The following is a 144,179-nucleotide window of genomic DNA, read 5'->3' as shown; positions in this document are numbered from 1 at the left end:
TACATTTATTCCAAAACAATGCATAGTTTATTTTTTGCGTGATATCTTGTCCCTGCAGGCTGTAGTCCACTGCCGGCTTTTCTTTCCAGCTAACCTATTGCATTTATTTTAAATGTCTCATTCTAAGGAAAGTTCTTGTCCGGGCATATTCTGATATGTCTTTTTACTGAATGTCCTGGAATTTCCCTTTAATATTTTTACGCTACTTTTAACATTCTCCAGTTGATCGCCACGATGAGGATAAATTTGTTTTTGTTATTTATCGTCTTCTTCCACTTTTGGCTAATCGCGACGAACAGGATGAGTGATGATTAGTTTAAATTGATGAAGGGACACTCGTAGCAGGCACGTATCCAAGGGGGAGCTTAGGGGGCTCGAACCCCCCAAAAAGTTTTCTGTTTACAATAGATAAAATGAGGTATTTGGTTTCTTGTGGTCGGAAATAAAATAATGTGACGATAATTTAAGGAGAGGAATAATTATCGAGTCAAGCACGTATCCAAGGTGGGAATGAGGGGTCTCCAGCACCCCCTTCAGGAAATTACGCTACATAAAATTAGGTTCATGGCTTCTTAAATAATGTGATGATAATTTGAGAGAAATAATTATCGAGGCAAGACACAGAATGTTCTATAACCCTGTTATTGTTAATAGCGCGCACCCAAGGTGAGATCAGGGGGCTGGAGTCCACCTTAATTTTTTTCAGTTTACACTACATAAAATTAGGTTTTTGTTTTCTTGAATAGTGTGCCGATGATATAAGGAGAGAAATACTTACCAAGGCAATACGGAGACTGTTCTATAACCCTGTTGTTGATAATATTGCATTAAAACTTTTCTTGAGCTTTCGGTGTTGTCGCTGCACTATGTAAAGACTTGTCAGCATTTGGAAGCTGCAAACGTAGCGCCACACGTAGGGCGATTCATGGTAATTTTTTAATCTCTGGAAAGCGCGAGAGGGAAAGTTCATGAATAAGAGAAGGAGTCGAAATACTGGTAACATTAACGAATCGTTTTATCTGCGGAACATTCTAGAATATAATGAGGTTAAAATACGTGGCTTCAATTTCCAAGTTGATCTGTACAACAGAATCTGTTAATGAGAATTCAAAGGTAAGTGTGAACGTTCATTCATACTGTCGATTGGTGATCCGTCAGTGTCCATTGGTGGCTTTATAAGATCTAGTGATTCTAAGATGAAATAGACTAAATACCGTAAAGTAACGAAGTCTACTATTAGTTCCAGTTGGGGTCCAAAGCTGAAGACATTGACGACAGCGGATCTTCCGGAGCCTCAGTGTAGTGCTAGTTCGGGTCGAGGGCCGAAGGGATCAACAACAATCCAACAATCAACAACCAACAATCTGTGTATTACTCTGTGCTGTTTGTGATCCACATGGATTTGTGATCATCCCTTCATCCATTTCATCTACTCACCATTCATTTTCATCTTTGCGATTAGCCAAGAGGTAAATTATACTTGAAATAAAACAAAAGTAATACAAATACAAAAAAAAATAATGGAACGATTATGCTGTTACGTTTTCCTGTATTTTAGGCACGTTGCATTTACCAGCCAACAGTCAGAGATTGCTTTTCGGTCGAATGATACTTCTAATAATCGGAGGTAAATGCAAGCTGAGAATTATAATTTGGTCTCTTATCCACCTGAGTTGAGGATCTAAATTTTTAAATTTTATTTGTAACAATATTTACTACTGCGAGGAATTTAAAAGAAACTTCGGCACTGGCTTCCTATTCTGTAATAGTTACATTTGTTGTAAGAACATAATACATTAATTTACTTTGTATAAATATTACATTATCCATCGCTTTTCCTAATTAAATCTCATACCATATCCAACACACACATAAAATGTGTTTTACTAATAATACAGTGCGCAATTAGAAAATAAGTCTTGTGAAGCAACACAAATATGGCCTCCCCGATGGCCTAGTGGTAGCGCCGTCGCCTTGTAGTCAAGGGGGTCCCGGGTTCGATACCCGGTGTAGGCACATAGTGGTTCGGATCCAACTTTAAACTGTAGGTCCAGTCCCAATTAGCCTTTCTGTGCAAAAAGCGGACTTAAAACGCGAATTCAATCAATCAACACAAATATGAAATATTAAATCTATTTTTTTTATTTGGTTTATTTTACTTCACTTTTCTGCAACTTTTGGCTAATTGCGAAGATGGGGACGAGTCGTGATGATGAAATTTATGAATGGACATTCACAAACATCCATACCCAGGCCGGGATTCGAACCTGATTTCCTTGCCAGGGCATTTGCTTTTATACAAATTTAGCGATCTTAATTACACGTAGGCTAGATAATGAATACATGCTTTTATATCTCTATTCTTACACCGATTTTTACCTACAATATTAATTTAATATTTATTAATTAATATTATTTTAATTTAATATAATAATAATATAATTATTTTAATTTAAGCGTTTATATTATTATTTCTGAGACACTTGGTTCGCCCTCCCCGAAATAAATGTTTAAATACGTTCCTGACCAAAACTGTTAATTTAATTTGATAACAAGAGATGAAATACGCGATAGGAGAATACATTTATTCCAAAACAATGCATAGTTTTTATTTCATCATACATTATTTTGCGTGATTTCTTGTCGATGTAGTCCACTGCCGGCTTTTCTTTGCTGCTGACCTATTTATTGCATCTGTTTGGAGAGACTTATTTAAATGTCTAATTCTAATGAAAGTTCTTGTCCGGACATATTCTGATATAACTTTCTCGTGAATATCCTGGAATTTTTCCTTTAATATCTTGCACAACGAAGTCATAACGCTGGGAGCATTTGCATATCATTCTCCGTGGAAAAGTGCAAATGCAATCTCAAACTGTTTTATGGTGTCCATCCATTGATCTGATGGAACTGTAAGCCCTCCACGAGATATAATGGCTATCCAATCACTGTCACTGGAACTTTCGTCAGGAATTGGAAATGTTGTGCCTGGCTTTCCCAAATGTTTGTTGATATGGCGACACTTGTGTGCGATATATCCACCAAGATAACGCAATGCATCCAAATTAACGTCTTGATCACATTGTAAAGTTGTCGAGTCTGCATGTAAGGTCTCATGTGAAAGTAAGTCTAGATCTACTGTAACCTGTGACGTGTTCTGAAAAGATGTTACATTTTTCTCATCAACAATTCCTATAAAAAGTTCATTAGTTATAAAATCTTTTAAGTTTTCTTCTTGATCTTCGGTAGTTTCTGCACATTCCTGGCGTTTTTCAGAAGCAGAAACTGGAGCACTTGTAGAGAGGGGAATGTCGTAAGCATTTCCTGTCATAATGAGCAACCGAATTCTATTGCGCACCTCGAAAGGTGACGGGCAATTATGAAAAATGCCAAGACCTCGGATTCGTGAAAACAAATTTTCTAAACAGTCCTGGTTCAGATGGGAGGTAAGAATATATGGTACGTTGAATGCTTTGACTTCTTCGAATAAACCAATCACAGATTTTATTGATATTAGGAAACCTTTTTGAAATGGAAGTATGCTACTTCTCTTTCCGACACGCAATTGTGAGCAAATTTCTGCAAACCTCTTTATGGTATTTTCTTGACTTTGGATATTAAGACCGTAACCACTACGCAATGGCGTTTTGTTGTCGTAAGGACGTCTAGAATTTAATACGTCGAAGGCATCATTTACTAGTTGGAAGAACTTTGCTTCACGGTCTTTGTGTAACACATGTTGTATGGCGCATGCTGTGTGGCGAGATAATAATCTTGCAGCCATTTTTACATTTTGACGGGCACGACCTTTCACATTTATGTGAGCATCTGTTATGTGATGAGTTACTGTCAGTTCTGATGCCTGGCGTTCCAGAAGTTCTTCTATGAGACTTCTCTTTATTACTGTACCACTGGGTAAAATAAATTCCTCGTCTAAAAAATGGTTTCGCAAAAGCTTTAGAAGATGGGGGACGTCGTAGAAAAACCACACCTTCCTGTTAGAGTCAACAGGGTTCGAAAAAAAAGTTTTCGATGTATCAATACACAATTCCTTCGCCACCTTGGCATTCTTTCCCCCCATATCACACGTGACTGCTACAATTTTCAATCCTGATTTCTCACATTCTTCGATAATATTTTGAAGCAATTTACTTGTCATGGTTATATCAAAATCATAATACACAGGTTGCTTCCACTGAACGCACAAACCTCTAAGCATGACTACTTGGACATTATTATGTGGTCCTAATATTTTATCATCACACGAATCGTAGCAGATGCGACAGTCAATATTCATTTCGTCAAACGAAAGTACAGTAAGGCGTTCCATGTCGCTAAAATCACTTGTTTTAGCTTTCAATAAACATAATACTTCATTTAAAACTCCAGGTCTGCATTTAAATGATTTAGTCCACTTTTGAAGAGTTGAACGTCCAGGAAGTGGAACGTTACGTTTTCTCAAAAATGAATATGATTTTGTTGAGAGAGCCCTCAAAGCTAATGCATTTGCAATGTCTTCTGAATTCCACCTCACTCGTTTCCCTTCACTTAACAAGCACTTAACCTGCCCTTTTGTAAAACACCTGGACAATATTTTGTATACTTCCTTATTCACTACCTTGTTTTTATAAGTCTTTGTCAATAGCACTTTCCGTGCATTCTTCACAGAACCTAAATATTTTGCTTTCTTTAAAGCTGCATCGTATTTCTTTAACGCCGTGTCTTTCGCTGAATTAATCTTCTTTAAACGTTCGATTTCAGATCTTAATTTGTTAATTTCCTCACGAGCTTCAGTAACTTCCTGTAACTTTATGATAGGTTGAGTATTAGTCATTTGACTGCATTTTAGTTTAATTGGTGAGAGTCCCTTTAGCTTCGACATTGCCCTGATTCTTATCTCTCTTGATTGAAGGCGCTGTCTTCTTGCTTCAACCTAAAAAAAGACAATATTGTAAGTATCACAATAATTGCTAAGTTCATGGTGGGTGAGAAATAACTCTCTATTAAAACTTAAATGAAGTCATAGTCATGCAAGGTGGTGCCCTTTCGTATTTTGCACGCACTGTTCGTGACTGACTCGACATCAAATTACCGGGACGTTGGCTGGGTTGTCGCGGTCCACATGAATGGCCAGCAAGAAGCCCTGACCTCACCCTACGTGACTTTTAAGTGTTCAAGTGGGCGAAGGAAGAAGTTTATAAAACAAAGCCAAAGACTTTGGATCAGTTGGAGAATTGCATTCGGCATGTTCTGGCACATGAGAAATTTTAACAATTGTGCCTATGTGAACTTCTAGCACTTGTAAAGTTGTGCCATTCTACTGTGCGACGTATAACTGGTTCCATTAAAATCGATCAATTAATATTATGGTTATTAAATATTTCTAATTATGAGTTATTTTTCACCCACTCTGTAGTTTATTAACACTTTCATACAGATGGTATGTATTTGTATGTTAGCTATTTTACGTTACTCTTCAGATTCTCCAAGTTGATTGCGATTAGGATGATTTTGTAATTGTGTTTTTGTTATTTAGCATCTCTTTCCTTCCATTTTGGCTAACGATGAGGATAAGTGGTGATTATATTAAATTGATGAAGAGACACTCACAAAGAACACTCATGCCCACGCTGGAACTTGAACTCTGGAACTTCGGTATAAAGATGGAAAAACCGGGTCTTCAGCGTGGCAGTCAGACGCCTAACCGACTGGACCACTGTGGCTCATTTGAGCTTATATAAAATAAATTCAATTCAATCCAGAAACACAAAGTATTAGATTTTGTATGGTGTCTTTAAATTATATATTTATTTATGCTATGATAAATATATATTGTAATGTGACTGACTCTTTACGTTTTTGGTGCTTGTTCGCCTTCCCATGACAATATATTGTGTTATAATATTATAATTAAAATATCATTGATAGAACTTTATTCGTTTTGATACGTATGCATTACAATGATTCGCTTCTTTAGCTATTATCTACAACCTCAATGTTTGACGAGAATGTTCAAAGGATGTGCAAGGGCAAAACGTCTGTTTTATAAGTCGTATATTAAATTTTCTCAACTAATTGTATAATACAAATTTGTCTACAAACGAGCACAATGTGAATACAAGTGTAAATTAAAATTAGTGTTGGCTATCCACGGGATAATCAAAGTATTTATTTCTCGGTGATGTTTGAGCTTCAAAGCTGAAAGGGTCTATATTACTCTCAATATTTAGTAAATAAATAACCAGAAACTGAGTTTTGATCGTGTAGTGGTTTTTAGAAGTTACACATGTGATGATGTGGAGGGCGTTTGGAGAAACAAATTGAACCTCTTTAATTTGAATAATTTATGAAAAGTTAATTGTGCAACTCGTAAGTTGCTGCTGTCTAAGGCATTTTAAAAGCGTGGATAATAATAAGGCTGTTAAACATAACATTTCCAACCCAGTATTAAGACCAACACTAAGTATGTAACAATAAAATTGTAATGACCATTCTTGACCTATCTCACACGGGTAAGGGCAAAGAACCATTACACAATCTAAACTTAACTTTACATTGATTTGATTTATAGAAATGCATTACTTACAGATTCTTGTGATGTGCTTGGCATTCCGTGCCAATTAGGAACGTGCTGATTTGGAACTGCTTCGGCTCGAAGTTCTTTTTTCAAAGGCAACCCTAATAATTCATTTTTCAGGTCTCTTTTGTAATCTTCAGGTAAAAAGTGAACTGAACATACACGTGAATTGTTAACGTTAAACTTCTCTCTTCGTTTGCAACGATTCACCCATTCCTGCTGCAGCAACTTATTTTTTGGGAAGCAATGGTATTTTATTCCAGACGATTTCCTTCCATTATTTTTGCACGTGGCAACAGAACAGACAAGATGATTTGTACTCATTATACGGGCACTTCAAGAAAAGGTGCGTACACATAAAAATCAATACATTTATGGCAAGCTTCCGTAAACGCTAACGAAGTAAATTCCATTCTGTCCGCTTAATGACGTCATAGCGCGCACAGCATCATGGGAATAAATCTCGGAACCTCGGGAATGGCATACCTTATAAAGGTACCTTGCTGCGTGCACGCATTTTCTAAGTCAGGCCAATCAGAGGACGTCTTCAAGTCAATGACGTAGAAGTTAATTTCAGCAATGTTTAAAGGCGTATTTCTCGTGAGCCAAAACAACGCCGAGATATTTTGCGCATCTCATTTTTGTGTCATTATCCGTAAACTGAATGGATTTAAAACGTTTTTCATGTCATAGTGGACATATCTATTGGGAGTAATACGGTAATACTTTCCCGCTGTAGAAGGAATATCGTAAACTGGGCAACGAAATGGACTGTCGCATTTGGAAGTGTGCGATAAGGGAGACCATTCCATGCAAGGGTCTCCGTTATCGCACAGCGCATGAGCAAGCTTGCGTTTCGACGTCACCCACCGCGGAATACTTTCATTGTTGCTAATGGCTGTTATGTTTAGTTCTATTAGCATAAATAATACATTTGCTATGCATTTTTACTAATGGAACCAAACCTAACAGACCTAACCAAGCAACGTAGACATTCCACTTCTGACGTCAGAACACGAAGTTGGCCTCGCGTTGTGCAATAAAGGAGACCTGCATCGAACATGTTGCGTGCGTAATTTTTTGATATTTCAACGCACGTGTACAGTACATACCACATATACCTTAAGTATTTACCAAAAGAAAGCATTATGTCGTTTTTCATACGCGGAAAGAGAAAGGGCGATCTGAACAAGGGGAAGGTAAAATAGTGTAGCTACTTCTATTTCCATTAGAATATATCTGAAAAAATCATAATCCATGTTTTGGTCATGCATTAGTCAGGCTCTGAATAAATGTTTAACAGCCCCAGCCGTATTATATAAATCACACCATGTACACACATACACACACATGCTCGTATATATGTATGTATACGAATTTTGATCCTAGTGTTTTTAAGGAGAATAACAAAATGGAAAATGCAAAACTAAATAGAAACTTATTTGGGCCAAGTTCCTTTTGTTTTATTGCGATTTCATCATGCTACGAATGCAATTTTAACATGGTTCAATTTTGATTTACTTCTGTTAATACATACTGCGGAGTTTTAGCGATTACTTAAGATTTTGTCCAATATATGCTTTCGTAGGTAAATTTCTCGTATCGGACAAACGGATTTCTTCAAATTTACAGGAGAAATTACTTACCGAATGCAGTTTCTTTAGACTTGTGGAAGTTTGGGGAAGTGATTTCTCGCATCGTTCATTGAATTTTGCCGGTAAATCATTTATTTTTCGATATAAATGTGTGACCGATGCACGAAAGCTCTTGCATCCATTTACTTCCAGGTAGATGTAGCCTGTGTCTGATGACGTAATCCCGGTCAGTGTTTCCAAACACGTGTTTTTGTAACTGAAGAAGGTACGTTTCCGCAAATGGTTTGTGGGGCTATGTGTCAATGGTTCATGGGGCTATGTGTCAATGGTTCGTGGGGCTATGCGTCAATGGTTAGTGGGGCTATGCGAGAATGGTGTGTGGGGCTATGCATATTTTTTTCGAAACCAATTTTTAACTATTGTAACCTATAGTGACCCTACCTAACCTAACCTTACCGGAAATGGTTCGTGGGGCTATGTATGAATGGTTCGTGGGGCTATGCGTCAATGGTTTGTGGGGCTACGTAGGTATTTTTGGGTGCAGTGGGGTGGAAACACTGCATGCCGAGTACGGTAGTGAAACTGTGACCGCCATTTTGCGTGTTACCGAAGGCAAAAATAAACGAAGAAAACTTACTCGATATGTCGCAAATAGAGCTTATTTCCGTGAAATAAGCGAAATGCCACTTTCAGCAATGTTTCTCAATGCAGAATACGTAAGTACGAATATTCAAATTAAATGAACTAGCAAATTTCAGCCGTTTGTCCGATACGAGAAATTTACCGCTTTCGTAGTTAGGTTAGGTAGGTGCATTAAAATAAGGCAGCGACTATTTTGACCAGGTGCTGAGAATAGATTAAGGGCTATTGATAAAAATTTACTATCCTTCGGACACCTCTAATTTTTTCGTTTCGTCAATTTTTGACATTCGTACTTACGTATCTGCTTTGCGGAACATTCCTGAAGGTGTAGAACATCTAGAAATTGCAAAATAAGCGAAAATAAGGCGTTAGTTTTCAGAATGGAAACTGTCGATTTTCGCGATTTTTTTTTTGTTTCACAACCAAATATATATATATTCTTGATACTACCATGACACCAAATTTTAACTATGTTTGCCTAACCTAACCACGTGCCAATGGTTCGTGGGGCTAGCGTCAATGGTTCGCAATAATTTCCAATTTCTAGATCCTGATACTAACACGACACCAAATTTTAACTATGTTTCCTAACCTATCCACGCGCCAATGGTTCGTGGGGCTAGTTATTCTCCGTCGGAGAATTAATTTTCAACAAACAACATGAATTTCAGCTATGAAACATTCCCACATCACACAAAACACCTTCCCGATGTTTGACAATGCTACAGGAACTTATTACGGTAAGTAGTTTCTTCTGTAAAAATAAATAAATGTGTCCGAAGGATAGTAAACTAGTACCGGGCTATTTTCACCAGATGGTAAGAATAGCATGTAAGGCTATTTTCACCAGGTGCTGAGAACTGTCAAAAGGGTAACAGTAGTATAAGCCAGAGACACATTAAACTCATTTGTTTTCAAATAAAAATCATTGCTACTTACCTCATATGCATACCGGAACATTTTTCAAGCTGGGATCACTTTTTTTTCCATGAAAAAAGTGTTATTTTTAACATTATAATCATTTATTGGTCGTTGCTAATTCGGCGGGCAAATCTTGAGTCACGTTGTGTCGTCAGCTGATATGCAGTATCGTCAACTGATGTGCAGTGTTTCCAAACTTATGAACCGATAAATGCCGCACAAACTATGATTGCTTCTTTGCGTTCGCGGTGCGGCACCCGGCATCTCTTTTCGGTAAGTACCTTTTTCTTTTTACACTTTCTGTTCACGATAGCCCCACTATCCATTCACAGGGTCGAGGTATGCCTACAAGGTTAGGTTAGGCCTGTTAGGTTAGGTTCCATTAGCACTCATTTCACCCCTAAATATGTGCTTCATCATCTAAAAAATTCCTCAGGACGTTCAATTACGCATATCCGGACAACATCGGTTTTTCTCGATTTACTCCTTCAGGAAATTTTTGCTTGCTTTGGGATTTACGTTGTTGAATTCCTTATAAAATAAGCTTTCCAACGATATATGACACGTATTCCTTAGGAAAAGGACGTAAATTAGAGTCTTACCTTACATTGGAAAAAAAAAACCGCTCACACGTCATCTTGTCAAACTTCCGCGTGGTTGCTACACTGTGAGGGGTTACATAACCGAACGCATTTGATTCACGTAGTCGACGGAAAAAAACAATTTCCCCGGCTTCAGAAAGTTCTCAAGAATGCAATTCTGTAAGTACTTTCTCGTCTTTTCTCCTGTAAATTTTAAGAAATCCGTCTCCAGCTTATACTACCGTTACCATCAAAAGTAATTACCTAACCATAGCATTGTATTTTATCACCTTTATTGGGGGCCTTCCTCATGGCGTGGTGGTAACATCTTCAGTAACAATTCCGTAGCCTATATCGGAAACACATGAAAATCGGATATTTTGTGTTTCGCATGGTTCGTACTTACCAATTGTGTATTGCGGAACATAGTTCAAGGTGCCATTATGCTTTTTACACTAAAACAAACGCAATTTTTCACATTGTGAGTCCTTTTTTTTTTTATTCCTTTCTTTGCTTCTGGAACACACAATATGGCGGGCACATCTTGACTCATGTTGTGGGTATGCAGTGTTTAAACCTTCTTCACCGAAAAATACCTACTATCATGTTCATCACCGGTGGAAATAATACATTATGCACGAGTAGCTGATGATAGCCCAGGTAGCTAACGGATAGCTCCACGAACCATTATGCCCGGATAGCCCCATAAACCATTTCCATAAAGTTTGGTTGGGTTAGGCAAGCATAGTAAAAAAAAAAAAAAGGAATTTGACGCACTGAACACTAACAGCGTGTTTATGTCATCGAACGTGCGGAGCATGCAGTTCACGTAGCAAAAGCAATAAATTGTGCATTGGTGAGTTATTTCTGTTGAAAAATACATGATTTCCCGGTCAAATAGATTTCACAATGAAAGAAAATACCTCGACGAACGTTGGAAAGCTTACAAAAACTCATTTCCGGAAGTAGTTTCTTCTGTAAAAATGAAGAAATGTGTTTCCGATATACTGAACTGTTACCACATCTTCACCTTGTAATCAAGGGATCCTGGGTTTGATCCCGGTGGAGGCACATTCTGGTTCGGATCGGATCCCATTTTAAAATTTAGGTCCAGTCCCGATTAGCCTAACTGTGCATAGAGTGCACTTAAAATCTCATTGACAGTATTACACTGCTCAAAATAATTAGGGGATCAGGCAAAAATAAGTAGGGGATCAGACTAGATATCAAAACTCATGTAGGCATACTAATACCAGATCCTTTATTTCATTCTGAGATTAGTTACAGCAAGAGATGCTGTCATGATACCTGATGTTAATTACATTAATGACATGTGACGCGATATGACAATTAGAGCATCAGTAGGACAGCACAAAAAAGCACAAAAACAGACACAAACATTACAGCAACTCTTCTCTAGTACGGTGTATGGCCTCCCCTAATGGCCAATACTGCTGCACACCTGCGTAGCATGGAACCAGTGAGCTGGTCAATGAGCTGTTGGGGGATACGTCGCCACTCTGCCAGAAGGGCAATTTCCAGCTCTGCACGAGTTGTGGGAGGTGCTGATCGAGCTGCAACTTGTCGGCCTAGTGCATCCCAGATGTGCTCAATTGGATTTAAGTCTGGAGAGCAAGTTGGCCAGGGCAGACGCTCGATACCTTCCTGGTCCAGCATGTCGTCCACCAACCCAGCTCAGTGTGGACGAGCATTATCATCCATGAAACGGAAAGAATTGCCAATGGCACCAGCATAAGGCACGACATAAGGTCGGAGGATCTTGTCTCTATACCCTCGAGCTGTCAAGGTGCAATCACAGATGATGTGCAGGTCCGAATGTCCACCAATACTGATTCCTGTCCACACCATCAGTCCACCGCCACCATATCGGGAGCGTTCATGCACAACAGCGGGGTTCTTTAGTGTTTCGCGTTCCCTTCAGACGAGAACACGTCGACTGTCAGGTTCCACACTGAATCGCGACTCTTCAGAGAACAGAACGGACCTCCATTCGGCATGTCCCCAACCACGATGTTCCTCCGCCCAGTTTCTACGGGCTATACGGTGTTGTAACGTTAATGTAACACACACCATGGGCCTACGTGCATAGAGGCCACCTTCATGAAGACTATTACGGACAGTTTGGGATGACACTCTGCGTCCCGTTGCTGTTTGCCAGGCATGTTGCAGTAGCGTTGCATTCTGCCCCCTGTTCCGACGGGCTGCGATTAACAGATAACGGTCCTCCCTCGATGTTGTTGCTCGTGGACGACCTTGGCCTTGTCTTCTGCGAACACTTCCTGTTGTTTCAAAACGATTCCATAGTCTGGAAATCACACTTTGCGACACTCCAATGGCATGTGCTATCTGGTGTTGTGACTGACCAGCTTCAATCCTTCCTATGGCTCTCCAAACCATAGCTTTCGGTAAATCACGTTGGTGCAGCATTGCCTTTCTCATCTTCCCCAACTGAACTGTATCGCAAACCAGAGATGACTAGCATACAACTCCAGCATGCACACACTCCTCTACCCCTTGTTATCACCAGTGCAAAGGTTACGTCATGTTTAAGGCACTCGAACTTTCGTTTACGGGGCTTTAGCAGCTGATTGTAGCTCACACAGGCTCTGACAACACTTCTGGTCTGATCCCCTAATTATTTTGAGCAGTGTACTTAAGTTACTGCTAAGAAGTTAATTTACATTAAAAATTAGTGCAACTACTACTCTCACCAGATAGTGATAATAGCAGGAAGTGCTAAGACCAGAAATTACATGATCTGGTGTTGGGAAGTATTTACAGAGATAATTTTAATGCTAACATACCTAACCCTGACCTGCCTAACATAACAACGAAAGCATTAAGGAATACATACTTACGTCATGTGACATATTACCAGCACCAATTCATATTGGAACATGTTGCAGTATTTTTCCAACTTCATAGTGGAAGTCCATGAAGTTAGCCTGACGGCACATGCACGGTTTAAAATCTGGTGAAAAAAGCTCAAAAGCTAGCTTCACCGCTGAAAATAGTCACTGTTAAAATAAAGTCCCTTAATGCATTCACTAAAGTTCCGATTTACTTCTACATTAATTTCCACTAGTTTACGATACTTACAGTCAGTTGTCAACGGAAAATGCATTGTCCATGTGAAGCGCGCATGCTTGCATAAGGTAATTTTTAAGTTCTTTTTTTTTTCAACATAAATAACTTTTCTTCGAAATCCAAACAGTGTTCATTACTTTAAGGAAGGTTCAGATTTCTTGTGCCAATGATTGCCAAAATTCTACGATAATTAGCCCTCCCGCCCACCATCGCCAACCGATTAGTCTTCCTGCTAGGAGAATTTTAAAAAAATCGTAAAACGATCGGAACTAATTTTTAACTTGAATGTATACAACTGGCTTTTACAAATGAAGAAACAGTGAAAGTTTCTGTCAAGGAGGAAATTTTTTGCTCATGCAGGCCATACTCTGTGGCTATATATTATTTGTAGTTTCTGCATCCTGAAACAAACTCGTATTATGTAAAACATTGAAATCTGTCAACTAAAATCCCTCCCAACTCCCCATTCCATATTATCTGGGCTAACCTGGGCTACCCTTGTCTAGTGGGGTGGATAAAGTTGGACATATATTAGAATACGTGTTGCATAGTTATTTATGCTATTACTGGTAGAGTCGTCTTTAGAAAGGCCACTCCAGTGCATGAATTAATTAATTTTAATCCAATAGTGTATTAATTAATACATTAAATGTTTTAAAGTCACATTTTAAAACATGTAGCTTTATCTTCATGAGATTCATGTTTTCCTTAGCCCTAATTAGCTCCTGAGAAAAGGGGCTGACTCCTAAATTATTTTTGTTTTGTCTATTTCCGGTCATGCCTATATTCACTTTTTAATTTTCAAAGTCTGTTTTATTTTATCGAAATTAAAGTAAAATATACAGTATTGTTTAGAGTACTCCCAAGTTTCTTACATAAAAGTAGAGTTGGAAGTGCTGGGAAAAAAATGGCTTTTTTGGGAAAAGAACTTTAGTTTTTTCCGCGGCTTCTTTGGCTGTGGCTTTTCCCCTGAAAGTGTTTCAAATCAATGAAAATACATCACCTGGCTCCATTCTCTTGTTTCACAGATTTCATTTATCTTTGTATTGTAAAATAACACCCATATCTATATTTAAAGTGCAACTTTCGATGTGGAATTCATAGCTAGACATAAGCAGTTTGCAAAAATGACTGCTTTTTTGAATGGATAGTTTCTCCCAAATGTTTTCAAATTTCAGTAGGTTTTTAAATATAAATTTTAAATATCTATTTCAAGTGAAATAGGTAAGTGGTAATTAGAAATAGCCAAAAAAGCCAAAATTTCAATATTTTTTTTTTAAAAAAAGCCGGCTTTTTATTGGGGAAAAATTGTCTATTGAAAAAAGCCCGTTTTTTTGCAACTCTACATAAAAGTCTTAAATATTGCTTTTGCAAAGCCTCCAACCTGTTCAAGTTAATTGTATGTAAAACCACCCAGTGATAATGATGGTGATATTATTATTAATAATAATTATTGCTGCGTGAGCATCTGAATGATGATGATAATAATAATAAAACTGTCTTCTTTGTAGCGTGGAAAGAAGTTGGTTAATGGAAGTGCCAAACAAGTGTATAATGAAGAAATATCGAGCGATTCGGATGTTGAAATTCATAAAGAGAAAGAAGTGGAAGAGGATGATGAAGAGGAGGAAACCCCCCAAGAGAAGAAGCTTCGCTTAGCCAAGTTGTACCTGGAAGAAATCGAGAAGAGAGGTATGTCCTGTGTTTGCTTGCATAGTATTGTGAATTCATAGCACTGTCAGATAATCTTGTACAGCTTGGAATCTGTAACAGTCATATGTGCCATTGATAAAAAAATCCCAACTTCCCATTCCAGATGAGAATCTCTCCATTATATATATGCACCTGTTCGACATGATATGAAATACTCCATGTACACAGTGTGTCTACAAAGTTTTAAGACTGGCAACATTGTAATAAGATAAATGCTGCAATGTGCCATTGGTGCATGCATTTCGTAGTGTCACATGTAGTGAGTGTGTAGTGAAATTGGTGTCTGATTTGGTGCAATATTGAGTGAGTTACAGCTTTTTACTAGTGCAGTGTTTTTTTACCCTCGTCATGCATTTGAAAACAGAACAACGACTGGTGATTAAATTTTGTGAAAAACTCAGTAAAACCCCTTCAGAAACCATTGAAGTGCTGAAAACTGCTTACGGTAATGACACCTTTTGTCAATCCGATGTTTTCATTTGGCATCGTGATGTGGCGGATGATCCCAGTGAGGGTTGTCCCTCCACCAGGCGAACTGGCGGTAATGTCGAAAAAGTTCAACAAAAACTGAATGAAAACCAGGCACAGTCATGGATGATGATTGCTGCTGCTGATTGATTATTGCAGCTATCTGTAGATCCATTTTGGAGCGCTTGCTAGAGAGATTACGGCGAGTGAAACCAGAGCTGGTTGAATCTGGTGCTTGGTTCCTGCAGCACGGCGATGCCCCAAGCCACAAGGCAATTATTGTCCAACATTTTTTGGCACGGAAACAAGTGGTTGTGTTAAACCATCCACTTTATTCACCAGAATTGGCATTGGCTGACTACTTTTTATTCCCCAAATTCAAATCCCACCTGAGGGCCAACATTTTGACACCATTTTGAAAATTGAAGAAGTTGTGACGAGGTATCTAAACACAATCCCAAAAGGAGATATGTGCAGGGGGATCAGCAATTGTACAGCCACGTCAATAAGTGTGTAGACTTAGGAGGGATGTGCATCAAAAACTAACCAAGGCTTATAGCCAGTCTCACATATTTACACTTATTATTAAGCCAGTCTTAAAACTTTGTACACACACTGTGTATATATGCTAGATACACATAATGAACACCTAACAGCATCTTTCTTGCAGAACTTTAATTTTTGTCCCATATACTCACATCAGAGGCCGTTGGGTAACAGACTAGTGCAGCATTTTGAAAATTGCATTTTCTATTTTTAATTATCAGCTTTTGAGTTGGACTCAGGCTAATCAGAATTGGACCTACAGTGTTAGGTGGCATCCAAACTACTATGTGCCTCCATTATCGAAGAATAATATTGATATGGTAAGAGTTGGCTGCAACAATATGGTAGAGAGTCTGGTGTATATATTAGAATACATTGCATAGTTATTCACACTGTTACTGTTAGAGCAATGGATATGCAGTTCTTTAGGAAGGCCACTCTGGTGCAAGAATTGATTACTTTAAATCCAATCCTGTATTAATTAATAAATTAGATATTTTTTAGATCACATTTCAAAACATGTAGCTTTATCTTTCTTGGATTCATGCCTTTCTTATTCTTAGCCTGAAAAAAAAAGCCTCTTAAATTGTCTTTAGCATTTCTACCCCTGGTATTCGTATGAGTGGGAATCAGTAAGAATATTGGTATGCCTCAGGTCTAAAAAACAAGTGAAGATTTACAAAGTGGCTCCTTACATTTTTATTCATTATGTATGTACATTTTAAGTATTTCTTACAAATTTGTGCTTTTCTTGAGATTTTGTTATTACTAATTGTATTTCCCCTTCAGAGCAAGAACGAGCTGAAGTGGCGGAAGTAGATAAGGATGTGATCGCACATCGGCTGAAGGAAGACATTTTGGATAAGGCAGGGAGGCTTCGGAAAGCAGTAGCGGACAGTTACACTGGGACTGATGTGGATAAAACACGCCTACTCTGCTGCAAGCATCATAAGTTAGCTATAACATGTGTGATCGTTTCCTCAGACAACAAGTACATATTTAGTGGATCAAAGGACTGCGGAATAGTGAAATGTATGTGCTTTAGTGTTTATTGAGTTTGAATTTTTAAATCCATTTTATGCACAAAAGGCTAATTGAGACTGGAACATCTTTTAACCGTAGAACACTATTGTGTTCCAATATTACAGTGCAACTAGCACTACGTAAATTTTACGTACATGAAGGAATCTAGTTTTAACACAACCTCTGCATCATGAAAACAAAATGACGATTCTTTGTGAACATTATTTTGTTTATTTTCCTTATATTGGAATTTTATTCTTCATTTTAAAATGTATAAAAATGGTTTTATTTAACATAGAATATTTTAAGAGGATATCTTGATTGAGAAGCCCATACGTACGTTAAGAATGAAGGCGAAAAGTTCGAACAATGAAAAACAAACAGTAATAATATTCATAATGCTGTAAATAAAGAACGAATGTAATTTTAAAGTCTTAAAAGAAAATAGTGTATGCTTCTAAACTTTTGTTTTCAAAATCTAACTATCCAAATCGAATTTACGAATGTCAAAATTACGTGAAAGATTTTTCTCGTTTTACTATAGCTACGTAAAATTGACGTACAGTGCACAACATAACAAACCAAATCAAGACAATCAGCGCTTGCACCCTCCTTACCACAGTGCTGCCTTGCCTCTGACAGAATGCCCGAGACACTGCTAGGTGGAGGATTAAGCTTGTGGGAGGTACGGGAGAGATTTGAGCGTAAGTTTTATGTATGGTAGTATTGTAGGGTTAAGTGGAATCTGAACCACTGTGTGCCTCTGCCAAGTATCATACCTGATACCCCTCGCTTACAAGGTGATGACATTACCACTGTACAATCACGGAGGTGCTTTTAGTATCTATTCATTATTAGTGTGTTTGAAAACAAAATATCTCCTGCTAAAGGCAAGCATACAACATTTTTTTTTGTTTGTTTGTTTAATGCAGTGTTGGGGTTTATCGGTAAATATGTTTTAGGTTACTCACGATGATAAACTAACTGGGCTGTTTCATTTTATATTTTTTATGCTGATATTTTCTTGAAGTTCATAGTAACTCATACTAGTTAAACATACCCCATGCACATTTCAACATGCCATGAAGGTGTAGGGTAGGGTCAGAGCTACTCCATGCAGCTGCACCTGTAATCAAACCCAGGTTTCCCACATAGCAGACAGACCACTAGAATTGTGAATAAATTTTGGAAGATAGCAAATATATTTTTTTAAAAAATTAGGTAATTGTTCCACATTATTATACCCATATATGGTAATGATTTAACAGTTTTGCAGGAGTTTGGAAAGCTAACTCTTGTCCAGTTAGTTTGTGATACCCAAAATATTTTTTAGACCATTAACAGTGCAACGTCAAAATTAATGTTAATATTCATTACAATAGAAGAGTAAATAAAATAAGCAATTAAAAATTAAAACAAACTGCTTTAGCTGTAACCTATCAGTTTGCAGTTGAAATAAACCTTTGCAAAACTTTTTTTTTATCATCTGTGTATGACTAAAACCACAATCACAGAGGGAAACTCAAAGGTGCTTCAATATAGTGACATAGTAAATACATTAATTTTTTGTAATTAAAAATTTAACAAGAAGGAAACTTAAAAATACAACTGTTGAAAGTAATCAATATTTTGGCATTGAATTTATGGAAAATTTAGTTTTGACAAATATTGCACATTTTTAGCAGCATGGCACCACCACTCCCACAAATGAACATGGAATAAATAATATTTAAAAAAAAATACATTTTGTATAATATTCAGATCATTGTAGAGAATAAAAAAATTACAAATGTGTATGTTTCGTAGTCCTAAACTATGTGTTTTTATCCACCGCTGCTGCAGAGCTAAACATGTAGCACCAATCAGCTACTGCAAGATTTGACGCCACTTCCGTCTGCCAAAGGTTAAACGTACAAAGATCAGTTGCAGTTGCAGTTGACTTGAAGTTTTATATGGTTCACTAAAACTCATATTATATCGGAACCAAGTTAAATTTCGTGGTCTTGATACGAGAAATAGGATGTCAATGCAGCAGCTGGGAGGATCCAAAAAAAAAAAAATAGCCCTAATGTGGGGATTTCCAGGAAATACAGGTGAAGTGGTCACCCTAATTGAAAGAAAGAGAGCTTTTAAGAAAACGTAAAATCCTTATTTCGAAGACTAGCACTCAGTAGTCAAGCAAGTAGTAAATATTTGTAACATTTTGGCCATTCCATTATATCATGGCATAAAGTGAACTAAAATCTGTTTTACTTTGATCGTCACTTCCTGAGTTTATGTGTCTCTGTCTTCATAACTGTGTGGTTATCTTTGTCAGGGTCTCTTGAAGAAGGGAAGAGGCTGATCTCTGTCCCTGGAGGCAGGAAAGGAACGGAGGACAAACACAAAGGCCACACGACTGCCGTTCTCTGCATGGCCATCACAACAGACAGCAAGTTCTTGGTAAGTTAGGGCGAGCAGATTTACAAAATGAAAAACTGGGACACTCATTCGAAGCTGGCATGATTCCACAATATTTCCAAGTACATTTGGTCATACAGACAGTGTGAAACGTTGTTGCTGATTGGTATAATCCCAATCGACATGTCTCTCCCGTCGCTTCGATGTGAATTCTCCCTTAGAATGGAGCCTATGCTGATGTTTGAAAATTGTAACAATTGAAAGTTGCTCAAAATATTGATTAATATTACAGGGTGGCTACACACCGGGAATTCCTTGAATTCCGGGAACTATGCGTGAATTATTGGCTCCAGGAATTATGCGTGAATTCTACTTGAATTTTTTTCCGTAGATGTGAAAAATTACAACTTTTATTAATCCACATCCTATTCACATTTTATACAAATAAAAATTATTTTCGTAAAATTTTCTTGCTCTCTTTGCTCGCAATTCCTGCGTTTCTTAGTCTTATCAAGTTTACAACCATAGCTAGGGGGTTGTAAAAGAGAGAATGCATTGGTTTCCCGTGAAATTATTTGCACCCTATTAAATCAATATTGATTTCAGCCTGCAAGAAATTAGATCCAAAAATGTTCTTGCTCTGTTCTTCGTAATGCATTGTATTGTAAATTATCAGACAGGAAAGGGAGCGTGCACTTTTGAGAGACAATTTATGTAATTTTGGCTGTTGGTTTATTGTGAGATGGATGAATTGGTTGTGTAATGTATTTAAATAATATAAGTGGTATATAATATGTATTAAAGAAACTTTGAATACGTACACAATTTAGTGTCGACTTCGCTCTATGTTGCATATATGTGAAACATATACCGTACACGAAATTTATACATGTTAATGCAAAAAAGAATTATATTTGGAATGCATTTATCAAACATTTTCTGTCTCAAAAATAGTTTGTGTGCTTGTTTTCCATTATTAATGTGAAATTGAACGTGTTGAAAAAATAATTGAAATAGTTTGTTCGAATGCAAATGCTTTAGCACCAACTTCTACCCTCTTTTTGCATAATTTATGAGGATGATAACGTCTTTGATACTACTATTACTAATACTACTACTACTAATAATAATGATGTTGGTCCTGGCGGGTTCGAATCCCAGCTTGGGGATGGATGTTTGTGACTGTCCATTCATCAATTTCATCATATCACTCACCTCCATCTTCGCAAATAAGCCAAACGTGGCACAAGAAGCAAAGTAAAATAAAACAAATCAATAATAATTATAATATTATTAACTACTATTATTAGTATTAGTATGTTTATCCTGGCACTTTCTCCCCACCTGCCCAGACAAAAATTTGTGGTTGCGCCTCTGATTGTAAATAGAAACTCAGCACCTCAAATTAAATATTTTAATTACGTATACCGTTTAATTGAATTATAATTTTTGGATGTTGGAATCACATAGACCCTTTATATTATGAAGATATTTGTATGTGGATGTTGAGAGGCAGCAATAGGTTGAAATAGAGAAGACATCTGCATGAATTTTTTAAAAGTTCACCTTGAAAACAGGGAATTATACTTGAATTTTATCATGGTCCTAGAGTATCCACCCTGTATTAGCAGTTGAGTATTCCACCTCAGTTTTAAAATATTAAAAAATTGCATCAGAATATAAAAATACCTGTTATATAATCAGTGACAAAGTAGTGTTTCCCCATAATATTGGTACATAATCAGAGGAAAATTCTAATTTTGCATACCTTCCAGGATAATTAACCTCCATGAAGGTGTCATGTGGTATTTTTGCAGATCCTACAAATGGTCAAATCATCGGGAAAGTATCGACAAGTAAAATCATCCGATACTGATATATCAATCAGCAGGGTTACGATACTCACTTGCTAACTCACATTACCTATTAACATACTCCAGGATCAGGAATTTGTGACGGGTAGATTTCCTTTACCAGTGTTGGCCTTTCTTTCAGGAAACTCTTTGGTAATTATTGATTCAACATCAACTGGTAACATATGTGCACCTGTTTGCAGAGCATTATGAACCACATGTGCAGCACGACCTTCTCAAAGATAAACACTTGTGTTCCCTATTACTAGGGGCCACATATTTATGATGAATAAAATATCATGATTTTGCTACCGAAGCTGTCCCTTCTTATTGTACATTTATGTAGTTATCAGAATGTTTTAAGTTTATTCCTGTGAAAAGAGTCAAGTTTTGTTCCTCCAATATTTACAGCAGAATTAATCAATTTTCTGTGATTTTGCATAACTCGCAGGATAATTCTGACTTCTGAGAGTGTAAATAAACTCTAAATTTTGTGTCCCAAGAACTTTTTCACATTTATTTATTTCACGTCATTTTCTGACAAAACATGGCAGGAAAACTAAGCTCACACCACATGTTATTGCATTGCACATCTCTTTGTTTCCATTAAAAACTAAATATGCATCCCTATACATATTACATAGTGTGTTGGCCCACTTTGAATCTGATTCAGTTTCAAGTAGTAAATTATAATGCACTTTTCATAAAGTACCCATACAGGTTCGATACCTTTTGGAGACACATATTGGTTCGGATCTCACTTTAAACTGTAGGTCCAGTCTCAATTAGCCTCACTGTGCATTAAGTGGACTTAAAACACCAATTCAGTCAGTGATAACTGATTTTCTACCGATCTCATATAAAATTCCAAATGGTTCATTGAACTTAATAAATGTATATTCTCAGATGAACCAAGCTTTTGTAATGCAAAAGAAGCTTCATATTTAGACATTTGTTATTTTAAAAAGTACAGAATGTATGTTTATATCCTAAAAATTATTAAAAAATAGTACATTGATTTTGATTTGGTTTTTTAAGTCCACTTTATGCACAGTAAGGCAAATCGGGACTGGACCTACAGTTTAAAGTGGGATCCAAACCACTACGTGCCTCCACCTAAAAAATGGCAGAATGTTGCACTAAATTGTGAGGTGTTTAAGAATATATTGGATCGATAATTCTGCCAGTACACCAATATCCTTATATAGGCCAATACTGAAACTAGGGATGGGCCGATATGAAATTTTGGCCGATACCGATAAAGTACCGATATAAAATTTACCGATACCGATAACCGATATTCTACCGATCCGATATAAAATTAGAAATGGTCCTTGAAGAACCTGAAATGTTAATTGATCTCCTTAATAAGCATGTGTTTCGAGGTGACTGCAGTGCAAAGGAAGTTGAATATTTAGACAATTACTTTTTTAAAAGTAGGGCATCTAGATTATCCATAAAAATTGCAACAAAATGGCAGAATTTTGCACTGAATTATAAGATATTTATCGATATATCGGATCGGTAAAATAATCGGTAATTTTACCGATAAACCGATACACCGATATGCCTATATCGGCCGATACCGCTAGAGTACCGATTAATCGGTCCCATCCCTAACTGAAACAGTACCGATTAATCTGTCCCATCCCTAATTTTTCAGCACAAGCTGTAAGACTGTTGCTACTGTTATATTCAGTCTCATACAAGTTTCTCTTCTTTTGCAGGCATCAGGAGATGCAAGTAAGCTCATTCACATATGGAATCCGGAGACCTTGGATCTGATCCATACATTCAAGGGCCACAGGGGGAGCGTGACGGGGCTGGCATTTCGCAGAATGTCCCATCAGCTGTTCAGTTCCTCGGAAGACAGAACGGTGAAAATATGGAGTTTGGATGAAATGTCCTACGTAGAGACACTGTGAGTTTCTCTCTCTCTCTCTTCTTTCCTTTCACATAGTGTTAGAATTAGTAAGAATAAAAGCACTAGACAGTGGATAATGTCCGATTAACATTGCATGCCACGACATCTTATCATCTTATCTTCATGAAGAATCATTTGATGAATATATGGAATTTTCATTATATGTTATCCATTTATGGAATCCCAATTTTGTGTTCTCGAACTTTACATTTTCCTGTACATTCAATCTTGATGGTCCCAACATTGCAAAATGTTCTAACATTTTTCCCGGTTTTACATTTTGCTGCATTTTTAGATATTTATTTTTCAATTTGCTCCCCTGAAAAACTCAAAATCGAGGTTCCACTGCGTTACAGTATTTGTAAATAATGTAATTTTTTAAAAAGAATATCATGTTCCATGTTAATGCAGTGGGTTTCATAGTTATCCATACTGAAACTACGTTTGGACCAATATACAACCGGTTTTCATTGTAGTGATACATCAGTACATTCTAATGTTGAATTTACTCTGTTTGAAATTCATAGGGCCGCGCCGGTAGCATAATCGTAATGCCATTGCCTTGTAATCAAGGGATCCCAGGTTGAGTACATGATGGATGCTCATAGTGGTTTGGATCCCACTTTAAACTGTAGGTCTAGTCCCGATTAGCTATCTGAATAAAGTGGGCCTAAAGCAATAAGAATAAAATAATAAAAAAAATTAATCAGTGTCTAGTGTTTTCTGTAATTATCATTTTTACTTTCTTTTATTTTTTTTTTTTGTAGGTTTGGACATCAGAGTGCCATAACATCAGTGGATGCTCTGATGAGGGAACGAGCGATAACCTCAGGTGGCCGGGACAACTCCGTCAGGATTTGGAAAGTGGTGGAGGAGTCACAGCTTGTGTACAACGGACACAAAGGCAGCATAGACTGTGTTCGGCTGCTAAATGAGGAGACCTTCTGCACTAGCGGTGACGATGGGTAAGAAACCATTATCTGTTTCATATTTTGAAATATTCTTTCATTTCAAGACCGAATATTTCAGCTCATTGAAAACGTACAAATATTATGAAACTTCGAGAATGAAAGGAAATAAAGTCAGCTAATGGTGAGTAAAGCTGAAATCACACAGAACTGGATTTCCAGTAGGAATGCCCTAGTTTGCGCTGGACTGGCTACACATTTGCTAGTTTTCGCCTCACACAATACTCGTTTCCATACTTGTCGAAAGACTTTTGTTCCCATAAGACATCGTGCAGAGCAGACAATCTCTGTAAATATGGATGAGCAATTTGAAGAATGTTGTAGGAGAATTACTGCTTTGTGCTTTTATTAAAAATTAAAAAATAAAGTAGAAATTGGCTAAAAAAATATGGTATTCAATGCACACCGAACAAGCTTTTTTATGATATCTGGTACGCATATTCATTATTCATACATGAGATTTGCAGGATTCATTTAAAATTAATAAATAAGGATTTTAATTTTCTGCTAATCATTTTTGTCATGTACACATCCCATCGCTTTGCATAAATACCTAAATATTAATGAACTGAACACGAATACACTGCAAGTCATCTCTTTACTTTTTTTTAAATCGAGAAATGAACAAAAACAGCCAACGCTCTGAAACCACAGACAAGAAACTCTCCTTTACAAACTCACAGATTATATTCACATGACCAAACTTTGCTCTCATTGGCTGTTTCACAGAATCCAGTCAAGCAGGCAGCCATCAGATCCAGGCAGGTAGCCAGTTCAGCGCCACTTAACTGGATATCCAGTTCCGCGTGATTCGGCCTTAACAATGTGTAGCCATAACAGTGAGTAGCAATGTAGCACCGTGATAATGACCTCCCACATTAATACCATTTATGCTCTTCCTTTCGGTTATAGTTTGCACTCGCTATAGTATTGTTGCCTTCTGTGGAGTGCACAGTTACTGTCATACAGGTTCCTTTTCAATTTTTGCTTAGTGTGAGGTTAATGCAGAGGAATGGGTTACACAGTATCTGACCATGTGTTCATTGCAAATATGCAGAGTTTAATTCAACTTTGCTTGGTCAGAGGTGGTGAGCATTTTCAGCACCTGCTGCAATATGGACATATTTATCATGAATCAAGCTATGTATTCACATATGTATTTTCTAAATAAAATGCATAGTCTTTGAGATGTTTTCATTTTCCATGGTCTTGCAGCAGGAGAATCACTCTGTACTGGGGCCGTAATTAAAATTGCCCTATTCAGAACCCTCTGGAGCCCATTCGAAGCAACGGCTTACACTGAAACTTGCTATAGGGTGTATGGAGACTATGAGGAAGTGAATGCTGACGAAAAAATATAGTTCAAATTTTCACCACCAGGTGCAAATGTGGCGCTTATGATCAAATTTCCTCTTCTCTCTAGAGCTTGGTCAAAGCAATAGATTTCAGTAAAACTTGGTATAGTGGCTACGGAGACCGTCAACATGAATGGCCCTTTGCAAATGTAAGGCAGTGAGATCAATAGTTGGACGAAATGTTTCCCGGGAGGTTGTTCACTGTACACCTGATTTCAGCACCACATACCGATTTACAGTGCAGTCTGTTGCTTTGAGCGGACCCTGGGTAGGGCAATTTTGATTGTGGCCACTCAGTACATTGTATGTTTTTATTTTAATAGTAGTTATATTTTTACACTTGGAAGGAGAGCTGAGCCACTATACTACTTTGAACTCATACCCGTACCAATGCTGATACTCTTAATCAATTCCCGCCGATACAAATACCTGTGTGAGTGTTGCGTCATCAATTTGTTTCATTTAATCATCATTCATTCTCAGTCCTTTGTGGCATTGTGATAATGCTGTCCCTCCTTTCATCGAAATATATTGCACTGTGGTTTTGATCCCACTTTAAATGTAGGTCCAGTCTCAATCAGCTAATCCTATTATCTATAATGTGTATTGAAATTCGAACCATTATTAGCATGTATATTTTTTTCTTTTCCAGTCTTCTTTGCTTGTGGGGCGTTGGAAAGAAGAAACCCTTGTACACGGTGCAGAACGCACATGGGACGAACGAACAGAACAAGGAACCAAATTGGATTTGCAGCATCGCAACATTGCTCAACACGGATCTCATAGCTTCAGGTATGTGATGATAATTTGTTTCCATGAAAAATTTATTTTTCAAGGCTCTCGCAAACCTGTTAAAATCAGGGAATGAAGTGTTATTTTTTTAGCATTTTCCAGGATTTTATAATAAAAATAAATTATATTTTTTAAGTAGATTCTTGATGGGAGATATTCTATTTAAAAGTATTTGTATAATTTATTTTTTGTCATTTATTTGATTTGATTAAAAGGTGAAGTTTAACGCTGAGAACTTTGTGGTGATTAACATGTTACTCACTAAATTATGATATGAAAATTTATTGAGAAATTGCCTGAAAAATCTGTTTTGCCAAAATTCATGAGAACTACTATTAATATTTTTTGACTATAGGTTTCCATTAGGTAATGTAAGCTAAAGAACGTGAATGATAAAGCTGTCTGCAGTTTCTATTTAGGCAAAGTATTTCATGTCCTGAAATGACAAACAAGATGCTATTTAAATATAGAGAAACTAGTAAATACTCACTTTATCTGTGAAACTGTTTTTTCTTCTTCGTTCTATTAATTTCAGTGGCTACTGCCACCATCCTCGTTGGAACTTGCTGTACTATTGCTTGGTGTGCGTCTTTTGTTTGTAGTTCTCCGGCTGTCGCTAGGTACGCCACAGGCACACCACACTTGGATTCCCCTACTACAACAGTTAATGCCAGGAAACAGCAGACAACACAGACACAGACGTACAGTTAACAATAGCACACCTAGCGGCATCCGGAGAACTACAAACAAAAGACGCACGCCAAGTAACAGTACAGCAAGTTCCAACGAGGATGGTGGCAGTGGCCACTGAAATTAATAGAACGAAAAAACAGTTTCGTGGATAAAGTGAGTACTAGTTTCTCTGTATTTATATACTACCACGTCTCTCTTTTCCAAATTATGAAAAGATGTTATTTATTGTTTATCTTTGATTTGGTCTGGTATGGAACAATCCATGAAATTTTTAATTAGCACCGAAGGGGTACCTCTTGCAGCTGACACTCTCACAGATTCCCACCAATACCATTGCATGGAAATTGTTAACAATGTGAAGTTATTTAAAATATTTATTTGTATTGACCGTTGAGTATTCCATTCTAATTATAAGCATCAATTTACCAGAGTTTTGCTTCAAAATATTCAAGAATTACAACAGGGAATATTAAACTGCATGTTATGTATTCACTAAATACCGTGTTTCACTCGAGATTGGAGCAAAATGAATGGATACTTTGATAATTACACTCAGTATGTCACATGGCATTTTTACAGACTCTATGCAAGATGAAAGTGCCAGAAAAGTATTGGTAAATAATATTCAACCGATATCAATACATCAGCTTAGCCCTATACGGCATACGCTTTTAGAAGGAACATGAGTTCAGCCAATACGCAGCCAGTGCTGTCGCGCTGTTGCCAAACCAACTGCTAGCGGAAGGGAAACACAGATAATTCGCTGTGTCCAATATTTAGCTTTTTATTGGTATATTGCATGCACATGATATTTGAGTACAATGAAATATATAGTGAAGAATTGTACACAGGATTATATCATATCACTGCAGCATATAATAGAAACTCGTACCTGAAAGAAGTTTGAAGGTACGTATTTATTGTAGGGGAACTGCAAGGCCATCATCATTGCTCTCGTTTCTGTTTTCTAGCATGTTTGCCACGAGATTTGAATAGGGGTTCGCCGATTTCTGTGTAGATACTTTACCCTGTTTTATAATACGCAACACAGTATGCACACATACACCACAAGCTTTAGCCGTAAGTTCTCGACTCTGAGAAAACACTGTTTCAGCATGCACGTCTTGCGAACGCCAATTCCTTGAAGTAAGAGTCTTGTGAACGTAATACGAGTATTGACCCTTGGTGCCTGTACTACTGGTACGTACTAGGTTTCGAGAGCGACATTATTAATTTGATTTGATTTATTTTACTTTGCTTTTCTGTCACTTTTGGCTAATTGCGAAGATTGGAATGAGTGATGATATAATGAAATTGATGAAGGGATGTTCATAAACATCCATGTGCAGGCCAGGATTCGAACCTGGGACTCCTGGCATCGTAGAGCGATATGCTAACCACTCCACAATGGCACGACATTATTAAATAACACTCACGCAACACACACACTATTGCACAACGCGCTACTACACCAGGAGTCCCGGGTTCGAATCCCGGCCCGGTCATAGGTGTTTGTAAGTGTCCCTTCATCAATTTTATTGCCGGCCCCCGTGGCGAAGTGGTTAGCACATTGCGCTACGATGCCAGGGGTCCCGGGTTCGAATCCAGACCTGGGCATGGATTATTTGTGAGTGTCCGTTCATCAATTTCATCATATCAATTTCTTCAAAGTGGGCTTCAAACCACTAGAAACAAACCCAGGACCTTTGGAACATAAGATGATAGCATTAGTAATTTTTTGTGAAATGAAAGTAGTTCTACGTTAATTGTATTTCCAAGAGGAAATAAACTAAAAGAAACATTTGACCTAGAATACTCTTGCTTTGTCTCTTCAGTTAACATCACTGCCTTGTAACCAACAGTCTCCAGATTTTATTTCTGGTGTCAATTTAAGCCCGAATCACACGGAACTGCATTTCCAGTGGGAATGCCCTAGTTGGCACTGGACTGGCTACCCATTAGCCTTGCACGATACTTGTTTCCGTAATTGTCGATAGACTTTTGTTCTCATAAAACATTGGGCAGAGCAGACAATCTGTAATGATGGACGAGCAATTTGAAGAATTACTTTGTGCTTTTATTAAAAATTACAAGAGAAAAGTATGGACTAGAAATTGGCTCAAAAAGAATATGGTAATCATTCATTGCATACCAAACAAGCTTTTTAGTGAACTCGGTTATGCATACCGAGATTCTCAGGATTAATTATTAATAATATATAATACATTTAATACACTTGATTTTCATTTTTGGCTAATCATATTTGTCACGTACACATCTCTTCGCTTTGCATAAATACCTAAAATAATAATGATAGGAACACGAATGCACTGCACATCATCTCTTTATTTTTTTTATCAAGAAACTAACAAAAACAGCCAACACTTGGAAACCACAGACAAAAAACTCCCCTTTGCAAACTCACAGATTACCTTCACATGGCCAAACTTTGCTCTGATTGACTATTCCACAGAATCCAGTCGAGGAAACCCAGTAGCAATTAGAACATGGTCTATTTCTCAAAACCAGTCAAACAGCCAGCCAGGCAGCCATAACTTCTGTTCAGGTAGCCAGTTCCGTGTGATTCGGGCTTTAGTTAAGTGTCTGGTAATCCTGATTAATGTAATTGTGCTGAACCTTGTTCATTCCTTTACTATCTGGAAAAGGATTGCTTTAACACTTTTTGTTCATTTTAATATAATGCGATCAATACTTTTTATAATACTCACATGGAACTAGATTTCCAGTAGGAATGCCCTAGTTGGTGCTGGACTGGCTACCTGGCTGGAAATTATGTCTGCCAGGCTGGCTGCTGGACTGGTTCGGATGACTAGACCGTGTTCTAATTGCAGGCAGCTTTCTTTGCTAGATTCTGTGGAACAACCAATGAGAGCGAGAGTTTCGACAATTGATGATAATCTGTGAGTTTGGCAAAGGAAAGCTTTTGTCTGTGGTTTCCGAGTCTTGGTTGTTTTTGTTAGAGATGGGACCGATTAATCAGTACTCTATCGGTATCGGCCGATATAGGCATATTGGTAAAATTACCGATTATTTTACCGATCCGATATATATCTGATAATTCAGTGCAAAATTCTGCCATTTTGTTGTAATTTTTATGGATAATCTCCATGCCCTACTTTCTAAAAAAGTAAATGTCTAAATATGCCATTTCTTTTGCACTGCAGTCACCTTGAAACACACATTTATTAAGGAGGTCAAAACCTTTCAAGTTCTTCAAGTACCATTTCTAATTTTATATATCTGTTATCGGTATCAGCCAAAATTTCATATCAGCCTATCCCTAGTTTTTGTTTGCTGCTTGATGAAATATAGACCAACAGAAAGAAAGATATTCATGTTCACTAATATTTAGGAATTTATCCAAAGCTATGAGATTTGTATACGACAAATGTGATTAGCCAATAATGAAGATCCTTATTATTACAAGGTAACCAAAAAAGTTCTTGCCGTTCTAGAGCAGTGATAAAAAAAGAGCAATACAGTGGACGGTATGTACCTTTAGGTTTCGAAGTAATCTTCATCAGCATCCAACACCTTTTGCCAACATTCCTGTAGCTGCACAATACCCTCATTTGCGAAGGATCTCCCATGGAGGTGGTTGAGGGAATGAAACAGGTGGTAATGTGGTAATCTGTTAGTGCAAGGTCTAGTGAATATGGTGGATGGCACAGTGTCTCCCAGCCAGGTTGCTGAAGCGTTTCCCGTGTCCTCTTTGCCACATGTGGCTTGGCATTGTCGTGCAAGAATAGTACACTCTTGCGATTCACCAATGCCAGCTCCTTCTGCTGCAATGCACGGGCACCCTTTGGAACTGCTGAGAGTAGAGGTCAGCAGTGATGGTCTGACCAGGTGGAAGGAGCTCGTAATGCACCACTTGCCGACAATTCCACCATACAGAGAGCATAACCTTTCGTGGGTGCAGAGGTGGTCTTGAGGTGTGAGGAATAGGGCCACGTGGCGACAACCAATGTCTGGTACACTTGGGAGTGTCATAGAGGACCCACTTTTCATCACCAGTGAGCAAGTGATCAAATATGGGTGTGTTCAGGTGCCGAGTGAGCAAGGACAAACAGGCTGTCACTTGTTGGCTGCCAACAATGTGTGGGGTACCCACTTGCTTAACTTGTATGCCTTCCCTATCCCATGCAGGTGCAGTCTGACTGTTTCAGCGGAAGCATGGAACCTTTCTGCAAGTTCATCACACGTTAGACCACTGACCTCCTTGATGGCTGCTTTCAGGGCAGCCAACACATGTGGTCGTCCACTGAGAGGTTCATCTGAAAGGCTCACATCTCCCGAATGGAATTTCTGGAACCAATGCCTGGCAGTGCGTTCGTTCACGGCATTCTCCCCAAATGCGGCAGCTGACAGGCCCACTTTAAAGTCATACAACAAACACACGTGAACAAGCTGCTTCGATACCTCCATTTCTCTTCAACACTGGACGAGCTATGACTGCTGTGTGTGCACAACGTGCCTGTATTACTGACAGTCGATGGTCAGACTAACTCCCGACCACTTGGCAGGCACGTGCGTCATTTCGTTTCCTCTCTGTGAGCGCATGATTAATGGGACGTCAAAAACGGCAAGAACTTTTTTGGTTACCTTGTACCAGGGTATTAAATATTTGATGGATTTAGTTGAACAAAATATATTTTTATGAATCCCTCGAATCTTATGAATAATGCATACACATACGGGTCAATCCATATGAAATCATACCAGCTGGTTGCTTGACCATTTTTAAAAAAGTTTATTTTTTGAGTGGTGTGAGCCTCATATATTGACAGTTCAGAACCACTCTTATTTTATTTTTACTATCACCGATTTGAAGATGGTGGGCATTTTTTTATCATGGCGCGCGTCATTTTCTCCATTCGTAAGCATCAGCGGCAACTTTTTTTTCTCAGCTCTGGTAAGTCCTACGACAATGAGACAAAATCTGTGATGTTAAGCACATTATAGGCTACAATTATATTTCTGTGTAATTTTCTAAATATTATTCCTTCATAATAAATTTTAAGGTTAAAATTGTGTATTTTAATCGCTCAAAATGACATTTTCGGACATTTTTTTGAGGGGGAAGGCAGTTTACTTGACACTTGAATTTTTTTGCGCAAGTACCTGTGTACCAATAGAGTACGTCAAAATTATTTGAAGCTTGAGACTTTAATATTTCTTTTTCTACAGGGTCATAAACATGTACTTTTTGTTAAAAAAATCCAAGTTCAGGGTTAAATATCTCTGGTGGGCAGTTGTTTAAAAATCTGAAATTTGTACACAATACAGTACTTCAGGATAAGTAACTTCAGTAAAAATTTTGAGTTTGAGATTTAATTGGTTTAAGAGATACAAAACTCGTTAAAAATTCAACATTTTGCATTAAATATGGCATGTCTAATTTCATTTCTTATTAACATTTTGTGTTGAAATTCTGCAAACTGTAATTTGGAATGTCAATGAACAACATTACAATCCTGAAATGGCTCTGCAATAAAGTATATATACGAGGGCAAGCTGAAAAGTAACGCTTCCTATGTTTTTATTTTCTTTGTTACCTTGTAAACGCATTTTGGATTTTGAGCAACCATACATTGCACTTATAAGACTTTCCAGCTTCTCCATTGCAGGTTTCAAACTTTTATCGCCAGGGGGTGCTGAACTATTGCGAGGAAAATGGCAGCATGTAACCATGCAATGTTGGTGAAGCGCCTGAAGTAGCGTGCAGTGATCGAGTTTCTAAATGCAGAAAATGTGCTACAAATTGACATTCATCTGAGACTGAGGGAATATTATGGGGATGAATGTGTTAGACATCAGTACTGCGCGATCTTGAGTTTATCATGCTCTTAAAGAAAACCTCAGCTGAACACGAATCCGATGACCTCCATCAGTTCTAGTTCCTGGCCTTTCACTCCATTCTCTCACATAGCTGAGATTTTTTCAGCTGTGGGTTTTCTTTAAGAGCATGATAAACTCAAGATCGCGCAGTACTGATGTCTAACACATTCATCCCCATAATATTCCCTCAGTCTCAGATGAATGTCAATTTGTAGCACATTTTCTGCGTTTAGAAATTCGATCACTGCACGCTACTTCAGGCACTTCACCAACATTGCATGGTTACATGCTGCCATTTTCCTCGCAATAGTTCAGCACCCCCTGGCGATAGAAGTTTGAAACCTGCAATGGAGAAGCTGGAAAGTCTTATAAGTGCAATGTATGGTTGCTTAAAATCCAAAATGCGTTTACAAGGTAACAAAGAAAATAAAAACATAGGAAGCGTTACTTTTCAGCTTGCCCTCGTATATATACTTTATTGCAGAGCCATTTCAGGATTGTAATGTTGTTCATTGACATTCCAAATTACAGTTTGCAGAATTTCAACACAAAATGTTAATAAGAAATGAAATTCGACATGCCATATTTAATGCAAAATGTTGAATTTTTAACGAGTTTTGTATCTCTTAAACCAATTAAATCTCAAACTCAAAATTTTTACTGAAGTTACTTATCCTGAAGTACTGTATTGTGTACAAATTTCAGATTTTTAAACAACTGCCCACCAGAGATATTTAACCCTGAACTTGGATTTTTTTTAACAAAAAGTACATGTTTATGACCCTGTAGAAAAAAAAATATTAAAGTCTCAAGCTTCAAATAATTTTGACGTACTCTTTTGGTACACAGGTACTTGCACAAAAAAACCCAAGTATCAAACAAACTGCCTTCCCCCCCGAAAAAAATGTCCGAAAATGTCATTTTGAGCGATTAAAATACACAATTTTAACCTTAAAATTTATTATGAAGCAATAATATTTAGAAAATTACACAGAAATATAATTGTAGCCTATAATGTGCTTAACATCACAGATTTTGTCTCATTGTCGTAGGACTTACCAGAGCTGAGAAAAAAAAGTTGCCGCTGATGCTTAAGAATGGAGAAAATGACGCGCGCCATGATAAAAAATTGCCCGCCATCTTCAAATCGGTGATAGTAAAAATAAAATAAGAGTGGTTCTGAACTATCAATATATGAGGCTCACACCACTCAAAAAATAAACTTTTTTAAAAATGGTCAAGCAACCAGCTGGTATGATTTCATATGGATTGACCCATACCAGAGTTCATTAAAAGCTTGTTGAGTACACATTGATTACCATATTATTTCGAGCCAATCTAGCCGATACTTTTCTTTTAATTATTGTAATTTTTAATAACAGCCGTAGCTCTTCTCCTATAACTTTCTTTAAATCGCTTGTCCCATCTTTTTAGCTTGTTTGCTCTGCACAATGTCTTGTGTGAACAAAAGTATACCGACAAGTACGTTAACAAGTATCATGTGAGGCGTAAACTAGCAGATGAGCCAGTACTACACAACTAGTCCAGGTCCAAGTGGAAAATCCAGCAGGAGATCTAGCTTCCTGTGAGGGCATGTGCCCCTCCCGCTAAATATGCCAATGCTGTCATGTAATTTTTTTTCTTTTTTTTAAATTAAGCAGGTTCCCAAGATGGTTGCATCAGACTGTGGAAGTGTGGGGTGAATTGTAACACACTGACTCAAGTGATGGAGATTCCCGTTGTGGGATTTGTGAATGCAATGTGTTTTACATCGGACGGAAGTCACTTGGTGGTGGGGTTGGGTCAAGAGCACAGACTCGGAAGGTGGTGGAGGTACAAGGAAGCCAAGAATGGAGTTATGGTTGTTCCGCTTGTGAAGAAGACGACGTGAGTCGAGTTACTGCCAGAGAAATTGGAGGAAAATGTAAAGATCGAGTTTAAGGCTGTTACCACCAGAACATGTGGCATATGCTTACATGTGTATGCAGTAGTACTATGTTGCTAAATGGAAAATGTCTCGTGCACGATTCTGAGGCATTCTTGCAGTTTCTACAGAGTATCTGTAAATCAGAAGATGATTTTTAGTAAAGTGATGTAGGAATACTACCTATATATGTAAGCAATTGACACAAGTTCTGTGTTGTTTCTCCAGGACAGTTTATGTGTAAAGCAAAAGATTCTTTCTATTTTGGAACAATAAAGAATTGGATTATTTATACCAACACTTATTATTGTTTTGTATTTCGCATAAGCACAAAAATGCTTGTTTTCTACACAACTTTGACTTCATAGCATGAAACATGAAGACGTACGATTTACACCCAAAAAAACATTCAAGACAAATTTAGTCTTGTCATGCATTATCATCTCAGATGATTTCATTGGTTTTCTGTGATTAACCTTTTGCCGCCCAAGGCCTTTTTCACAAATAAGCCTCTATTGCCCGAGCCGATTTTGAGTAAAATGCAGAGTTTCAATTAAATGAGTGTAGATCGGAGGCTAATTGCCCTAGGGAGATGAGTGATATACCGTTGTACGTGGAATGAACCAGAGATTCAGACTATATGAATTTTTTGAAAATTCGGCGTATATGTGGAGGGGGGAGGCTGCTAACTCTCAAAATTCCAAAATTTCGGAAAATAAATTTGGTTCCCCCACCCTCCCCCCAAGAAAAAAATACATGACAGTGTCGACATGCACATGGAAATGATCGCTGACATGTAAGGAACACAAAAATATTTGCATTATTATCATATGACCAATGTAACTTGAGTTGTACCCCCAAAAGGAATGATCGGCACGCCACTGATTGAAGCTTCAAAATGCAGCGGTACCTTGAAATGACTATAGCTCAGAAACTAAATGCCCTAGAGATATAAAAGATATACCGTTGTACGCAGAATGAATCACAGATTTAGACGATATATAATTTATGCACATTCGGCGTATATATGGAGGGGGAAAGGGGGGAAATCCCCTGAAAATACTTTATTTTATAAAATGGGGTTTCGACCCCCCCCCCTCCCCCCGCCCTCCCGAAAAAAGGATATGAAAAGTTCAAAATGCACATAGAAATTATCGCTGGCATGTAAGAAACAGAAAAATATTTGCATCATTGTCGTATGACCAATGTAACTTGAGTTGTAAAAAAGAATGGCCACTAAAGACAGCACACTTCATCTTCACATGGTATGTAATCACAAAATACTGTGTTTCACACAATATTTGGTGTGAAATGAAGGGATACTTGCGAGTTTTGCATCATTCCAAGTACTGTAAGTGGTTATTGGAATATCCCACTTTTTTGTTGCAATTTTTGTATTGTGTTTGGTAGATATTATAATTAATGCCAATTTATTACTAAATTTTGATATAATTATGATTTATTTATGCTATAATTATTATTTTTTATAAAAAAATAATTCTAATGTGGTCATTCTGGAAGTGCCACTGGTATACACTTTATTCGTCAAAAGTAGGAGCTTTTTTTAAATTCTTTTGTAACAAAATGTTGGCTAAAATTATATGGTAATTATATTGCTGCAGGGTGGATACTCACCGGGAATTCCTTGAATTCCAGGAATTCTGCTTGAAGTACTGGCTTCGGGAATTATGTGTGAATTCTGCTTGAATTTATCTCCGTAGATGTGAAAAATTGCATCTTTTATTCGTCCAAATTCAGTTGAATTTATACATACATGTACTTATAAATGCCCTGAGGCAAGTTTTTCACAGCTTAACTTTTCTCTCTCAATCCGTTTATTTTTTTAGTGTCCTTTGCAGAACAATCTATCTGACAGACGATTATAGCAAGATATGATGTTGATTACTTAAATTTGAGTTTGAAATTCTTGTACAATTAACAATTTTTCATAGATTAGTATATCCCGTAACGTTTGTGACTTATGTTTGTAGATGTATTTCGATCTGAGTATGTGAAATGGCAAACTCATGTGATGTTTGGTGTTGGACAATGCTTTGTTATCACAAATTACTATAATTCCTACTGTAAAAAAGAAAGAAATGGTTCCTACTAAGTAAACACCAATTCCTAACCCTAAAATGTTTAATGCTCTTGTTCGTTGGTATTTTGAATGTTCAATGGACCATATAAGTGTGATGTCATGCTTGAAACTGAATCTAAACAATCTGAAACACATGGTTTTGCCTTATGATTACAATGGAATTTACCATTACAAGGGGTAACTTTTAAAACTGTGACAGTAGTCATGAAACCAAATTATGATGTGTATCGTACATCAATGTAAAGATGAGATTTTGGAGAATACGTTTATATGTAACATATGCCTTACAGATGTAAATGTAAAGAATAAATGAAGTAGGAAATTGAGTAAAGCGAATGCTCCTAATGGCGTCCGATCCGGAATCACAGCCAATGGGTGTCGCTGCTACTCTCACGTGAGGCTGCTGGTTTCCCATCATCCATAGTGGCACAGTGATTGCACTTGAGATTGGCTGAGCTTCGAACCTGCTTTGTAGATTTTCTTCAAAAATGCATGTTTTTCTTACTCCATTTATTTTTTACCTTACTCTCTGTAAGGTATGTGATATATAGACATATTCTCCGAAATCTCATCTCTACGTGAGTGTACTGTACATATCACAATGTTGTTTCATAACTATTGTAACAATCATTAAAGTTGCAGTTTCCGATGGAAAATTCTTTGCTTTAGAATAGGAGAAAAAATACATGCCAGATTTGTTTAGACTCAAATCGTGGTCTGCCGTATGCTGTGACATCACCACTATAGATTGACCTTCGGCGAAAAATCCCCAAGCACCTTTTCCTTCTTCCGTTCAGCTCTGGCCATAAGGAAGCATTCTACACACTGCCCCTACCCTCCATGCGGAGGTACGGTGCACAGGAGTCTCGGGTCTGTGCAGGGTTTTTTTTTTTGGGGGGGGGGGTTGGTGCTTTGCTTGTTGTTCCTTTATAATATGGTCCAGACATAGAAAGGTTCCCTTGAAATTATACAACAATTTTCATTAACAAATATGTTGTAGTGGAAATGCTCTGATTAATTGGAATTTTTTGGTTTTTAAAATGCAACATGTCAATGAAAATCAACACTTACCAAATTAATGTAATGATTTTGCCCTGAGGAAACTCCCCTCAGGGAACACTACCTTAAAGTAGCACTGACCATGTGGGCAGATGGGTTTGTGTGCTTTGTTATAGTGATGGGTTCAAGCCGTTCATTTGTGTGAGTTGACTCATGAGCGCTCGGTCACTGAGAAGAGTCGTCAAACTTCTTTATCTTGAAACACATGCCTGAGGAGATATATAGGGGGGGGGGGTGTAGGAGGAGGTGTTGAAGCAGATAATTGTATTTAAAAAATAAACGAACACAACGGAACATGTCAGCCTCTGTCCTTCAAGATTAATAAATTCTGAAGTAATTGACATTTGATCTTGTCACCGAAGTTCCTGGGTTCCAGTCCCGGTCTGGGCAAGGATATTCTTTACAAGTGTCCCTTCATCTATATCATCATGCATTCTCCTCGTCGTCACGATTACTTAAAATTTGAAGAAAAGCGGCATAAAATAAAATTGTACGCAAAATTTTCTTTCAGGATCAACATCATCTTTGTATATACAGGGTGATTCTAAAGGTATAGTACAAACGAAAACCACAGATACCTCCCATGAAATAGAGACGAAAGTTCCCCTTCCACTTTGCCGAGAGATGCCTCCGTGAGGAGCTAGACAACGCCGAAAAAGTGTGAAAATGAACTTCACACCTCTGTACAGCCAGTACCAGTGAAGATAGAAAGGCGGAACAAACGAAGTCAAAAGGAACACCAAAGTCGCCCATCCGAAAAACACTAGGCGGCAGCTGCGCAACGCATGCGCATGGGGTTCCACAAAGGAAATAGGAGTGTCCCGCAAGACAAGTGAAGGGAAAGGGTAGCGATCGACAACGGTAGGGAGAAAAGAAGCTATAAAGCATGAAGTAACAATTGCACAGCGGGAAACAAACACATGCAGCGCGTGGGGAGTCCCCAAACACAGTGGGGAGACACCGCAGCAAGAACAAAGCACGGTTCAACAAAAGAGAAAGAGGACCGGACAGGGAATGGTACCGGTCAAGGAGACAACAAATGCGGGACGAGGGATTCCCCGAAGCAGCACCGAGGGGATGTCACACAGAGGTCGTGCGCCAGCAGGACAAACACAGCAACTACGGGCACAGGAGGTTTATTGCCACGCAAAGGTGCACTTACAGATAGGAATAGTACGTAGTGCGTAGTCGTACCCCGGACTGACGTTGTTACAAAAGTTGCTCAAATTGACGACCACCACATTCAATGCAGGCATTGCAGCGTCGCAGGAAATTCTGGCGAACCCTATCAAAAATCCCTGGCATGGTACACACCTCGGCCGATGCTGCAAGTATCCGCGCTACCAATGTTTCCTTGTCAGGCACCGGGGTCTCGTAGACGAGTGTTTTCACATGGCCCCACAAGAAGAAATCCATTGGTTTGAGGTCAGGCGAACGGGCGGGCCAGGGGAAGGGGCCCTCTCTGCCGATCCAGCGCTGTGGGTAGGTACGGTGCAAAAGGGTTCGCACTGTGCCATCAAAATGTGCAGGCGCTCCATCCAATTGAAACCACATATGATGTCGCACGTTGAGGGGTCCATCTTCTAGCAGCTCTGGAAGGACTGATGCAAGAAAGGTGCGATAGAGGCGGCCATTTAAACGTGGTGGCAGCAGGTATGGACCAATAATCTGTTCATCGATGATACCTGCCCAGATATTCACTGCAAACTGGGTCTGATGGTGCACCTCGACTGCTGCATGTGGATTTTCATAATCCCACAGATGGCTGTTTCGGCAATTGAAGATGCCCTCACGGGTGAATGTTGCCTCGTCCGTGAAAAGCACATGGCGCAAAAAACGGGGATCGTCGGTACAAAACTGCAACAGTCGTTGACAGAATTCCACACGTCGTGGGTAATCCCCAGCCTGCAACGCGTGGACTCCCTGTGGATGAGAGGGATACAGCAGATCATCATGAAGGACACGCCACACTGTCGACTGTGGTACTCCCACTGCACGTGCAATGCTACAGGTGCTAGTGGGCGGTGTGTCGTCCACGCGAGCAAGTACGTCCTCCTCGACCGCCGCGGTGCGCACATGTTTTGGGTGACCGACATGATGGCCTGCACGTAACACACCCGATTCACCAAGGGTACGGTGCACGTTCGAAAACAACCAGCTGTCGGGTTGTCGCCTCTCCGGATACCGTCCGCGATAAAGGCGTGCAGCTGCTCGGCCATTGCCATCTGCAAGGTCATAGACAAAATGCATGTCCCTCAGTTCTACAAATGTGTAGCGTTCCATGGTACGGTGAGGATAGTGCCAATTATGGAATACAGTACTGCAGTGCACAGGTGGCACACACACACACACACACGTCACAACGGCTTCGAAACAACGTACTCAATTGTCGTACGTCAAGCACACCACCACCGCACCGGCTCTTTCACTGACATGCTCCCTGACGCTGCACTTCCAATCAGCCCACACGTCCGCACGGCGCTGTGGTACAATCAGCTGACGTTCCTGAGCCACCCGTGCCTGTGCTCTTCACTACCTGACCACTGCCGTCAGGTGGGGTCATGTACTCTGGGGCCTTGTCATCGTGGAACACATGTAGCGTCGTTCATTCTTGCCCCATTCACCCACAACACGTACTTCGTCCGTCTTGCTCGAGCTGACGGGGAGCACTACGTACGATCGTGTGGTGTTTGTGTACACCAATGTGGGGTAACCCAGCAGTTGAACAGACGTGCATACCCCCACGTAGCTTCATTACACGATTGTCCCATGCAGTTTATCTGTCCAGCCTTGCTCGGCCCGGTCTCACACCCACGCGGCAGGGTGCGGCTGCGGTGGTGTGAGGCCACGCTTGGTTTTGGAGCGGAAGGCTGCGGCCGAGGAGGGACTCGAGTTGTTCGGCTGGGGTTGCGCTCGGAAGCAAGCTGCCGCGTCAGGTCTGGGAACAGTGGACCTGGTGATCGGGATGGAAACATTCCAACCTCGTCCATTAGTGTCGTCCACCGTACGGAGTGGTGGGGTCCGTACGACACTCCAGCAGCCTTTCGCCCGCTCCCACCCAGCGATGTGCCTCCGGCTTCATTTCTAAGAGGCTGATTGGGCCCCATCACGACGTTTGTTACAACGTCAGTACGGGGTACGTGGTCCTATCTGTACGTGCACCTTTCATTAGCAATAACCTCCTGTGCCCATAGTTGCTGTGTTTGTCCTGCTGGCGCATGACCTCTGTGTGACATCCCCTCGGTGCTGCTACGGGGAATCCCTCGTCCCGCATTTGTTGTCTCCTTGGCAGGTACCATTCCCCGTCCGGTCCTCTTTCTCTTTTGTTGCACCGTGCTTTGTTCTTGCTGCGGTGTCTCCCCACCGTGTTTTGGGGACTCCCCTTGCGCTGCACCGCCAGCGCCGCCATTTCTGCCCCGAACCATGCACGCGTCTGTTGCCTGTCGAGTGTCATGGACCACTTTTCTTGCATTCTCGGTGTGTTTTTACATCCTACGTCGTCCTCCCGTGGTTCTGCAACCCCGCACTACTTTTCTCGACTGCACTGCTTCAGTCATGGTGTTTGTTTCCCGCTGTGCAATTGTTACTTCATGCTTCATAGCTTCTTTTCTCCCTACCGTTGTCGATCGCTACCCTTTCCCTTCACTTGTCTTGCGGGACACTCCTATTTCCTTTGTGGAACCCCATGCGCATGCGTTGCGCAGCTGCCACCTAGTGTTTTTCGGATGGGCGACTTTGGTGTTCCTTTTGACTTCGTTTGTTCCGCCTTTCTATCTTCACTGGTACTGGCTGTACAGAGGTGTGAAGTTCATTTTCACACGTTTTCGGCGTTGTCTAGCTCCTCACGGAGGCATCTCTCGGCAAAGTGGAAGGGGAACTTTCGTCTCTATTTCATGGGAGGTATCTGTGGTTTTCGTTTGTACTATACCTTTAGAATCATCCTGTATATTCTTTTTTCAATTGTATAAAAGCTAATACCTTTGATGGTCATAATGTCAATATATAATTATAACCTTATTTTTACTACCGGTTAATAGTGTAAATTTAAACATTTTTGTATCTAGTCGCGTTTTAAATTGTCATTCATCGTTTGATGGACATCATATATATGCCATTAACTTTTCTGTAAGTGCATATATATGTATGTATATTCTTTGGTGGTATTTCTTTTGTAGTTTTATACTGTGTGTATTTCTCATGTGTTGTCAAAATACTTAGTATGCAATCTTCAATTCCTCGTCTTGTATTATTGGGTATGCATTTATAAAAATCAGTTCAATTTTGAACTTGTCCTCTTGATGTGGACAAATGATTTGTCATTATTTAAACTTGTGTATTTATGATATTTCCTAGGTCTAATCTATTTATTATATATTTTATTCATATATTTATATTTAGGGGTAAACAAGGTTTTTGAATATTTAAATTAATGATATGTGTTGGGTGCTTATTACCTTTTAGAGGCTTGATATTTGTAAAGACGCTCAAGTGGGTAAATTTTTTTTCTTTGCCAGTCCGGGGAGAATTTGTAGCGATTTATGGCTATTTAGTTTGCAAAATCGTACAACTTCCAACTCTGCGTGTTGGAAATTGCTCCACTCAAAAATAAGTGATAAAATCACTCATTATTTAATTCCCTGAACTTTCGACAGATGGCACCACTGGCCATTTGCAAGATATCTCATCGTAATCACGCCATCTAGATCACGAGGTAACCAGGAAGTGAAAGAGTGGGGGTATGTGTGTGTGCACAGGCCAGTTGCGTCTTGTGCTTGATATCGCCAACAGTCATTATTTCACACGCTCCACTGCAAATGTTTTTCGGGGACGCAGTTTGAACTTTATCGTCTGGACTTGTTCTTCACAATTCGCGATGAATTGGCTAGGTTTGTTGAATGCAAATCACGAGGCTTCGATGTAAAATACGCGTCGCAACATTTCAAATATGGTACCAGTTGCATAATTGACGCACGGAATGGAACGTGGCATTTAACAGTTTGCTGCAGGAGTGATATTGGAAATGGGCAAATGAGCTACTTCAGATTCTAACCACAACATACACGCACCCATGTGGATTTGTCTACCAAAAATGAAGGAAGTCGTCCCCTTTCAGAAGCTGGAACTTTACTGCACATAAAACGAAGGTAGGCAAATGGATATTGTTGTTTTTGGTGAATTGTAGTGCGAGTGGAAAATGCCGATTTTTACTTGACAAGGAACTACACAAATTACGTAAGATTTGCATCAAGTTGTGAAAATAACTATTTTTGTCAGCGACGAAGTTCTATCTTACGTTACAGCGCCTTGAATAACGTAGTGTGGAAAACGACCCAAGAAACTGGTTCCCCGAGACGATGACAAGTAGATGGCAGTGCGATCGGCACAAGTGCTAATTTTGTTATGAAAGTAATGTGGCTTAATTAGTTTTTGGAATATATTGTGTAGATTTGTTTCTCTAGAAAGGCGGTACGTGAATTGATGGAAACAGTTATATTTGTGGAGTGATTTGCAGTCACGAAATGGCATTAATTTGGAAAGAAAAGTAAAATAAAATTAATAAATAAATAGCATGCGTGCGTAACACAAGAAGAAACATCGCAATGTGATTCCGGACGTCAGGTCTTGGACTGTGTATTAGAGTTTATTTTTCTATGTTATTAGAATATAAATAGTATCCTGAGAGATATTTCATACCGAGGCGACAAACCACAAATGTCGCTTGAAAGCGAGCAGTCGGAAATCAATGCAGCCTTTCGAACCGTAGGGACAAAAGCTCTGACTGCACCGTTTCCTCAAGGAGATTTTACACCAAAGCGACACGCGACAAACGATACGAGGATTTCACATCAAAGCGACATGGGTCATTCGGTTCAAGGCATCTTTCATACCGAAGTGACACATGTTGCTTGGAAAGGAGCCAATCAAGAGCAACATTTCACATCGTAGCGGCATGACGAGAAGCACAGGCCAGCGTTCGGTTGGTGAAATCCTCAAGCGATAAGTGTCGTGTGCCGTGTCGCTTTCGTGCGCAATCTCACTAAAGCAAGACACTCATTGCATCGCGTATGCGCGAACAACAAACCACGGCAACATGTTGCAAGCTATTGAGGAAATGGCCCAGTTTGAGCGACGCAGAAGCGACAAAGCGACACGTGTGGCTTCTCGTGTCGCCTAGATCTCTTGTTGTAATGTGCGGTTTATCGTGTCGCCTATCTGTTGTTCGCAAGCAACGCTTGCTAATAGACTGAAGGCACCATGTCGCTTGTCACTTAGTTGGGAACTCCCCCTGTAGCACGTCGCTTCGGTCTCAGCACCCTTCCTTTAAGGAGCTTTCCGACAGAAGTAACAAGTAGCACGCGAATACGCCATATGAACTTGTCGTTTGCTGTTTGGACCCTCATGTGCAATGAATGCTATTTTACAGTCTGGAAGTGTGTGTCACTAGTGTAACAGTGTGAACATCCCGTGTTGCTTGTCCCATTGTTTGAAAGTTGCCTTACACTCATGTCGATGGCACTAAGAAAGTTTTGTGGGGTTCCCCTTGTCTTTTCATGCAATCATCATTATCATCATCGCCGCGATTAGTTTAAAGCGGAAGAAAAGAGACAGTAAATATCAAAAATAAAAATGCTTCAGTGTGTATATCTTTAAAAGAAATGATGATGATAATAATAATAATGAACCTAATTCATACACAAAAATTTAGTTGCCAAGAGCATTCCACGCGTATTTTTTCTCCCGTATTATTAACGAAAGTATGACGATAACAGGACGTGGTCGACTGTCTAGAATGTTCGTTAATATCTTCGCGACCACTGTACCAAATATCATAGCAATTATCACATTCATAGAAATGCTTCATGTAAAAGAATTAGACGTTGCAGCGAAAACTCCATTCACTTCCATTATCAGCAGTCGAACACCAAGCACCGGTGTCAACACCAGCGCCTCTAGCGGATCATTTTCGAGTGGAACCAGCCAGGAAGCGCAGAAGCATGCCGTTTTCCACACTACGTTATTCTAGGTGCTGTACTTACGTCATACATAAATATATATGTGTTTGCTAGATAAATGATAAAATTGAAATTGGTATAATATCACGAAGCTGCAATTTGAATGCAGCACGTCGTAAAATTGATGGCATGTCACATGCTTGTGATGTACCTCGTCCAGTTTGGACAAATAGACGAAAGTTAAAATGGTGATCTGAATACGTGTGTGCAAAACTGTTTGATATTTGCAGTTCTATAACGTGTTCATTTTTTTAAAATTTTTTTTGTGGAAAGACTTGTTGGGTTATGTGAAACACGTCGTAAACATGTACTTGAGCTAATCGTGACGAAGTCTTTCAACAATACAATTCCCCCCTCCCTTTCTTCCCCCATTTTTGGATTCCGTCAATTTACTGGCAAGTTGTGCGAAGTAATTCAATTACAGTTTATGAATCTATAATAATAATAACGACAGTTTTGAAAGTGTAAAAATCATTTTTGATTTAGTCTATATCACAAAAAATGGTTGAAGCGTAGAAAGGAAAGTAAGTTAACAAAAAATTGTAGATTCTTCAATTTTGCTGATTTTCAAATTTTTGAACCCCTTTTATTGAATAGTTGATTATGATTATTTAAACTACAAAATATAAGCATAGTGATAAATGTGATAAAAATTGTTCAAACAAGTTGTATCTGGTCAGCGTCAAGAAGGACGTGATTTGTTGTTCGATTTAAATTTGCCAATATTATAAATGTTATGAAGAACGTTGTTAATGGTTCTCTTGGCGTAGTCTTGTTGTGGTAATTATGAAAATATTATATTCGCCTTGTTAACCTTTAATGTTGATGAATGATGTCGTCAAATTGTTAAAAATTGGACATCTGCGTTTGACTTCATTTATGCTGAATTTTTCCTTAATCACTACGTGCTTCGATGATAGAAAATGAATAGTAAAAGAGTCATTTGTAGCTAGAAACAGTTGTAGTTTTTGGTTAAGGTAACTAATCTAGAATAACATAAGCTTTACAGCGTCGTATAACGCATTTTGGAAATTCATGGCAGTACTACGTTCTTTATTCTCAGAATCACATTGTAAACGTCAATATTCATGTGTTTACCCCCAAATTGAAGTTAAGAATACTGAAGTTCATAGGTGACTTTGAGGTGTCGCGAAAAATGTGACAATAACCTCCACCCAATTGATTTTGTAACTTCCCACAAGGTGCTTAAACCGACCACGGCCTTTGAGGTAGTAGAATAACGATCAATCCCAGTCACGACTGTAAAATAAAAGCACCTTCCGAACTTGAACGTTACAGGGTCTGTGTGTGTGTGTGGATATACATATATGTGTAAACAGTAAACACACATACGCAAACAAAATTTATTGCACATACTGGTTTTCATTATTCTGTTTCATGAGTGAGATTTTCTATATATGTATCTTGTGTCAGTTTGCATTTATGCTGCGGATAATGCAAATTATGCAGTACGATAGCATGCACAGAAATGCTATATTTATGTCAACCTTTTGTTAGTAACAATGTGCATCTACATATTCTTCAGTAAGAACGTGCATCTACATATTCTTCCTTCTTTTACATTCGATCACTGGTTTTAATATCGCAACAAATGTGAGAAAGCAAGTCAACAATATGCACTCCAGATCTGCGCTAATGCACATTCTTGCATTTCCACGAGCATCTCTTTCTACAGCACGAGGAGTCACAGCACAGTCCCATGACTCTTTCCCCATCATTCGTTCATTCGTTCAGGATTCTCCTGGCAGCTTGAAGAGTCACAGCACAGCACCACGACTCTTCTCCCGCCGTTCGTTCACGAGACTCGAGACAGCACGAAGAGTCATGCAGCACCTTAATGACTCGCTCACATTAGTGACTCTTCTCCTCCCTCATCGTTCATTCAAGAGTCGCGAGCTCTCTTGCACAAGGCACAGCGGCAGTCTCGCCAGCACTCTTCCCTCTCCTCAGATGCTTAACAGCTGTGTTTATAAAATTTATATCGCTCGTAAACATTGTCCATGTCCATCCCAGGTAGCTATTTGTAGTTTTACAGTCATTCAATATAAGTTTCTGCTAATATTGTAATGTATGATCGAATTTCTACAAAAAAGTATGTACTTTTGTTAATGTTGCTTTCGTTAGTAAAACACTGACAGTTCTGGCTTGAAACAACCTCATTAACATTTAATGTTATTACAGCCCAGACGTGTTCATGACTGTACCATGAAAGCACTTTTGTTAGTCAAAATTTGTTTTAATTCCCCTTTAAGCTCAGAAACGCTAATCGGGACTGAAGCTACATTTCAAAGTGTGATCTAATGTGCAAGATACCCCCACCAGGGATCGAACCTGAGACAGGAAGGATCGACAAAAGCAGAAAGACAACACTGTGCAAAGTCCATTGTGCATGTTCTTTGTTTATTGGTTTTAAGTATTTTTTTTTTTCTGGCCAGCTTGAAATATTCTTGGTTTGCATGACATGCTATTAATGATGTTGCTCACCTTTATTATGTCAACTTTCTCTAATGAGCATAAGATGTGTGAGATTCTGCACAGTGTATGTGTGTAGTATTGTTTCATCAACTGGGGTTTTGTGCACGCTCTACTCACAGGCGAGCATGCTCGCGAGCGTGACTCCTTCATTCATTCAAAGAGTCATGGCACACTTTAATGCACCTTCTCCTCTCTGTCATTCAAAGAGTCATGAAAGTGTGCTGTGACTCCCTTCCCTCTTATCCTACAAGGCACATTTCAGCCCCCGCCTCGCTTACAACTCGGGAAAAGAAACAGAGAGGAACCCCCCCCCCTTTGCCTTCTTCACTACCACCTCTCGTCCTTTTTCAAAAAGACTCAGGCGCATGCACCCACTGTCCACGCCGCAAAATACGTAGAAGAGAAAGAAGGAAATATTTGCTTGGAGGGAAGGAGTCAGCACACATACGACTCTTTGAACGTGCCGTTCATTTCTAGCGAATGAGTCGTTCACCGCTCACAAGAGAGAGTCGTTACTTTTGAACGACTCGAACCAATCCCTACTTTGTTGAGGCTGAGAGCTATGCCAGGGGTAGATTTTTCTACCAGCAGGGTCACCCAGGTCTTAGAAGAGAAGCCAGACTAAGGCATTCTGCAATGTCCCATCTCGCTTAGTATATTCTATCCTACCCAGTCCCAAACAGACAAATGCAAACATCTTCAACTGTGTCCCACATTGTGGAGTGGCAAGTGCCAAGACCTAAAGATGGCAGCCCCATCATGGCACTCGGGGTCAGAGGGCCAATAACGCACTAACCTTAAATATAGATTATTAAAGAAATCAAACAAGGAAATAGCCAGACAGACAAACTGTTGACGACCTTTGGACTTAAAAAGAAAACTCTAGTGGTGTTTTGGAATGTTAGAACATTATATTGAGGTAGGAAAACTGCAACAAGTAGAAGCAGAAATGGAGAAATATAAGTTGGACATCCTGGGAATGAGCTAAGAGGGATGGAATGTATTTGGAGAGAGAAAAACATCTAGTGATATGACATTCCTATATTCAGGTAGACCAAATGAGGATGATAAACATCATAATGGAGTAGGCATACTCATAATCAAGAAGACCGCTCGAAGCATATTTATTGGACTGGTGGAAGCCTGTATCTGAACAAATAATTATGGTCAGACTCAGTGGCGGATTAAGCTTCCTCGCCACCCCTAGGCACAAACTTTATGTGCGCCCTTCTCAAAAGAAAAGTAGTAACTTATTTGCAGTATTTTTACAGGCTAATATAAAAATTAGTGAACATACTGAAATAAAAAAACAAAGGATAAAAATCAATAACAAACAATTCATTTTCTGTATGTCCTATACCTAAAATTATGTAATGTATTGAGAAATTAAGTTCACCAGTCATAAATGAATCCGCTTCTGCCTCACTTTGGTTGCTGCAAACTCGTGTATAAGTTCTTCAAAGTTGATGTGTCCATCAGTCAAGATGTCTGCTTCGATGTGGAGAATAGATAACTCATTCAGTCTTTTATTACACATGGTTGAACGGAGATAAGTTTTCAATTTTTTAAGGCCGAAAACTAACGTTCAGCTGAACAGTTTGTTACAGCAGTACACAAAAATATTCTTAATGCAATGTCCACATTTGGAAACACAGTTCAGCTTTTCTTTCCGTATAAAGGCTAACATTTCTGCTGGTGAGTCACAGATTTATCTGGTCTTCAGAAGCCCCGCAAAATGCAGACATTCGTTTGGAATGGTTGATTCCAGATCAGTTTCATATGCAGCCTGAAGGTTAGCTGCACGTTCAGAAATGACACAAGAAGAACTTTGCAGAAACTTACTGAAAATCATGAAGTTGTCAGACATTAATTTATAGCTTTCTTTTCTTCCAATTAATTCACCGTGCAATTTATCAAGACTAGGAAGAAACACCTCAACTTTAAATTTTTCTCTTCCTGTTAGAACAACCTCATTGTCTCTTACTTCATCGGCTTGAATGTTACGTTTTCTAAACCTTTTATAACTACACTATATCCATATCAGTTTTCTCCATGGATTTTTGCTCATAAGAGTCGAACATGTCACGAAGAGAAGTTATAAAGTTCACAAGTGATTCAAATAAATCATGTACTATTGTTAAATCTATGTTGACACTTTATAATATCACGTTTACACTCTGGAATCTCTGCAGTATATCCTTCCAAATAGTGATCATGAAAGCTGTCTCCAGCCTGTTTAGTTGATTCAAGAGGGATAAGGCCTCATTTCGAACTAGTGGTTTCTCAAAAGGATCATCGCTTACATGAGTAAGGGCTTCCATTACATTATCCCATCCCAGTTTTCATATAACACACAAATCCGATACATCAAGGTTTCTTTCGTATGAAGCGAAAGTGTTGCACACCGTTGATTTGAAACATTGGTTTCATAGGTCTAAATTGTCACTGTGTACGTAAGACACTTTTTATTATTCATGATATTCTGGAAAATAGATTTACCGACCCCACGTGCCTAGTGGGCCTATTTGGTAATCTGCCACTGGTCAGACTTCAGGCAAAGGTTTGAAATGTTAGCATCATACAATGCTATGCACCAAACCAAGCAGAAATAGAAGAAAAACAAGGGTTCTATAAAGAATTACAAGACACTATAAATAAAGTTAAGAAGAAAAAAGTTGTTATAGTTATGGGCGATTTAAATGCCAAATTTGGCTCACAAAATGTTGGGCTGGAACCATGGGTGTCTGGAAGGGGAGCAAGAGGGGGCCGTGCCCCCTGGAAAATGAAAGTCAACCAAAAATTATGTATTTCACATATATAATTTCATTTTAGCCACAATAATATGTGTTAATTATTGCATGAACATCATAGATTCAAATTTAAGAAATGTTTTTTTTTTAGGGAACAACACTATTTTTGGAGAAAATGTGCCTTGTTTGCCCCCTGGAACAAAATACCTTCCTTGCCCCTCCCTGGAAAAAATCCTGCGGACGTCCATAGCTGGAACAAGTGATTGGCGAACACGGCCTAGGTGATAGAAATGAAAATTGGGAACTATTTGTAGATTGGTGTGCCTCAAATGAAATGACATTGTTGGTACACTATTTGCAGATAAAAAAATAAATATCTCTTGGGTATCCCCAGATCATGGAACTCAAAATCAGATTGATCATATAGCTTATTAGATGTAAGAAGTAAACGTGGAGCAGACATTAGCAACGATCATCATCTTATGGTAGCCAGTTTTAGAGTAAAAATTATGGCCGCAAAAGAGAAATTTAATAGACAAAGCACAAAGTTTGATATTGGAAAACTACAGAACAATAGTGTAAAACAGGACTTCAAGTTGCAACTTAAAAACAAATATCAAGAACTAGGGGAGCTGAATAGTGATGATGTGGAACAACACTGGGAAAAGGTGAAAAATACATTTACAATGGTATCAAAAGAAGTTTTAGGATATAGAAACCCTAAGAAAAAGAACTGGATGTTAGAGGAAAATAGAAGAAAGGAAACACATTAAGCAGAAAACAAATATGTGTAAAACTAGGAAAAAGAAAGCAGAATTACAAGAAGAATATAGGAAAAAGGACCATGAAGTGAAATATAATGTGCAAGCTGACAGTAGAAAATGGACCAACGAGTTAGCTGAGAAGGCAGAAAAAAACAGTAAATGAGGGAAATATGAAAGAAGTATACCAAATTACAAAGATCTTGTCTCAAAAGAAAACCATACGGAATCGCCCAGTGAGAAATAAAAATTGAGTACTCCTTACGAATAAGGAAAATCAGCTCAATAGATGGAAAGAACATTTTTCAGAAGTATTAAACCAAACCATAGAAGGGACAGAAGATTTGCTTGAAATACCGGAAGAAATGCCAGAATATGAAATAGATGATGAAATAACTACTAAAGAACCAACAAAAGAAGAAATCAAAAAAACACTGAGAGAACAAAAGAGTGGTAAAGCACCTGGAATTGATAAACATTCCACCAGAAATTCTCAAGGAAGACATGGAGATGACAATAGAAATATTACAACCACTTTTTGCAAAAATATGGAAAACAATATCAATACCAGAAGATTGGAAAAGAGGTTTACTAGTAAGAATACCTAAAAAGGGAGATATTACCAAGTGCAATAACTGGAGAGGCATAACACTACTTTTAGTTCCTAGCAAAGTTCTAAGTAGAATTATTTTTAACCGAAATAAAGGATGTGTTGAGAAAGAGATCCGGAGAGAACAAGCAGACTTTCAAAGCAACCATTCCTGTATAGATCAGATAAATGCACTGCGTATTATTTTAGAACAGAGTATGGAATACTTCTCTAATCTGTGCCTTATATTTGTGGATTTCCAGAAAGCATTTGACTGTAAATAGAATGAAAATGTGGACAATTGTAAAGGAATATGGTATTCCAGCATATAAGATTGATATCAAAAACTCCTATGATCAGTGACGTGCGGTGACGTCGACACTTGGGGTAGCAATGAGTGGAGTGCCCAATGGGCCATAATCCCCTCCCTTTTTTTTTTTAGGGCCCAGTATTCCTAAAGGAAGAACGTCAAGTACAGGAAAAATTGCAAAGTTAGGAATTACTACAAAAAATTGTACACATAACTTCCACCCACTTTCGAAAATCAAAAACTATTTGATTTGACTACTGAGCCAAAGATGCCGGGTTTGAATCTCGGCTTGGCAATGGGTGATCTTTGTGTGTCCCTTCATCAATTTTATCGTATCATCTTCGCGATTAGGCAAATATGGCGGAAAGCAAAGTAAAATAAACCAAATCAAACAATCAATCAATCAATGAATGATTTGATTTGCTTTTTTGACACATTTGGTTAATCGCGAAGATGATACGACAAAATTAATGAAGGGACAAACACAAAGAACACCCATGTCCAGGTAGGGTTCAAACCCAGAACTCCTGGTGTTGTAGCGCGCTGTGGTAACCACTCCCCCCCGTTGGTTGATTTGGCGTTTTAAGTCCATTTTATACACAGAAAGGCTAATCGGGACTAGACCTATAGTTTAATGTGGGATCCGAACCACTATATACCTCCATCGGGTACATATCCGGGACCATTTGCACTCTCCCACGGAGGTCGGCCGACAACAAACATGTGAGGAAGGCGCTAACCATTCGGATACATGGGTATCGGTAAAGCAAACTGCATTTTTCCTGAGATGTAATTTTCAATTGAATTTTTTAAATACCATCTTTATGTATGATTAACGTTTTTTCAAAAATTTTGCATTGCTTGATTTCCGTAATTTCCCCATCTCATAATCTCGTTACTGAAGGATCCGGGCTTGAGCCCTGGCCTTTGCATGAGTGTTTCTTTGCAACCACTCTTCACCCCTTTAATTTAATCAACATTCATCGTCATGGCAGAAATTTGGTAAAGCTATGGAAGAGAGAACAAAATACAAATAATTTCCTCCCAGTGCATCTGCAGGGCACTGTGAAATCAGGAGCCTAGAATTCTCTGTTTATGATTGTCCCTCACGACTTTCCAAGCTCTTAGCTACTTATTCCGATTAAATCTATACAGCTAGAAAAAGGGATGGGTAACAAAACACACCTTTAAACAAACCTTTTTTCTACTTTCTTCAATTATATTCATTTGGCTTTTTGAGTTCTGGGATACATCTTTCATTTCTAATTTTTCATTATTCACTGCAGGCAGAGTACAACACATAAGAACAAGAATGCACGCTCGTCACGAATTCCAGCCTGAATTGTTCTTTGTGAGGTCCATTCATCAGTTTCTCATCCTCATTTTCGCGATTACCAAATGTGGCAGAAAAGGGAAGTAAAATAAACCAAACCAACAACAAGAATTAGAATGTGCGTTCACTTGCCCAAATAAATACGTCGATATTTATGATTGTTTAACTTACCCATTTTTTTTTATTGGAGGCCAAGAGATTAGTATATTTAAATAAAACACTACTAAAACGAGAGCAAGAGAGCGTGAGCAAATATTTCTTATTTAATCATTATATATTCCATATTTAAAAAAAAAAAAGCATAACATTTTTGTGTGCACATTAGACGTTCCAATTGCATAAATAATAAAAGTACAATCCATGTTATACATACATATTGTACAACGTGTAAAAAGTGGTGTAAATACAGAGAACAGGAGTACTGCAGAAAAATTTCCCCTTAGTTCTTTAGAGGATTTACAAAGGAAGCGAAGGGAATCCAATCCCCTATCTGTCCTATAGGAGATAGACTGGAGGACCTGAAAGCACGGGCTTCCAACCATTGGAGCAGGGGCGATGGGGCAAGGGAGGTAGAGACAGAAATCTTCCCTTTCCCTTCGAAAACCCGTTTCTACCTGGAGCTGTGAGGCGGAGAAAGAGCGAGTTAGGCTGCTGAATGCACCGAGTGACGAGAAGCGCGTGAAAAGAAGTGTTGCATATGAACTGTGGCTTCAACAAAACAATAAATATTGTGATTTGAAAATAATTAGAGATGTGGAATTGATTAACCAATCTCTGCTAGACTAGATACTCCTCAGTGCCTATGATGGTTCCACATGCGAAGTTGTGCATACTTACGGATCCAATACCAGAGATTTCAGGATAAAGGCAAGAATTATTTTATCACCAACAATATTTCTGATGGTAATTGATAAGGTAATGAAGAGGGTAACAGAAGGAACAAGGAGAGGTATAAATTGGAGTCTCACAAAACAGCTAGAAGACTTAGACTTTGCAGAAGATATTTGTCTGCTGTCTCACACATACTATAATGTGGAGAAGAAATTAGGAGATTTGGATAAAGAAGGGAAAAGAGTTGGTTTAATGATAAAAAGTATAAAGACAAAATCATTAAGAACCAATGTAAAAAAAGATGGAAAATTTCCACATGAATGAGTAAAATATTGAGGAGATTATGAGTTTACATGTCTGGGGAGTTTTGTGACAAATACAGGGGGGGAACAGAAGAAGATGTTAGATCGAGAATTAGGAAAGCAAATGTGGCATTTATTCAGCAGTTTGGAAACCTAGAGAAATTTCAATAAAAACTAAGCTGTGAATTTTTAGAAGTAATGTGAAGTCCGTTCTCTGTGGATGTGAAACTTGGAAAGTAACAAAGAAAATTACAAAAGAACTACATACATTCATAAATAGATGCCTAAGGAAACTTCTGGGAATATATTGACCAGATATTATCTCAAATGAAAATCTTGAGAATATCACCGATATAACACAGGCTTGTGTTGCTTGTCATGCAGCTATGGTGTGAAACGTTGTTGATTGGCTTGTTATGATGTAAAAGAGTTATTTAAACACTAGAAACTCCTTTCTTGACGAAGTAAACGGACCTGGTATGTTTTATTTTGCCATCATGGACGTCCGCAGGATTTTTTCCAGGGAGGGGCAAGGAAGGTATTTTTTTCCAGGGTGGGCAAACGAAGACAAATTTTTCCCCAAAATAGTGTAGTACCCTAAAAAACATTGCTTAAATTTGAATTTATGGTGTTCATGCAATAATTAACATATTATTGTGGCTAAAATGAAATTATATGTGTGAAATACATCTTTTTTGGTTGACTTTCATTTTCCAGGGGGGGGCCACGGCCCCCCTTCCGGACGCCCATGTTTGCCATTATCACGATATTGAGAAATTTCAATCGCCGATGGTCTTTGTCGCTTCTACCCCTTCAGTGCTTAATTTTTGCGCAACCTCACTGGACTTGCGGCCCCGACGCTATAGGATAGCCTAGTGGCAAATCCTCCCCTGTAGGTTGGAGTGCAGTGCATATCACCATATTATGTACGTTATTTACACAGTACTTTTATTGGGTGTTCAATCATATCATAAGTATTTGCGACTAAACACAGTTTTAATAGTAAAATCAAAATGTGTCCCGTTGTTCTTAGAAAAATCGATGATTAATAATAATAAAAAGATCGATTATCTCGAAGTTTTGAAATAATCGAATATCACAAATGGGGCTGTTCGTTGCCAAACTTTTCCGGTGGCGGCGCCACCCCTATTGTGTCCCTAAATAATTTCGTTCGTCATTTCGTTGACCTAAGCTTTACATTGGAGCACGATGAGCAGGGACGGCGCGAGAGGTGGGCGAGGGTGGGCAAGTGCCCACCCAAAAATTCGTCTGCCCACCCGAACGAATTCAAGATGTAAGTGATTAGCAAAATATGAATGCTTGAATAAGCAAAAGTATATTCTTGTCTTGACTCCTTGCACATTTTTCTTATGTCGATACTAGAAAGTATGTTCATTTAAAACTTGAAACATGATCCAGTCAGTGGCGTGCCCAGGATTTTCGAAAGGGAGCGGTTATGTGTACATTTTTGAAGTAGTCAGTCCTCATTTTGCCATATTTTCCTGCCTTTGACGTTCCTTTTTTTTTTTTAGAAATACTGGACCAAAAGAGAAGGGGGTGGGGTTATAACCCCCACCGAACCCCCCTTTGGCACGCCACTGGATCAAGTTAATACTTTTGTAGCTAGAAGTAGTGCAATATCTGGCTATAACTTAAGTGCAAGTTTTTCGAGTTGGGGGGTACAAAATCATTCAGAATTGGAAAAATATCTTAAAACCACCAAACAGGTAAATATGGATACCTTATGGTATGAAACAGATCCATGACAAGGCTTTCTTATCCTAGCGTTTTGGGTAATGGGTTTTTTATTTCGATAGTATGATAATAATCAGACGGTGCCAACTTCATATAAACATTTCGCCGGGGGCAAGATTGACAACAATATTTTTTATAATGTATAGGGTAAGGACGGGGCAAACGGACAGTCCCTAAGAAAAATACGAATAATTTGGCTTTGAAGTTTGCAACAGTGCATCGGTTGGCGTTGTGATTTGAAGCAGAACGTTGGCGAGAAGGTGTGTTGAACATCGGTTGAAATCTTGAAGAAGAACGCCAATCCAGCCGTAAAACCTGACCAGGTAAGGATATTTGTACTAGCAAAAACCTAAACAGTAAAAATCTGTGTGCGGAACATAAGGATTGCTTGGATTATGATGGTCCCGCCAAAGTTGCGCTTTGTAGTGTCGATATGTCATTGCCTCCTCGACATACACAGCCTGTGTCAACATCCTGCTGCCATCTGGTGGGCTTTTTCGAAAATGTAAAGCCCAAGGCTACAGGCGGGGCGAACGGACAGGCTTGTGTTGGGGCAAACGGACATGCATAAAGTGCATATCATTTAAATACTATAAGGTATTATGTAATTCAGCAACTAATCTACATTTGACTCAAAGTCGAAAGGGCATGTGTGAATTGTATGTAATGCAGGTTTTACCCTTCAGATGTATGCCTTTCTAAAAAAATGTGTCCTTGTTACAGGATAGTGCGACATCGTGAACGATCCACAGACCGCTGTTCCTGGACAGATGACAATATGCAGAGGGCTGTTAATGCAGTACAAGATGGCATGCCTCTAGCTACAGCCGAAAGAACATTGTCTGTTCCGCGAATCACTTTACAGAGACGGGTGAGTAGCAACGTGCAAATTCCGAAATTTGGCCAGCACACTACGCTTTCAAATTTAGCGGAGGTACAACTTGTGGAGCACCTTCTGAAACTTGATTCTATAGAATATGGTCTGACCTATAAGGAACTCCGCAGTATGGTGTGCCACGTTCCTTTAATGATCTACAAATGGCAGGGAAGGACTGGATACAAGGATTTTTAACTCGTCACAAGTAACTCAGCTTGCGTGTTGCAGAGGCTGTCATATGCTCGCGCTAAAGGATTATCTAAGGCAAGTGTTAACATCGTTTACAATAATTTAACAAAGTTGCTAGACGAACACAATATATGGGACAAACCTGCCAACATTTACAACTGTGACGTGATAGGTATGTAACTGATCTACAAACCAAAACGAGTCATATCAATGCGGGGCAAAAGAGAAGTCGTGAGCCAAACGAATTGTAAAAGGGGAGAAACAATCAGGGTTATGGCATGTGTATCTGCAACTGCCCACTATGTGCCTCCTTTTGTTATCATGAAGGGGTAAAGATATAATGAGAACTATGAAATTGGCATGCCTTCTGGGACGAAAATAGTTCTTTCGGATAGTGAATACATGCAATGGGAATAGTTTGCTCATTTTATGGACCATTTCATTAGTGTCAAACCCCCTGCTCCTGTAGTGCTCACTCTTGATGGACACGGATCGTATTGTTCAGATCCACCAACTCTGGAGAAGGCATTAGCCAATGACATGTACCTTCTGTGTTTACCTCCACACAGCACACACAAACGTCAGCCGCTCGATGTTTCGTTATTTGGGCCACTTAAAACATTTTACAACGACGGCTGTAGAGTTTACGTGCGAAGAAATCCGGGGAAAGGTATCAATAAAGTGGCCTTTGGTGGCATTTTTGCAGAGGCTTGGAATCGTGCGGTCACAGTGGGGAATGCAGTAAATGGGTTTCATCCATTTAATCCACAACGCCTGCCTGAGCACGCATTTATTCCTGGAACTGTCCATGAAGTGAATGGTCAAGATCAGCGATCACCAGAACCTTTAGCGACAGACGATGCCTCATCACAAGGAAGATTTCAAGAACTCAACCCCTTGCCATCAACTTCTGGGACCTCGAGCAGGAAACTAAAAAACGGGGGAATCGCACTTATTAACGGATCCTTCTTTCATCGCTCGCCTCAAAGATAAAAACTGATGCAGCTAATGAAACAACAAGACTGGGAAAGCATGTTAAACGCACCGCAAAAGATGTGTGCCGTGTATGCAACGTTGTGTACAAGCAGGGTCAACACTGGGTGCAGTGCTTAGTGTGTTCTGTCTGGTTCCACGTAAAGTGCGTTGCAAATGGAAATGACCCATACTTTGTGGGTTCTTCTTCTGAGAGACATGAAAGTTCATAAATGAGCTAGTGTCCATTTGCCCCTCTCACATGTCCGTTTCCCCCTCTATGGTGGGGCAAACGGACACTGCTACACACACTGATTCATTTAACAATTTGGAGGACAACGTTCATTATTTTGAATTATACATTGTACTATTTGTTAGCTCAATGTTCACACTTTCTATATCGACCATAATTGTAATTTTTCAGTAAACAGTTTGATAGTTATTTTTCAATATATCCTTAGGGTGTCCGTTTGCCCCGTCCTTACCCTATACTTCTTGAGGAATTTGGAAGGCAGAAAGTGCCCCTAAAGTTGACGTCTATGGTGATAAGTGTAAATAAATGAATGAAGCATTTTCCAAGAGTTTTAATGGGCTATGAAAATTTGATGAATATTTTGCTCTAAATTACTTTCCACAATATAGTATGTAAAAGTATTTGTTTTCCCAAGCGCTATGCATTGAACCCTATCGAGCATCTCTTTTTTTGCATTGGGCAGATGAAGATTTACTTCAGTAAGTGATCGCTTCCGTAATTGCATCGATTTTTCGATATTCATTTTGCACCAACTCCTTTATTTTTACTATATATTTTTCAGTGATATCTTGTGTGAAAATTCTAGTTTTTTTGTTGAGAAAGTTTAATGCAGAATGATCAAAACTTGTGCGTTTCTTGTGTGCTTTAAAACTTTCACAATAAGACATTAACTAAATGCAAAGATTCATGTGCACTTATCATATTTGTAAAACCCCCATGAGCCCAGCAAAAGGATAATTCATTATCCCTTATCCAGTAAGCAGGCAGCACTCTTTCCAGTTAAAAACTCAAAATATTATATCTGGAGTTTATTATAATTGTATTATTTAAAATGGAATCCGACCACTATGTGCCTCCACCGGGTATGCTAAAAATTACATTTTAAATATTTTTACTGCTAGGCGGCTTGCCTCCGTGTAGTGCAAAGCCTTCTCCTAGAGGCGGCGCTAATTTCACAATTATAAATACTTCTTCTAACCTAATCACTTTCCCTGCCTTTTCCATTGGTAGAGAATTTCTTACATACATTTCATAATTTTTGAATGAATTAAACAGTAAATCCCTACTGTTCTTAACTTAAGGAACAAAACAATATATCCACTATAAAAAAGCGAAGTGCACAGTGAGTCGTTGAGAGCATGGACAGGGAGATACAATGAAAGATGGAGAATTTAAATGAGAGAGAATTAGGGAGACTATATCCAGACTGATATAGGAAAGACACAAGAAATGAGACAGAGCGAAAACCTTGAGCAGCAACAGATCTTTGAGGAATCAAGACAGGCACATAGCCAAGAGGAGGACTAAGGAGGCTAAGGCACCCTAGAAATACTACACACATAATTTAAATAGTGTCTAGTGGTAATTAATTTTACTTCCTTAGCAGGATTAAACAGTAGTTGATATAAACGGAGAAATTCACGTTCAGGGCTTCTACCCTCCCAACGTTTTCGACATTAGAAAGCAGCTACTGATACAGGATGAGCCCCCTCCTTCCGCAATAAAATCATTGTTATGAACCTGGACCAACACCTCACAAGTGGGTTGTTTTTAAATAGGTGACTGCATCGAGTCCCTTCGCCACCTTTTTCTAGAATGGAGTGAATAGAGATAATTCAGATGAGAAATTTGATTAGAATTTATGAAAGGAATTCACGCACTTTCATATTTTTGTGTGTGTGTGATATATAGATAATATATAGGTAGAGCGAGGGAGAGAGAGAGAGAAAAGGGGAACACAAGAAGAGGAAAAATGTATGTTAGGTACAAATAAAAAATGTAGGTACACCAGCATAAAGAAAATACAAAGATAGAAATACAAACAAAATTAAGAGGGGGAGAGGTAGAAAGAGAATGCATGTTTGTGAAATGCATATACTTTCTATCTGCCCACCCTAATTTATCAATATATGGATCCTGCCCACCCGGTCAAAAGTTTCTGGCGCCGCCCCTGACGATGAGATGGCTATTCAAATGCTATTTTCAATGAAGGTAAGAATTTCTCGTGTAAATCGATAATAAAAATGGGTTTAGCAAAGCTTAAAGATTATGTAGCCAGTCATAAGATTCCGAAAATTACCTAAGAATTTATATATTTAAGCGCAAGGGTATGGTTGAGAAAATGAGCTAAATATAATACATTTATGCACAAAGAACACTAAACTTGACGTCACTTGGGTCGTCTCTAGCTGCCATAGACCGAAAATACAAAATTTTAAATTTTTAGACTGCTTTGCTTTATTGGTGTCGAGCATGTATTATTCAACGGCGGGTAGGAATCGAAGAAACTCGCAAAATTACAAAGAAAAATGTATTAAGTGCGTAAACGTATGTTATATATTATTTTTGGAGTGCGGGACAGGATTTTTTGGGTCTGGGCGGGATATTTTTTTAAATCCCGAAATTCGGGACAGGAAAAATTCGCAATTACCCGACAAGGTAGAGAACTTTTAGGGACGGGAAATGTTCGAAATTTTCCGAAGCTCTGGAAATCTCGAATTCTACACGTAATTTTTCACTTTATCTTTAGGTGATTGTTTTTGCATTTCTGGTACAAAAGCGAACAATTTTCGATAAGTTCAAGACATTTACAATGCAGAAAACGTCGAGAATTAACGACTTCGGAATTTCCAGACTGATCGGGATCCCTAAAAGTCGGGAATTCATTTCCCGAAATCGGGATCGGGACGGGAATTTTTTTTCCCTCACACCCCTAATTATTATACACTAGGGCCTGTTCCGCAAGTCGCACGAGTTTTGGCAACTAGCCGTTCCATAAGTGCATCCGTGCGTTTCGTGAGGTTTATTATGCTGTCCCAAAAGTCGCATTCTGTACGTCTCGTGCAAGAACGAGATTCACTAAACGCACGGGCCAGGAGGCTGGTTTGTTCGGTGAGAATCGTCTGCTGCCTGCAGACACCGCGGGTGCATGATGGCTTCAAACTGCACTAGTTCGCGAATTGTATTATAATTATAAGAGAGAGCGATATGCGATATCAAGCAACATGCACAAGATGAGTGTTCCTCAACTGTTCCTACAATATGATTAAAATGATTAGCAGTATCCGCAGTAGAGCTTATTTCTGTCGGAAGGAAATGCCTTCCGCTGGACGCCATGCGGAATTTTTTTATAAACAAACCGCTGCGCATGCGCTTTCGTCTAGAGGGTGCCATAAGTTTGTAAAATAACTCGTTTCACCAGGTTCACGAGCCAAGTTACTTTCGTTCGATTCGTTATGACTTTCGGAACGCACCCACTATGACGGACATTGTGCCCTATCCGATAATTTAATATTAACATATGTTTCCATTGCATTAACACTTACTATATGGTATTAAGCAGATATTATCCCCTCGTATTTTCGTCCTTCATTTTCTTGGTAACAACAATTTTAAAATTATAATTCCTGTAAATAAGACAGCCCTCGAGGTTGCGAGATGAAACAGAATATTTTTTTTTGTAATATCTATTGTTGACGATAAATGTGTGTATTTAAAACAAAGGACCATATTTACTAACTTCGTGGAAAAGTATAATATCACGTGAAAAAAAAAGTCAGTTATTAAAAACAACTATAAAAATAAAAGTTTCAATCGCGCGGAATTATTATACATTATTCTTTACCAGATTTACAACAATAGATAACTTAAATTGTAAAAATTGTGACGTAAACAAATGCTGTGCAAATTTTAAGTTTTTTTTAAGTTCCGAAATCTTTTCAAAGTGTGTGCGGGATCCCGAAAAGTCGGGAAATACCGAATGGTCATTTTAAAGAGTTATTTTCGAAGTTTTCTGCATTGCAAATGTTCGAAACTTATCGGAAATTGTTTCTTTTTATTCCAGAAATGCAAAAACAACCACTTAAGTTGAAAATGACGTGTAGATTTTGAGATTTTCAGACCTTCGGGAAATTTCGAACATTTCCCGTCGCGAAAATTTGCCGACTTTCTCGGGAAATGGCGATTTTTTCCCGTCCCGAATGTCGGGATTAAAGAAAATTCCCGTCCCGACCAAAGATTCTGTCCCGCACACCCCTAATCTCTTCTGTTGTTGACGAATCGTCTTTTCAAAAGTCTTACATTTACAGTACTGATTATTCAACTATCATGTTCAGACATCATTTCTGAGGTTAAGATGATATTAAACTTGCAATTTAATATAATAGCAGCACGTTCGGCATCAAATTTCCCAGGTATTTAAATGGGACAACAAATGCCGATCAAAGTCATCTATTATGCACATCACTTATTTCATTTGTCATGGGGTGCGTTCCGAAAGCCATAACGAAACGAACGAATCGAACGAAAGTAACTGGGCTCGTGAACCTGGTGAAACCAGTTATTTTACAGACTTATGGGACGCTTTAGACGAAAGCGCAGGCGCAGCGCTTTGTTCATAAAAATTTTCCGCATGGCGTCCAGCGGAAGGCATGTCCTTCTGGCAGAAATAAACTGTACTGCAGACACTGTTACTCACTTTAATCACATAGGGTGCGTTCCGAAAGTCTTAACGAAACGAACGCATTCAACGAAAATAACTGGGCTCGTGAATCTGGTGAAACCAGTTATTTTACGGACTTATGGGACACTCTAGGCGAAAGCGCAGGCACAGCGTTTTGTTTAGAGAAAGTTTCCGCATGGCGTCAGCGGAAGGAATGTCCTTATGGCAAAGATATACTCTAATGTGGACACTGTTACTCATATTAATCACATTCTAAGAACGGTCAAGGCATACTCATCTTGTGCATGTTGCTTCATATCGCTATCTGTTAAAATTATAATACATTTTCCGAACTAGTGCAGTATGAATCCATCAGCACGCGCTTTGTCTGCAAGGAGCAGACGATCTTCACGGAACAAACCAGCCTCCTGGCCCGTGCGTTTGGTGAATCTCGTTCTTGCACGAAACGCACGGAATGCGACTTTTGGGACAGCATAATGAAACTCACGAAACGCACGGAAGCACTTATGGAACGGCCAGTTACCATAACTCGTTTAACGCGTTAAACTCGTGTGACTTTCGGAACGGGCCCATTGTAAGAACAGTTGATGCACACTCACCTTGTGCACGTTGCTTCATAACGCTCTCTGTTAAAATTATAATACAATTCCCGAAATAGTGGAGTTTGAAGCCATCATGCACCTGCGTTGTCTGCAGGTAGCAGACGATTCTCACTGAACAAACCAGCCTCCTGGCTCGTGCGTTTGGTGAATCTCGTTCTTGCACGAGACGCACGTAATGTGACTTTTGGGACAGCATAATGAACCTCACGAAACGCACGGAAGCACTTATGGAACGGCCAGTTGCCATAACTCGTTTAACGCGCTAAACTCGTGCGACTTTCGGAACGGGCCCATGGTTCATTGTGTTATTGATAACACTTTATTAAATTTGTTGTGTTTCTTGCCTGTGGATAACAAGTGAATGGTGAACTAAATTTATTAGTCTGCTACCACGCACGTGTCAGCAGTAAGAATAAGCGTCAAATTTGCTCCTGCCACGTTATGTACCTGTACCTATAGTATAGTTATTCGTCTGCTATGAAGATGTAACAAATCTTAAGAGATTAAGACTAGAGAAATGCAAGTTTGTGATTAGTGAGAATGAATGTACAGGTAATTTAGAACTTTTTTCTTTAGAAAGCATTTAGCGATATTATTTTATTGCTAACAGAACCTAACCTAACCACGAGAGCATTTAGGTTTATTTTAGAAGAATGCTGAGGGACCTAATCTTAAAAGATTTTTGTGAAAGTAATCGCTACAACTTCACAGTATGTGTTACTGAAGTAATTGCATACATAGCATGATGAAATCACGATAAAAGACCGAGTCTGCTGCCACGCGCATCTTTTTTGAGGTTCCAGCAGAAAAAGAACGTGGCATCAGACACTACCTTTATTTTGACAGAAGTTGACCAAAATCGACTCACAGTTGATAGGGTCAGTAAGAAGAAGAAGAACCTTTTGTTATGGTTGTCTGCGTTCTGTGTGTGACAGGAACAGATTTATTTGTAAACGTTGTAATTTGTTTGTAAATCAGGTAGAATAGAAATATTTTTGTGTAAGGATTGTTGAAGGTTTCAAATATGAATGTCAAGTCTTCATCTACCTTATCAGAAGCAGGTACGGCCATGGTATTATCAATATTGTCTTATAATATGTTGCCATAATGACATGTTTTATTTTACACGTATGATGGTAAATATTCAGTATTTTAAATGTATAACAACATAAGAATTACAATAGCCTCCCTTTGTGTTTGTCATTATGGAAGCGGGTCTACTCCATCCTGTCAGTCTTTGTGGTTAAGTAGTTAATGAATCGCGCTACGAATCTAGGGGTTCTAACGTCCGTGAAGTTAGCACCGAATTGAAACGAGAAGTAAGCGACCTGAACGCAGCTGAAGCAAAGGATATAGATGGTAGCTCAGGGTTGCCAGGAGTGTAAAAAAAAGCCATCCAATTCAAGAGAGCCGGAAAATTATGCAAGGGTTCTAGGTGCTAAACCCTTGACGTTTCATTGTCTTGTTCTCTTACCTATTCCTCATTCACCCTCGTCGTCACGAGTAACCTAGGTAGGCTAGATAGAAACTTGACAAAGCAACCAAATTACCTATTTCGTGATCACTGTTTCTGGTCATCACTTCTCCTCATCTTCATAATTAGCCAAAAGTGTTAGAAAAGCCAAGTAAAATAAATCAAAGTTTCAGGAGGCTTTGTCATTATTTACTGTGTGTTTTGTGGAGAAAGGTTTTTTCCTTCCACATACTTGTACATGATTCTTTGTGAGCAGCCATTTGTTTACTGTTGTCTTGGATATAAGCTGTTGCTGCCATCTGCTTCATGTGCCTGGGGTCCGAGGAGGTATTGCATCACTGAATGCTTTCATTTTTAGGTTAGGTAGGTCAGGTTTATGGATTCTTCCAACACCTGATTACGCAGCATCAGATCTCAAGCATGAAAACCCCATTGAGCCTTGCATGAAAATCCAGAACTCCACATCTGAGATGTCTTTAAACCAAATAAGTCTGCTTGCTGCTAAGCACAGATGCTTGCATATGCTACTTTTCAAATTATAATATCTCTGGTAAATTATACTTAGTTAAGCTTTCAACTGTACTAATTAGTTTCTCCAAGCTTCAAAATTACGTCCACATTTGTTTACAGTATTCAGAAGCCCTTTCAAATGTTTTAAGAAGAGAATATTCAGGGCTGGTGACCGATCGTACACCCTCGAAACTTTTTTCTTTCGAATCTGCACATGTTTTAAGGTGCCTGAAAGTAATTTTAACATCCGGAAAAAGAAATAGAGATATTTATCCTCGAAATGTGACCATGGCACATTCCTTCGCATCCAGGACCTCTTTTGCCACTTGTTTGAAGAAATTTTTGTTATACAAGCAAGAAATGGCGAATATCGAAGGATAACGCGTAATTACTATCATCATGAAAAGTAACCCTCCTAATGTAACAAAAATGGTAAATTATCACTTTCATCATTTATTGTAATCAATTTTCGTTATCCACGAATGAAAAAAAGAAAAGAAAACATACATTTATAAAAATAACATCTTCTACACTTCACACATTTCTTGTTCTGGACCACTAAACCTTCCACCTGCAACTCACAAATAAACATGGCAGGCTCTCTATTGATGAAATCGTAAATTTGAAATATCGTAGAACAACGTGAGATGTCTGGTAGCACACTTTTCACTCACGAGGTTCACCTCAACAAAAGGAACGAAACCTTGTGTGTGACGTCATAAATCATACCTCATAAATTCACTAATTTTTTGCTTGTAACGCATCTCCGCACCCTAAAAACAACCTGAAACGTCCATATGAATTTCAATCAATGATATTTATGCTAAGAGAATAAAACCTAACATGCCTAAAATAACAACATAGGTATTCCTTGCATGCATGACGTATAAATCATACTACATAAAATTGCTAATTGCTTGCTTATAATGCATTTCCGCAAGCTAAAACCAACGAGAAATGTTCATGTGAATAACAATCTCCCCACTAAAAATTTTCAAGTTTCTCGTCGTTGTTGGGAGGGTCACCATCACTGAATTTTCTTCTACATAATTATTATTTTCCAACAAATATTTGCACTTTTCATTCAGTCAAGTTGCATGGGACTTTTGAATTGTACTGACACTTCATACAGTTTTCTATTAAAAGAAAGAGACACACTGCTTTAATACATTGTCACTTCTATGTGCATTTGAGTTACTAATTTACTAATAACCAATTTTTTTTCGCAGGAAATTCCAGCACTACAAGGCCATATCTAAGTCCTGAACAGACTGAGTCCTTCCCGCTGAAGGCATACAGTTACAAGTCGAGCAGGTGCAGTTGCTTGGAAGAGGGAAGTGGTCTTCGTGTGATTATAATTTGTTTCTTCACATTTACGGTTGCAGTCACTGTAGCCCTTGCTGTGCAGATTCATTATGGAGAGTATCAGGTAATTATATTATTTTTCATTCTGTGTGTGCTTTATGTTTCAATCCTCAGATGTACACGATAGTAGTATAAATAAATATCTCATGCTGTGGGAGACAGATAGACTTATAGCATTATGCATTAACATTTATGTGTTGTCTACATTCCGATGGCGCAGTGGTAGCATCCTCGCCTTGTAATCAAGGGGTCCCAGGTTCGATAACCGGTGGAGGCACATACAGGGTCTGTATAAAAAGTAATGAGACCAATTTTTATTTGAAGCGCCTGTACGTTGCAGTGCGCTCGCTCCAGGTTGGTTCAATGGAGGGCAAGTAAGCTTCAAAACGCACCTAGCGTCAGTCGCCTACGATCTTCCGTGCGGTTCGTATCGTGGTTTAAGTGGACCCCTGTCTATAGGCTCGGTCGAAACTTAAAAATGCAATGTGCCATTGAACAGCGCTACGCCATTAAATTATGTGTGGGACTCGGAAAATCTGCTATGGAGACGTTGGCCATGATCCAGTAAGTGTTCGGGAGTGAAAGCCTATCCAAAGCTGCTGTTTTGAGATGGCACAAGTGCTTCAAAGACTGTCGAGAGAGTGTGGAAGACGAACCCCACGCGGGATGCCCGTCCACGAGAAGAACCGAGGACAATGTGCAACGTGTGCTTGATGTGTTGAACTCAGACCGGCGGTTAAGTGTTCGGATGATTGCAGACTGCGTAAGAATTGATAAAATGACTGTGCACACCATCATTACCGAGGGTTTGCAGATGAGAAAAATCTGTGCCAATTGGAGGCTGAATCACGACAATGCACCAAGCCACACCTGCTTCATGGTCAACGACTACCTGGCCCGGAACGGCATCACAACACTTCCCCAGCCCCCCTACAGTCCCGATCTGGCCCCGGCGGACTTTTTCCTGTTCCCCCGAGTGAAGAAAGCCCTCAAAAGAAAACACTGCCATGGGACCGTACCAGAGGTCAAAGCAGCTTCGACGTGCTGCTTGAAGGACATTCCGGAAAAGGACTTCCAGGAAGCCTTCCAAGCGTGGAAAACTCGTTGACAGAAGTGTGTCGACGCCCAATGGTCCTATTTTGAAACATGTTAATGATTTGTAGCGATATCTTCAATAGATTTTTTTCCCCCAAATTTGGTCTCATTTTGGCCGCGGTGGCTCAGTCGGTAACGCGTGTGACTACCATGCTAAAGGTCCCGGGTTCGATCCTCGGCCGGTTCAAATCCGGGAACTTTGCTAACGTTGGAAGCGGCCCCGGCGCCCACCCAGCGTCGAATAACATGGGTACCTGGGAAACCTGGGGGGTAAAGGCGGTCAGGGGCGTGATGCTGATCACATCACCCCCACTCACGACCGGATCAAGAAAGTGTGGGGCGTTACCCCCACACCCCCTATACGCCTTCATGGCGTGGTGCTAAGCACAGGGGAACGCTTTACTTTTTTTTTTTTTGGTCTAATTACTTTTTTTACAGACCCTGTAGTGTTCAGATCCCACTTTAAACTGTAGGTCCAGTACTGATTAGCCTTTCTGTGCATAAAATGGACTTAAAAACAACAATTCAATTCGTCTACATTCCATAAATTTGCAAAAATCTGTAATTTATAATTAATTACAATCATGTCTTTTACTACTTTAAAGTACACAATGTACCCCTCATTTAACAGTGTAAAAGTTTGTATTTATTTATGAAGAGTGTGTACTTTATGAACGCTTTCTGTTGTTCCTACTCCACAGATATGTGTTATAGTGAATATAGTGAGTGATTTTATGTGGTGCTATTTATTAAGTCTTTCATCGTTGCCAGATCGCTCCATATTATATGATCTACATGTGCAAAATTGTGTATTGTGCATTGTTATTGTGCCAAAAACATTTTTTTTTTGAAGATTTTGAATTTTCTTCTTCTTTCTTGAACACTCATTATTGGGAGGCACAATTTCACCTTTTCTAAAAGCTGTGTCATTCTGAGAAGAACAGAATTGATTTCATCTGTCTACGACAAGTAGTGCTTGAGCTATGATCTTTTTTTAATTCCACACCAAGTTTGAAAAGCGTAGGTGGGAAAGTTCCACCAAGAACGAGTTTACTGGTGCACGAGGCTTCTGTGCAATGGAGTTGAATAGGCAAAATTACCACTGATGTGGCACACAAATACACACATAAGTGACAGAGGGTTTTGTTTTCTAATAACCTAGGAAAATGCATTACATTTATGCTTGTTATTGCTCTGTAATGCACATATTGTGGCTGGGTTTGTGCATAATTTCTGTAGTAATTATTGTAAATGATAGACATAAAAGTAACATGCTTGAGTGTTTTCCTTTCAACTCTTATTTCATCGTCACCTTCATCAAGTCATGCAGGTTTAATATAGTGGAAAGATAACTACAAATGTGCAAAAGGGATATTACTTTTATATGAACGTATATGTTTGTTGGTGGAGGGGGTTTATTTGCTTGACCTTGAAATTCACTTGTGTAACTTCATTGTAATTCTGCCTACTATATGTTATTACATAACCTCTAACATTAGCTAATTACTTACGTGAAATATCGTATTTCCGCATTGCACAATTTAATGGTAATTTCCAATCGGAAATGGGCCTCCCTGATGGCGCAGTGGTAGCATCATCACCTTGTAATCAAGGGGTCCCGGGTTCGATTCCTGGTGGAGGCACATAGTGCTTCGGATCGCAATTTAAACTGTAGGTCCAGTCCCAATTAGCCTTACTGTGCATAAAGTGGACTTAGAACACCAAATTAATTGCAATTCAATTCAATCCAATCGGAAATCACCATTAAATTGTGTAACATGGAAATACTATATTTCTCGTAAGTAATTCTTAAACAGCATGTAACGTATAGCAGTGTTCACGTTACAAAGATGTATATAAACTTAATATTTTTCTTTGTTTGGTACTTATAAATTTTATGTGTTAATGTTTAATTACCAAGGAATGTGGAACACACCTCGTATATAAACTATATATCCTGATGTTAAATTTAAGTTCCAAGAGTTTGTTTCTTTCTGCCAGCAAGTTGAGCTGGAAGTTTATTATCGGTGACAACAATGCAAGAAAGCTAACACTATTGTGTAAGAGCCCGGCAGACTCAACTTTATGAAAACGTTGTCACCGGGAAAAGACGAAAGATTAAGTTGTCTTTCCAAAGCTATATCTGTCGTGTCCCTTGGCGGACAATAATTACACTAATATCATAATAATCCCTGATTCTTTTACTGCAAGACAGTGTAATCAGAATTTAGTTACGATAACGCATAAGAAAGTTATGGCCGCGCAAGACAAAACCTGTATATAAATATTTTTCTTGCTTAACATTTTGACGTTGGAAATTTTCTTTCTTTTCTTTGTTGTCATTTCGCGTGGCCGTTGCAGGGAGAGAGGGGAGTTGGAAGAAGCCATACTCCCTGGTCAAATTAAATGCTGAGTGTAACATTTAAAATTATATTGCATATTCATTATTCACAAAAGGGTAAAAATAGTAATTTTTACATGTAACTAATTATGTTCCTCATTGATATTTTATTAATATGTATTTTATTGTAATGTAAAATTGATGTTAAGATAAAAGTTGGTAAATCCTTCACGGCACCGAGAAATGCGAAGCTCGGTGTCCCTTGGCCTTTGTATTCGAACTTCTTATAAATACGGAACGCCTTTTCTTTCAACGCTCGAACTTCTGTGTTTACTTTCACTTTGTTATAAGGAATTAGTTAATTCTGGGATTACCTTAGGACAATTACTTAGCTCTTCTGGTCAGAAGGCTTATGTTCTCTCGGTTCTATGCTCCTGGTCAGGAGATATAATTGAGAGGGTTGTGATTGTCTTAAGATATACCGGAATTCGGGATCGGCCGATAGACTGTAGGTAGTCAACGTGTGTGACCCTGGTCAGGGTACACCTTTTCTTATTCTGTGGTCACGGATTAATTTTCGGTTCTCTGGTCAGAGGCTGAAAAGAGAAAAGGAAGTTGGATACTTAACTGGATATCGACAGAACCTAGTGGGCTGAAGGATTGTCGATTGCTTATAGAATGTTGGTCAAGATCTATAAGTAGATTGAGAACCTTTGACCCAGATTTACGAGGGACCTTACATCGAGGACTGAAGCAGCCGGATTAACCCGAACCTTGAGCCAAGGAGACTCAAGCCCCGAAGAGATACTGAGCGTGAAGCCAAGGCTCAATAGACCCATCGAACCAAGTACGATCCAGGGCGGATCCTTACAAGTGGCGCTGCAACGTTTGGGGCTCGAAGTATATATCTGGTGGTTGTTCAGAAATTACGAAACATCGAGATGGCAACAATTAAGTCTAAACGCAATTCATTGCCGACGATTGTAGAGGAACACGGGATTTTGCACTTTGATTGTTGCTCCGATCAAGATGAAGATAAGGGGGCATTTAGGTGCATTTCCTGCAGCCAGTGGAAGCATTTCGTTTGCGAATTTGAGACTGAAACCGTGGAAGGGCAAAATTTAGATGTTGTCCGGTGTAAAGGTTGCCAGGGCAATGAAGATGAGAATAAGGAACCTGCTATTGAACTTCCTCCGTGATTGACAGTTTGGTCCGAAATGGAAAAAAGGAAAGAAAAAAAGAGAAAGCAGAAGAAGAAAGAAAATGACAAGAAGAAGAAAGAAAGCAGCAAGAAGAGAATGCAGAAGAAGAAAGAAAGCGGCAAGAAGAGAAAGCAGAAGAAGAAAGAAAACGACAAGAAGAGAAAGCAGATTAAGAACGAAAACGTCAAATCGAAAAGACTGCAGAGGTGAAAGCTCGGAAGGCGGAAGAGAAAGCTAAAAAAAATTGCTGAAGAGAACAGATTTCAACAGTTCTGGAGTATATTAAGAGAAGAGAAAGCAGAAGAAGAAAGAAAGCGGCAAGAAGAGAAAGCAGAAGAAGAAAGAAAGTGACAAGAAAAGAAAGCAGAAGAAGAAAGAAAACGACAAGAAGAGAAAGCAGAAGAAGAAAGAAAGCGACAAGAAGAGAAAGCAGAAGAAGAAAGAAAGCTGCAAGCTGATAGATCGGAAAATGAAGAACGGTGGAAACATCTGCATGAAACTCTAAGCAAGGAACTGTCCCAAAATAATGAGAAGTGGGAGGTACTCCACACAACGCTTACAGTTGAGCGAGAGCGTGAAATGGAAGGATTTACCCGTTCCATGGACACTCTGGGAGTGAGTGTAACCGAGATTAAGGAACAGATGACTGCTTATCTAGGGAAAAATGAGGAAGTAAGTTCTAAGGTTGCTGAGTGCTTCGAGAGGTTAGAGAATTTTGGTGAAGAACTACGTCAAGGAGAGAGTAAGGTTTCCTCTTTTTGTGAAGAGATAAATACTAGTATTTTTAGCTTCCGTGAAGAAGTAACCCACAATATAACCAGCGTTCGTGAAGAAGTGGATAACATTGCAAAGAATAACACTTGTGTGGCCACCGAGTTACGTCAGCTGAAATTAAACGTGGAACAAAACATAAGCTCCCTGAGAGACAGGCTTCAAGAACTTAACGTAGATCCATCTCAACAAGAAACCGCTGTTAAGTCACCATATGGCTTTGGTAACCATCAGTCAGCTGGAGAGACGTCAGATTACGTTGAGTGTGAGGGTGCACGCGGATCTCCGAGTAAGAGAAAGATCTCGAGGAAGAATAATGATAGGCCCACAGTGGAAGATCTAATTGTTCGAGGTATGGAAGAAAGAATTAATCACGGTAAAGTTTTGACCTCCATTGGAAACTCTGATGCGGGTAGGTTTGGGAAAACCTCGAAGACAGAAAAAAATCGGAAGAGACCTTCTTGTGATTCCTCTTCCGAGGACGAAAGACCACCGGGAAGGATTCGTCGGAAGAGGCAGAAACCTGGAAGGAACTCAACTCCATCTTCAGATTCGGAATTAGATAAAAAGATCGGAGGACGATATGTCAAATTACCTCGAATATCTGACTTAAATCAACCTCCTAAGTTCAGTGGTAACATTGAAGCTCAAAGTGCACAGAAGTATTTGAAGGAACTAAATGTTAACTTTGAGCTTATGCAAGTTCCAGAGAAATATCGTCTCCAGTTACTATCCAGATTGTTTACCGGACAAGCCGAGCATTGGTTCCAGGCCCATTATGAAGAGTTTAGGGACTACAATGGATTTTGTAAAAAGTTCACTGCTACATTTGCTTCAGAGGAAGCAAAACAAAGACAATTGGACGTCTTGAGAAATAGAAAGTACACTAAAGGCTCCAATCAAACCATGGAAGAGTATGAGTGGGGAATCTATGCTGGGTTTAAGAATCTTTCTCCAGTACTCATAGAAAGTGAGGTCTTGAATTTGATAATTAAACAGATGTCTTATAAAGTCAGACAACTTTGCCTCGTTAACCCATCAAAGACAATGGAAGAGTTAGCGGCATTCCTGAAGAGATATGAAGTGAATGAGGAGGCCGAAAGCTGGAGAGCAGATTGGTTCAAGAGAAATGAAGCTGGGAACAGTAATAATGGAAGGTTTAGAAATCAGCAACCAATACAGAGAAATACAGCAGTGAGACAAGTCATCCGAGAAAACCACGGACCTGCGGGAAGAAATATTAACAACAACGTCCGTAACCGTGAGGAACCAAGGACAGGTAATAATGGTTACCGTCAAACTAGGGAGTTTAGAGGAAGGACGTGGTATAGAGGTCGGCCTGATAGACAAGAACCCAGATCTGATCCCGTGACGAGAGCACCAGAAGGAGGTTACGTCGAGAGAAGAAGAAACTCAGCATCTCCTCCTCGAAGAAGAGTCTATAATTCTCCTAACCGGCAATTCGTGACTTCAGGATCTCAGACATATGAATCAGAGTTACCGAGGACCTTTGATCAACAACAAGCTGTTGATCAGACTCATCAGTTCTATTGGAGCGCTCCAGTAGTTCCCACTAACCAAGGTTTAAATGGGAATCTTGCTTAAGTTCCATTCCGCTTGGGCAAGGAAGTAGTAAGGAACGATTAGTATCCAATGGCGAAACTTTTAACAGGGCTTACGAAATCCATTACAGCTACTCCTTAACCAAAATAGAAGAGAAAGCTGTGGAAGAAGGGATTAAGAGGTCTGTTGAATTAACTACTTTCCATAGTACGCCCAAAGTTAAAGCTCAAGTTGCAGACATTCTTGTCGTTTGCTTACTCGACACTGGGAGCGAGGCTTCGTTGTTAAATTTCGACATTTGGATGGAACTACTTGAGAAGTACAGGGGAATGAAACTACAGAAGGATCCAGAAATTCGAATAGTTGGAGTAACCGGTTCGAATCAGATAAGGATTTGTGGGAGAAGGGATATTAGCATTAAATTTAGAGACCAGGAGTTGAACACTGAAGTATTTGTGATAAAGAAGTTAGGTGTTGATTTTTTACTGGGCATGCCATTTCTTAAGCCCTATGGAGCCAATATCTGTTTGTTGGAGAACGAGTTGACACTGCAAAGTAGCTGCACCCCACTCACTGTTAATATAGATTACGATGGAGGCAAGGAAGCCAGAGTAAACGTCGCTGTGTTGGATAAGTGGAGTGCCAGTGAAGATAAAATTAGGGAAAAGGTTGAAGAAAGTCAGTTCTTGTCCAAGAGTGAACAGGATAGTTTGTTCCATTTGCTTATGAAATATCACCATGTATTTTCAGAAAGACCTGGCTGTGCTAGAGACGTTCAGTGTGAGATATGGTTGAAGGATTTAGAGCCAGTGTTTAGGAAGCCTTATTCGATCCCTGTTGCCAAGCGTGAAGCTTTAGAAAAGGAACTAAATCTATGGAAGGAATGGGGAGTCATTCAACCTTCGAATTCTGCCTATTTGAATCCTTTAATTGTAGTGGATAAACCCCAAGGACAAATACGCCCGTGCATTGATTTTCGCCAGCTCAACAACAAAATGATAGTTCCAAGAAGTTCCGTCGAACCCATCCATGAGTCTTTGCAACGTTTCCGAGGATCCAGGTACTTTTCCAGCTTGGATCTCGCATCTGGCTACCTTCAGGTAAAATACACCCTAGCCACAGAAAATACACCGCTTTTTCTTATCGAGGTCGCTTATATGAATTTACTCGGGTGCCTTTTGGACTTTCGAATGCTGTCAGCACTTTTGTCTCAGTCATGCACAAATATTTTGGTCCAGAGAGTGAGGAGTATCTGACCGTGTATCTGGATGATTTACTTGTTCACTCCAAGATGCTTCTAGAGCATTTACAGCATTTACAATTGGTCATAGAACGATTGAGAGAATGTGGAATGACCATTAAATTAAGGAAATGGAATTTGTCAAAAAGGAGATTCGCTTTTTAGGGCATATAGTATCAGGAGAGGAAGTAAATCCTGACCCCGCTGGTAATGAAGCCATTTTGAGATTTCCTCGACCGACTTGTAGGAAGGACCTCCGGAAGTTCTTAGGTCTTGCTAATTGGAGAAGAAAATTTTACCCTGGATTAGCACAGGATGTAGAACCCTTAAGTCACCTCCTAAGGAAGGATGTTAAGTGGAGCTGGGGTGAAGAGGAAGAACAGGCGTTCCAGAAAATTAAGATTACGTTAGTTACTACTGGTGCATTGTCTCAGCCAGATTTTAATTTAAGCTTTTGTCTACAGTGCAACGCCTCTGCTAAAGGGTTAGGCTGCATATTGTTCCAAGAACCAGAAGGTGGCAAGAAAATTGTAAATGTTATCCAATATGCAAGTTGAAAGTTGAGAAACAATGAGAGACACTATTCCATCCATGAACTGGAGTGTCTGAGTATCATTTTTGGTGTGGAGAAATTTTCGGTTTATCTAAAAGGCCAATCATTTAAAATATACTCAGACCACAAGGGACTCGTCTGGTTAAAAAACTCTCAGGATCTTAATAGCAGGTTAACTAGATGGGCTTTGAAACTACAGGCTTACCAATTCCAGATTATTTACGTCAGAGGAAAGGATAATGAGATAGCTGACACTCTTTCCCGGTATCCTGTGTCCGGTTCACCAGAAGGAGAGTCCGAAGACACTTTTTAAGGTGAACTATATTTGGCAAGAACGGGAAGAAACTGAGGAACTGGAGAAGTGGATTGAAGCTCAGAGAGAGGACTTGTTTTGTCAAAGCATCTTGAAGATCTTGGAAGTTCCAGAAGAGACTGATACCATTACTCAAGGTAGAACTAGGAAGAATTATTGTGTACATGGAGGTTTATTGTTCAGGAGAGTTCAGGGTGAATCCATTATTTGGAAGCTTTGTGTGCCGGCAATATTTGTTTCCCAGATACTTAGGGAAAATCACGATAACCTAGGACACTTTGGCATTACAAAAACCAAAGCTAAAATAAAATATAGATATTTTTGGCCCAAACTATCCGGGGATGTTACTCGGTATGTTAAGGATTGTGAGATGTGTGCCAAGACAAAAATGGATAAGATAGGAATCCTGAGAGAGAAGCTTCACATTTCACCCAAGGATCCTCATGAGATGCTGTCTATTGATATTATAGGTCAGCTACCAACTTCCCATGGGTTCTCCTACATTTTTACCGCCATTGACATTGGCACAAAATTCGTTTCGGCCTATCCTCTGAGGAGAGCTACATCTCAGGAGATCGTGAACTTATTGGAGAAGACGTATTTTGCTCACTACCCTCGAGTAAAAGTCATCCTCTCAGACCAAGGCACCCAGTTCACTTCGACAACCTGGAGCGAGTATATGAAAAGGAAGGGCATTACTCATGTCTGCACTACAGCCTATCATCCCAGCAGTAATGTGGTAGAGAGAATTAACCAAGAAGTCGTCCGTCTTTTGCGGCTGTTTTGCTACAGAGAGCATACTCGTTGGGCCACCTTCATCAATGATGTGGTTTGGTTACTGAACAATTTGGTTTCCTCAGTTACGGGATATGCTCCTTCTGAACTTTTCTTCAATAGAGCCATCCCGGAGGAACCTCATGAAAGGTTTTATTGGCCTGTACCACAGGATGAGAAGACGACTTGGGCTTTTAAATTATATCAAGCTCAAGGGAGAGAAAAGGCCCAACAGAAGAGGAGAAGAGTGAAGAATCAAGGACAAGCCCTGACCCTGAAGGAAGGAGATCTGAGCTCCAGTCATCTCCAAACCATCTCCAAACTCTTCGAGGTGTACGTCGGTCCATACATCGCTACCCAGATGAAGGACAACTCCGCACTTCTCCTGCAGCCGTCTACAAAGGAGCCTGTAGATCGGGTTAACTACCAGAACCTAAAGAAGTTCACCTGTTCCCAGGAACGACGGAGGGAAATACTCGGAGAAAGCCAGATTTCTTGTGACTAGTGTGGAACCTCAAGACTTGCCAGTGAATTGTTTATGAACATTAAGTGAAGTTTTGAAAATTTTCACAATTTTTCTGTGAAAGAGAAAATTGTTCAAATTTTCTCGTAGGAAGCGGGGCAATTGTAACGTATAGCAGTGTTCACGTTACAAAGATGTATATAAACATAATATTTTTCTTTGTTTGGTACTTATAAATTTTATGTGTTAATGTTTAATTACCAAGGAATGTGGAACACACCTCGTATATAAACTATATATCCTGATGTTAAATTTAAGTTCCAAGAGTTTGTTTCTTTCTGCCAGCAAGTTGAGCTGGAAGTTTATTATCGGTGACAACAATGCAAGAAAGCTAACACTATTGTGTAAGAGCCCGGCAGACTCAACTTTATGAAAACGTTGTCACCGGGAAAAGACGAAAGATTAAGTTGTCTTTCCAAAGCTATATCTGTCGTGTCCCTTGGCGGACAATAATTACACTAATATCATAATAATCCCTGATTCTTTTACTGCAAGACAGTGTAATCAGAATTTAGTTACGATAACGCATAAGAAAGTTATGGCCGCGCAAGACAAAACCTGTATATAAATATTTTTCTTGCTTAACATTTTGACGTTGGAAATTTTCTTTCTTTTCTTTGTTGTCATTTCGCGTGGCCGTTGCAGGGAGAGAGGGGAGTTGGAAGAAGCCATACTCCCTGGTCAAATTAAATGCTGAGTGTAACATTTAAAATTATATTGCATATTCATTATTCACAAAAGGGTAAAAATAGTAATTTTTACATGTAACTAATTATGTTCCTCATTGATATTTTATTAATATGTATTTTATTGTAATGTAAAATTGATGTTAAGATAAAAGTTGGTAAATCCTTCACGGCACCGAGAAATGCGAAGCTCGGTGTCCCTTGGCCTTTGTATTCGAACTTCTTATAAATACGGAACGCCTTTTCTTTCAACGCTCGAACTTCTGTGTTTACTTTCACTTTGTTATAAGGAATTAGTTAATTCTGGGATTACCTTAGGACAATTACTTAGCTCTTCTGGTCAGAAGGCTTATGTTCTCTCGGTTCTATGCTCCTGGTCAGGAGATATAATTGAGAGGGTTGTGATTGTCTTAAGATATACCGGAATTCGGGATCGGCCGATAGACTGTAGGTAGTCAACGTGTGTGACCCTGGTCAGGGTACACCTTTTCTTATTCTGTGGTCACGGATTAATTTTCGGTTCTCTGGTCAGAGGCTGAAAAGAGAAAAGGAAGTTGGATACTTAACTGGATATCGACAGAACCTAGTGGGCTGAAGGATTGTCGATTGCTTATAGAATGTTGGTCAAGATCTATAAGTAGATTGAGAACCTTTGACCCAGATTTATGAGGGACCTTACATCGAGGACTGAAGCAGCCGGATTAACCCGAACCTTGAGCCGAGGAGACTCAAGCCCCGAAGAGATACTGAGCGTGAAGCCAAGGCTCAATAGACCCATCGAACCAAGTACGATCCAGGGCGGATCCTTACAAGCATTTACCACATCCATCATGAATTAGCTAATACCTTTTCAACTTTATTGTTTTGTTGCAGGTTACTCCTCATGGCAGTGTTGCAACAGACAGCAAAGAGTGTTCCCTGGTAGGAACTCAGATCCTTAAAGAAGGTGGAAATGCTGTCGATGCAGCTGTGGCCAGCACTCTGTGCATGGGGGTTGTTCAGCCGCACGTTACAGGCCTTGGAGGGTGAGTTTCTTTGGTATTTTGAAATCCCGTGTCAAATTCAATATAATGTAACGTTGGATCAAGCTGGTACCGCTTTGAATCAACACTCTTACCGATTTCCACCCGTACTGATGCTTGAAAATTCTAATAATTAAAAGTTGTTCAAAATACTAATTAATATTAGCAGGTGTGTATTCCACTCCAATTGATCAGAGTTTTTCTTTAAAAATTAAAAAAAAATACATCACAGTATTAAAATACCTGTTATGTAAGCCCAAAATACGTTCTTTTCACATGATATTGGTGCACTGGAAACTAAGAATTTTGCATAACTTCTGGGATAATTAGCCAGCTGTGAAAGTGTCGCAGAACATTTTTGTGCATACTGTGAACAATCAAAATGTTGGAAAAGTATCAGCCAGTATTGGTAATTACTATACCTCGGATTTTAGGTTTTTAACCTATTTTTTCCTTTACAGGTATGTCAGAAATAATAAGTTATGTCAGTTTTGTTAAAAAACGCAATGACTGATGAAGTTTTATAGTGCCTAAAAAACCTATTTTGCTTGTTAGAACCTGTTTTAGGTTTATGCACCTAAATCAAGCCTTTTTTTAGGTTTTTATATGTTTTTAAAGGTTTTAGAGGATTTTTATGTCACACAGACGCATTTGCTTTGTTTGGTTACGGAAAAATTCAATGACGAAGTGTTTGAAGGGTACTCTCTGTCGATTTCCCTTCCTCCAAGTCCATGGTGATTTTTCAAAGCTCTAAGCAATGCAAAATTGTCTGGTGCCACTGTTACCTGTACAATCCAAAGTGCAAACTTCTGATCTGTGTGGTCTTGCTCACTTTCGCATCACTTCGGTGCTTTGTGACATTCACGCTTTGCAAACTAACATTTCAACATTGATGTTTGCACCACTGACTGTTTTGTTGAAATATTATTTTCAGCATATAAGATGATCCTCACAGACAAAATTGAGTAGTTTGACTGTGGATGACATGAAGAAATATTTTTGCCTAACTATACGGCAAGGAGTGAATTTTAATAGCAAATTTCCAATGGTATTTTCTGCCATCGTCGAAAGGTTAGGCAACACACACAACGTTATGCAAGATAGTGTGTATTTCAGGATATAGGTATCCCATCATTGCTGGTGACTTTACCTAATCAAAATTTTTTCAGGAATGTTGAACTAAGTATTTTAAATTTTTTTGAACCTATTTCAAATTTTTAGGATTTTTAGGACCTATTTTAGGGTTTTTAGAACCTCTTTTAAGGTTTTTCGAACCTATTTTAGGATTTTTCGAGCCTATTTTAGTGACCCAAAAGCACACTTTTTAGAACCTAAAAATCCAAGGTCTAGTAATTACATATTCAACTGATACTTTCTGATACCGATACTGCTAGTATCAGCCAATCCGATACATTGGAATCAATGTCGGCTCAACCCTAATTCAGTATCATGTTTTGGTTTTTGTATAAGCTCCTTTTAAAAGTTTTTTGGTAATCTGTTTGTCAGACCATATCTTTATAAGGTTTAACGCTGCACTGCAGATAAGAGGACATTTAAATTATTAAAAAGAGATGCATTAAACTAGTTTTGAGTTAATGAAAATTCCATTGTGTTTATATACGGTGCCTTCAAAAGGTTTTTGGCCAAACTCTGTGACAATGTGGTTAGCAAGGTGTGCTATGACAACGGGCTCCTGGGTGTGAATCCTTACCTGTAACTTATTGTGATGTGCGCATTACTAATAGCTAAATAATAAAGAACTAAAAAGATCTAAGATCAATTACTTACGTGTGTGAGTACGATTTGTCGATCAAAACAACGTTTCAGAGGTCAAGACTGCCTCCTTCTTCAGATTAATGCGTATTCTTAGGCACCAAACATGGTGTCACGTTAAGAAAAGAAATACAAAGAATTTTATTTCCTAAACAGTATACAAGATATGGTTACATAGAACGATTATTATTTTTTTTTATGTATACGGATAAAAGTAGTCAAGCTACTTTCGGAGGTATGTGCTTATGCCCTGGTACCTGAAAATTAACCCAGGGCGTCAGTTCCGTGAATTTTTTACGGATTCCCCCGCTTTTCTTTGATTCATCCTTGATTTCCATTATTTTTTTTTAATTACAATAATTCACTGTGACATTGGCAAGAATGTCCCAGTGTGAAGAACCAAATTTGTTCGGTTTTCCTGAACAAATTTGGTTTCACATCATTCTACAAGGTAAGAAGATTAAGATAAAGGTTAGAAATAGTAGGAAGTAAATAAGTGTTAGTGTTTAACATTAATATTATTTATGATCACAGATACGAAATTACATAAGTGTGTAATTGGGTGGGTAGTGTTTTCTTAGGATAAGTTTTATTGTGTGTCGTGTGCATTAGTGTTAATGGATGAGATGAGGAATGGACATTAACACGATTCTATGAATGTTAAGCAGGGTCTATGTTCTAGTATGTTATGTTTGAGATAGTGAGAGTATTATTGGCTTTGAGATGTACGTATTAATAGTAGGAAGAGATATGAAAGAACGAGTGGTACCTGATGCAAGGAGACTTGCGGGAGACCAGCAAGAGTTGGTCGGACTGGGATGAACATCGGTACGACGGTTGGTACCCGGGACATCATCAGGAAGGGAAGAAGTAGGGAGGGATTTCCTGGGAAGTATCGGGTACATTAGTACGTTCGGTAGTGGAAATATAGAGAATTGTCAAGAATCAGTGAGAGAAGTTTGCAGTGTGTTTAGTAACGAGAATAAAGAAGGGGGTGTAAGATTACAATTTAAGAAAGAAACGAAAAAGAAGAATCTTGGTTAAATTCGGTTGGTTCCTAGGTCGAGTCCTTGCAGTGTTATCCTTTGCCTTTCTCCGGGGAGACGTAACCTTTTTTCGTTTTGGCGTATCACTGTCTTCTGTATTAGTGTCTCCTTCTTGATGTTCCTGTGGGAGGTTCTGCTTCATTATCCTCTTGGTGATCTTAGTCCTAAGGAGGGATGTCCTGTTGTTGAGTTTGTCGAAGGTGGATTCTTTGTGATCTTCTGGGGGGTATATTACATTCCGGAGGTAGGGGTTGAATGGGGAGGTGAGTGATGCCGGATTTGAAGAGGGAATGTTCCTCTTTCGACACCAGGTTTGTTAAGTCGTTTAGTGACGTAAAGTGCTCGGGATTTCTTATTAACTGGTACGTGTTGAAGTTTGGTAGCTTTTGTCTTAAATCTTCGATTTGTTTGTTTGATGTCTGGCAAAAGAAGGCTTTATGTTCCGGTGTGTCCGTCTCGGTTTTACATTTCAGGCATTTATCAGTCTGTCTGAGGTTGTGCTTATTTAGGTGTTGACCGTAGGGACCGTGTCCCGTTAGGAAATGTATGAGACCTCTCGTGGGATGGAAATGGTCCATCGAAAGTCGTTCTTTTATGTTTGGAAGGAAGCTGTGAAGTCTCCTTCCTTGCGTAGCTTGTGTCCATTCCTGTTGCCAGACGCTAAACAAGTGGTTGTAAATTTCTGGTACCGTGGCAGGGCGTATTCCAATTAGTTTATAGATTTCGTCCTCTTGTCCATTTCTAAAGTAATACTTTGATGCTCTAGTTTTAATAACGATTTCAATAGGCTGTAGGCCCGCAATCATGAGAAGAGCCAGGGTTGAGGTTGTTCTGAATGCACCCGTTAGGCGAAGTATCACTTTGCGTTGTGAAGATCTCAATCTGTTTTTAATGTACTGTTTACTGGTTTCCATGGCCCACAGGGGCGAGCCATAGGAAATAATAGAATTATATATGGTAATGAGATATGTTTTTATGTGTGATAGTGGAAGGTTGTAGTTTGCTGAACTCAATGTGGCTAGACTGTTTATAGTTGTTTCGGCCTGGGTTGTTGCCAGGGCTATGTGTCTGTTAAAAAACATCTTCTCTTGAAGAGTAATGCCAAGGTATTTAGCTTCTCTTACTCTTTTTAAATTTCTTTCTCTGAGTTTGATTTGAGGGTTTCTTTGTAACTTCCCCTTAAGGATAATATAATGAGTCTTTTCCGAAGCTATTTTGAGTTTAGCATGATCACACCAATTGGATAGCATATTGATTGCAGTGGATGCTTTATCTTCGATTTCCCTTCTTGAGTTACCGGAAGTGAGCATGATAATGTCATCCGCATAAGCTATGATCTGGTCTATGTCTGGATGGTCTTGTAGTTTCATAAGCGCAGGCTCCAAGTTAGTATTCCAAAGCTCGGGTCCCAGAATGGAACCCTGAGGACAACCTTTTGACGTGATCTTACTCATTTGTAGATCCGGATATTTGATGCTAATTTTTCTGTTAGAGAAATAACTTTTCAGAAGTAGGAAGAGTGTACCTGGGCAGTTCATATTTTTAAGTGTTTGAAAAAGGCTGGGCCACCACAAGTTGTCAAATGCCCCGGCGATGTCCACCATGATTCCAACCATGTACTTGTTTGGAGTGTTTTGTGTTGTAGACGATAGCAGGCGTAATGCATCGTCAGTGCATTTACCTTTCGTGAACCCAAATTGTATCCCTGATATGGGTTTGAGCAGGCGAAATTCTTTGAGTCTTTTTAGGATAAGTTTCTCGAAGAGTTTTCCCAAAACGTTGAGAAGGCATATTGGTCTGTATGAATTGACCCTGGTTTCATCTTTATTTGGATGTTTCTTGATGATTATTAAGTTTGCTTCCTTCCAGGTTTCTGGGAATATCTTCTGAACAAGGCACTCATTAAATAGTTGAGTAATGTAAGGCGTAAGTACTGGGGTGATTTCTTGTATTATTTCCACAGGAATTCCGTCTGGTCCCGGGGACTTCTTCATTTTCATGCTGCTTATTTCGTTTTCTACTTCCTGGGTAGTGAAAGGTAATATTGGTGATTCTGGATATGGCTGGTGATAGATACGTTAAGAAAGTGTTAGTTGAGGATACAGGTTAAAGGTTGTGGTAAAAACACTTACTGAAGAATCCGCATTGTAGCTATAAAAACCGTCATTCTGGCCACACACAAATCTAAAACTGTGCTTATCACAATCTAAAACCTCATAAAAGAAACGTCCGAAGCCATTCGCTTCTACCAAGCACTGACTGGGTGGCTCCTAACAGCCGCTTCGGACGTTTCTTTTTGGACATTTGGTCAACAGGACAACCCTCAGTCGTCCTTGTAAGTTTCCGAGGCATGGTTGTGCTACTCATTCATAAGGGTATCCCTGATGTCATGCTGGTAGCGCCGTTCCCTTGTAATCAAGGAGTCCCGGGTTTGATACCTCGTGGAGGCACATAGTGGTTCGCATCCCACTTTAAACTGTAGGTCCAGTCCCGATTAGCCTTGCTGTGCACAAAGTGGACTTAGAACACTAAATCAATCAATACTCATTCGTAACTCCCCAATTTCCTCACAATAGTGGATGGCCACCAGTCCGATACACAGGCTGAAATCTCAGAAGAAAAGTTGCTGTGGTTCTCCCCAGGAGACACAAACCAGCATGCATCCTGTAGCCCGAGCCCAAAGCCTGGCCCCTTAGAACTCATGGCCACGGCTGGTGCGGGACAGATTCATTGTTGCCACTGACATTTTTGTCTCAAATTTCACACTAAAGATGTGAATCCTCTATGCAAATGGGATCATGCCAGGAGAGAAGATGAAACCCCTGAGATTTGAATTTTTGTTTATTGTACTGCTACACATTTTTAACATCTTATTGAGCAAGGCCACTTAAAAATTACCTCCTTACACATCTGCTCGAATTTGTTTTTGCGTATGAATCGCACAGAAATTCTTTGTTCTAAAGTGTACTTAAGTTGTTGCAACATTAATAGTGCACATCGACACTTGACACAACTGCAGGCAGATAGAGAGGTTTCATATTCTGACAGCACAGGATCTGTTGTCGATAACTTGCTGTGGGTCAACAGTGAAAAGTCAAACTGGAAGCTCTTTTGAGGCAAGCACTGTATAGAATCACTGTTTATTGTCTGTGAACTTACATGTATTAACAATTGAGTTAGCTTTAGTGCAGTGCTCTGCCATGTACTTACCAAGAAGAAACTTGATGAAAGTTCAGCTTAAAAAGCTACCAAATCCACTATGTAATTGAGTAGAGGATTTAGGTATATCTGATTCCGCCAGCAAGTGGAACACTTTGAGCTGCATTCTATTGGTGCAAATGTTCGCCCCCCCCCCATACTTTCTCTCCTGCCATCCCACATTTCTCCAATAACAAAACATGATCATTTTATATATTTACGGTTTCGGTGAGGAAAAATAAAAAACTTTTTCTTTTTTTTTTTAGATACTATAAATGTTACAGAACATGCTTTTTGTAGGTATGTGTTAACTAAATTTGTACATAATAACAGCAAAATAACAGCAATAGCCCCTGAGCACAAAAAACCTTTTAAAGGCACTGTAGATGTTCAGAAGTTCATTTTGTGTGTAAATGCTTTCTCTGGGTGTTTTGAAGAAACACTGTTGCCATTTCAGAGGAGGCTTCATGCTTGTTTATGACCACCGCAAGAGGCAAGTGCTCGATGTGATCGACTTCAGAGAAACTGCCCCGTCTGCCATGGATCCTGACAACTTCACAGTGGACATCCCGCAGCACGGTGGACTCTCCGTGGGCGTTCCTGGCTTCCTCCGTGGACTGGCCGTGGCGCACCAGCTGTACGGGAAGCTGCCGTGGAAGAATGTTGTCATGCCGTCGGTGAAACTCGGCAGGTAGTAATAGTGTCATTCCATACCATTTCGACTAATTTTAAATTAATTTGTCACTTCACTATTTTTAAAAATATTAATAATTCAACCACTTACTTCTATATCCTTCAAGTGTCCCAAATTGTCATTGAAAATTCTTTCCGGCTTGCTTTTAAATGTGGCGACCATTTTCAATAATCGTGTGCTGTGGTTTTAGTGTTTTCAGAAGTGTATGAAAAGCATTGTAACTTCTGTTCTATAATTCCAAATGTAATTATTCAAAACATTTTGTTCAGAAATAAATACTCTTTCATTTTGTATATTACCATTTATATACTTTTCCATAATTATTCAACTTTGATGCAGAAATAAGACACCTCAACCATATTTCTTATTTCATTAAATTATTCACATATGTGAGATGTACTACGTAGAATTTGCAGCGAAAAATGCAGTGTCGACCAGGACTCAAACCTGGGTCTCTGGCATATCGTGCATTGCTCTACCACTGAGCTATCGAGCCGGCCTGGCTTTGCCTCTATGTAGTACATATTTCTTATGTTTACGTGTGGTGCCAGGTAAATTGAAGGACAATTTTCTCATTAGTGAGTTTATTAAGTAGAAAGTTTTTTTTTTCTATGAGCTCCCAAAAATTGAAAATTTTGCAAGAAATCAAAAGTTTGACACTGTAACCCTAAATGCAAATAAGAATGTATTTGCGTAAAAGTTAAAATGTATAGTGTCATACATTTCATAATGTTTTCTTCTCTGATCTTATGTGATGAAGGTTGGGGTTTCCAATGTCATCGTCCCTCATCCCTGCGATGAACAATAGACTCAGCCGGGAGGAGGTTGGAAAGCTGGAGCCGTTCTTTACTCCAATGTTGAACACCCACGAGCAGGTGATCCACCTGCCACGGGTGGCCAATGTCCTGGAGCTGATCGCCCACTCTGGTCCTGATGGTAAAATGAAACTCTCTTCCTCTTCGTGGTGATGGCCTTCACGAAGCATGCAGGTATTTGGTATGCATCCAAGCTTTATGATCAGGAAGTAAATTGAACGTGCATGTGTGTCTGGGTACTTCAGAGGAAGATAGGAATCATTGTTAGCGATAACATTCTCATGTTGTAATTAAGTGGTCCTGGGTTTGATCACCAGTGGAAGCACATACTGCAGGGTTCCCATGTTCCTGGAGAAACTAATACAAGAACTGGAAGACATGGAGAAACTAATGCAAGCACTTTAAGTCTTCTAATCTATAAACATATCACAATGAAGCATGTCAGAGACACTATAATATACTCCTACCCGCTGATAATAATATTAGCCACAGTGATCTAGTCAGTAGGGCTTCTTGACTGCAACGCGGAAGACTCACACGTTCGATTCCCGTGGAGCGTGATTTAAGGTCGGAATTTTTCCAGCCTTATCCCCACTAAAGCAGCTCTGGGACTAACCCAGCCTCAAATCAATGGGTACCCGGGGAGGGAGGTAAAGGCAGCTGGAGCATGGTGCTGATCACATCACCTCCAAAAATGGCCAAGATCGAGAATATGTGGGGCCCTACCCCCTACATCCGCTAAATGTGCCTTAATGACACGGTGCTATGTGCACAGGAACCTTTACCTTTACTGCTGATAATAATTACAACTAATCAGTACTAATTATTATAAACTGCAATAACTTGCCTCACACAAACTACTTTTGAAGGTATAGGCTGATACCAGGAACCAATATGCTACTGATTCAACAACAAATTGCAAATGATCCTTGAAGAATATGAATGGTCCATTCACCTCCATAATGATTAAATTCAGCTAAGTGATTGCAATTTGTTTTGCCTTTGAAAAGAAAATGCTTATTTAGATACTTACTTCACAAAACTATGGCATATGGATTATGTTTTTATTCATAAAAATCACTCCAAAATGTCAAGATTTTGCACTAAATTTTAGGTTCTTTATAAATAGATCAGTAAGAAATTACCAGTAATTTTACTGATAACCGATATAGTGATATGACTATATCAGCGTAGTTGCCTTGCAATGAAAGGGTCCCAGGTTCAATACCCGGGGGAGGCATACATTGGGTCCAGTCCCAATTAGCCTATCTGTGCATAAAAGTTTACTTACTCAACCAACAGGATACCAATTAATCTATCCCATTTTTAATAATAATAACAGTAAAGAAGGCGAGGATGGTATGACTATGCAGGAGAAATGAAGGAGGCCATTGTAAAATAAATTTATAATAATAATGTTTGGTGTGTTGAGAACTCTGGAAAAAAATGGAGGATTTTGGAATGCTCAGAGTATATACATTTGGAGATGTGTGGGAACCCTGCAGTGGTTCAGTCGCAATTAGCTTGTCTGTGCTTAAAGCAGACCTAGAACAAACTTTCTGGACAAGGATTGATCAGTAAATAAGTTAAGACCTCATATGTGTACATTTTGTTACAGTTGTTTTGAGGCAAGTGAAAATTCAGTTCAGGTTTACAGGCCCCTGTAAAGAAAATTACTTCCATTACAGTTGAAAGTGGCAATTGTAAGTTGCAGAATGTGACCAGAATACAATTTGAAATGTTCATAAAAAGAAAGGAGCGGTTACGCATTTAATACCCTATTAATCTGAAATGATATTTAATAATTTTTGAAATCTTTGTTTTTAATGTGCATTTGTATACTCTGGACACTCCAAAATGATCCACAACTTATGCTGTAATAGCAATTTGTTTGTATATAAGAATAAGAAAAGTTCAGAATGTTATACATATCGGAAATTTCCACAAGTTCCTAGAGTGGATAGTACGTGGTTACTTTTTGTTTCTAAGTGATCACCAAGCAAGAAGTGTCAGACATGCATGACCATGCCTTGGACTTATTCCCTGATCTAGCATTTTAATGTTTAGTAGTATTCAGTGTCTTGGACCTCTGACTTTACTTTTCACCTATCCTTGCCTACATAGTATGTTTCTTCCAAGATATGGCACAAACAATGACTTTTGGAACTTTGTACATTTCTTAACAGCATAATACGCATGTTTATATCTATTGTACTGCACGGTTCTTACAAGCACGTAAACACAATTCTTTATGTTACTTTTCAGGAGAACACTTGCTCCCTTCAAACATTTATTCTTAGTTTTATTAATATTACAGTTATACCAATGAAGTAAATTTAACAAAAATAAGAAGCAGTTATACAATGAGTCTTGTCAATGATGTTTTGTTGTTGAAACATAAAAACTGTGAAACAAGCAGTTTTAAATAGATTTTAATTGAAGATGTTATTAAATTTCAATTATGGATCCCAAACATCACCAGGTAATTTGAAACCATCCTCCTTTCTACAAAGGTTCTCCGTTTCGTCTGTTGGATTAAATTCCAATGTTGGTGGCTTACTCCACTTGCGAAAGTGAGAACCCCATGCTGAGTGTATATTGCCATTCCCGTTATTCATTTTCTTCCAGTGTTCTGCAACGAACAAAGCCTCCCACACATTTAAATTTCTGTCTCCCGTTACTCTTTATAAAACCCTTCTCTTCGATGATGTGAGCTGACAAACCCGTTTATGTGCTTGTAAGAACCGTAAACTACAAGAGAGAGAATTCAATACATACATATAAGAGAAACTAATGTTTTAGCCATTGTTAACGTTAATCAAAGAAGCTTGCTTCATATGGCAGCAGGGGGGTGGTAGATAAAAGCCATAGTAGATAGTCATTTACTTTACTAACTTTTCTCACATAAAACACTTTTATTTTATTAGCAAAGTTCACCCCAGCAGCAGTGGCATATCAGATACAATATATTATATTAAATTTTTAATTAGTAATGTTATTGAATACTGGGCTCCCGACTAGCTTTGGTGTGAGTGGTCCCAGGTTGGATTCTGGGGGGAAACCCCAAAACTTTGATATTGACTTAGCATCATGAGAACAATTGGGGAGCTACTTGAAAAAGCTGTGCATCCAGCAACATTCAGCTGTGCCTTTAGGAGGAGGGGAGGGCATTATCAACATGTAATGTAAAAGTTATTAAAACTTCCATATCTATTTTATTTTTCATCTAATGGCTTGTTTCTAGCTGTATTGTTGTTTACATACATTCATAATAACATGTCAGTTTTATATGAATCACCCTGTATACACAGTGGAACCTTGATTCCACTTTTCACGAAGCAGAGATGAAAGAATAGAAAATGTGGGGAAATATAATAAAATCTAGGACATATATCTTTGTTGTGAAAATTGAATATACAGTTCAGGAGAAGGTAAAATCATCGTTTCACCATATGAACTCTAGTTACATTCAATGCTTCTCCCTAATACACCTGGTATACTTTGGAATCACCCCTAGATAGTATTTTTATTAGGGATGGGACAAATTAGTACTTATCGGGATCTGTCAATAGAGTAACAGTTTATCTGTAAAATTACCGATCTGATATATCTAAAATATCTTACAATTTAGTGCAATATTCTGCCATTTTGTTACACTTTTTATAGATATAAACATATAATGTTTAAAGTAAATGTCTAAATATGCAGTTTCTTTTGCATTACTAAAGCTTGGTTCATCTGGTAAAATACAGTTTTAAGGAGGTCAATGAATCATTCGGAATTTTATATCAGATTGGTAGAATATATGTTATCAGTATCGGTAAATTTTATATTTGTACTTTATCAGTATCGGTCAAATTTTCATATCGGTCCATCCCTAATTTTTATAGTATTCCTTCATAGAACATTTTTATTGCTGCAGTACTATCTTCCTTGAAAGAATAAATGAATTATGTTTGATGTGTTCCTGTGATAATCTTGTAGTGTTTTACAATGGAAGCCTTTCAAATGAGGTTCTGGATGCAGTGAACCAAGCGAATGGGCTGATGACACTTGGAGATCTTCAACACTACCAGCCGATCCGTCGTTCTGCATTGAGTTCGACATTCAGCAACTTCACCGTCATGGTCCCCGGTGCACCCTCCGGAGGTCCTCTTCTTCTCGCTATTCTCGGTGTCCTTGACGGGTACAATTTGACGCACACTGATGCCAACACTGTTGACACCATACACAGGATAGCTGAAACCATTCGACTGACTGCAGCGTATCAAGCAAAGCTAGGTAATGTGTAGTAGATTTCATGGTGAATCTAAATAATGTATACAGGGTGGGCCATAAGGCATGGTCGGAACTTGATGTAATATTATTATTAAAGTGGGGTAATCAATGCAGAGCTAGACTAGACTAGACCTTTGGCAAATGCCAGGCCAGCTGTTTTTGAATTCGAAAAACATTTATATTCCGAAATCTGAAAAATTACATCTGCTTAGAATTCTTTCAAGACCATTCACGCAAATTTTTGTGTGGTTTGCTTTCGCTGTTGCCTGGATATTGTCAATAATTTCATGGCTACATAAGTCTATTAAATGATTGATAAGATGGGGACCACAGAGTAAGTCAACCACATGGAGATTCACACCAATGCTCTTGAAAGAATTTTAAGCAGATGTAATTTTTCAGATTTTGGAGTATCATAGCAGTTTTTCAAAAGGAGAGAAAAAATCGAAAACAGCTGTCCTGGCATCGGCCAATGGATCCCGCTGAGCCTTAAGGGTGAAATAAGACAAGAATATCTGTAAGATTAATGTCAGTGCAGCTCTCAATGCTCAAACTTCTTGGTACGTTGACCATCCTTATCGCTGCACATCTGGATTTGCCATCATGTGCGTCGGCAGGCCTCCTCAGCATTTCTGGAGCAATCATTCTGAAGACAGGTACATTCTCTTTTCAACTCCTCAATGGAATTCATATGAATTCTGCTAGTATGCTAAATCACATGAATTTCAGTCCTCTATCAGAAAACCTGACTCCTAACCACTGTTTTCGGATTAACTGACCTCTGTTGAAAAACATGAATTATTACCACACTAAGTATGTGAAGAGGTTAAGCATTCCTTTCAACAAATGACAACTTTTTACATCAATATTGCTTGTGAATAATAGTTCTTTCACTATAAATAGTATCCGATCGTGACTGTAGTAGTGTTTTTCATAGTGAGTCTATAGTAAGACTGGTACAGGAGAATGAGCTATTTATTTTTTCCATAGATTTTGTGACTGAAGCCCTGCTACTCGGAACCCTTTCTAAGCATTGGGTTGCTGTGAAACTTGATGTAGAAGCTATGGACAACATGGGAAAACAAATGCCGATGACGAAAAAATGTTAAAATTTTCACCATCAGGTGGTGCTGAAATCGGTGCACAATGAACATCCTACTGTTGAATCATTGATCATGCTGTCTTACACTTCGAAATGGTCATTCATTTGGTGGTGCACATATTGAAGACTTTGACATAAACTAAAAATAAAGTTTGAATGTCCAATTTATGGTTGTTATTTCAGTGCCACATTTCCACCTGGTGGTGAAAATTTGAACTATTTTTGTTTCATCAGCATTCGCTTCCCCATGGTCTGCATTCTCTCTCAACCAAATTTCACTGCAATCTATTTCTTCAAATGTGCTCCACAGACCTCGGAGTAGTACTTGCTAATGCTGCAAACACTGTTCTCTCAATTCAATGTATTTGGGCTGAATTTTCCAGAAATACACAGTGGGAACTGCTGTTTTTAATTATGTAAGTAAACTTGTGACTGTCTGCTACACTCACAAATAAGATGTATTTTATATTCAATTGTATGCGTGTTTGTTAATTCCCTGGGACTCGCTGAGTTCGACAATGTTGTATAAATGTCAGTTTTTTAAAGTTGTCGATTTCAATTCGTTTTCGTTGAGTAGGAAGATGGATTTTATGCAATGCATTTTGTTTAAATGCAAATTACATTTGTAATGAATTATTTCAAGGGAAATAATATCTTTAAGAACAGTTAAACCTTGTTAATTTGGACTAATGGGGTGATAAGTTGATCGGTTTATCAGAAGTCCGGATTAACAGTAGAATGTGCATTAATACTCTGTTTATAGGAACAATACACGTTTATTATGGTGTATTTAAAGGGCATAGGCCTAAATACACTATACAGTACAGTACAAAGTCTGTCCGAATTAAGCGAAGTTCGGCTTATCGGTATTACTGTATAAACTATCTAGTGGAAGTTGTATAATATGGAAAACCCAATTAAGTGCTAGAACTTGAATTTTAGCTTCACATGGCCGTGTGCACGAACGAAGATCAAATTTTAAACTCGGATCGGGAAAGGATCACTGGAAAATTCCATTGCACGAAGACTGTTCAACACTTGATCGTGATCTAGGAACATCAAAACGAGTTTATCTTCTGATCGGCCATTCGTGTCCATTTTGGTGTGTGATCTTGGTTCACGATACTGACGCTTCGACTGCAGGCAGTTGTTTTTTAATATAAAAGGAGTGGAAAGTGATATCGAGGGCGTGCAAACGCTAGAGATGTAGTACAATGCTGATAATTCGAGAACTATGTAAACTAAAAACTGCCAAAATAATAATAATAATTTGTGGTTCTGTGGTGCAAAGTCGTAATGCTTATAAATACTGCACTTTCTATCCCAGAACACAAAACATATATAAATGTCATATATTACGTGCAAGGTAAATTAAAACAGAGCAATGTTTACGATATTTCTACATGGTGTTGGAAATATGATTGTATAAATTTACAAAAATACATGTTACTGGCCATTTACACTACAATACAATATAAATATATAAGATTTAAAAAATGAAAAATTCAAATACTTACCACAGTATAGTAATAATAGAAATAATAATATATCTTTATTTGAGCGAGCGAGGTTCAGCGTACGCTGTTCTCTCAAAATCGAATGCATTTCGTAAGGCATTAAAGTCCCTGTAGAAGAAAGTTCCATGCTTTCTCCTTCTCCTCTCCTGCTCCTTTTGTTATTTTCCTGTAGTTTACGGTTATTACAAGCATAAGAAAACAGTTTTTTCTTTGTGACATTTCAGGAGAACACACGCTCCTTTCATCAGACACTTATTTTCAAAATGAAAAATAAATGAAAATGAAAATAAATGTCTGATGAAAGGAGCGTGTGTTCTCCTGAAACGTCACAAAGAAAAAACTGTTTTCTTATGCTTGTAATAACCGTAAACTACAGGAAAATAATTCTATAATGCAAGCAATGCTCCTTTTGTGTTGTGCCGTCTTAATATTATTATTATTATTTTTTTTTTACACTCCACTACATCCTTGTACATATTGAGAAGGTTGATTAGTACATCTCTCAAATTCAGAGAAGTTTGCAGCCCGAATTATTTTCTTTTCCTACATGTTGATACTTTAACACATCACATTACTCTATGGGGTTCTTGATTGTCATTTGTTTTAGCCAACCAATCAGGTATAGCCTTACAAATTAATCTCGGATCAGTTGAACGGAATCTCCTGAACGTCGTTTTTCATTGGTGCAATGCAAATCTTTAAACCAAGTTCATGTAGAGTGGATTAAAATTGATCTCGTTCATCTGAACTTCGAAATAATCGGCGTTGGTGCGCTGATCATTCAGATTTCGATATTGTCTCTTAACTCACTATAGTCCTGATTGAGTTTCAGCACAACACTTCTCATGGAAAATATGTAAATTGTTCAATCTTTAATATTTGGAATAAGTTATCCCCCTATCCTGGCTGTAAAATCTGGGGTTTCAGCCTATATTGACATATTTAGACGTAAGCTAGTTACTAATATTATCTGTGAAACTTTCTTGTAGAGGTTCTTCTGTGTGCATATATTGAAACCAACAGGTTTGCAAACCAACATAGTTTATACTTCTTAAGATATTATTTCCCTTGAAATAATCCATTACAAATTCAATTTGCATTTAAACATAAAGCATTACATTAAATCCATCTTCCTACTCACCGAAAACAAATTGAAATCAACAACCTTTAAAATATTTGACATACAGAATTTAAAGAACCTCTACGTAAGGTTTGTGGAAAATATTAAGCAACTCCCTTACGTCTTATTATCAACCACATCTTTTATTCCCCAAGCATGAATATATTGACGTATTGGTAAAATCATTTTGTTGATATATGCTGATAATTTTACTATTATCCAGTATTTCTATAAATAAAAATGTGATTGAGTGCACTGTTTAGTCAGTTTCTTTATCTTCTTCTGATTGTAAATGCAGAATTTATTTTCTAAAATTATTTTTAATGCATTTTTTTATGTATGGCAAAATCCATCTATTTTGTATCTATTCATTACTTGTTCACCATTGTTAACTATTTCATATTGACACCCATATATTAGGTATTTATATTTTTCCTTACATTTCCATGTGCACGCAGCATTATGTCCGACGGAATAATTTATCTATCCATTTTAAACTCCTGTTTGTGTTTTTCAGGTGATCCGGATTTTTCGTTGTCTGTATCCAACATCACGCTCCAAATGATGGATAAGACAGAATTAGGGCAGCTGCGTTCAGAAGTTGATCAGCCAACTGCACATTCGTGGAGTGTTCCAAGTGTTCCAGAGCCTGTTGGATCTCATGTGGCTGTTATGGATAGCAATGATGTTTATATCTCAGTAGTAAGGTGAGCACCATGTTGAATAAATGGTGTTTGTTCTTGTACGGTTTTGTGCAATTTCTTTGTCAAAAACTGGGATTTTGTGTAATTTTTTGGCAAAATCTCTGGTGGGTAATGATGAATTAACAAACAAATATTGTTATCTTGTAATGTTAATAGAGATGGAGCAAAATTGTTTAACTAAATACTGTATGTTTCAATATATAGGTGATTCAATTTAAAACAGGGCCCATCATCGAAACATCATGAGAGTAAATATTATTGGAAAATATAGTTTACAATAAAATATCCCCTACCTTCCTTCACTTAGCGTACTCTCAGTGGAACAGTAGAGGAATCAGGATACCACTACAAACTAAATTTGCACACAATTATGTACTTGTCAATGTGTATAACAACAGAAGTAGCCGGCCTCCGTGGCAGAGTGGTTAGCACATTGTGCTACGATGCTGGGCACCTGGTTTAAATCCCAGCCTGGGCATGGATGTTTGTGAGTGTCCATTCATCAATTTCATCACTCATCCCCATCTTTGCAAATTAGCCAAAAGTGGCACAAAAAGCGAAGTAGAATAAAGCAATTCAATCAATCAATCAAACAACAGGAGTTAAACAGTTTTGTAATAGGTGTAATGCAATTTGAGTAATTTTAATTTTAACATTTGCTACGATTAACCTACCTTGCAAGATTTTAAAAAAAATGAACACTGATGATTACAGATGAACTTTTAATTAATTTTTATACACAATTTGGACAGGATGTCAGCTATCAAATTACAATAATATATTACTATATGTGTTAACCACTAGCATAATTGTAACGTCATTGCTTTGTTATCAAGGAATCGCAGGTTTGATACCCGGTGCAGGTGCGTAACGGTTTGTATGCCACATCAAACTGTCGGTCCAGTCCCAGTTGTCCTATCTGTGCATAAAGTGAACTTGAAAACAAACTCAAATGCAATGATTAGGGTGAACCGATACTCACACAGATTGTAACAATTAAAGGTTGTTTAAAATATTAATTAATATTAGGGGGCGAGTATTCCTCTCCATCCAATTATAAGCATCAATTTACCAGAGTTTTGCTTTAAAATATTTAAAAATTACATCACAATATAAAAATTCCTGTTATGGAATCATAAAATACAGTTTCTTTCACATAACATTGGAACAAAATGAATGGAGACTTTCGAATTTTGCATAACTTCCAGGATAATTAAGATCTGTGAAAGTGTTGTGTGGCATTTGCAGATCCTACGAACGATCAAAATAGGAGAACAGTATTACTGGTATTGGTAAATAAAATCCAGCCAATACTTTCAGATACCAATACATTGGTGTCACAGGGTGGCTACTTTCCGGAATTCTGCGAGAATTCTACATGAATTTTTCTCCATAGACGTGATAAAGTGCAACTTTTATTAATCCAAATGAATTCATACATTTACACGTGCCCCGAGGCAAGTTTTTCACAGTTTAGTTTTCATTTTTATTGAGGAAGAAAAAGGAAGCTGTGTGGAAAATAGGACAGAATTCTCTCAATCCGTTTACTTGGTTAGAGCCCTTTTCAGAACAATCTTATCTGATGGGCAGCAGATTATTGCAAGATAAGATATCTTGAAGCTGTTTAGTTAAATTTGAGTTTGAAATTCTTATAAAATTAATAATTTTTGTTGTATCCAATAACATTTGTGACTTGTGTTTGTAGATGTATTTCAACTCTTAGTATGTGAAATGGCAAATGTAAATTCTGCACCTTAAATTAAATATTTTAAATATACAAGATACCATGTAATTGAATTGAATTAGAATTTTTGGATACATTGGAATTGCACAGACCATGAGAGGCAGTGATACATAAGATTGAAGCAGAGAAAATGCTTGAATTTTGGAAAGTTCTCATTGACAACCGGGAATTATACTTCAATTTTATCATGGTCCTAGAGTGGCCACCCTGCATCAGCTAATAATGTTGTATTCTTTTTTTTTTTTCCAGTGGATTGAACACATGGTTTGGATCCAAAGTTGTTACAGACAGCGGGTTCCTTCTGAACAATGCATTGGCCAACTTCTATCCGGTGGTGTCCATGAACAATGCATCGGCCAATGAGATGGGACCAGGGAAGCGACCACTTTCTCTTGCAACTCCAGCCATCATCGTGAAGTCACGAGAAGTGTGCAGTCGCAGGATGGTTGTTGGAGCGGCTGATGCGACTTTGCTGGCTCAAGTTGTCTTCAACCTTCTGGTCTTTCAGGGGAACATCACAACGAGCATCGAATCCCCTCGGATCAGGGCTGGGGAGCAGAGCACAAATATCACTCTAGAGGGTAGGTTCATTAACCCGTTAACTTTCCTTTTTTAACTATTTTAATGATTTGCTGTTATAGTTTCCTGGAAAGGAAATTGGTTCAATCCATATCAAATGGTCAAAAAAATAATTAAGAATTAAAAAAAAAGAAAAGTGGTTTGCCTGTTTTTGTAAAAGAAACTTCAATTCAGCTTTTTTCGACCAACTTCCCTCTATTGTAATTCCAAGCATTCCTCACTGAGTACTCTTTATGCTATAAATACCAAATTCTTATTAGGTCCCCCACGATAGATATTGAGACTCAAATTTCGAAAAAGAAGTTAAGAACAAGCATTTTTAAAGAGCTGTAACTAAAAGAGCAGACAAGTAACAGAACTCAAATATGTTCTGATAAAACATGTGTATCTTCCCTCTAAGAAAATTCCCTCCAATATTCCATTACTTCCAAATTAAAAAAAGAAATGATGTTAACTTTTATTTTTTTCCAAATGAGATATCAGTTTTGGCTCTAAATTTCAGCCATTTACATTAGTAAGTTTACATTACAATTTCCCCTAGGTCCTTCTCTCTGCAGCAGCTGACGTGAAGATGACATAATATTGTTATCCAAAATTCCTTTATTTGCAATTTCATGCAACCATTGGTGGATTATTGAGATGAGTTATGGCACCGGATCTAGATGGTGAAAACCAACAATAAATTGTCATTGCTTTAAAGTTAAAGATAATAGCAGTGCCACCAACCCTCTGACACCTAGAATTACCCTATGGGGCACTTTAAGCAGCGTTCATTAATCTAGCTTCTTGAAAGTCAACTTTAGCTCTATTTAAGTTGAAATTTAGCTTTTTTTTATGCACATCAGCTTTAGCAACACTGCCAGGATGGCTGTAGGAGGCAAGGAAAAATACATTACTCTTATGGGACCATTATTTTATTCGTTCTCTTGGGAATATTTGACATCCATAGACTTTGAATAGTACATGGATGACAAAAGGACACGTCGAACAATGTCTTAGTTGTAGGAAAAGTCGAAACTCCCATTTTATTAGCCATATCTTGAAGTTGATTTCCCATAAGGAATACATAGGATTCTGTAAATACTTATTGATCATATTTTTCGAACTTCATGTCTAGCTTAATAATCACCTTAAAAAAAAAAAACACTTCCGCATGCAACATTTCTTAGTAGTAGTACCCATTTGGACGATATTAAAATAAATGCACAACTGGTGCGTAATTGTCACTCTTCCCCTTGAAGATAATTAAAGTGTTGCAGAACTGGTACCGCACATGCCTATGTATGTTACAAAAAATTATGCACCTAATTTAGTGTTAAATATTTACAAAGTAGTTCATCAATTTCTCTTGTATTTCTTTGTGTAGTGAAGGCTGTTGTCAAGCAAATATGTTTTCTTTTGATCTCTGCAGTGAACCACAAGCCGAAGCTTAGTGATGACGTGATTCAAATGCTTGAGAAGTTGGGGTACAACCATCAGAACCTCCTGGAGCCCTACACAAGCAGTAACATTGTGGAGAAGAAAGGAGACAACCTCAGTTCACATTCAGATTCTCGTGGTGGAGGGGTTGCATCTCGATTTTAGTTTATTTTGCTTTATAGAGGCATAATATTTATTTCTACTCTGACTTATGTCTGTACTTATTTATTAAACTGGTGATTATTGCGTAGCCCTCATGACATGCATTTAAATTGAACTTGTTGTTCGGACTGTTGTAATATTTTTATTGTATTTGAATATATATAAAATGTAAGAAAAGCTACATGATTTATATTATTCAAGCACTTCCTGTCTTTATGTTTGATTAATTCTGGAAACAAATGCAGAGGAATTTGATTTTTAGCCCAGACTTAGACAGAAGCATTTCCCTTAGCATTTTTTCTAGCATAAATGCTTCCAAGAATGGTGTAGCATTTTCTATAGCAGACAATGCTTTACACGGAATCATTTCCTGAAACATTCCGGTTAGCGATTGTGATGTGAAGCATGCAGAGAATATTAGATGAAAGCCAGTGCCTGGTGTTTCAATTGAAACAACTAATTTGTTCTTCCAAACGTGTATTGTATATGCTATGAAGTATGTATTTTAGCAGCGCTATTGATTTGTACCTAACACCTTTTATAGGGAATGTTATTCTTCTTGGTTGAGTAGTTATCAGCTTTTGAAAGTATGAAATGATACATTGTTTACATCTCACCGGGCCACCATTACATCTGCACTCGTGACCTACATGTCACTTCTGATTAGTTATGTTATGGAATAGGACTGATTCATGATTGGTTATGCTACGGAATAGGATTGATTCTATCCTTGAGATATACCATGGCATCTGAAATGCCATAAGATTGTGCATTTTACACGGTAGCATTTTGGTTATGGCATAAATGTTAAGGAAAATGCTTTCGTCTAAAGCTTGCCTTACTTTTGCAACAGAATTCAGTGTGTCTACCAGTTTGGAAAAGTCAGGGAAATTAATTTTTTGTGGAAAAGTAATGGAAATGTCAGGGATATTTAATGTGTTTCTGGAAAAATTAACGTTTTTGTAGTATTGCACTCAAATTAGGTTTTTGAACAAAGAACAACAAGAAGAAGGGCAAGAAAGAAATTTTAAATTTATAGGCAGCTTGTTTGCTATTTTGTTTCAATTACTGAAGCTCTCCTTCCATAAAACAAAGACAATAAACCTGGTGATGGGCAATTTGCTTGGTAATACTTATACTTCCCACTCTACTAGTCTGTAAAGATTATTTTTAAAATTGCTGATAATAATTTTGTATTTCGAAAGTAATGCAACTGTAACTTTCATCCAGCATAACTTGAAATCTGTAAATGATGTTTATACTGGAATTTTTTACATATTGAAGTCTTATCCTTGGCATATTTTTTTAATTTTTTAAATGGTCAGTTAGTTCTATACAGGAAGCTTCAGAATTAATTAATGAGTCAAGTCTGAGATAACTTTTTTCCAAGGATACTGAGTGCATGGGAGAAGGTAAAAAAAAGGTAAAGTGTTCCCCTGTGCTTAGCACCACGCCATGAAGGCATATAGGGGGTGCGGGGGTAACGGGGAGAAGAGAGATGGATTTTTTTTTTCAGGGTCATAATTGTAAGTTTCATGGCCGATGCTTTGCTCATCTGTAGTTGGCAACCGATATTGGTTGTTTGCTATGCCTGGTGGGTTTGAGAATAGCATTTTTATGAAATAAGTTTTAAAAGGTGTTATTTTGCGACATATGATCATGGTTGGTATGAAATATTCTCTTGAGTGGGTTTTATATTTATATTAAAGATTGTATGACATGAGATTTATGAATCACTGGAAAATGGAAATATTTTTAGGGAAGGAGGGGGGAGGGAGAGAGAAAGAGAGAATGAATAAGTGGCAGAAACTCAAGAGGAACGGAAAGAGGAGAAAACTATACAAAACAAATGAAATTTAGTAAAAGAATCAAGCCTCTCCATTTTTTCTGGTCTTCCACCACTCCTCTATCTCCACGGTGTTCCAATCTTGCCCTCTTCTCCTAACACTCCACTATCTTCTCTTTCCAACGGCATCTTGGTCTCTTCCCCCCCCCCCCCTCCTTGGTCTTATTCCCATACCTTGTGCATTGTAAGCTCTTACTGGTAGTCTTTCTGCATCCATCCTCGTGTGTCCGAACCATCTCATCTGTGCATGATCTGTCCTGTCCTGAAGCCTCACCACACCCACTGTGTCCAATCTCCTCATTCCTTATTCTATCCCTTCTAGTCTTCCCCAATATACTCCTTAAAAATTTCATCTCTACTGCCTGCATCTTTCTTTTGTCTCTCTCTGACATTGTCCAAGTCTCTGCTCCATATGTACAGGGGATGGACAAGAAACACCTGCGAAGAAAAGCCAGAGTGCTGTAGCTAATAAGGTGCAGGACCATCTTTAACTTCCAAAACGGCCTGCAGTCTCCGAGGAATGGACAAATACAAGCTCTGGATGGTGAATAATTGGATCTTGCACCATTCTTCATGCAAAACATGGTCCCAATCCTCCTCAGTCTCCTCCTGTCTCTGTCACTCAGTGTACATTTCCGTCCACGCAGGTGTTTATCTGATGATGTCTTTCCGGACACACTATTATGTCGTCACGATCTTGGATAGAGTCCCTCTCGATATGCCAAATAACGTAGCTACGTTGGTACCAGAGGCACCTGCAAGGCCTGCACCAACAATTTGCCCTCTTTGAAACACTGTCAGCTTGGACATGATTCAGTATCAACTGCACTGCATGCTATTTACAGTGCAACTGCCGATTCCCACCAGTCCGACAGGGTCCTATATCACAGCGCGAAACAAGAGAATATCACACTGCGTCCGATATCAAGTGGAAAAATTGCGTCGATATTACCTGTCCCGAGTGGCAACGGTGACTCAGTCGGTAACGTGTCTGACTACCATGCTAAAGGTCCCGGGTTCGATCCCCGGCCAGTTCAAATCCGGGAACTTTTCTAACGATGGAAGCGGCCCCGGCGCCCACCCAGCGTCGAATAACATGGGTACCTGGGGGGTAAAGGCGGACAGGGGCATGATGCTGATCACATCACCCCCGCTCACGACCGGATCAAGAAAGTGTGGGGCGTTACCCCACACCCCCTATACCCCTTCATGGTGTGGTGCTATGCACAGGGGAGCACTTTACCTTTTTTTTACCTGTCCCGATGTTGGGATGTTTACATTTTTTTGTCCATCCCTTGTAATTATTGGCACATAGTATGTGTTATATATTACCTTCTTGCATTTCATAGGTACGTCCCTGTTCCATATTAATCTTCGAACACTTTGATATAGTCGCCTCTCTGATGGCCCAGTGGTAGCGTTGTTGCCTTGTAAACAAGGGGTCCCAGATTCGATGCGCAGTGGAGGCACATAGTGGTTCAGATCCCACTTTAAACTGTAGGTCCAGTCCCTATTAGTCTTACTGTGCACAAAGTGGACTTAAAACATCAAATCAATGCAACTTTGATACAGTCCACCATCCATTTGTCCTCTTCTGTTTACTTCCTCATCTATTCTCTCAATTATGCTTCCTAGATATTTGACCTAATACAATAAAGAAATTAAACCCATAAGGTATACTACCAGCCAGTGGCATATCCTGAACAGTGAATGTCTGAAGGAATTATACAGATTGCAAGCAAAAGGAATGAGAAGTCCATACAGTGACATGCCCGAGGGATGAGGAGGTTGATGAAGGTCATAATCCCCCCCCCCCAGCCCAGCATTTCTAAAAGAGAATGTCAAAAGCAGGAAAAGATGTTAAAATGAAGGCTGACTATTACATAAAAGGATATGTAACCAAGGGCGTATCCAGGGGGTCCGGACCTTTCCCCCCAAATTTCTTTATTTTTTTGTGGATTCTGAAAATTATCTCCATGCAAGATAAGTGTTCTGAACAAATAAAATGTTTACATTAACAATTCTCGATAATAAATTTTAAGTAACACAACATTTTCAAATACGTGTGAACCTGAAACATAAACTTTACTTTGGACAGTATTCTCTGTACAGTGGGATCCATGAGTATTACCGTGCAAATTGTCCATCACCATGTTCGTGCACTTTACTTGACCCAATAAGAGCTTCAAGATTTAAAAGAAAACTCAAAACAAGCTGTTGACAATTTCTGCACCAACATACATAAAAATAAATCACTTAAAAACACACAGGATGTAAGATAAAATTGAATGAAAATAGTCATGGACAATTTGCACGGTAATACTCATGAATCCCACTGTACAGCACTGATAGTCACTATCAGAATTTTCAGCATATGCACATTGCTTGGAAGTAGGCCATGATAAAATGATGCCATACAACTCTTTGCAGTCATCTGGTACTTAATGCACAATTTTAGCCACATCCTCATTTTTTTTTTATTACTGGTAATTGGAACATTCGCACCATAAGCATTAGTAGTAGCAAGCACAATCTCGCTGTCTTTGTAGAGCTTAAATACTTCTTCTAGGCTATTCTATAAACTTGTGCTAGCACATACTTTTTCTTCTTTTTATATGCAATGCCTGTGCTTTATAATTTGAAACACTTCTCTGCTTTGCAAGCTTTTATTAGTGATCTTCTTAAACAGTTTAGGCCATCATTGCTTAAAGTTGATTATTTGCTGATTTTCAACACTTTTTACTTCAAATGTTGGCTGCTTCTTTTCAATGCTGAGAGTTAAAAGGCAAACACTCCAGGAATGTTTTTCCCTCTTCCCCTCAATGATATTTCCTACTGACTATTACTACGAGCTGAGAGGGAGAATGTTTCCTTTCTCCGATGTAGCTTAGCGTAAGCAATAAAATGGCTATTTCAGCTCAAAATTACACTAGACTCTCGCTAATCCAGCCCTCAGTAGTCCGGCCCACATCCGGCCTGTAGTCACTCAAGCAGAAATGACATGCCCAACAATGAATTATCGTGTTCAACAATGTTGTTAGTTAAAAATGTTAAACAATGCTATACATACGTACAGTATTTGGAATTGTGACTTTCTTACAGTAAAGTTCAGCACATACTATGGCTTCTAAAAGGAAATACATAAAGTACAGCCTGTATAGTCCCTATGTGTTTAAACTACATAGTAGTACATAATTTCCGACCCTCTCAATAATCCAGCACCCATATGTGCAAGGAATGGCCGGATTAGCGACAGTCTAGTGTACCTTCTTTCTCTCACCCATTCACTTCATGTGTGTTTCTTTGCAAGCTGCCTCTTTAGGGTATCTTCTGCTGTTCATAAGCATCACTTTCACTCTGTCTGAAAATTACACCTGTTGTGTAGATTGATTGATTGATTGAATTTTTAAGTCCACATTATGCACAGAAAGGCTAATTGGGACTGGGCCTACAGTTTAAAGTGGGATCCGAACCACTATGTGCTTCTACTGTGTATCGAACCTGGGGCCCCTTGATTACAAGGCAACAGCGCTACCACTGCCCCAACATGTTGTGTAGAAGTTATAGTGAGGCTCAAAGTATTAAAAATGCAATACAGATGTTCAATTTCATTGCTTTAGTACTTTTAAAAAATCCCAGGAACTAGGGGGATACCACCCTCACATAATTGTAAAGATGATTAATTATATAGCATCAACCTATAAAATATTTCATAATTTCTATTTTCAACCAAAGTTTTGAAAGGTTGTTCAAACACAAAAATGGTCATCAAAAATCACCCTATGGTAAGGTGACCAGGCATCCTGATTTTCGCAGAACAGTCCTTTTTTTGAGGGTCATGTCCTTCAATGTGCGATGCTACTCCAAAAAATCAAATATGTCCTATCTTTCAACAGCATCCTGCAAAATGTCCTGCAAAACATCCAGACGAATTGTTTACCGCTGTGAAACTGTTGGTGCCTTATATATGTATAACAAATATATGTATTCTCAGTATTGATTAACATTTTAATATTATTTCACAATGTCTAGATGTTTTATGGTAAGAAAGTAAGAAAAAACACAAAAAAAGAAACCAGTAAGAATGAGAGATAGGAAGGTTAATCTGTAAAATTAAAAAGATAAGCAAAAGGAGGAATGAAAAACGGAGAAATGAAAAATGAAACATAAAAACTAAATCAAATAAAGAAGAATACAGATTAAAGAGAAAAGTGAGTTGTGTAATATTTAAGGAGACGTAACCAGTATGACTTTTACTTTGCCAAGGAGGTAAGGGGGGTTGCATTTGACCCTGTGCTCTTTTAGTTATAGCTGCAATCTCCCTCGTATGCATCCATGGATGTTCTGCTTTTCGTTTCAGAAAATCTGGTCACCCTACATTAAGAGGGAGATTTACCGTTTTCGTTTTTGCCGCGTTCTTTACTTCTTTCATTAAAAAACTCACGAAAGGGGCTGTAGCGCCATTATAGCCCCTCCTGCGTACGCCAGTTCCTGGGGCCAGCAGCCTCAAGAAGTTCTCTATATAATCTCAATTGTAACTTTTCATTTTGCAGTAGTTTTTACCCAGTGGAAACACCTTCTGAACCATATTCTAATAAAAAGACATCAAATCGGATGTAATGTTCTTGGCCAAACTACATCGTAGAGGTAGGCGCATTAGGCAAAACTTTTCAACGGGTCTCCTTTATCACACAACTCGAGACCAACTTCGTATATTGACGTCAGAGGATAATTCCTATGTTGTTAGTTTAGGTCTGTTAGATTTGGTTCCCTTGGAATAAATACACATAAAATGTATTATTTATACTGAGACAATTAAACATAACAAGCCTAACCTAACAACGTAGCCATTTAGCGGTACAATGAAAGTTTTATACAGTGACGTCAGAACGCAAAGTTACTCTCCCGTTGTGCGATAAGGGATACCCAACTCGACCATTCAATTTCTTTCTAGTTCATACGTTCACCGGTAGATGGTTCTGTTGCGATAAGAAGGAGAGTGTACACCTTATGGGTTTGTAGTGTCGACGCCCTTGTATAAGGTATATTTGTATTTAATGTATATTGCATCGTCATTTTTTAACGCATGTGGTAATGTGGAAACAATGAGTAGTTGATATTTTTACAGTGCTTTGAAATTTTATATTTATAAAGTTACTACCTTCATTCTCCACACGTAGTATATAGCAAGATGGCTCCTTCATATATTACATTGTTCAATTTTCTTGATTTACGTTGTGAATATGTGTGATTTGTTTCAAATTGTGCTCAAAACAGATACTAATACAGATTGAGGATTACATTAATGCTTAAATGATTGCATGATTGTAATTCAGTAATCGTAAAGAGACAAAGCTTTACGAGAAGTTGTGCTGCTATTCGAGTAACACGTAAGCCTCGCTCGTGTGTGCAAGATTTTTACTGGTATTGATAGAGAAACGCCTTCTAATGAACATTTTAGTCTGGCGTGCAGCATTATTGTGTAATTGTTGTAATATATATACACACAATACATTGATTCTCAGTCATTTATTATGGTTTGAAATTTGTGCTTCCGATGGTGGAGGATGCATTTTCGCGGAAAGTCGCCTAGTAATTTAGTTGTTTGTAGTGAATCATCGCTAAATGCCTAGCAGGCATTCCAATACGATCGGTGAACGAATAGTAAAGAAATTTTTCGAGTTCAAAGGGCTTAAGTGAACTAACATGAAGTTTATTTGCTTTTCCATGAAACCTAGGTTCAAAATACATTTCAAGAAACTCCTGAAGGGATATTTTCAATATTTTAAAAGATAATGCTGGTGTTGCAACTTATAATTTGTTTGATATTCAAATTGTAATAACTTGTTTCCAAAAATGTTTTCTTCTCCTGTTTTCGAATGTTGAATGCAACTTTTTAAACTCCCAACTATAGACCTATATTTGTGGTTTTGTGTTTGAATTATCTATCCTTTACTGATTACATGAAAGTTATAGAATTATTATATTATTTCAGGCATCTGGGAGTAGACAATGCAGACAATAAAGTGTGTGGTGGTAGGAGATGGTGCAGTGGGTAAAACCTGTCTCCTGATATCGTATACAACCAACAAATTCCCTTCTGAATATGTTCCAACAGTGAGTATGAATTCAGTGAACTTATGGCTATTACATTTATTGAATTTCTGTATTTGTGAAGATAATTTTTATAAATTTAATTGTAGAACAACATAATATTGATATAAACATATCAGTTTATAATGTATATTAACTATAGAAGTTCCAGATTTTTGCTTTTCGGCCCAACTTCCAAATGCTGACTGATAATCTTGTTTTTCATGTGCCTGTTCTACATCACATACATGCATTTGTTATGAAGGGTTAACAAATACTTCATGTTTCTTCCAGAATGAATTTTCTGTCGTGTGTATATATAGTTCCAATTGTAAGCTTTTATAAGATCATGATACAATGTTGTTGTTTTTATATGAATCAAATTCTATTGACATCCTGAAAAGGCTTTCTGATTACTTACTGTGTTTTTAGTGTAAGTTTCTTGGTCCTTTATGCATATGTGAGCACATTAGGTGGGTTTGGTTTGTTGTTCTTAGCATTGTAATTATGGTGTACTGTTTATTCATTTTAGACAAATTAGTATTGGTAGGTGTGATTGTTCAGCCCTTGGTAAAAGTTCCAAATGTTGAATGATTTTTGCAAGTTATAGGATTATGAGGAAGTGCTTTAGAATACTGGAGATTATTGTGGGAGTAAGTTGGAATCTTGGAGAAACTAATTAATGATGCTAAAAGCTTCACTAGGTATTAGTTACAGGAGAAATTATAATTTTTGGGTTTCTTACGTAATCAGCAAAACTGGGAAGTATGTGTAGACAGACATAATTAGAAATCCAACCTTGTAAAAAAAATGTCTGTGCACCATGATCAATTTCGAATTTAAGATTTTCACACACAGGCACTTGCGTATGACAGAACCTACTTTTCATAGCATAATTCCTCACAGATTAATACTTTTTGCATCTTTAAAGTGCACAATTTAGTTTCTCTGTACTTCAAACTCCTTTCTTTCCTGTGGAAAACATTATATAATTGGAATTGTGCCCGATGTTGTTTTACACATAGCAGCCTAGTGTTCTAATTTCATAATTTTCCTTCAGTGTTTTGTACATATTCTCTGCATTATTATTATTTTTTATATATATATTTGCCATAAGAATTCTTATGTGAGTGCATTTGGCAGGTTCTTTTTGCTGGCGTAGGTTTTAGTAACTAAAAGTAATACATATACCCAAAATTCAGGACTTGTTATCTAGTTGAAATAGTGGAAAATCATTGTGATGGTTTTGAAACATATGTGATCATTATTCAATTTTCCCTCATTAGGTTTTCGACAACTATGCCGTGACTGTGATGATAGGAGGTGAACCGTATACATTAGGATTATTTGATACTGCAGGTGAGTGGTTTGAATGCATGGAGTTTTTCTCCAAATCTGATTTTGATGTTTTATTCCTGGTTTTCATTTTTATATATGCAGAGAGATGGCATACTTGAATTATAGTGCACTACAAGTATTGGATTTGGGAAGGTTGAGCCACTGTACCTCCTCAAGAATTTGTTGAATTTTGTTTTAATCGACAGATTTCGATGTTCTACGTGATATAAAATTGGTTCCAGGGTGCAGAAAACACAAAAAATTGAGATATTTGATCCCAAAGTATGATTTGCGCAAGTAAAAACCTACCATATCGGAGTTCTTTTACCATATTTTATTGGTAAAGACATTTGTGTGCACACAGAAAATAGCAAAAGAACACGTTGGAAATTGCTACCAACTCCCAAACTTAATGACGTAAAATTATAGCTGCTGTTGTGGAATGTCATGTTTGGTGCTATATTCACAGCCTTCAGGCTGTTTTGCTTCATGATAAGGTAACAGACTTACAATACTTCATAATAACTAGGGGCATGCATATTTCGTTTTTGACGAAAAAACGAAATTTGAAAAACACATTTTAGTGTTAATTTTTCATGTTTTTGAAAGGTGCGAGATGCATTTTGTGACCATGTTTTGTCACGAAATAATGCGAAATGAACGGCAAAAAACGAAATTAACTCTTAAACATGAAATTTAGGGTTTATTCACCGACGCGACACCTTCTGAGGTCTGAATTATCCTGAGAGTTATGCAATTCCCGGAAAATTGATTAATTCTGCTGTTATTATTGGAGAAGCAAAAATGGACTCCTTTACACAGAAATAAACTTAGTACTCTGAGAACTACATAAATGTGCTATTAGAAGTGCTAATATTAATTCTGTGGAATAAGTGTAGTTTTTAAATCAAATTTAGGATTATATTCACAATTTGAAAACCAAAATGTCTTTTTATATACCACTTTTCATCCAATTTTTCACTGCTATAACACCGATATTTTGTTTTATTTACCGCTTTTGAACCCGAAATTGACTCAGTTTTTGTACCGAAATTTTGCTTTTTTATTTATCAAAAATATGTGCCTCTAATAATAACACATTTCTGTGAGCTAAAAACAATGGAAAACATTACTAAACAACATATTTCTTGAGTGTCAAAGATTGTCAAGTGTACATCAGATGTTTCTCAGGAAGCAGTTTAAAAAAATCTTTAGCCTCCCGGAATGACAGGACTTTGAGTAGAGGTGAAATTTATACATTGTACTTTCTCAAATGAAAGATTGAAATTTAGGAACGGATTTTGTGATTGACATGCCCCTATGTGCACCACAACAGACCAAAGTGAATGAAAACGTGTATAAAGCATTACATTCCTACAATTGTGCAAAGTTGCATTGAAAATCGGCAGAAAATTCTTGGTGAATAATAGTAATGTTTCCAGCTTATGGAAAGAATTGTGCGAATTTCGCTTCTAAAGTGATTCCGGCCAAAGAATGGACCTGGAAATTCTATTTTTGTCTTTTCTGTCGAAAGCCAGGGAGGGTCGCATGAACTGCTGAACCAATCGACTTTGTCCATTTGCCGTGGTGAGGGGAAATTCTCACAGCGAAACCTAATGGTTGCTGCAGCACAGCAAGCAAATGGGTCTCAGATTCCCTGCCTCTCCCATAAATGCGAGCGATGGGGGGCATGTTGACAGGAAGAGGTGTCATGTAGCAACACTGTTCTTCCTTCCCCATGAACTGGAGGCAGAAAGTCTGGGTTTCCTCAAATCCATTCTTTGGCCAGGCTGACTTTAGTGTCGACCTTGTGGATGCTGGATGAACTTAATTTGGAAGCATGATAAAATATCACTCTTTGAGAACATACAATGTCCTTCCCCCAATTTTGAAAGAGAAAAAATAATAATTATAAAACATTTCTTTCTTAAAGACAGGGTTTTTAGCAGAGGGGAAATTTATACATTGTTCATTCCAATAATGAAAGTTATAGGATGAAGAATAAAAATCAAGATTAAGAATAATAAATTATTTGGCTGTCCCATGTCCACCACATTGACCAAAGTGAATAAAAGAAATATATGAACCATGCAAAGGTTCTTTGATACTTCTTGGGGGGAAAATATAGCAACAATATATTAGAGCAATGTATGGAAACAATTTCCGGAACTTTGCTTCTAGTGTTGGCGCTATGGATGCTGGATGTACCCAATTTGGAGGGAAGTATGACAAAAGATCACTCCATGATGATATCTAATCCCCATCCCCCAAATTTTGAAAAAAAAAAATGAAATTATGCTTCTTTTGTCCTTCGATACAGAGAGAGATTTAAAAGTGTGTTCCTTTTCAAACATCTAAATCAAAACAATTTTCTTTCTCCTTGAAACAAGAATGTTTTCATAGTAGTACAATATTCTACATTTCATCAACCAGTAAGGTGATAAATGTTGTACTTTCATAGTTCACAAAGTCTATGAATGTAAATGACCCTGTAAAATGTTTGAACAGTTTGATTGTATGTAAATATACACTATTCTGTTTGATACTACATTTATTTGAAAAAGTTTGTTGATAGTATTACTGAAGCTTTACAATAATTGCAGTAACTTTTCTTCCAGTAAGAAACGTTGTGGATGTTGCATATAATTGGAACATAATTATTTTTTCCAGTCTTTGTAGTATTTGGCGATTTTTTAAATGATAGTGTGCAAGATGTTGTCAAGTGCCATGTTTTTTAGAGCTGAATGATAATGACACTATTTACACTTTAACATGATTAGTATTTTGGGTACTACTTTACTATACCGGAGACACCTATCAATGATTTATTTTGCAATTTTTTACATTGCTAACGTACTATTCTGCATTGCGGAACATTTCTTTAGGTGAAATAATGAATTTGTAACGAAAATAATGTATATTTCTTACATTAACGAGTACTTACTGTTGTTCCTTATTTCCCACAAACCATCCACGGGTAGCCCCAAAAATTCACGATAGCCCCACGAACCATCACGGGGACGAGGTATGCCTACTAGGTTAGGTTAGGATCCATTAGCACTCCTTTCGTTCAATTTAGCATATACGGACAACATCGGCTTGCAGCAGCAGCAATAGCGCGTCGGAAAGAGATTTTCGTAGAAAACCACATGCATTCACATTAAAATGGATCAAAACTACATTCCCGAACATCAACAACGCTACAGAAAATGATTTGCGTAAGTACTTTCTCCTGTAAATTTGAAGATATCAGTCTCCGGTATAGTAAAGTGTTACCGTATTTTGTACAAAGGCTGTTCAATAAAGAATGATCATTATTTTTTTGTATATAAAAAAGGAAAGTTAAAAATTTGTACTTACGTATGTGAGTATAGTGCTCTTATTGTAGAACGACGTTTCAGAGATTGACTATCTCTTTCCTCAGGTTCGTATAAAAACTAAGTACTTGGCATAGTACTGCGTCAAAAATGTAATATGAGGATTGTGGTTAAGGGTTGGTTAGGGTACATTTAAAATATTAAGTTTTTGCTATTAGAAGTACGTAAAAACCAAGCCGTTCCCTAATAAAACTTGTACAGTAGACCTATTTACAGGTAAAAAAGTTAAAAATCTAAAAAACCTGCATAAAACACAATGCAACCTGCAGGTTTGGCCTTTCCTACCCAACTGTGCTTATCCATCCACATGAAGGTCAATTCACAACGAATATTTCCCCTCCCCTTAATTTTCTCGTTTCCCCTTATTACATCACAAATCCAACGTGAATTCACGTTCCTCTCTTGCAGCTTGCATAACTTCCGGAGTGACGTGGAAACCGATATTGGGTTCAATCTTCCAGGCTTTATCCCATTTTTTGAGGAAATTGATCCACCCTTCTTCCAAATTTCCTTCGTCCCTATTAAGATTATTCTTCCCCCCCCCTACAAATACTCGCTGTTTCATACACGTTTCTTCCTAATTTCCTCCCCTCTTTTCTGATTATCTCTTTTTTTGCGATTCCATGCCCACTTTCCAAAATGTGTTCTGAGAGACCCGTTTTGGGAACTTTTTCCCTTATGTCCTTTTCATGCTCGCTCCATCTTTTACCCATATTTCGGCCCGTCTGTCCTATGTACTCCTTCCCGCATTGGCATTCTATTCGATAAACCCCCTTCTGTTTTTCCGGTATTTCCCTAGTTGTCTTTCCTTTCTTATAATCTGTGAAGTATTTTTCTACATTCTTTGGTGCTTTCATCCCGCAAACGATTCCAAAATCTCTCGTTATTTTTCCGATTTTTTCCGATACGGATTGATGGTAAGGGATGCCAACGTACTTTACCCTCCTATTTTCGATTTTTTCCCCTTCCTTTTGATCCCCTTCTTTCCTAATAATTTTCCGTGCTCTCTCCGCTATCTTATCCATTTCTCTATTTGTGTATCCGTTTTTTAATCCTGTTTTTCTTATCCACCGAATTTCGTTGTCTTTTTCTTTTTCATTATTGCATAGTCTACCGGCCCTAATAAAAAAGTTAAGGAATACGTTTTTCTTTGTTATTTCGGGGTGCGCCGATTCCTTGTTAATATATAAGTTCCCCGATAGGGGTTTATGATGTACTCCTGTTCTAATCCTATTCCCTTCTTTCAAGATACTAAGATCCAGGAAATTGATTTTTCCATCGCTTAAGTTTTCCCTAGTGAAGTTTATTCTTTCATCTTGTTTTTCTAATTCTTCAAAAACCTTGTTCAGTGCTACCCCCTTTCCTATAATCAAGATATCATCAACGTATCTCCCGTAATATTTAATACCCATTCCTGTTTTTTCCAAAGCTGCCTTCTCAATGAAGTGCATAAAAATGCTCGCTACTATACCCGAAATGGGGTTTCCCATCGCCAAGCCTTCTTTTTGTCTATAAATACTGTCATTGACATAGAAAAAATTATATTCCGTTACAAGGTTATACCATCGTACATATTCCCAAGCAGTTAGGATGTCTATTCCTTTTTCTAACAGCCACCTTAGTAAACAATCTCCCGCCTGCCCCCTCGGTACACTTGGGTATAAGTTAACAACATCAAAACTACTTATTGTATCCTCGTCATCAATTTCCAGATTTTCTATACATTCTTTAACTTCTACGGCATTCCTAACGCTATATTGGGTGTTCTCATTTACCTTCCTTATTCTTTTTACCAGCATTTTTGCTAGCCCATATCCCGGATGTTCGTATGTTGGTATAATAGGCCTAAGTGGTATGCCTTGTTTGTGTGTCTTAGGTATTCCAAAAGCAGTTGGTATGTTGCCAACTTTAATTTCCTTAATAAGGATTTTCTTTTCGCTTGTGCCCAATGTAATGCTTGTCTCTACCCCTTTTTTGATCTCTCTTCTAATCTTATTAATAGGGTCTTTCTCTATTTTCTCAAAATCGTTACCTTTAAAGCTATCTTCTAATTTTTGGTGATATTCCTTTCTGTCCATGATAACCATCTTGTTTTCTTTATCGGACCTAATTAGAAATACGTTATTCGCCTTCTATGTGGCTGTTAGAAAAAGGAATAGACATCCTAACTGCTTGGGAATATGTACGATGGTATAACCTTGTAACGGAATATAATTTTTTCTATGTCAATGACAGTATTTATAGACAAAAAGAAGGCTTGGCGATGGGAAACCCCATTTCGGGTATAGTAGCGAGCATTTTTATGCACTTCATTGAGAAGGCAGCTTTGGAAAAAACAGGAATGGGTATTAAATATTATGGGAGATACGTTGATGATATCTTGATTATAGGAAAGGGGGTAGCACTGAACAAGGTTTTTGAAGAATTAGAAAAACAAGATGAAAGAATAAACTTCACTAGGGAAAACTTAAGCGATGGAAAAATCAATTTCCTGGATCTTAGTATCTTGAAAGAAGGGAATAGGATTAGAACAGGAGTACATCATAAACCCCTATCGGGGAACTTATATATTAACAAGGAATCGGCGCACCCCGAAATAACAAAGAAAAACGTATTCCTTAACTTTTTTATTAGGGCCGGTAGACTATGCAATAATGAAAAAGAAAAAGACAACGAAATTCGGTGGATAAGAAAAACAGGATTAAAAAACGGATACACAAATAGAGAAATGGATAAGATAGCGGAGAGAGCACGGAAAATTATTAGGAAAGAAGGGGATCAAAAGGAAGGGGAAAAAATCGAAAATAGGAGGGTAAAGTACGTTGGCATCCCTTACCATCAATCCGTATCGGAAAAAATCGGAAAAATAACGAGAGATTTTGGAATCGTTTGCGGGATGAAAGCACCAAAGAATGTAGAAAAATACTTCACAGATTATAAGAAAGGAAAGACAACTAGGGAAATACCGGAAAAACAGAAGGGGGTTTATCGAATAGAATGCCAATGCGGGAAGGAGTACATAGGACAGACGGGCCGAAATATGGGTAAAAGATGGAGCGAGCATGAAAAGGACATAAGGGAAAAAGTTCCCAAAACGGGTCTCTCAGAACACATTTTGGAAAGTGGGCATGGAATCGCAAAAAAAGAGATAATCAGAAAAGAGGGGAGGAAATTAGGAAGAAACGTGTATGAAACAGCGAGTATTTGTAGGGGGGGGAAGAATAATCTTAATAGGGACGAAGGAAATTTGGAAGAAGGGTGGATCAATTTCCTCAAAAAATGGGATAAAGCCTGGAAGATTGAACCCAATATCGGTTTCCACGTCACTCCGGAAGTTATGCAAGCTGCAAGAGAGGAACGTGAATTCACGTTGGATTTGTGATGTAATAAGGGGAAACGAGAAAATTAAGGGGAGGGGAAATATTCGTTGTGAATTGACCTTCATGTGGATGGATAAGCACAGTTGGGTAGGAAAGGCCAAACCTGCAGGTTGCATTGTGTTTTATGCAGGTTTTTTAGATTTTTAACTTTTTTACCTGTGAATAGGTCTACTGTACAAGTTTTATTAGGGAACGGCTTGGTTTTTACGTACTTCTAATAGCAAAAACTTAATATTTTAAATGTACCCTAACCAACCCTTAACCACAATCCTCATATTACATTTTTGACGCAGTACTATGCCAAGTACTTAGTTTTTATACGAACCTGAGGAAAGAGATAGTCAATCTCTGAAACGTCGTTCTACAATAAGAGCACTATACTCACATACGTAAGTACAAATTTTTAACTTTCCTTTTTTATATTCTGGATTTGTGAGTAACACGCGACAAACCTATAAAATGCTATTATTTTTTTGACAACATAAATTTACTTGTCCACATAATTTTAATGGTCTCTATCAAAGTAGACCCCACTGGATGCATCCTACGAAGGCATTTCTACATATTGGGGGAAAAAATGTAGCATGGGGGTAGGTGTGGACTGTAGGAAGGATCAGGAATACATTTCACATAGTTTCCTCGCGAGATATTCAGAAACAATATTTACAATATGCGATAATCCTGTTGATTGGGTGTGAGCAGTCTTGGTAACCATCAACCCCAAACATGTCTCATGGTTAATTTTTCTGTGTCCCAACATGTAGTTGGCACCCAATGATGTTTTGACTTTTTTCGCTCTTGACATTAATCGGCGGACTTCTCTCGCAATGACAACAGTGGTGTTTTTTTTTGTCCCGTGAGATCACTGACAGAACCAAGAACAAAGTGCCCTTATTTCTGTCCAATAGTTTATTTGTGGGTTGTATGTGCTTGTTCTGATGCTGAGAACTTTGGAATTTATTCTTGTATGCTTTCTTTTCTACAGGCCAAGAAGACTATGATAGGCTACGACCTCTTAGCTATCCACAGACTGATGTTTTCCTTGTTTGTTTTTCCGTTGTTTCGCCATCTTCATTTGAGAATGTGAAAGAAAAGGTAACATTTTGTACTTTTTGTGTGCGCTTGTCTTTGTATTAATAAGGTTGAAGTTTTTTTTATTATTTATTTATATGAAATACTTTAATGTTAATTTAAAATTTGTTCATATTAGGGTGTTTCATGTGGGTGATTTCAGTTTTATTGCCCTGCAGGAAGCCTGAAACTAATTGTTCTACCGCCACCATAGTTGAAGTTGAGAATGAGTGGACCCTTCACTTCAGAGCCTGCCCTAGGGAGGGGAAACTTGGTAACTTGCCCCAAGTCCCGTGCCAGATGACAATAATTGTTTATGTACAAATTATTGCAAGTTTATAGGACATTAGTGCTTCAAATTTAGCTTTTAACCTGATTTTTCCTGACTTTGTGTATTATTTTAAATATTAAAGTTACTGCAATCATATGCTAAAGAAAGTATACATAAAAATCATGTTCAAATATTTCAATAAAAAATAATATTTGCGGCTTGCTTAAGTATAGAATAAAATAAAGCAAGAGTAATGTTTCACATGAAACAATGTAAATTCACTAGTGTCAAAATTCAATGAAAATTAAACAAATGAGAATGTATGATAAAAGTAAAATAATAGTTTCATATTGAACACACCCAGTTTTGTAATTGAATGTCGCACCAGTGGCGCAATGAAACTCCACTTTAGAAACATTTATTGGTCTCCCATAATTATTGCTTGTAACCTCCAACATTTTCTGCTTATTGCTCTTAGGTAATTATATGAAATGTTTAAATTGTGTATGAATGGATTGATTGAATTAAAATTTTTGGGTGTGTCGGCACATTAGGCCATTTTGGACCCTTCAATTTATTGCCGAAAATAAAGGGGTGTGAAAAAACCCCTGGGAAAAGTTAAAAGTGTAAGGTTGTAAAAGGACCTGCACAAGACAAACACGACACATTAAAAAGTAACAATTTACTAAAAGCTATCTCACAGACAGTGAAAGAGACCAACTCTTCGTAAAAGGCTAAAAACACAGTTGTCTTTTCCCAATAGGGGTGAATTGTGATATTAATTAGACATAAGCAAGTTACTTCATGTCAGTAAATAGACTCTAAATTTTGTTGTTTATTTATACATCTATGAATTATTGATAAAAGTATACAGGTTTAGGTAAAAAGTCAGGCTAGATAGGCGAATGACCACCATGGTCACCAGACGTAACACCCCTGAATTTTTCCTGTGGAAATAATTCAAAATAAAGTTCAACATGTATGCTAAGAAATGCCTTTACCACCTCAAAGAAAAGATCACACGTGCCATCTTCCAATCCCCACCTCTCCACAACACTAGCAGACATCTTATGCAACTGGGAACATGGAATTGAACTATGTACCGTATTTACATGATGTACTCTAACTGTAATTATTTCAATCAATGAATCATATATTTTTAATATGTAACCAAACTTTTGTCTCACCCTGTACTTTCCTCCTGCATAAAATTCTAGATATGAAAATGACTACCTCATATTTGATGTTTGTATCACAAGTGAAATTTTACGTGTCCCTAATAATTGGCATATTCAAAATGGACTGATTGGATGGAAGCTAAATTATTGCTTCACAGTAGCTAACTTTCACCGACAAGCAGGAACCTGAATTGTGTGTGATGTGCAGGGAACAGTACTTCATGTCAAGACCGGGTGGATTACTACCTGAATCATTCAATGGAACTGTTTCTGTGCAAGGGGATAATAAATATAATTTTGTGATGAAAACTTGTTACTGTAGGTAAAGTAATTAACATATAATACTTTTCTTTCAGTGGGTTCCAGAAATCACACATCATTGCCAAAAAACACCATTTTTACTTGTCGGCACACAAATAGATTTGCGAGATGACAATGCAACCATTGAAAAGTTGGCGAAAAATAAGCAGAAGCCCATTGCATTTGAACAAGGAGAAAAGCTAGCCAAGGAATTGAAAGCAGTAAAATATGTCGAATGCTCAGCCTTGACACAGGTAAGACACTTAACAGTGTGGATGTGGAAACAATTGCAACATGTTATTAATTGGGCAGGGTTCTCACTGACTTAAAATCCTGGAAAAATTACCGAAATTGTCCTGCGAGTGAATACACCTAAAGAATTGTCACAACTAAATTACTGTCTGTTATCAACACACCGTATTTACTCATGTATAATGCACACTTTTTTACACAAGATTTTCCCCCAAACTGTGGTGCATATTATGCACGGAATAATTCAGACAGCCAAGATGAAACCGTACAGGACCGTTCCATGATTTTGGGACACTTGCATTGATTTTTCATGTTTACAGAACCCTATCATGTTATATATCATTGTAAAGCTTAAATCCTGAGTTTCTAAATATGGACACGGTATTCCATTCAAGATAACGACACTAATGTGAAATGAGGTTGAAATAAGTTCATCAAAAAAAGGAAGGAACGTTGTGATTTTTATGGTACTTTGAATGAAAGAAAGCATAAGGAAAAGATAATAAAAATTAAATGTATTACTGGCCAAATAATATGACATACATGGAGTGTGTAAATTCCTTAATGGAAGAAATCTTGTACTGCTAACTGCTGTTTGGAAGGTTCTGAATGTGCCTTGTATAAATGTTACATTAGTCACGGAAAGAAAAAGTATATATTTTGAAGTTCTTTTAGAAAAAGTAAAGAAGAAATGAGGAAAACCACGTATAAAAGTTCGAAGACAATTTCACATTGTAATGTAATGTGCGACACCAAGAAAAGCAGTGCAACTCTGCCGAAATTCGACAAATTGCCTTCCTTGACATGGGATGCATATCAGCAGTATTTGTTGGGCGAGAAATAATAGAAAATAACTTCCTGAGCACTGCAAATCCATAACGTAATTTTGATCTCGCTTTCTACTATTACAGAATAAATAAGGTGGTTACAGAGTGAAAGCTTTGGGATGCTAAACACCATGAAGGGAGAGGGGTGAGGTGGCATAGGTTGGAGACTTATTGTTTACTTCCTCTTGGTCCACATAGCAACAGGTGACTCATTGTATGTCATCCACTCTTGATCAGCATAGCAACAGCTTTACGTCCTACAACTAAGAAAGCCATTTCTTGAAACTGAATTGTACTGCACATTATTTACGATATAATTTTTTTGTCACTTTTACCCATCAACTTTGTAATTATTGCAATTAGCCAAGTTGATAGAAAAGTTACAAAAAATACAAATACAAGTTTTGAACACTGTTGTGGAAATTTTATTCTTTTAAATAGGGAGTGTAGTTTATTACATGAGACTTTGTTGTAGGACCACAAAATAAACTGGGAATGTATTTTAAAATGGGATATATTAGTGGTGACGTCACAGCAGACGACAAACCAGGATTTTGAGTCTAAACAATGGACAAATGTGTTTTTCTCCTATCCAAATCAATGGGGTTTTCCATTGGAAGTGGTAGCTTTAATTATTGTGACAGCAGTTATGAAACAAAATTATGATGCATATCGTACATCAATGTAAAGATGAGATTTCAGAGAATGCTTCTATTTATCACACATACCTTACAGAGAATAAGGTAAAGAATAAGCAGAGTAAGAAAATCATGCATTTTCAAAACATTCCACTTCCGAGCACAGCCGAAGCTCACCCGAACTCAAGTCAGCCACGCTGCCGCTATGGATGATGGGAAACTAGCAGCCTCAGGCGATTGAAGTGACAGCACCCATTGGCTGCGATTCCGGTTGGAGTATTCGCTTTACTCATCCGATATAAAATTCCAAATGGCCCTTAAAAAATCTCAATGGTTCATTAGATCTCCTTAATAAATGCATGTTACAATGCAAAAGAAGCTGCATATTTAGACTTACTTTTAAAAAAATGGCATGGAGATTACAGGTTTATATCCATAAAAATTATAACATGACAGAAAATTGCACTAAATTATAAGATATTTATTAATATTTGTATTGGTAAAATGATTGGTAATTTTACAGATTCACTGATATGCCTATATAGCTGATACTGATAGTGTACCGATTAATCTGTCCCATTTCTGGTATAAATGTAATGAATATTTATATCTGTATATGTGAAATTTCTATCTGAGCCTTCCTGATGGCGTAGTGGTAATGTCATTTCCTTGTAATTAAGGTATCCGGGATTCAATACCCGGTGGAAGTGCATAGTAGTTCAGATCCCACTGAAAACTGTATGTTCAGTCCCAGGTAACCTATCTGTGCAAAAAGTGAACTTAATATTAATTTTGTGTTTTAAGATATTTGTTTCATCAAAATTCTCATGTAAAATGTTAAATGCATCTTCTTTTTTTTAAAAAAATGAAAAGAACAAGTTTGATATTTACCAAAATTGTGCCTGACATTGTTATGTTTAACATTGTTTGAAGTTAATGTTTTTCTTGTAACTGTTCTTGCAGAAAGGCTTGAAGAATGTATTTGATGAAGCTATTCTTGCTGCTCTGGAACCGCCAGAACCAGTTAAGAGAAGAAAGTGTATCATTTTATAATACTACTAGCAACAGAAGGTAATAAAAGTAAGTACATCCACTTTATCCAGTTAAATTCTACTTTCCTAACCTTCAGCGGACAGAAGTCTAGCCTGTCCGGTTCAAGCATGCACTGGTCAAACTTTTTGCTGTGATGTACAAAAAAAAATCATTGCTCGGGAAGTAATTGTCCTAAAGAGATGAGATCAGTGTTATTTTCTTAGTCAGAGCTTTTGCCAGAAGTGAAATGTATACATTGTATTTCCCAATAATGAAAGGTAATGGAAGAAGAAGAAAATATATGTTTTTTGGCGCTCCGTGGCCATAATTGACCAAAGTGAATAAATAATGTACAGTCAACTCTTGATTCTACAACCCTATTGAAGTAACGACCGTGAAAAATTTGGAAAAATTGAAGGAAATCGACCGAAAAGTACATTTGTTGCACGTATTTTATTCACACTATTCCCTTCACGGGCACTCTACCGCTCGCAATTGAGTCTGATCTAAAAATAGACACCACCACACCATGCTTGAGTGATATCCAATTGCACTTGGCCTCTACCCATCGCACCAGGATTATTTTGCCATTGTGATTTCGCTTGCTCTTGGATATGCGAGAAGAGAAAATCGAATGTGCTTGGATGTTATTTTAAATCGACCTTGACTTGTTTCCTTGACCTAAGAGCTGCTGACAACTCGCGGGGGTGGGGTCCAGGCCAGAATGACTGCTGGACTTGCAGTCTTTGTCAATGTTCATGGCAGATCAAGCTCTTTCATCTATAAATGCACCACCTTGTAAATATTCACCAGTGTCCCATTGAGAAATGCGTGATAAGATTACAGAAATGTTCCAAAGTACAAACGTGTTGCGTCTGGAAGTCTTTCCCATTTTTCCATCTCTGACCTAGAGTTCATCAGGTTCCCGTGAGCAAGCTACTCTTGGCCTTGTAGCCAAAAACTTCCTGTAACCACCTTCATACAAAATGTGTTCTTTGTTCCCTGTAACACTTCATAAAAAAGCGAAACTGTTAAGAGATAATGAAGCCACATAGCCCAACTAAAGATCGTCAACCTGCTTAATGCTTTGTCATCCAGGTTTCCGCAAAGGTTTACTTTGATCTTACGTGCATCATAACTCCAGTTTCCCACTTCATATGTTTTCCTAACTGTGCTGATGTCATAATATTTGCCAAAAAGGTGTCTGGTGTCAGGATTCTTCGAGTTTCGCTTGCAATAAACTAGAGATTGTTTTGCTTTCGGTAGGTCTCTGTGCAAACGGGTTTCTCATGAACTAGAATTCTCAGAATTTCGAGGAAGAACGACGACTGTTCACATTTAAAATAAAATAACATTATTTAAAATCCTTTTTTGTGAAATCTTTTTCATGTTCTATTTTCCTTCTCACAACACACATCCTGTGCATAACAGGTTGTATAACTACACAAGATAAATGGTGTTTCCGTCTTCTAGGAATCTTTGTGTCCGGTTGAGCTGTGTTTATGCTGAAAATTGGTGCAAACTCCAATAACGACACCTTCGAACTAACAACCCTTTTCCCGGGAACTGTGAAAGGTCGTTGTATCGAGAGTTGACTGTATGTAGCAGAGGGGTACATTCCTACAACCATATAAAGTTTCTTTGAAAGCACTGATAATTCTTGGTGGAAGTGTTTCCAGCTAATGGAAACAATTTCCGGAACTTCACTTCTAGCGTCTTCCCTATGGATGCTGGTTGATGATATCAAATCTCAGTTTCAAAAAGATAAAAAAAAATATTGGGCCTTTACCCCTAGCCCCCTAATTGTCGCATGTTGTGTTCTTTTATTTTCATTGTTACGTATAAAATAGAAATATATCAGGAAAATGCGGTGGTTGAGGAGTTATAAAATTTGTCCCGTAATACTCGCAGGAGAAACAAATGACTTTTACAAACAGTGGATATATTGTTTTGTAATTTGAGTATGTCAAACCTTCATATATGTAATAATGATCAGAAAGACAACTGAAATATCATGTGTAGTTTTCAAGAATTGGGATGCTAGCTGTGCGGTGCTGGGATATACATATATTTCCCATCCATCTGCAATGGGTTTACCGACCGCAAGTTACATACATATGATTCTTCTTTGCCTGCTAATGGTTGAATAAAGTATATCATTCAGTTAGAGAAGTAGAAGTTTTTGGAAATGACGTCTCCATGCTAAATCATGTGATGTTTTTCCATGATTTTGTTTAGATAACAACAGTAATCATGTCTGTGTAATTAGAGTTGAATAAAACTAGTGCCAAAATTTTACTAAGCTTTGTAAATGCTAGCAAATTTAGATAAGTCCAATAGAATGTAACGGGTGTCCGAGAAGTCTTTGTATGAAAACAAAAATTAACTGTATCCGCTATATGCAACATAGACATGAAAAAATGGTACCAAAATGTTCAGAAATTATTCAATTTTTATTGGCAATAGGAAAGAAATCAATAAATCTCCACGTGAGCACCCTTGGTAGCACGGAGTACATCTAGTCGAAATTCAACTTCTCGCCATGCATTAGCCAACGTCACAGGTGGGATTGATGTGATGACTTGGGTTATCCATTGTCGCAGAGTTGCAAGATCGGATTCAGGAGTTCTGTAGACATTGCCTTTCACATAACCACATAGAAAAAAATCTAAAGGGGTTATGTCTGGAGATCGTGCAGGCCACGCTGTCGGTCCATCTCGACCAATCCATTTTCCAGGAAATGTCTGATCAAGGTAGGAACGAACGTCCAGACTCCAATGTGACGGTGCACCGTCTTGTTGAAAGATAACATCTGGGTGATATTCTAGCAATTGAGAAATGCGTGATAACATTTTCACCGCAAAGTTATACCGACGTTTGCCGTCATTGGGCAACAAAGCCTGCAGGATTTGCACTTTGTACGCACGAAACAGTAAACGTTTGTGTAACACATCATGAACAGAACTTTTTGGCATCTGTAATTCACGTGAGGCCGTACGCATAGATTTCTTCGGACTGCGCACAAAAGCCACTCTGACATCTTCCACCCTTTCGTCTGAGGTTGATGGTCGGCCACTTCTCGGTCCGTCAGCAACAGATCCTGTTGTCTTGAATTTGTCATACCACGACTTAATGCTCCTACCATCGGGCGGCACCTTTCCGTACGATGTTTGAAACTGTCTCTGCACTGTTTTTTGTGACCTGCTCTCGTGAAACCACAGGACACACTCAGCTTTTTCCTGATTTGTGTACATTTCCGGTTTGCTGGACACTGGCACTGCTACACTACTGCAACGTTACAGAAACCTGAAACAAAAAAACTTGAATAGTTTCCGAACATTTTGGTACCATTTTTTCATGTCTATGTTGCACATAGCGGAAACAGTTAATTTTTGTTTTCATACAAAGACTTCTCGGATACCCGGAATTTTTCGTGGAATTTCTTTTAATATTATATTTTTAACCTTGCAACAAAATATTAGAATTCAATACAGGATCTTAGATTTGCACTTGTGAAGAGTTTGGAGCACTAGTGGTGCAACTCCATTCAAGACGTTTTGAGAAAAAGACATGTTTAAATAACTTAGTGTATGCTTAGCCATTGGAGCACAGGCATAGTGGTGCCGCTGTGAGCAAGAATTTGAAACTTAGAAAATTCTTACTTCTACTGAAATGTTGATAATTCACAATTCTAAGTTATACATGTCACTCCATTTCCATGAAAAGTGGAGCCACTAGTACTCTGATCCTCATATTTCAGCCATACTAACAGTTGTTGTTATTATTCTTTATTGTTACTTCCATTGTTATTTTTGCTGTTATTTCCATTGTTATTACATACCAATGTAAAATGGCCAATGCTGTATTTAGAATTCTCTGGTAAATAATTAAATATATATTCAGAACATATGCAAATGACTACAGTGCCTGCAAGACATTGTAAAGGGTGATATCTTGGTATCATTGACAGCCCACTTGGGGCAGAAAACTTAAAAAAGGAATGAAACATTTTCGACCAGGCAGTTCCTGTGATGCACATGTATCATCTGTGTGTGTACACATGGGTGTGAACCTCCCCCCACACTTGCCAGTTATCACTTGAGTATGAAATCTTTCTCATACTTTCTCCACCAGAGTTCATAGCTCAGGCATAGTTGAGAAAAGAAAACAACTGTGTTAACATTATTATTTATGTTGGACAAGTAGGTTCGTGTTACCGTGTTGCAATTGAAATGTTGTTTTTTTTCTTATTTATTTTTGAGTACCACTGCCTTCATTATCTGAGGTTACGGCATCTGGGACGGAGAGGATAGTGCGTCAGTGCTTTCTTTGTTCCGAGGAGGTGGTAGTTCTATTTTCTCCCATTTGATGGCTCTGTTTGCACTTGTGCGAATTACTCACTTTTGGAAACAATAAGTATTTTTAAAAAATAAAAATGGTTTACGTACGTGATGTGAGTATACTCCGTTTATAAAAGTGATGTTTCAGGGGTCATACTCCCCCTTATTCAGGCTTTCCTTGGCATGTGTCAGGACTCCATGTCACATCAATTTACGTGAAACAAGGAACTTTTAGCTACCTTTTTTCACCAAGTGAATCCTTGTACCCTATTCCTTGTTCGACGTAAATTGACGCAGCATGGAGTACTGATACATGCCAAGAAAAAGCCTGAAGAAGGGGGCAGTATGACCCCCGAAACGTCGCTTTTATAAATGGAGTACACTCGCATCACGTAAGTAAACTATTTTTATTTTTAAAAAAAATACTTATTGATGGCTCTGGTGTGTTTCTCAACTTCCATCTTCGGCTGGCTTTTTTTTTTTTTTCCATCATCTGCTGGCTTTGCAGGGTGCTGATTGGCAGGTTGTGTTGTGTTGTGTTGTGTTGCAGTATGGTTCGTTTTCCTTGTGTAGGTGGGAGGACTGCAAATTTTTTTTTGATGTCGGGGATATTTAGAACTACGGGATGCCAGGTTAGGTGTACTTGTCCATTGTCTAAGTTTAGCACTGGTCTCTGTTGGATGACGACATGGGTTTCTCTGATGTTTTCCATGAGACAGCCAGATGGGTGAATTATGGACAGAGAGCTGCACAGCAGCCAGAATCGCTTACTAGGCCCGCCTGGCTGGTCGGGCAGGCAAGTGAACATATATACCTGGATTTTGACCCATCAAGCATCGAAAGCCCACGGGTATCTGGAAGGCCTTCCAAGACGAAGCTCGCTTATCTTCAGCGAACGCTCATTCCGGTTTTGCACAGTCTCCAGATACATGAGTCACACAGTCACCGTTGCCAACTTTTAGATTCTAAAATGGTCAAGGAGCACTTAAAATGTTCATCACTTTTATCAATTTGACATTTATTCCTTGCTAGAAAACATTTGTATCACTCACACCCAGTGGCGGCGATTGGGTTCCAAAAGTAGGGGGGTAGGGACAGTTTAATTTCCCTTGGTACATGAGATTAGCGTGGTGCAAAAGTGGCAAAAGTGCCATCGTAAATATTTTGGAACTTTGTGTGACTGGTGGTGGTTCTACATTATACTTTGGGGGGGGGGGGGGGTGCTCCTCTATGGCGCAGTGGCAGTGTCGTCGACTTGTAATCAAGGAGTTACGGGTTCGAAACCCAGTGGAAGCACATGGTGGTTCGGATCCCACTTTAAACTATAGGTCCAGTCCCAATGTTCTTTAGGCAGTAAGACAACTGAAATATCCTTAAATGTGCTAAACTTTTTTTAAAAAAAAATCAGAAATACAAAGTAAGAATCTTGAAATATAACCTATATATTATTTAATGAGTCCTTCTTTGTTTCCTCATTTCAAAGTTTGTAGGATGTAAATGTCACAAACCATGGCTTAAGTAGAAAATATCGAAGGATGCACATAAAATGTCGGAGCTTGATAGAGTGGGGGGAAAGGGGTACGCTAAACCACAATCCTGTCTAGGGGCCCAAAGTATCTCCCTACAAGCTCTTCGACACAATCGGTTTCAACATCAACAAATCTTAAAACTATAGTTATTTGCACCATAAGTGTGAAATCTTTGGTGTATTCAATCGATACGAGGGTCACTATTTATATTTTGAGCCTTGGCAACACTTGATTGAAGTTAGGCGCGATTTGACGTTTGCACGGAATTGTCTGGCATTATTGACCATAACGTACTTCAAATGTTTTGTCAATAGCTTCTTTTGTGTTATTTATGTTGCCTTGGAGATTGTGCGACAACAATAAAATGGAATTAACTCGTGAACATTTTCGTGCGATGATTTTTTACGATTTTCGACGTGGATTATCAAGACGAGAGTGCATCGATCAACTTACTTCCACATTTGGCGATGAAGCCCCATCCTTTGCCACTGTGAAACACTGATATAACAAATTTAATTGTGGCCGCCATTCGCTCACCGACGAGATTCGCGAAGGTCGTCCAAAATCAGTTGTTGTTCAAGAAAACATTGATGCTGTGCAAAACCTAATACTGCAAGATCGTCATGTGACATACTGTGAGATTGAGGCAACCATAAGCATTAGTTCTACCAACATATATAAAATATTACATGATCATTTAGCTGTGAGAAAGGTATGTTCTCGTTGGATCCCACACAATTCGACAAAAACTCAAAAAGACGCTCGCGTCAATTGGTGCAAACAAATGCTCAATAAATACAATCGTGCTGCTTCAAAAGACGTATATAAGATTGTAACAGGTGACGAATCATGGATATATGCATATGAGCCGGAACGTAAACAGCAGTTGACTGTATGGGTGTTTCAAGATGAACCCAATCCAACAAAAGTTGTTCGCGCTCGAAGCACATCGAAACAAATGGTCACCTGTTTTTTCGGGAAAACTGGTCATGTGGCAACTGTGCCTTTAGAGGAACATAGAACGGTCAACTCTGAATGGTACACAACAATTTGTTTGCCAGAGGTCTTCGGTCAAATACGGAAAACAAACCAACGCCGTCGGATTATTCTTCATCAAGACAATGCCAGCTGTCACACATCTCGTCTAACAACCGACTTTATGAACAGTCAAAAAATCGAATTGATGGGTCATCCACCGTACAGTCCTGATTTGGCACCCAATGACTTCTTCTTGTTCCCGAATGTCAAGAATAAATTGCGTGGACAACGATTTTCGTCGGCGGAAGATGCCGTTGATGCGTTCAAAAACCATATTATGGAGGTGTCTCAAGAAGATTGGAAAAACTGCTTTGACAAATGGTTCGAACGAATGCAAAAGTGTATTGACCATAAAGGAGAATACTTCGAAAAACAAAAGCAGTTTTCAATGCCAAATTCCTGTTTTTTCATTGTTAGGCTCAAAATATAAATAGTGACCCTCATACAGCTAATTTGACTGCAGCCAAGATAAAGTGCTTTTTATTCAAGAAAATAATAAATTGATAAAAATGTCCCAAGTAATTTTTGTGTTGATGTTTCACATGAGAAATGATAATTATTTCGACTTTTTCGGGGCCCCTTAGGCTTAGAGCTCCTGCTCGCCTCTGATTTGACGTATTTGTTCAAATGATAACGTTAAACTAGAATATAAAGTCAGATAAAAAGGGCTTAATTTTATTTCCCACAAAAATTAGCCTTTTCTATCTTTTTCACTTCCATTTATTACGTTTTTCGTATCAACCTCATGGGACAGGAGGCCCCTACATGCGCAAGGGCCAGGGTGGTCGCCCACTTCACACACCCCTTGCTACGCCAATGGTTATACAACCTGAAGGCACCTGCGCTGCGCCTAGAAGAAATTCAAATATTTCCATGCATAGTGAAATATAATGGCCCTTGGCAACACTGACAGGAGTGCTCGTTTCTACTTGCAAGAACTACATCGAGTCTCACGGGTCTTCTTAAGACCCGGGTAATAGAAAAACCTGGCAGGCATCGATGCCTGTGCACAACTGTGACGTGAAGCTTGCTTGCCCGATGTCGAACACCTGGGCTTGACGTGCGTGTTGCATATTCTTGTAGGTGCACCTCCTCGCAGACGGGTTTTTTCTGGGTCTTGTGCAGTTCTCTGATTATCGATGTGGAGGAGATGGAGCAGTTTGTGGTGTGGAGGCATTGTGAATGGCCTGATCTTGGTGTGTCGTCTGTGGCATCTTTTACGTGTTCGTCGACTCATTCTTTTACAGTATGGATCATCATGCTGATGTAGTTGCTGTGACATTGGCATATGGTCTTCAAGTCACAGGGGGGATGCAAATTTTGGTAGGTGAGGTAGTGCTCTTCGATGCAAGTCTGATGTTGAAAGGTATGAGAGCTTGGGATAGTGTGGAAATGCAATCTATTTGGGTTCTTGGTTCGGATCATCTCTTTGGTGTCGGAACTGCCACAGTGTACAGCTGGCACTCAATGTATCCATTATTTAGTCCTGTGTGTGATGTGTGCTATTTCATCTCAAAGATCGTCATCCTTGCAGGCGTGTGTGTGTGAAGGCTCTTCTTTAGAAGTTCATTCTTACTCCTGGTTTTATGTTGTTGTTTTTTTTTGGGGGGGGATTTTGTGTGGATGTACTGGGTGTCGAAGCCTGGTTTCCTTTACACTAGAGGTAATGAACTTGTCGTGATTAAATGGGATGCTGAGGTCAAGAAAGTTGGTGACAATTTTCTTTCGTGGGGAATTTTATATTGGGGTGTGTTGTTCAGGGCAGTTAGGAGGTCCTCGTCTTGTTTGTAAATGACTAGGGTATCGCCCACATATCTTCTCTTGTGCACAAACTGGTTGGGTATGTATTTTTCTCCTATATGTAACACAATATTAGACGGGGGTGCAGAAAGGGGGTTGCCCTCTGGTGGAACAAACTGTCTTCTAACTGGAAATAGTTGTTGGTGAGGTAGAGTTGTAGGATGTTGCAGTTTTGTAGACTTGCTGTTGAGCCACGTTCTGGGGGAACTCAAGTGCAAGGGTGATTGGTACAAGTCAATTCAGTTTGAAATGCTGAAACATGAAACTTTCCCCGTGTAACGTTAAAAATGTATTTACTGCACCCACCATGACTTATTATTGATGTTTTCATTCTCATTCCAGCAAGAGATAAGAAGAGGAGTATAATACTATTTTTGTGCCAGCAAAAGTGAAGCAGTTTAGTCCTTGTCAGCTTTCGAACTTCTTTCCAGTACCTAATTGGGCATCAAGATGAGAACCCCAGCTCCGTAGGGTTGTAAATTGTTAAGGGTACGGGAGTTCCAATAAGTGGATTGAGTGCATGCATTTGGCACGGTACTTTTTATATAATTACTGTATATAATTGTCATGAATTTCACATTGTAACGAAATAATGAAGAGAGAATTGATGTACAAGGAAATGCAAAACATTTAATGCTGGAAATATTAACACTAGTAATTGAAGAATAATCTTTGGTATAAATTATAAATGATTAAGAAAAGAAATGACTTGCAATATAGCCACCCAAGTCTGGAAGTAGTCGCATAATAGTACATCAAATTCTACAGCTTGCATCTCTCTGATAACTATAAGGACGTGCAGTCACTATTGGAGAGACTATATCGAGTGACTCATTCCCTTTCCCTCTTAAGAAAGTCTTTTACATGGTTTCTACTGCAGTACTGTTCCCTCCTCAGAATACCAAGAGTACCGAATGATCAAATACAGTATACTTAAGAGTGGTAAATAGTTCAAAAGATGTAAGATTGTGTTGAGAATGTAAGAGAAGCTCATTACGTGGTGCGGGATACATTAACATTTTAAGTTAATACTTCATTAGATGTAGTATTCTGATAGAAGTAGTCCAAATTTAGAGCTCTTTTCCCCACTCTTGGTATTTTGAGGCAAAACAGTAACTGCATTTGCCAGTCTACGTTCTCAGCTGGGAATCATGCTATTCTCTATTTGAAAGTTTATCTATTTGAGCAACTTGCCATTAACATCATGAGGAATCTGTATATCAAAGACTTCGTATTGTTACTTTCTGCTTATCTTTGCCCATTTCCATCCTCATCACTATCATAAGACACCCTGGTTTAAATAGTGTGTGCTAAATGCAGTATCGTCCTGGAAGGCATAACCGCTCGAAACTGATGGACTAAACTTCTTAACACTAGAGATAGTATTAGATCTGTTGTAATGGTTAGATGTGTGTTGTTTTCCTGTTCATTTATTGGAATCGTCATCGATGTCAGTCAATTTTTCTGCTGCTACTTCCACAGGCATTTCCACTTTTGGACCAATGAAACTGCAGAAGTAAAGGTGCAATAAACCTAACATATTCACATAAGCACTTTTTAAGGAACATATAGTTCGTGTCCTTGTTTCTTCCTCTCCCCTTCATCTGTGACCTACTCTCTCCCCTCCATCTCCTGATGGCACTGACCTTCACTTTTACCTCTAACTGATCTGACAAGTTAAAATTAATTTTGTGAAGAAAATTGTAGGTGGCTCTGAAAACAACCAATCACATGCTTTTTTTATTATCTCCACCCATTTTGTTCCAATTTTTCTTCAATCTTGTTCAACAAATCTCATAAATTTTTCTTCAATCTTGTTCAACAAATCTCATAAATTTTTCTTCAATCTTGTTCAACAATTCTCATACCGACATTGTGGAGTTTAAGAAGTTCATCAGCCGTTGATGAAGCAGACAAGAAGGAATGGATAAATGCCTTCCAGCACCATATTGCATTTAGTACACACTATTTGCCCATTTCAGAATGAAGAGTAACTTTATAAAGTTTATAATACCTCGTAAATGAATTATTGTGGCTGGAGTCAATGAAAACTATTTTTCTTTTATCACTATAGAAAAGTTATTGGTTTCATAAAAACTACGTTAAAAATAAATAAATAGTTGTCATGCTTAACAAGAAAGTATAGGGTATTTCCAACTTTCTTTCGTTAACAAAAATTTGACAGTAATGAAAGTATATAATTATGTGAACATGTTTCTTTAGTTTTACCATTTTGGGTTCTTTAGTTTCGATAATTGTGGAAAGTTTTTATGCCTACCTAATTCACTTGTAAGTAAAGGTGGAATATGTTCCAAAATTATATTAAAATTCTCCTGTACTTATGAAATGTCCAATATTTCCTTCACTCTGGTCACACAGTTAATAATAATAATAATCCAGCCCTTAAACATCGTGTATAAAGATAATGCCTACGTAGTCAAATGCAACATGAGTTGTAGCAATACCTACCTTTATGCAAGTATTTTAGGAATGGAAACACTATATGAATAACTTTGTGCTTGATGCAAGCTGATGATAATCTTTCCGAAGTATCCATACTAACAAGAACATCTATTATATATATAACATAAGAGTTCATGGAGGAATGGGGAAATAACAACGAAGAAATATTCAGACATCATTTACCTTGAAATCTGTAGATCTTGCACTTTTTGTGATGTCTGCCAGTTGATATTCTAGAAGAAACCCTGCAATCTTGTTGGTGATGACTTCCCCAGAATTTAAAAGGATGTATGCAGAGTTATTTATTTTGCCAAATTGATTAAGTGGCATATCGGTGCGGGTATGTGTAACTAAAGTAACAGAAACTCTATTTCTTGACAATCTGGAGCCTAAAGTGAGAACATTGCACACATAGTGACCCTATGTACCAGTGTTTGCAATATCTAGGGGCTTGGTGACGAAACACACATGAAACTCATTTGGATCACGTCAAAAAGTGTGCTCAAAGTAAAAATAATAGTTTATTGAGAACATTTTCCAACGGAAAACTAATTTAGTGCTCTTGTTCCTTCATTTCAAGTAATGTTTTTTTCCCTTGCCTGGAGGATATCTCAAGCGTATCGTGCACTTAGGAACACACATTCATGTGTCACCTCATAATTATTGGGTAGAATATTTCTGACTATAATTATCTTAGCATTCTATATCAATAATTAATTTTCCGTTTTTATAGCTCAATTTATCATATTTCTAACTCCCAACGTGCAGTATCCACAAGAAAAAACGTATTTGTACCGTGACTATAGCCACAGGAGTGGACTGCAATAATTTGTGATTGCGACATTGATAAATCCATTTTGTTCAGCAATAAAGCTCCTGTTACTACAGTTTAACAGATCTAGTTCCGACGTGCCACTTCAATCAAATATCAAAATGATATGTTTTACATGTTTCTTTGCATACTTCCAATATAATTTTAAGAATGGTGCAAACCGTTGATAGCAATGATGGAGTTGCATATTATGTTACAACCATTATGCCCAGTATGTGGTATAGAGTCTAAAATAGCATTTTTCTTTTGAGATTGAGCCTTTTTTTGTGCTAGATGAAACGTTTGGTGGCAAGCAGGCCTTATTACGTGTGCCTTCGTTGCAGTTCAGTTCCAATTGGCTTTAACAATGGCGGTCTTTTCAGAAGTCGTATTTATCCCACAGGCTATAGTTCCTGAAACTAACTGTACAGTATTTAGTTCCCTTCCTTTGTACATAGTGCAAGCATTGCAGATTTTAATGTAGATGTAATTCTTGGGATCTGCTTGGTGACATGGATATCTTATTCGAGAGTGTTTTGTCCGTTACTTCATTTACTATTTGTAGCAAAGCAAAAAGAAAAAGGACTGATTGATTTTCCTTGACTACTCATTCGACACTGTTCGATTCACGGAAACTTATTTGTGAATCGTTAATTCAGGATTTCTACCATGTGTAGAACATGATTTCAGCATTGTGGTGAAATCTTGGTTGTGCAACTTTAAAACATACCATATGGATTAAAAAAGACGTTACTGTTATATGTTACATGTAATTATTTGGTGGCATCTGTTGGCAGGCATATGTAGCGCCTACTACGTTGCAAAAAATTGGTTGCTGAAACATGCTGAAGGCACTAAATTCAATCTTCCTAACAAGCGTTATTTTCAGAATTACAATTCTAATAATTCCTATTTAGGAGGCCAAGTTTAGGGTTTTTAGGAACCGATTTTTGCAACATGTTAGGAGCTGGATGTGCTTGGCGACTGACTCCATTTGGTACTGTGAAGTCCCAGGGATGTTCCAGAAGCAAAAGCTTATTTCGTTTCTACAATCAATTCTGCAGTTAGTTTCTAGGAAGCCAATTGATATTAAATCCAGCTTCTGGTATTTCTTATTCAACAGTTAACATATGGATTCAAGTTGTACAACTAGGATTTCACTATTCTTGCCTTTTTAAAGAATTTTAAATAAATAAGGGGAGGGGGAGACTTAATTGATTAAAGTACATATATAAAGAACAAAGATATAATTAATATAAAATTAACTGACCTGTCATACTTGTAAATATTGAGTTTTATCAGATTGCTTCTTTATGTGATGCAAAGGAAATTTAGTAATATTTCTTTACAGTGTACAAAAAAACCTACTATAATTATTTAAACATATATGGTGTTTGTAGTATTAGTTTAAAAAAAAATGTCAGGTGAAACCTTCTGTATAATTTTTGATATATTGTTAATACATGTTTGGTTTTTGAATTAAAAGTGTCACCAGTAGGTGAACACTAAAATAAAAACTGTAAGACTGCATTTTCAAAAAAGAAAATGTATTTAAAATAAACTTTATTCTTTGATATTTTGACTACTCAGAGTACTTCCACTTTCCATTTTTGTACTTTTAAATTCTTCATTGGACGTTAAAGTTCGTACAATATGTGCAAGTATAGGACATTGCCACATTTGAAGATGGCATTTGTTCTGTCTTGTTTGAAAGTTGAGTAAGATTTGCAATTGACTGTAAACACAAAAGTTTAATATTTAATAATGGTATTCAAGGTACCCAAATAAATTTGCATTGTGTAAAATTGTGTTTTTATTTTCCTCCAACTGTCTTATTTCAGAAGAACTGTTTCAGTAGCTTCTTGTTGTACACTTCGCAACATTTTATTTGACCGCCCCGAAAGAATTCTAAGTCCCGAAATCGTAAACTTAGCAACATTGCACTTCAGCTCCAGGTGAGAGTAGCCAACTTTGAGTAGGTCCTTCCACTAGACGATAAACGCTGCGGTGATAGGTTTTCAATTTAACACTTTCCATGAACTTAGAAACTATAACTAAACTATAAAGTGCTATTATAATACACAGTCAAACAGATATAATAAATTGGAAAAAGAACCTTGAAGGATATTTAAGATTCTGCTTGCTCGACTTGAAATTTCGAGGGTTTGAAACACTGAATAGAGTTTTTCTCCACCTGAAGGAAATTGCCATCAAGTTTGTGCAAAAAGAAGCAAATTTGTGAGGAATTTATGCGACATTTTATTTACAATACCTTGCATAATATCGAACAGTTCTCAAAAACATATATTTTACATGACCTGTCGAGAAAATGTGCTTGAAACACAGGAAGGTGGGAGTCTTCATAAACGTCATGTTTTTAAGGGAATAACGTCATTAAGTTAACGTAGAGCAGTTGGTTATACACTGCTATCCTTATTTTTCATCAAGCGTGAAAGGCCGTGGGTTCAAATCCAACCCTCTCCCCTCCTTTTTTCTTTTTTATTTTGTTTGCTGAACAGATACCGTTGATAATGGGATATTTAAAAAATGAATCCGATGCACACTTGGGGGGCGTCCCTTCTGCGCATATTTCCCCTTAGAAGTTGGAGATTTCCAGGATTTAAAGTTAAAACTTTTCTTTTTAGTTATTGTTCAAATGTTGTGTTAACACACACATCATGATTAATTCACAAATCACATATATGTATTCAGGATGCAAAATGTAATGTTATTTAAGTGATGTATTGTTTGTTCTTCACTGACCTAAAATATTGATTATTTGATTTCGATATACTAAAAAAGATATACAGTTATGTTAAGTAGTGATGTAGTGCAGTACTGTAACGATGGAGAGCATTTAATGAGTTCAAATTGCTAAGATTGGTAATTTTATGTCCGTTCTTTCGTAATGACTGTTTAAAATCCCCTCACCACCATCTTACCATGCGTCTAAAACTAATAGTAAATCGCTTATTAACATAAATAAATTGTTATTGCGACGAAGGCCGATTCGATAAGAAACTACTAATAAGTATTTATATAGTGAGTGACAAACAAAAAATTCAAAACCTCATAATGATCGTTAATTCCTCACTGCTTTGTATCTAAGATGCTTGTCTTCTTTGAACAGAAAGTACGAATATCAGATATAACAAACTTTCCGCACTAACTTTGCAATATTCGAAACCACCTTTACAGACTTAGCTCTATGTAACTTGATTCTGCGCATTTCACGTGGCATGTGACTTCCTCCTATCATCGAAATAACTTTCTCTTACTATTTCCTTTCCTCTCGTGAAATACAGAGACCAATGTTAACTTCTTAGCACTGTGGATAAACTTTACACCCAACGATATACTCCTGAAAAAAATCATGCCTAGGTGGAGAATTGAACCTACGACCCTCATAAGAATCAAGAACGCTACCTCTTCTCCAGGTAGCTCATGTTAAAATTTGCTACCAGTTTGATGAAACCAATTCACACATAATGTCATATCTATAATTTCCTCATGGTAATTTTCATGAAGAAACTAATTCAGATAAAATCGAGAAACGCTGAAAGGGAAAAATGATGAACATGTCTATTGGCGTTTTGTCATATTTTGTAAATTGTGTAAACATTCCGTGTTTTGAACAAGCAATCTTTTAGTTACGAAGTATTTTGTTGTTTGTTTAAAGTAGGAACAGGAGAGCGAAAAGGAGTCATTTGAACCAGACCCCGTTTGACAAGAAACTTCAGCTTTTTCCCAAAGACTGTATGAAAAGAGAGAGGAACGTATGAAATATAAAATATGTCTGAAATTAAAACAATGGAAACCTTGAAAGATAATACTAACGAACTTCAAACTATGAAAAACATATTTTCGTCGAGGAAAACTCCAAGTCATTTTCGAAATATGAACTTGATGTTTTTCTTTATTGTGATGTGGAGATATGGGACGATACGATCCCTCAGCAAGAAAATTTTAAGTAGGCTACCTCCAACTTTTTCAATGGTCATAATTACTAATTAGGGTCCGGAAGTTGAAGAAAAATCAACTTTTTTTCTGACCCTTAAAAACAATGCTAAACCTGATATCATGTCCGTTTCCATTCAGTTGGAGCCGGAAAACACTTTCTATTTTACATTTTCTTTTTTTTGCATTTTTCGGTCTTTTTTGGCTTTTAGTTTATTTGTCAGTATTTTTAACAGTTTTTGTTGCATTTTTACTTATTTTTGAGGTTTATTTTTCTCCTCCCCTGTTGTTTCATGCATTTTAAATGCATTTACTAGTAAAACTTACATATTTAGATTTCTTGACAAGGTCCTTTTAGCAAATTCACCATGAATCGAAAATACGGTCAATGGAAAAGCATAATATTATTCTTAACTGAAATTTTTGGCAAAGGATTAAAATACTTTGTGTGAAGATCTACTTTGAGGCTCTTTTTCTGGACCCTATTATCGCTTTAATCTGTAGTTTTAAAGTAAAATTAGTCACAATATTAAATGCAATTACACTCTGGTATACGCGAAGCAGAACTGTATTTTCGGATGCTGGCCGACTACAGTATCATAGAAGGCCCACTCTGAAAGGAGATGAATTGGTTGATTTGGTGTTTTAAGTCAACTTTATGCATAGTAAGGCTAATCGGGACTGGACCTACAGTTTAAAGTGGAATCCGAACCGAGTGCATAAAATAACATGAACCGTGTGGTGTAGGGTAATCGTTTGCTTATGGAATGGAAGGTCATGGGTTCAAACCTACTTCTTTGCAAAATCTTTTTCGGGAAGTAAACGGCTTTGGACGAGAATGCTTATCTACGTTTCTTGGATATTTCCGTTGATATTTATGCGATTTATGTCCAGCATTTCCGGATGCAGAAAGTTGACATGTAAGTTCTTAATATGTGTTAACTTATAACAGCCGAATGAAAGGAAAAGTATTTTCTAAAATCCTGCCAATCACTGAAAGATTAAAAACATTAGTAGAAGCATTACTTGAGGCATGCACAGAGGCGACAATTATGGAGTGTGGAGGGGCAGATGACCCACCACTATGCTAAACATTATCTACTAAGGGAAAGAACTGTCATTGCCCTCACCCCTCCCCCCATCTTGCCCCATCAGTTTTGAAACCCAATCGCCACCACTGAGCATGCATCGCATAAATATTTACAGTAATATATAATATTATATTTCGTTATTAGAACACTTCGTACTCGGTAAATAAAAAGGAAAAAATAATAAGAGGGTGGGATTTGAACCTACGTTGTTTCGATCTTGACGATAACAGCAAAAAAACGAAAGCGCTGTCATCTAAACAACTACTCCAGGAGATTGCTAACAGAAAGCTCAGTAAAACACTTTAATCTCAGTTGAAGCAACATTGTGCCGGAGTTTCGAACCATTTTTCGCCAAGAACCAAGGAAAAGACACACTTTGCAGAATCGTTTGGTGTTGTGCAAGGTATCTTTACTAAACATTTCGCATAAAATCATCATAAATTTGCCTTCTTGCATTCAAATGTGACCGCAATTCTTTCCAGGTGGATGAGAACCTGTTCAGTGTTGCACAATGCACATAAATTTCCCTATTTTCAAATTCAGAACGAAGAATCTTGAAATATTTTCAACATCCGTATTTCTACTTAACATTTTTTTGTCTACTCATATATTTTATTACTGCTTTAGGGTATCTTTACTTTATGGAATGTGAAAGAATGAAAAAAAATCACAAGAGCGTTTTCATTCAGGAAGAAGAAATGTCGCAAAGTTGGCTACTCTTAGTTGGCTCTGAAGCGCTATGCTGCCAAATTTACGAATTCCGGACTTTGGAATTTTTCAGGGCGGTCAAATAAGATGTTGCGAAGTGTACATAGTAAAATGCATAAGAACGGATGAGGGAGTAGTCGATTGATTTAAGGTGGGTTTTTAATGTACGATTAAGGTTCAAGTTAGCATGTAATTGGAAGTATGGTGGCAGTTATCGTAACTGCTATTTTATTCTTGCAGTTCCAGCCATGACTAGTTCTACACTCTACAACCCCATGGTCAGATTAAACAAGATCTGATTTACTAAAAACTTAAATTGTTTTAGAAGACCTGTTTAGTTTGGTAGAACTCTACCAATGTCCATGCAAACTGAAATTACGCAGTGTGGTTGTTAGAATGTGCTTGATGAGGTGGCACATATATATATCTCAATATTTCTATGCTTCAACATTGCCAACTTGCTATTTTGAAGCTAATCTTAAGATTAGTTAACTGCCACTTACTTTCACATTGAAAAAAAAAAAATGAGCTGGTTAAGATGCGATTATCTCCCAACTTGCAGATAGTTAATGGAAATATTAACTGAACATTAAAAAAAACTGGCCCTTGGTGGATTAAAATCTAAGGGTGTACCAGAACTAGATGCAATTTGCATGCTTCACACTATTAGTCTAAAAAACATAGCTGAAAGGGGGGGGGGGAAGTAAAGGATGTGTGTAAGGTGCCTGCTTCAAGTTAAAATTTCAGGTTGACTATGGACCCACACAACAAATGCAAGTGACAATAAGTCATGGAACTATGAAGACATATCCTCAAATATATAATAACTAGAGAAGAGACCAATTAATCGGTAGAGTCCAGCGCAGATAATTCTGCCGTGCAATGCGCGACAGAACTAAAGAAGCAGTGTTGCTAATGGAGCAGATAGAAAAATCGCTGCGGTGCGCCGATGCACAGCTGTTACGTACAACAATAAAATTAGAGAATTCAGGTCTATCTAACGTTGAGTTTTAAACGTCATGCATTATACCAGGACTAGGATTAATATGTACTAACAAGTGACTATGTATGTAGCTACATACATATGGACTAAAAATTCGCAAAATATGAACTAACACATAAGTAAAATTACCAAAAATGCTGCAAAGAAGACTTCTTCATACGATTCCTTATTTGAGTGATTTCAAACAAAATAAAAAAATATATATATTATTTTTCATTGCATTAATGCACTGGTGGCGTTCTAACTTTTCACTCCCAAAACCCGTATACACTGGTATGGAACTGCAACGGCAGATAATAACATGCCAACGTGTTAAACCGCTACAATTGCACCATAACACTCCTCCTGAAGCAGTATTATTATTTCCTCTCTGAGATCGGCGACAGTCTGTTGCCTTTGTTGTACATTTACAAAGGATGCCGGCTTCCACAACAATAACAAGTACATATACTGCCACTAGACGATAAGCTGCGCGGCTTTTTCTTTTGTTATGAACCAGGGCCGGCGCTAGTCATTTTGCCTCCCTGGGAGGTGGCGGCAGATGCCGCTCTATTTCGACCCCCCCGGTCATTACGCAGCAACGGAAAATTGAAAATCAATATATTCCTAACTAAAACATCAAAATATAAAATAAATAATGAGACTTCTTATGCTATTTCAATACTATTCAGCGCAAAAGAATATCTCGCTCGATCACAGTTTTCAATAGGCTTATTTTTTTCTTCTCTTCAAATTTTGCCGCTCTGGGCGATGGGACGGTTCGCCCTCCCCTTCCGCCGGCCCTGCTATGAACTTGGTCACCCATCAAAGCATGGCAATTTTAACACAGAAAACAATATGTATCGCATTAAGCAGCAAAAATGACAGCCTCCTCTATGCAATTTCTACAAGAACACGTGCCGGAGCCAGAGTTGAAATGATGTTGGAGCCACATAATTTATTTATTTTGAATAATTCCAAAATTATGAAATATGAACAATTTGTTGCTGCTGTTCGCTGCTCTCTTGCCAAAATGCTTTATTGGGATGCTAACACCATGACTGGCTTCCTCCTTCATGAACTCGTGCACGTTGCTTAGAATTTCCCGAGCTTGGCTATGCAAGGTTTTTGATTTCAACTTCGACAGAACTGGAGGCATTATGGAATTTAACGTTCATCAGCAAACACACACTTTTACATAAACACACGCAATACACGCACACAACGTCAAACCGGTCAAATACTTAGTATAAAATAAAAATATGGTGCTTCCAATCCAACAAAACTCACCGCCACTTTACCTGCTTTCCCCTTCCGTGACAGAAATAGTGCTTCATTATTACAGTTGGCAACACTAGTTACTAGCTAGCCAATGAACATGCACTGCATAAAAGAAGCAACGACTACGCCGTGCTATATTGCCACATTGCCGTCCCTGCTGACCGGTGGGAACCGCGAGCTGGAGCGCTGTTCAATTGTTTTCAATGAAGTTTGCGCGAGTGTGTCCAGGAATGGAATGACAATATGGCAACAATAGCGAAGGTTTTCGAGCAGGGTAGAACACGTGATGCTAAGAGAGAGGGAGACGAAACGAAAATACGTTTCTACGCAACGGCAAATTTACGTGTGTGGCACTCTACTCATTGGTATTTGCAAATTACTGATAATTCAACGATCCGATATGTGTCCATACAAATATGAAAATTTAGTACAATATTCTGCCTTTTTTGTTACAATTTTTATGGATATAAAAACATAATCTGCATTCCCTAACTTTGTAACAGTAAAATGTCTAAATAGGTAGCTTGTTTTGCACTGTGGTCATCCAGCAACATACATTTATTAACGAGGTGAATGAATCATTCAGGTTCTTTGATGACCATTTGGAATATTATATCAGATCAGTAAAATATTGGGTTGTCTATCGGTACATTATTGGTATAAGCTAAAATTTCATATTGGTCTCTCTAATTTTAATAAAAAGAAAAACATACAATCTTTATCCATTGTAAAGGTACTCTATGGTACACTGTTCAGCAAAAACAAAACTGTATACATGTGCACTGAACAAAAACATCAACACAGCGTTAAAAAAAATGACAACTGTTTCTCAGGTGCCACTCGTGGAAGAGGAGCAGACATCTTTCCAGCCATTATTTAACATTGCTACCCAGGGCAGATATCGTTGCAGCAATGCAAACACTACAGACTTGCAAATTTTGAAGTTTTCATTTAAGTGCACTTTTGGACTACATTTTGTTGATAAGATTCCTTTGCTAACTCGCATGGCCTAATAACAGCCATAAATAGTTTTACTGATGACAATATTTATCCAAATGCAAAACCTGTTTTTTCACAGGATCTTTAATATAAAAATGCTTTTCTCTCAAAGTAAGATTTGGCATATCCGAGGTTTTGGCATTGCTACGATGATATTTCCAAAGAATTAGTGGTGCACACTGTGCATGTACTACACACTCCTGGGAGCAAGCGAACAAAAACAAGCCTGTGCAAGTAGCGACTCGAGAGGGCTCGACCAATGAATGTTCTCTTCCATTGCATGTAGCCTTGCTCCACAAATTCCGGAGACATCTACTGGATTAGAACAAAAACTGTATAAATCCACATGTGCCATTTCAGTGTTGACCATCTGATAATTTCAATGAGAAAACTTATTGGTAATAGGCACCTTTATTATAGGCAGCCTTCCCTTTCTGCGTACTACCCTCTAGTATTGGGGGCCGACCTCCATGGTAGAGTGGTTAGCACAGCACATGATGCCAGGTGTCCTGGCTTCGAATCTCGGTCTGTGCATGGATGTCCTTTGTGAATGCCCCTTCATCAATTTCATATTAGCCAAAAGTAACAGAAAAGCGAAGCTGAAAAAAATAGTATTGGAGGTGAAGATCCTCTGTTGACTGTCCATTTACAACCTGTCAAGGTGGGAAAAATAAGAGGCCCCCAGTAATGTATGCCATTGTCTATAGGTGACAATTCTAAAGAGTACTTGTTATCTTGCTATTGTTAATACATTCATAATGGAATTAAACCAACTTTCTGATTTTTTTATTTTTTTTCCTGTTAATGCAAAACACTGGTATATGACAGTATCACTATATTAACACAAGTGTCTACCAGTCTGGAAAAGAAATGGAAATGTCAGGAAATTCACTGTGCATGGAAAAAAATATTTTTGAACGATGAAAATAAGGACTAGCAAGAAATTTTTAATACTTCAGTTTGAAATACTGAGCATTACTGGCATTTGCAGTAGAAATTGCATATTAAGTATCAGTGACCTCTGTACTTGGGGTGGTAACTTATTATGGCTTTAAAGCATCACGTATCCCCACCCAGACACCCACATTTTAGTGTTGTTTCAATACAGATGAAAGAATTTAATTATTTAGCATGAAACCTGAATTTTATATTTCTGTATCAAAGTGTGAAAATACCCGATTCCTCTGTGCAATTTCACTTCGAAAATTAAAACACTATTTGTATCTAATGTTATAGTTAACGTTGGTCCTCACATTCACAATTAAATAGATCAGAGATGATAATTAAAGAAATACAAACTGGAAAATTGTGTTATGGTGGTCATAAGTCGCCTTTCAGACTTTTTCTTTAAAAAATAAGCAATTTTAATTATTTTGACCATTTTCCTACCAATATTAAAATTCAAAATACTTTTTCGGCAGCCTGACTTCCGTTGAAACCTTTATTGTTGGGCCTGTGCACAAATGTAACAATTTGTGATGTAAATATTGGAATTACTCCCCCGAGCTTCTCGGGTGAAATGAAAGCGAATAGGGGGAAACCCAAACCTCACACCCTATATAGGCATTAGACTGGGGTTCAACCATTGCACTGGCCAGATGGTTCAAGGTGAGGGGGTGGGGGAGTAAACTCTGAAATCTTCCCTTTCCTTTCCACGGCAGCCGCCTCCACCTGAAACTGGTCGAAAAGCCCGCTAGAGTAGCTCCTTTCAGCCTGCCTGGCGATCGTACCTAGGGGTGAGAAGCAGGTGGAGGAAAAAAGGGTTGCACATGAACTGTGGCTTCAAAAAGACAATAAATATTGCGATTTAAAAATAATTAAATGCGTGAGATCATTGATCTATCACTGCTCGACCTGCTACGATTTTTTGATTATGAAATTCCTCGACATTTCCAGTCCAAAAATGAAATTTTTCCAGACATGTTTATCATGATTTTTGCTTTGAACCATGTGTTTTTCATGGCCGAGTCATCTGCAGAGTGGCAGAAGCACGCCGGGCAGGTGGGAGCACATCTGCTAGCATTTAGATCCACAGCTGCATGCTGACCTTGGCACTGGACGCCTCAGTTTTTCAGTATCCAGATAACTGGTGTCCAGTTTGCAAGTGTTTTTGAAGTGTTAAGGTGATAAGTGTTTTAGATTGTTTTGTTTTAGTTTAAGTATTGCAGGTGCTTTTCTGCAGTCTAATAATGCCATGCTGTACGAACAATTTAAAACAACAAATTTTTATGTACGACACTTACATTATTACGAATTCTTGTAGGGAAGGAAGTTATAAGGCGTTTTGCAGCAGAATTCCCAGATGTTCCTGTTCCACACACAGACAGTGTTAGAAAACTTGATAAGAAGTGAATGGTGAAATGGCGTGTGCTTAATGAGGAGCAAGTAGTAGAC

At 38.2% G+C, this 144,179-nt stretch overlaps 3 protein-coding genes across 5 annotated transcripts; all 3 read left to right on the top strand.

Moving 5' to 3' along the window:
- The first annotated feature begins 7,428 nt into the window (after window positions 1-7,428).
- U3-55K (U3 small nuclear riboprotein factor 55K) lies at window positions 7,429-35,245 on the top strand. 2 transcript variants are annotated; one of them, XM_083132858.1, is made up of 8 exons: window positions 7,429-7,776; window positions 14,936-15,116; window positions 16,941-17,183; window positions 19,492-19,616; window positions 23,155-23,348; window positions 24,119-24,316; window positions 26,327-26,466; window positions 34,680-35,245. In XM_083132858.1, exons 1-8 carry the CDS (start codon window positions 7,726-7,728, stop codon window positions 34,910-34,912), a joined length of 1,365 nt encoding a protein of 454 aa, XP_082988984.1. In that variant the 5' UTR covers window positions 7,429-7,725; the 3' UTR covers window positions 34,913-35,245. The 2 variants fall into 2 exon arrangements, with proteins under 2 accessions (XP_082988984.1, XP_082988985.1); XM_083132859.1 differs by having other exon boundaries at window positions 7,430-7,776; window positions 34,683-35,245.
- A 29,260-nt stretch (window positions 35,246-64,505) lies between these two features.
- Window positions 64,506-99,306, top strand: LOC145996407 (glutathione hydrolase 7-like). Its single transcript, XM_083132857.1, has 9 exons — window positions 64,506-64,661; window positions 66,814-67,013; window positions 78,884-79,035; window positions 85,507-85,740; window positions 86,504-86,679; window positions 90,543-90,839; window positions 95,093-95,282; window positions 97,273-97,604; window positions 99,014-99,306. The coding sequence occupies exons 1-9, from the start codon at window positions 64,625-64,627 to the stop codon at window positions 99,184-99,186; spliced, it is 1,791 nt and encodes a 596-aa protein (XP_082988983.1). The 5' UTR covers window positions 64,506-64,624; the 3' UTR covers window positions 99,187-99,306.
- A 6,681-nt stretch (window positions 99,307-105,987) lies between these two features.
- Cdc42 (Cell division cycle 42) lies at window positions 105,988-134,343 on the top strand. 2 transcript variants are annotated; one of them, XM_083133166.1, is made up of 7 exons: window positions 105,988-106,071; window positions 107,025-107,146; window positions 108,409-108,481; window positions 116,203-116,312; window positions 118,094-118,291; window positions 120,718-120,834; window positions 129,836-134,343. In XM_083133166.1, exons 2-6 carry the CDS (start codon window positions 107,042-107,044, stop codon window positions 120,805-120,807), a joined length of 576 nt encoding a protein of 191 aa, XP_082989292.1. In that variant the 5' UTR covers window positions 105,988-106,071; window positions 107,025-107,041; the 3' UTR covers window positions 120,808-120,834; window positions 129,836-134,343. The 2 variants fall into 2 exon arrangements, with proteins under 2 accessions (XP_082989292.1, XP_082989293.1); XM_083133167.1 differs by lacking the exon at window positions 105,988-106,071 and adding an exon at window positions 106,281-106,419.
- Window positions 134,344-144,179: the final 9,836 nt, after the last annotated feature.

Source organism: Lepisma saccharinum, chromosome 12 (genome assembly GCF_977018435.1).
Source record: "Lepisma saccharinum chromosome 12, izLepSacc3.1, whole genome shotgun sequence".
Taxonomy (NCBI): Eukaryota; Metazoa; Arthropoda; class Insecta; order Zygentoma; family Lepismatidae; genus Lepisma; species Lepisma saccharinum.
The sequence above is the reverse complement of the archived record's forward strand: the minus strand, read 5'-3'. Positions and strand labels throughout refer to the sequence as shown.

Bases quoted from the DNA above. Each gene is read 5' to 3' on its own strand.
- U3-55K (XM_083132858.1), top strand. From the start codon at position 7,726: ATGTCGTTTTTCATACGCGGAAAGAGAAAGGGCGATCTGAACAAGGGG. The intron at 17,184-19,491 runs GTATGTGCTTTA...TATCTTTGTCAG, and splicing joins GGACTGCGGAATAGTGAAAT to GGTCTCTTGAAGAAGGGAAG. The intron at 26,467-34,679 runs GTATGTGATGAT...TTTTAAATTAAG, and splicing joins CACGGATCTCATAGCTTCAG to CAGGTTCCCAAGATGGTTGC.
- LOC145996407 (XM_083132857.1), top strand. From the start codon at position 64,625: ATGAATGTCAAGTCTTCATCTACCTTATCAGAAGCAG. The intron at 64,662-66,813 runs GTACGGCCATGG...TTTTTTTCGCAG, and splicing joins ATCTACCTTATCAGAAGCAG to GAAATTCCAGCACTACAAGG. The intron at 85,741-86,503 runs GTAGTAATAGTG...TATGTGATGAAG, and splicing joins CCGTCGGTGAAACTCGGCAG to GTTGGGGTTTCCAATGTCAT.
- Cdc42 (XM_083133166.1), top strand. From the start codon at position 107,042: ATGCAGACAATAAAGTGTGTGGTGGTAGGAGATGGTGCAGTGGGTAAA. The intron at 116,313-118,093 runs GTAACATTTTGT...CTTTTCTTTCAG, and splicing joins TTGAGAATGTGAAAGAAAAG to TGGGTTCCAGAAATCACACA. The intron at 118,292-120,717 runs GTAAGACACTTA...CTGTTCTTGCAG, and splicing joins AATGCTCAGCCTTGACACAG to AAAGGCTTGAAGAATGTATT.